A 140,786-nucleotide genomic window follows, 5' to 3' on the forward strand; every position below is an offset into this window, starting at 1 on the left:
TGTCTCTAGTCCCTGTTGAAATAGAATTTAGTCTTGCCTCTCCACACCTCCTTACAGTTCTGCTCCAGCGCCAGGAAAGCCTCTAGGGCCACGCGTCTCCTCAGGCCCCTCCCCGCAGCCCCTGGAGGTCAGTGAGAACCCCTCCCCCCCATTTCTCCTGCATCTCTGTATAGCCAGAAATCAATAACCCGGCCTTCGCACCTGTTCCCCTTAAGACCTTCCCGTCCTGGGAGAAGAGACCTGCTCTCAGGGAATCCTGTGGAGCCTTCTGCAGCCCCCTGTTGTCCTCGTGACTCCTCTGCACAGTCAGAAACAGATGGGACGGGACAGTCTACGGGGCAGCTGAATTCATGGGTGCTGGAGCCAAGCTACCAGGTTCAATCTCTGACTTGCTCCAAATTACTGTGTGGCCTCAGGAGAGTTACTCAACCTCTCTGTGCTTCTGCTTTCATGTCTCTAAAATGAGATTGATAAGAACACCTGCCTTCTAGGATTTTTGTGGGATCAAATGCAAAGCGCATAGAACAGTGCTTGGCACCTACGAGGTGCTCGGTACCTGTTCTTTTCCGTGCCCTGACTGTTCCTTTTCCACCAGTCATTCAACCAACTTCCTTCCAATAATAAAGATGAGAGGCAGCAGAGCTCCCTTTTACAAGGGAGGCCCAGCACGCAGCTCTGAAACATGCCAGGCCCGCCACAGGCGCTCCGTCAATGTCAGGGCCTCTAAGGACACAAGTCGCTTTGTCATTCCACTAACTTATGACCCTCCCCCCCCAACCTCTGCTTTAACCATCATTCAATTAGAAGCAAATGACATTGGGATTGCCGTCAACCATGTGTTTCTTGAAGAAAACAAACCTTGTTTTTTCCTTCACATATTTTTAAGTGGACAGAATCATTTTACCAAGTCACCCAATGAAATGATCGACTCACCCAGTGATTTCCTGGGCTTTTGCCTTTCTCTGTGCACCCCGATCTCCTCATCCCTGCCACTCCCCCGTCCTGCGTCCACCAGCACCCAATCCTGTGGATTTCCCTCTCAATGTCCCTCCTTCCCAAGCCCCGTTCTTGGGTCCTGCCCGGCCTCCCCTCAGTCTTGGACTGTGCCCAGCCCCTCCAGACCTTCCCCGTCCCAACCAACCCCACACCACCCGTCTCCCCTTCTCTGGGATCAGGTCCCTGTGCAGACCCTGTGCCCCCCACCCCCCATTCTGGGCCCTCCAAGGCCTTCTTTGTGACACAATCACATCCTGGGCAGTTTTTCCTGCTTTTCCAGCGCAGCTGAAAACTCTTGGCCATGGCCCTGTGTTTCCGGTGCCGTGTGAACCTTCCAGCTCCCCTAACATCTAGCAGGGCAAGTACAAAAAAGAGGCTTAGGGGCGCCTGGGTAGCGCAGTCGTTAAAGCGTCTGCCTTCGGCTCAGGGCGTGATCCTGGCGTTCCGGGATCGAGTCCCACGTCAGGCTCCTCCGCTGGGAGCCTGCTTCTTCCTCTCCCACTCCCCCTGCTGTGTTCCCTCTCTCGCTGGCTGGCTCTCTGTCACATAAATAAATAAAATCTTTAAAAAAAAAAAAAAAAGAGGCTTATACCACGCGCACGGCTGGTTGATCAATGGAGTGACTGGATCCAGGCTTTCAAATCCAGTTCAACAGGCTCTGTTTTTAGTTTGAGAAAATTTTTTTGGACCTGATCTGCCAGTCTGAGTAACTAGGTGTGGTACAAAATGTCAGCAGCTAATTACTTTTAACCATTATTAATAGGTTCGCACTAATTATCCCTTGCACTAGGCAAGATTTTACAGACGAGAAGACCAGCAGAGAGAGAGGAGTGAAGGGCTGTGCCTAAGGCCACAGGGTCAGTGGGCTGTGAGGATGGGCCTGGAACCCCAGGAGAGGGGTCCTGGTAGGGGGAACGGGGGTGCAGGCTGGGACAAGGGGTAAGGTTCTGCCTCGGCAGACGGAGCTCCTCTCTTGCCTCCCTCCTCCCCCTCTCCCAGAATGCAATCTACCGAAACCTCTTATTAAAAGTATTCTGGAGGTGATAAAAGTGTCACCAAAGATTTGCTCATTTTCTAAACTGTCATTAAAAAAAATTTATGGTCAGGGGAAATACAGGCAGTGGAGGGGGGCGGGTGGGCAGGGAGAAGGGAGGATGATTTAAAATCAGCCCCTTAATAAATTAAAGACGTTTGCTCACAAGAGGGGGCTTGGAGAGGGAAATTGCTAGAAGGTCATCACTTTCTCCATGCTGGCCGGCGGGTCCCAGCGGGTCTTCCCAGGCGGTCACACACTGCAGTCTCTCTTTCTTTTTTTTTAAAAGATTTTTATTTATTTATTTATTAGACAGAGATAGACAGCCAGCGAGAGAGGGAACACAAGCAGGGGGAGTTGGAGAGGAAGAAGCAGGCTCCCAGCAGAGGAGCCCGATGTGGGACTCGATCCTGGAACGCCGGGATCACGCCCTGAGCCGGAGGGAGTCGCCTAACGACTGTGCTACCCAGGCGCCCCGCACACTGCAGTCTCTTCATCCGCACCTCTACCACCCCTCCTAGCTCAGCAGCACAGCCAAGCCCTCCCTCCTTCTAGGCCTGGCCCCACCTCCTCCGCCTCCACCTTTGCCGCCCCCCCACAACCCTAGGCTCCGGCAGCCCCACCATCTGAACCCACACCTGCAAGTAAGGTGCTGTGGCTGGGGCGTGCCCCACCGGACTGGAAGGTTTTTGAAGGCAGGAGGCCTGTCTCTAATCATTGCTCGGTTCTGAATCCTCAGAATCCTCCCCTTGGGGTGGAAAGGGAGAGGTGTGATCTCGTTTCCTATGGTTTCTCTCATCTATGGAACATAAGAACTAGGAAGATCAGTAGGAGAAGAAAGGGATAAAGAAAGGGGGGTAATCGGAAGGGGGAATGAAGCATGAGAGACTATGGACTCTGGGAAACAAACTGAGGGCTTCAGAGGGGAGGGGGTGGGGGAATGGGATAGGCTGGTGATGGGTAGTAAGGACAGCACGTATTGCATGGCGCACTGGGTGTTATACGCAAGTAATGAATCATCGAACTTTACATCAAAAAACCAGGGATGTACTGTATGGTGACTAACATAATATAATAAAAAAATATTATTATAAAAAAAAAAGAAACAGCAGCAAAGGCAGTCAAGCCCTCACTTAAACACACTGGGAGCCCGAGGCTCAGAGGGGAGACGGGCTCACCCAAGGTCACACAGCAGAGCCAACGGAACCCATGTCTCAAGCTCCCAGCTCAGGGGTCCAGCATTCTGCTCAGCAGCTCAGACTCTGGTTATAACTCCCGAGTCCAGTCGTGGCTCCTCTCCCCTGGCTAGCCGTGTGATCTTAAAAAAGATCTTGAACAAGATTGACACCTCCCCCACCCCGTGTGCCAGGCACCTGTCTGAGTCGCAGTTATCGGCTGTGACAACGTAAGTGCTTTGCTCAGTGATGTCATTATTCATCATCGTCGTCATCACGGTCAACATCTTGATGGGAGGGAGGGCAGTGCAGTCCAAAGCTGCCTTTCGTTTGGGCCCATATCACCTGCTCAGCAATTACCCAGCATCCACAGCGCACTCAATCCCGCGTGAGGTTTGGGAGGGGGGAGATACAGAGAAAGATAAGCAGAGCTCCAGCCCCCTGAGATGCTTCGGCCTAGGTGGGGAGACCACTACTCTGAATGTGGTGCCCGCGGGGCCGCTCACGGATGTCACACCTTTCTCCTCTGGGCAGGTGGAAGGCCTGCATGACCCCACCCAGTGGAAGGGAAGTGGCCATGTGTCTTGCTTTGGCCAAGCAGGACCTGCCCAGAAGGAGGCCTCTGGGGCAAGGCAGAGGGTGTGCCTGGCAGAGGGTGAGAGCGAGGGTGTGGGGTGCTCCGCAGGTGCTGACCCACTGAGAAAAGGAAGTGAGAGAGCAGGTTGGGGGTCAGGTTGCAGGCTGGGCCCCTAGGGATGCGTTCTCAGGTTTGTGCAACAACCCGGCTCTTGTTCCGGGTCCCCATTACCGCAGGTGCTTGGCTCTTGTCCCCAGTGAGGTTCAGGAAGAGGGGCTGGGGCAGGGGTGGTCTGTGGCGAGAGCCGGGGTCCAGGTCTGCGCGTGCTGCAGACCGGCTCAGGGAGCTTGGCAAGCTGCCTGCCTGGGCCTCTTCCCCCAGCTCTGTCCACTTCCATGGTGGGTCAGGCGGCGTCTGTTGCACACTCTCCACGCTGAGGACCAAGTGCCAGCATTCACAGGAGCGAATCTGGAAAAAGTAGCTAGCGCTGCACGAATCAAAGTAGCACATTCCAGAACCTCCTGGAAGCCTCTCCGTGCATGTGCTGTAAGGCCCGGGTGGGAAGCAGGGAGAAGAGGATCTAAATCCAGATGGAGAAACGGGAACAGAGAATCCACGTGCGCAGCATTTAGCAGACAAATGCTGTATCACTGAACGTGGCCTAGCGTGGCAGGCAAAAGTAGTCCAGAGAAATTCTTGGGGGCCGTGGTCTCCGTGGACTTCTTGGAGGAGGTGGAGCCTGGGTTTGGCTTTGAAGGCAAGGTATGCACAGGTAGAGGGGAGAAAGGAAGGCCCAGGTGGCAGGAGAAGCAGGGGAACGGAGGGCCATGGCCACTACAGGCCTGAGTGGGGCCCTGCAGTGGGGATGGGCCTCCAGCCTCTAAGGGGCCAAGGAATATGGGGGAGGAGGATGCAGGCCTCCCAGCCCTGACCAGCCCCCTCCAGTCCCTCCAGCCCCCTCTAGTCCCCTGCAGCCCCTCCAGACCCTGCAGCTTTCTCCAGTCCCTCCAACCCCCTCCAGCCCTCTCCAGTCCCCTCCAGCCCCCTCCAGCCCCTCCAGCTCCCCCCAGCTCCCTCCAGCCCCTTCCAGCTCCCTCCAGCCCCCTCCAGCCCGGGTTCACAGCCTCTGCAGGGGAAATCATTTCCCTCTGAAGACCGCATCTGTGGCAAAGGGAGCAGACAGCCTGGCAGGCTCTGCCTTTCATCTAGAAAGCAGGCCAGCTCCATGTGTAGGGAAAGGAGGGCAGGCTGAGAGGCCGAGCTGCCAGGCCGAGGTGTGCCAGTTCCACGGGGGAAGTTCTGCACACCTCGCCAGCAGTGGAGGCCGCACTGCCCTCAGGGCTCCCTCAGACTCTCGCCTCCCTTCCCCTCTGACACCCTCTTCTGTGGCCTCACTGCCTCGCTAGCCCAGTGGCTCTGTCTTTGTTTTGCTTTCTGTTGTTTTTCTCTGTTTCTCTCGGTCTCTGTCCCTATCTCTCTCGCAGTCTCTCCCTCCCTCCCTCTCTCTCTCTGTGCTTCTCTGCCCTGCTCTGTCTCTCTGTGTTGCTTTCTCTCTCTCTCCATCTCTCTCCCCCTCTCCCACTCTCTTCCAGGCCCCCTTGTCCTGCTCTAGGTATCTGTCTGTGTCTCCGGCGGCTCTCTGGGGCAGGGCTCTCTACCTGACAGCTGCGGGAATTGCAGGCCAGGGAGGCTGTTGGGGGGGGGGGGGCAGGCCCCCTACAGACCTCAGCCTGTGGGGAGCCAGCTCCTCCTGCTTTAATCTGGGGGGGGATCTGACTTGGGCTTCTTTGACCTCCTCTGCCTTTGATCTTTATCTTTCTTTGAAACCCTGGGTTGTTAGAAACCTACTGACTTCAGATGTTCTCATCCTTTTCCCGGACAGCCAAGGCAGCCCGGGCCAGCGGTTCGGGCTGGGTTATCCCCCGGAAATCACAAGGGCAATGATCCTGCAAGAGCTCGGCTTGCCGCTGACGCCGTCCCCAGACGTAACGGAGGCTCCTCGTGAGCCCTGCCGTCAGGCACACAGGAAGGCCACGTGCAACGGGGACAGGCCTCCCCGAGCTCCGACCCCAGCTCTGCCGGAGCTGCCTGCGGGCCTTTGGACAGGTCATAACTCTGAGCTTCCGCTTCCTCTTCCGGAACGTTCACATGCCCTTCTCTTGGGGATAATCCTGGGCATGAGAATGCTGTGCACGAATATATTTAAAGTGCCCTGTGGCTTACTTGTCGCATAACAAATGCTCAAAAACGTTCAGTTTCCTCTACCCGCTTCTTCCCACGCACTGTTTTCATCAACCGCCGGGCTCCCTGGAGCCACGGGACATCCCCGGCACAGTGACAGAGCCCCGCTCACGACCCTGTGGAATTGATGAGCCGATCGAGGCTCAGAGCCCTGAACGGACATGCAGCTTCCGTCCCCACGCCCCGCCCGTGGCATGATGACCACAGGACTGTGCTCTCGGCGTCTCCGGGGCTCTCAACCCTCCAGGATTATTCACGGAGGCATCCGGCCGGGCAGGATAAGCAGAATAGAAATGACAAATACAAAACCATTGCTGCCAATAATAACGCCATCGACTCCTCTGCTGCCTTGGGGTCTGCAGAGTCCTTCCCCGCACACGGTTTTGCTTCCCACGAGCCTCCTCCCCAGGGCAGGAAGGTCACCGATGAGAGGCCACACCTGCTCAGGTGACCCAGCAGCTCTGGGCCAGAGCTGGGACGAACCCTGGTCTCTTGACGCCCAGACCAGCCGCTGTGTGTACACCAGGAGGCGCGGAGCTCCGCCCTGGCAGCCTGGGAATCTGCATGGCAGGGAGCTCTAGGGAACCCGGGGTGCGCAGTGGCACCCAGCCTGAGAAACAGCCCTCCCGAGCCTCTGCATGGAAGGCGGTGGGTGAGTCTTGCTCAGCTCTCTCCCCAGAATGGCAGGAGGAGCTTGGCTCAAGGTCACGCACCATGCCCCTCACTGGGGGCAATTTATGGTCAAGGTTATTTTTGACAAGCTGGAGGGAGACAGCTAGGCCTGGAAATGGGAGCGCTGCATTCGATGCTGGGGTGCCCCCTGTAATTCACCCTGTGGGCTTCCTCGCTGGGTGAGGAAATGAATTGAGTGAGGGTCACTGGGTCTCAACCCTAGCTACACGTTGGAGTCACCAGGAGGCTCTGGAAAACACGGCAGCCGCGGCTGGGCCGCTGAGACTGTGAAGCCGGGCTTCTGGGGTGTGGCCGGGCCCGCTGGCATGTTTTAAGGGTCCCCAGAGGACTCTACCGTGCAACCAAGTTCGAGAGCCACCGAAGCAGGCCGCTGGGGTCGGTCCTGGAAGGTCAGAGTCCGTGACTAAGGGCTGTAGAGCAGATGTGACCCCGGAGGACTGCCTGTAGGGGTGTGTGAGTCTGTGCATGTGCGTGTCTGTCTGCGTGTCTGTGTGCTGTGTGTGTGGGAGGGGAGGAAGACCCCGAGGGCGGCTCCCAGTGGGATGGGAGGGGCTGTAGAAGAGAGGACGGGCCCTGGGGGTATCATGTTCCCTGCTTTGCTGATCGGACCCCAAGAGAACAAATGGCTTGTTCGGGTCCCACGTCCCAGCCTCCACCCACCACACACACACACCCAGACCTAGGGGTGGAGGCGCAAGAACTGGGAGCTGGCTTGGAGCTCCAGGGTTTCTGACCAAAGCTAACTTTTCTCCTGCTTCTCTACCTGCTGCGAAACGCCGGGCCCAAGCCCAGGCAGCCTGTTCCACTGGCGTGAGAAGGCGGCCCGCCTTTCTGAGAACCGTGAGCTCTCTGACGCTGCCCCCCAGCCACCAGCAAACCCTGCTTCCCGCGGCCGCTGCCAGGCAGGACTCCGGGGCCAGCCAGCAGCTCCTCCCCTCTGCCTGTTCTCTCACATGGAGGGTTCCAGAGAGAGAAGGAGACACACAGCCCCCTTTCGACCTCTGCAAGTGACCCTGCCACATCTTGGGGCCGGGGTTTGGATCCTGAGCTCGCCTTGTGGTTACCCGGAGAGTCCCGCTGAGGAGCTGAAAGTGGTCCAGGCGGGGACCTGGGGGTCTGCCTCTTACCAGCCACGTAACTCGGGGCACAGCCAAACCCTGGTTTCCTCATCTGCAGCTTGCGGGACCACGGGAGGCGCAGACCAGATGCAGGGGAGTGACCCCCTCAGACAATGGGTGGCATCTCCACACGGGCCCGCGACTATTCCCGGCACGATCTGAGGAATGCCCAAACCACTCTCTGTCCCCAGATGGCCTCCCCACTTGCTTACTAAGCCTGCTGTCCCCACCATTAGATCTAGCCTTCTGGGTTGCTCAGAAAACTCTAGTGGACTTACCACCCTGGTTCCCGCCAGGACGGGAGCCAGGGGTGGTGGTGCACCCCACAGGTCCCCTCCGTACAGGTGTGAGCTGCAGTGAGCTCCGTGGCAGGAGGGGGCACAAGCTTGGAGGGAGGAGGCTCCTGCTGGGACAGGGACCTAGTGACTTCCAGAACAAAGGCCAAGGGGGGAAGCAGACGGTTGCCCTGTGGTTCTGCGGGCAGCAGGAGTGGGTGCGCTGGCTTGAGTGTCCTGGGACCTGGGAGTGACCCCTGGGGACAAAGGGATTTTGGGGGCCAGCAGGGACCCAGTGAGTTCCTGGCCACGTTGAGCTACTCTACAGCCCTACCCGAAGGGAAGGACCAGGATCTGGAGCCTGGCAGTTCAGGCCTTCGGTGTACATTTAAGTGGCACATTTCTTACCCTCTCTGAATATCATGCTGCCATTTACAAAATGGAGATAAAGAACAATTCCCTTTTGAAGTCATTTAATGTTTAAAATAATAGATCAGTTATTATTTACACCTCGGTTGGGGCCTTAGCGTGGGCAGACGCCATTGGGACCTAGATTCCAATCCTGCCTTCGCACTGACTGCCTGAAGGACCGTGGACAAGTCCCCTGGCCACTCAGAGCCCCACGTCCGATGGCAGGGGAGGGGACGGGGCAATAATCACGAACCGTGGGGCTGCCGTGAGAACCAAGGACGCAATATGCCAACAATAGTCCCGTGTGTCCCGTGCTGACTGTCTTCTAGTCATTGTCAAGGGCTGAGCATTATTTCCAGGGATTTCCCCACTGCAACCTTATAATCATCTCTACTCCTAGAGACACAAAAGCAGGCTCAGAGAGGTTAACCAACGTGGCCAAAGGCCACACAGCCTGCAAGGGGGGAAGCTCTCATTTGACACCAGGCAGCCACTACTTCAGTGGGCACAGACGAGCTGGATGAAGCCCTCGAGCACCCCTCGGCCAACACCCTGCTGGCTGCGGAGGAATCCCCGGCTCACCTCCCGCTGCGTCAGAACTTCCCAGAGGAGGCCCCATACCTGGCAGGTCGTCACCAGCCACACGGCCTCCCAGGATCACAATCTCCTTCCGCAGGCTTTTTGCTGCAAAGCCTTGTGCCCTGTGTTCCTGGCGGGGCGGGGTTAGGGCCTTGGATGCCAGAGCGGGGCTGGGTGGTTGGGTTCCCAAGATTTTCTGCTTTTCTAGAAGTATCCAGAGATGACCCTTGATATTTGTGGTCTAGGTTCTGATGACACATGGCCGACACTTCCCCCTTCTCCCCCAGGACCTGGTTCTGTATACTGTTATGGCTGCACTCCCACCATGCTCACGCTGGTACCAGGGACGGCCTGGGTGGCATAGGGGTGGCACACACTGCTGCTTGCCCACTCAATATTCATTCAGATTTATGTTCGGATGCCCAGCCCCAGGGATGAATGTGATTGGTCTAAATCAGTCATAGTAATCCTTTTCTTCTCTGCCAGTGACTGGCCGGACGGTGGCCAAATGACTCAGTTCCAACCAACACGAGGGGAGGTGGAACTTTACCTCCTTGAATAAAGAGACTTGTGAGGAAAGAGACCTTTGGCTCTCTCTCTCACCTCCACCTTCCTTCCTGCTGATGACGTTCTTGGGTGAAGATCTGATGTCTGGAACCATGGCAACTACCTTGTGTCCATGAGGCAACATCTGCTCAGGATGGCAGAGTAGGGGGGTTAGAGAGAAGCTGGGCCCCTCACCAATGCTGTTGAGTTGCTGCTCCATCCTTGGAACTGACCATCTTATCAAGTAACACATGTACGCGTTGGTGATGCCATGATCTAGGATTGTGTTACGTGCAGCTAGGATCGTTCTCACCGATAAAAGGGATAATAATAATAATGGGACGTACATTATGAAGTAGATGTTCTGACATCTGTTTTCGATGTAAGGAAGCTGAGGTTTAGAAAGGATCCTGAATTTGCCCACTGTATATAGTGGCCCCTCGAAAGCAGCGGGAACGAAATTTACACCCAGGTCCAGCTGACTCCCACATCTGTGCACCCAACCATCGCACGGTGCTGCCCTCGGGGAGAGCTGGGTTCGACTGGAAGGACATCAGAGAAAAAGGTGATTTCTATGCCTGTCTTCGATCTGTCTCTAAATTACCCCATTTCTAACTCTTCAGTGAGGACCTGTGTTGACATGTGTCCTGTCAGACCGATGATGTGTTTCAGAGCTGGCAGAGACAACAGGATCAGGCCTGTGTGGGATGAAACCAGTCCTGCCCTTCACAATTGTGTGCTTGTCATGAAGGATCCAGGACGGTCACCCCGGAAGTGGCACAGAATGTCACCAGAAAGAACACATCTTCTATTTCCTCCACTCTGGATCCTTCCAGGCCAGTTCAAGTGTCCCTTCTTCCAGGAAGCCTGCTCTGATTGTCCCCAGCAGAGCTGGGCCCCCAAACTATATCAGAGACAATACTTTGAGCTACTTGGGTGCAAATGCACCCCTCCATCTGACCGTGAGCGCCTGGAGGGTCGGACCGTGTCTTAGACACCGTGACCCCTGGTACCCAGCACAGTTCTGACGACCAAGGAGGTGTTGAGGAAATGCTTGCTAGTTTGACATGACATTCAGTGCTAACCACACACTATGAAAGGACGGCTCGCCCTTATGGGGATCTTCCCCCACTGCCACACCACCCCCAGCGCCCAACATAGAGCTTTGTCCACCCAAGGGAGCTTCTCCCACCAAAATTTGGGGTATTCATTATGAGACACATGGAGGAGGAACCCAGAGCATCAGTCATGCCAGGAGGAGTTAGGACTTGACCTAGCCTGGAAGTATAGGCAAGGGTAAGTGGGGAGCCCCACATGAATAAAGGCACAGAGGTGGCCCCAAGAGTGAGGGTGTAAGGGACAGTCAGGCCTGGCTTCAGAGGGATACCAGGCACCATAGAAACGGCTGCTTTCTTCCCCACTCCAGCCAGGTGACTCCGCCTCAACCCAGGCCCGAGGAATATTCTAGAAGCTAATGAAGCCCTTTCTCTCTGGCCTTACTCTTCCCCAGAACATAATGGCTTCTGCTTGAAGAGCTTGGGGTTTAGAATTCCTTTAGTAAAGCCAAGGAATCAAGAGTTTCTGGGGGCTGCCCTTAAGCAGTTCCTCTCCGTGGGTATTTTTAGTCACATTTAATTTGGCAGCGCAGAGCACTTTTGATTTCCCATGATTAGTTAGAGCTTGTGTGTGCGCTGTTTTTCTTCTTCCCGCCCGCCTGTCTCCCCCAAGGGGACTGGGTGTTGTTTTGACTTCTATGTGCTACAATAAAAACTTTCATTGTAGCAAAATGTTTGCTCGTCAAAATTAGCTTGGTTAATTCCAAAGAATTGTTTCATCTTGGCTCCGCAGGCACCGGGGATCTTTTTTACAAGACAAATTGGCCACCAGCCAGCTATCTCCGGGACAATTCCTCTGTAGTGTTCCTCCCCCTGGAATTTACCTTTCCAGAGGAAAGACCTGCCTTCGCTTTCCAGCCGCGCCTCTGAGCTCATGGCCGGGTTCACGCGCTCCGCCACGGCGGGCAGAGCGGGCCGGGAGGCTGGGCTCGGGGACGTGGAGCTTAGAATCGCAGACGTGAAAGGAGGCCCACACAGACATGTCATGTCACAGTGCCGGGCACCCAGCAGCGCATCCTCACAGCTGCACACAAGCAAGCTGACCCAACCGTACGCGGGAAGATAGAGACACAAAGGCGCGCACAGAGTCCGCTTAGCCCAGTGCTGATGGGGAAAGCTGGTGCAGTCCTCCCCGCACACCTGCGGACGTCAGCAGGGGGGCCGGGCCGCGGAAACCCACCTGCGTCATCAAGAGCAGTGGTCAGGGCTGCCTCTACATGGCATCAGTTATCCCAGGGGCCTGGCTCAAATGCCCTCCTTGTGCCAGGCAAGACCGGCCCCTCCGCCCCAAGGAAGCCCTGATTGATGCTCTTGAGCCCTCAACCTGGGCCCGCAGCTGTCCCTTCCCGGCCTCTCTCCTCCCTGAGCTCTTAGCCAAGGAGGCAGAGGAAGCCCATAGACGCCTGTGAGTCCAGGAGACCATTGTTAGGTGGGAGTCTGCTCAAATGATCGGGGAGACCCCTGAAGCAGCAAGATGGGACAGCATGCAGCCTGAGCCAGCATGGGGGTGAGGAGCGGGGCGGGGCAGGGAAGGAAGTTCTGGAAAACTTGCACGGTTTGGCTTTGGCCCCGGGCCAGATCCTCAGAGCTAGCTCTCCCGGCTATTAAATGACAGAAACACCGCCCTTCCCACCCTCCCTTTGCAGCAGTCCCTTCCTCCTTAGTTCTCTCTCTACACTGGATGGGTTTACAGCCGGACAATTCTGGGAAAGAGCCAACAGTAATACCCTCTGAGTATTTACCCAATGTGCCAGGCCCTGGGCCTGGCATTTCAAATGCTTCAGTCCTGTTAACAGATCATGCGAGGCCAACGTCTTTATCCCCATTTTGCAGATAGTAAAGGTAACCATGGGCCCAAGAAGAGTTGCTTTCTCTCTCTCCTGCATCTGATGGATGAACGCGAGGCCCAGAAAGGTTCAGAAACTTGCCCAAGGTCACACAGCTCGTCTTGAGGGGGCACGATCTGAGCTCAGGATTAGCTCAGTTCATTTTCAGGTGTCTAGGAACGACCGCCCTGGGAACAAGGCGGGAGGGTCAGGGCGTGAGATAGGTAGCAGGGTGGAGGGACAGACCCTTTGGGCTGCAGGGTGGCCTGGGCTGAGAGCCTGACCTGAGGATGCCGCACCCGCGGGGATGGGAGGTACAGGCAGAGTGGCATGTGGTTGGCAAGCTGGGTGATCTGTCTACACAGCTGGGGCACAAAGGGTACCAGACAGGGACCCCTACCACTGCAAAGAGAATCCTTGGTAATGTTGCTCTTTTGCAGGACGCCTGGGGGGCTCAGCTGGTTAAGCGTCTGCCTTCAGCTCAGGTCATGATCCCAGGGTCCTGGTATCAAACCCCGCATCGGGCTCCCTGCTCAGAGGGGAGCCTGCTTCTCCCTCTCTCTCTGCCCCTCCTCTTACTTGTGCTTTCTCTCTCTCTCTCAAATAAATAAATACAACCTTCAAAAATTTTTTTTAAATTGTTGCTCTTTTGCTCTCCTTGCCTGCCTGTGTGCCTCCCCCCCTCAAAAGAAAACTCTCCCCACCAAATTCTCTCCCTGGAGAAAAGACACAGCCAACATCTTAAGGGGAAACTGGCCTTTGGGCCATGAATTCATTTGGTAAATTTTTATTAGCTGCCCACCCTGTTCCAGGCCCTGGGGACAGAACAGAGAGCAAAGCGGAGATCCTGCCCTCCCGTGCTTGCTGGGGAGTCAGACAACAGTGAGCAGAACAGTGAAGTCCAGCCGTTAGGAGCGTAAGAAAGAAGACACACAAAGCCCGAGGGGTGATGGGAAGTGGGCAGAGGTCGGCCATCGTGCAGGGAGGGCTGGAAGGGACCAAGGGTGCAGAGACAGGAGGGCTGTGAGTGGCGAGCCCGGCAGTGGCCTGGGAAGGACGAGGCCAGGCCCAGCCATCGGGGCGGACGGAAGCCTGACGCAGAAGCAGGCTTGGTGGCTTTAGGAAGTGCGTGTGGCTCAGCCAAGTGAGCAGAGAAGAGTCGGGGGAGAGCCACCAGAGGCTGGGTGGCCATGTCACCCTTCATCTGTAAGCACCAGGGGCCACCGGGCAGGAAGCCAACAGCATCCTACAGAGAATCAGGCCTCCCTTCAGCTGCTGGTGCTCTTCAATCTAGAGTTTCTGTGGCCAGAACTTTCGGTTCCCTGGCCTAGAGACGAAGCCCTCCTTTTCTGTCCCCATGAGGAAAGGGGCTTGCAGAAGCTGCCAGAAAACTATTCCAACACTGCTGTGCCAGCCAGAGCTGAGGTCCCAGAAAAGAGCCTGGCCCCAAGACTGAGCTAGGTCAAGGGCAAGAGCAACACTTGGGATGGAGTCCCATGGCTTCCCCTGCCCAACTGTGTGGCTTTCAGTGAATCGCTGGCCCTCTCTGAGCCCCCCAGCTTGCTCTAGTGTCAAATAGACGTTCTACCACAGAGCCACGGGGGCTCAAATAAGCAATAAGAGTGAAAGTGCCATCGTAATACGTAAGAATTCCACACCTCTGTAAGTTTTTACTTAAAATCGTTTCTCCCGTGTTGAGGGATGACATGTGGGGACAGAAGAATGCTTCTCTGGAAGGGGCTCGGGTCTCCCTCCCTGTCCCTATCTCCCCATTCTCCCCGAGCTCTGGTCAGGCCTCGTCCAGGATTCCTCACCTAAACTCTGAGGGCCAGCCCACTGGCGTCCAATCTCTCACCCCGGATCTCTGCCCGGGCCGTGCACATCTGGAGCTCTCCAGGTTGGAAGCCGCGGCTGAAGAGCGAACCCATCGTGCTCTCTGAGTGGCACCTGGAAGGGAACCCAGGAACCCAGGCCGGGCCGACGGGACTTCCCCAGGCCTCTTCCTGTCTGTCCCCCCAGCAACCTCACCTCCCCCCACACCCCGATTTCATCTTTGGTCGGTCTCCCTCTCTGCATTCATGACTTACTTTTTAAAAAGCCACATGATTTTTAGAATTGATATCGCTAACTCCCCTCGTTTTCAGATCCTAAGGATGCATTTCTACAGCTAAGAGAATAAATTGCAAGCGGACGTGAAGGGAATGGCTGATGGAAGAACTCATCATCAAGGAATTCTAAGGACCTAAAATTTTTTCTCTCCAATAAGACAAAAAGACCGCTGGTGAGTCAGGGTGTGGGGATGGTCACACGTGGGGACCCGGGGCTGGGCTCAAAGAGCAGGCCTTTGCTTCAGAAGGGGGATGCTGCCCCCTGAGGGCCCCCACCTGCTACCTGGCCTCCTTCTGCCTCCACTGGGGCCCACCCGAGCTCAGCCGGTGCCTTTTCCCTCGTTCTGTTCCCGGAAGCACTGGCTGCGGACAGGGGCAGCCAGGGTCCGGGGAGGACGGAGCAGTGACGACGCAGCGGTGCTCATCGGCCGCTCTCTCTGGGCCTGGTCCGCAAGGGGAGCAGAAGGCACTGGGCCGGCAGGGCTGCTCGGAGGAGTCAGGCCGGAACCTCACATCCCCAGCCAGGGCGCAGTCCCTGATGAGGACTCAACAGTCCTCACTTCTCCCCCCCGCCCAGCCTGTGTCCTGCGCTGGGCACCGGGGACACAAGATGGAGACATGGTCCTTGCCTCTGAGAAGGTCACTGTTCTGTTCTGCTCTAAAAACGGACCATCTAGGTTCTGGGGCTGGAGAGAGAATGGGACTCAGTCATGGAGGAAGGAACCATGACCTGAGGGAGGCTTTTGTCCCCAGTCTTTGAAGGACTCAGCCAGAAGGTCCTTTTAGGGCCCTGCAGGGCAGCTCAGAGGCTGCGTGGAGACCAGGACTCAGATAAAGCAGCCATCTCCATGTTTCCTCCTCTTTGTCATCATTTACTGGGCATTTAATATGTACCGACAGTCCGCTAAGGGCTTTACATGTATTAATTCGTTTAATCCTCCCAGTGACCCTATGGGGTGAGTGTTATTATTTATCTCTATTCTATGGGTGAGGAAGCTGAAGCACAGAGAGGTTAAGTAACTTGTCCAAGGTCACACAGCTCATAGGTGATGGGACCAGATTGGACACAGTCAGGGTCCAGAAGCTGTGCTCAACCACCACGGTAATGGCCTCCCTAACAGGTGTGATGTGTACAGCACAGGTCATCACAAAATAAGTGTCGGCATTAGGAACCCTCCTAACAATCCTACTGTCTATTTCTCGTTTGAGAAGTTAAGCCGCTAGTTCACTGATTCATTAGTAGAAGCCAGGAACTATTCCGAGCACTGGACACATTTTACCAACTTGATCCTCACGACAACTCCATGAGATGGATACTATTATGACAAAGAAGGAAACTGAGGCACAGAGAGGCCAAGCATGTTACCCAAGGTCTCCCAGGTGATCACTGGGAAAGCTGCTATTTGAACCCAGGCAGTTGAGTCCGTCCGTGCTCAGAACCTCTCTACTCTGCTGCCCAGAGTGGAGACAGTGTCTGAGTCTCGAGGGGCCACACGGTCTTCCTAATGAGAGGGAGAAGAAACCCATCCCTTCAGCTCAGAGGCCTTGTCAGTGAGGTCCAGATAGACAAGTCCAATGCTGGGCCACGGGCATAAGGAGGGAAGCTGCCACCCTGCAGGGGACAGCCGTGTTTGCACGTGTGTGTGAGTGGGTGTGTGTGCAGGTGGGACGCTCAGCTGTCAGCGGGCACCCAAGGCTCTGTGACTGTTTCCGGAGGACAGCGGCTGTGTGTGTCTTGTTCATCCCCTGATGCCTATCACAGGACGCCTAGCTGTGTGACCCTGGGCAAGTTACTTAACCTCTCTGTGCTTCCTAGATGTCTCCTGTGAAACGGAGCCGGGCCCGGAGCCGTGGGAGGATCCAATGACACAGTGAAAGAACCTGGTCTGCAGTCTGTGCGGGCGTTCCTGGGGCCCGCGGAGCATCCAGAAACACGGAGACGGGCACCTGGGGTCCTCCTGGCTCACCGCCACCAGCAGATGGGACTTTTGATCCTAGAAACCAGAACCATCATCAAAAGAGAAGGTTAAAGGCACTGGAAACCCTGAAACCCGGGGAATGCTGTTTACCGAGAACACTTCACGAAAGTAATCATTGTTTTCTGAGAGAAGCGGCTCTCTAAAGGGCACTTGAAATACCTTACCGAGAAATCCTCCAAGAACAATCACGGTGACTTGCTCTGCGGGCTGCCTCCGACAAGGGGACTCACAAACCTCGCTCCATCTGGATCTGGAGAGGGAAAGGGGGGGCCAAGGCCGAGGACGGGGCCAACTCCTCCCATAGAGCTCGGCTTTAAGGCACTAAAGCTTCTACTTGTGAACGGATTTTAATATGTTGGTGTAAAAAAGTACCATACTCCATCATGGAAGGAAAGAGACGGCGTAGAGCCATAGTGCTTAGCATACACTAAGTCTCAAGAGATGTTAGCTATAAGAATTATTTATGGGACACCTGGGCACCTCAGTAGGTTAAGAGACTGCCATCAGCTCAGGTCATGATCCCAGGGTCCTGGGATCGAGTCCCGCATCGGGCTCCCTGCTCAGTGGGGAGTCAGCTTCTCCCTCTACCCCTCCTCCCTGCTCATGTGTGTTCTCTCCCTCTCCCAAATAAACAAATAAAATCTTTTAAAAATAATTATGTATTATAAGTATGATTTATTTATTTATTAATTTATAAATACAAGGATTATTTATTTACAATAATATTATCACACAGTAAAAATGAATGCCCCCTGGAAGAGTGCAAGGAGCGATCGGGTGACCCCCACGTTGGTCATCTTGGACGTGAGACCAGGGCCTCAGAGGGGAAATGTGGCAAGGTGAGACTTGCCCAAGTTACGCAGAAAGTCAAGGATGGAGCTAGCCCTGCCCTGCCCCTGCCCCAGGAGCCATGGCTGCACCCCATCCTGGCCTCGCTGTCTCTGGGGAGGGGGTGACTCGTGTCAGTCACAACAGAGCCTCCTCCCTCTGCCCTTGCTCAGGGAGGTCTACCTGCATCAGCTCCATTGAGAGCCAGGAGAGACCAGGGCCACACCTGCTGTCTGCGGGCCTTGCTGGGAGGGACCCCAAGGCCACTGGAAGGGACAGAGCATCCCCGGGGAGGGGGGCACATCCCTTCCCCCCTCACATACCCATGGGGGCAGCGACTTCCCTAAGGCCTCTGACTCAGAAGGGGCAGCAGCCCGCAGGGCCATGTGAATCAGGGAGCGTCTCTGGTCCCAAGGCACCCCCATGGGGGCTTGAGGGCTACTTTCCCGGAAGAGGCCCGGTCCCAGCGCTTGCTTTCCCTGGATGAACACTATCGTGTTGAAATGAGAAAGAACATTCAAGTTCTGGAGCTAGTTTTGCTTTTCTATCGGGCGCCAGGGGGCTAGGGAAACTGTAGACAGAGGGGTGTTTAAAATCTATTTTATTTGTATCCTTAACAGGGGGCCACAACAGACTAAGACACAGCTGGGTTTGAAAGAGGGGGACCCACTTACCAGCTGCTTGAGCTTGGGAAGTCCTGCAAGCTCTCTGAGCCTCAGTTGCGTCCTCCGTACAATGGGGTGATTGGGCGTTAGGCATGGAGTTGCCTATGGCACGGGAGCTGAGGCTTCTCCCTGCACTTAGCACAGACTTCGACGCACAGTGATGGCTGGGGGGGGGGGGGGGTGAGGGGCGGAGGCGGGGCGGGGGGGCAGCCGCTGTAACCATTTGCCTGGTGAAAGTCTGAAAGAATATTCGCCAAAATGGAAGCGGGGGGTGGTGCTTATCACCGAGGGGCAGGATTTCAGCCCCTCAAGCCCAGTTCTTTGCCTTTTCTTTCTGCTTATCTGCGTTTTCCAAATATTCCACGACGTTCCTGAATTCGTTGTCCTTTGAAAATGGATAAAGTGCAAAGCAAACGGGCCGCCCGCGGCGGTGTGGGGCGGCTGGGAGCCTGGGAGCCGGCCCGGGAGCCCCCGGGACGCGGCGGGGGGCGACGCCCCCTCCCCGGCGGCGCGGACCCCCCACCCCGGCGGGGCGGGCCCGGCGCTCGCTCACTCTGCTCACGCCCGGCGCAGACAATGCGAGCACACAATCATTCATTATAACTCAATTACAGTGATTAAAGCTGGTGGCATGCAGAGGCAGGAGGGAGTGTTGCCAACAAAATTTACACTCCGTGTCATCAGCGAGAGATAACAGCAGCTGACGCGGCCGCTCGCCTCCCCTGCCATCTGCTCAGCGCGGGGCCGCTGAGGTTCCGAGGGCCGCGCGCGAACGGCCACCGCGCGCCACTGAGCCACCGCCACGCTGCCCCCGGCGGAGCGCGACCGCGGGGGATGCGCCTCTGCTCTCCCCACCCACACGGCGGCCCAGAGACACCCCTCCCCCCACAATCTGAAAAGGGTGGGGGGGCAGCGATGGTGCGCGCTCTTCGGGGGCTGTCTGGGTTTTGCCCCCCCGTGTTCCAGATGAGAAACTGAGGCACAGATGCCGGAAGGATTCCGTACAGTAAGCCGGGAAAAGAACCTAAGCTCGGGCCTGCCCTAGCTCTCCTGGGGACGATGCAGAGAGGGAGGCTGGGAAGTTGGGGGTCACTTGGGACTGCAGGCAGATGGGAGGGGCCAGGCTGAGGACTGAGACCCTGGGGGGCCCAGAAGGAGGCAAGGATGGTGACAGGAGGGCGCATGGAGACAATGCAGGTGACATTGGGCACAGGGCAGGGCCGCTGGGGGAGAGAAGGGGGCAGGAGATCATCACTGATCAGCAGGCAGCAGACCCGGACATGGTGAGCTCTGGTTGAGGTGACCAAGAGGGACAAGAAGGAAGAGGGAGGCAGAAGTCCATGACTGTGGTCTGTGCCACCATGAGGCAGAGGGGTGGGGAGGACAGAGCCACTTTTCAACAGGCAGCAATGACACCAGTCATCCCAGAACACCAGGCCCCCAGCTTTGTCAGCCAGAGGAAACAGGACACTTGTGCATTAGCCCAGTGAGGGGAATGAGGAATGTGGGAGGTAGAGAGAGGCTTAGGTCTGTCTTCCCCTGGTTTTTCCTTACTCTCTCACCAAATACATTTTTCTGGGGTTGCACACCTCTGAGGCTGCAGTCACCATGGTAGCATCCACACTGCTCCCTGCCTGACTCTCCCACCCCCAAGGCCTGCCCAGTGCTGCAACTAGAACTCGTTTCCCAAAGCTCAAATCCCACCATAAGTGTCCTTTGCTAAACTGCCAGCAGCTCCTTGGCTTCCCCAGGACACTTCTTGACCCCTCAGGGGCTTTCCCTTGAGCCTCTGTCACATGCACCCTAGGGCCTTTGCACCTGCTAGTACACAGATGCGCCGTCCCTCCTCCTCTAGCTCCCTCATCCCACTTGTCCTTCAGAGCCCAGCTGAAACATCCCCTCCTCCAGAAAGCCATCCCAACCTCAAGGCCAGGCGGCCACCCTTCCTCTTGGCTCCCATACCCCCCTGCTAGTGCCTTTGGTGCACTGAACATGGAATATTGGGGTCATCTGGGGACAGGTCCATTCCCTACCTACAACCCTGACAGTAACTTGGGGGCAAGGCTTGGGTCCTAGTCCTCTCTGAAATCTTGGGACTGACTAGATAGATGCTGGATGTGGGGGATGGGTACATGGCCCAGGCATGCGCTGATAAAATGGCTGCCTCTGGAGGACTGGCTCAGGAGAGCACAGAGCCAAGCCCACAGTGGGGCCAGAGATCAGTGTCCTCAGAGTGGAGAGCAAGGGAGGGAAGGAAAAAAGACACAAGCTACACCCCCAGCTAGGCCTTTCCCATATCCCCTGGGGTCCCCCCACCCTAGTCCAGGCCTGACAAGCTCACTCTCCACTCCCCAGCGCTGGCTCCCGGGCCAGTCCGATGCATCAGGGCTGATGGGCCGGGGTCGGCCTTGGTGATGCTGACCGCGGAGGCCAGAGAAGGCAGAGATGGGGGCCACTGCCTTCTCTCGCCCGCACATCACTGACCAGGCCACCTAGAGCGTGGGCTGTGACCAAGCCCAGAACACGGGGGAGCACAGTGCAGGGGCGTGGTCCTGGCGTGGCCACACCCAGCTGCCCTAGAAGCACAGTCCCTGGAATTCCCCTGTGAAGAACCGAAAGAGGAAGCTGGGACGGGTGGGCGAGTCTGCCACGCAAAGATGCTCAAAGTCCACAGCCTGGTTTTAGTTTCAATCCTGACTCGGGGCTGTGTGAGGTTATTCATTCGTTCATTCAGCAGAGCTAAGCACACAGGGGGCCTAAGCCAACTTCTATCATAAGTCACTTGTGCTGGCTGGGCCTCAGTTTCCCCATCTGCATTGGGGGTATTAGACGAGCTCCAGTTTCCCAAAGTGGGGTCTGAGGGAGGATTTTTTAAGTAAGACAAAGAGGCACATTAACAGTCATTGACTCACAGCAGGGAAGTAAATCCTTTTCCTCTTCTCCATCAAGGTTCCGATGAGATCCGGGAGCAAGTTTCATTTCAGTGCTGAGGGGTCCTCACACCTCTCAAATACTGCTTCACCTCCCTGTTGGTAACAAAGAGGGAGTAAGAAGGACTTGAGGCATGGCTAGCAAGCTTTGTTCTCATTGCCTTTAGTCGTATGGAGATGTTTTTAAAGGGGGGCGATATCCATTTAGGATGATGATACAAAGTTTCCCTTTTAAAATACTTACATTTAGCCTTAAAAAATGAATTTATTGAAAGAGAAACTATGAAGTCACTCAACAGGCTGGTGGGTTTAGTTAACCGGGGCAAATCTCCCTAGATGATAATTTACAAATAACTGGCTCTCTTTGATCCTTGGGTCCAGGGACCTTGCAAGGGTAGCCCTGTTCGTGTTGGGGGACAGAACTGTGACCTGACAGCTGTGGCTCCCGGAACTGGGCCAGCAAGGCCAGGGGAGGGAGCCCCACCCTGATAAAAAAGGTGATGGAGAGTTAAAGGGTCGAATCTTGGGTAACATGGGTGCTTGGGGCTTCCCAGGGACTAGGGAGTGCGTCCCCCAAACAAGCCTGAATGCAAATTACTTTCCGTTGACAAACAAGCTGATCTCTGCATGCACCACAGTTGACAGAGGTTTCGAATGGTGCTCTGCCGCTCTGCCGTGAGGGGGCAGCCGCTCTGTGTTCTGAAAAGTGACTCCAGCCCACCAGCTCCCAGCCTCCTCCCTTCTCCTCTCACTCTTACTGTCTGCCCTCTTGCATACCTCTCAGGGGAGACACTTGGAGGTTCTCCAAGGAGTAGACTCCAGCCCCAGCACAAAGATTTACAAAATCTTCAGCCATCCAGGAGCAAAATAGTTCAGCACTACAGAGAGGCAGGCAACTCTGGGACTACTGTGTCAAAATGCCCTTCCTTCTCTCAACCTGCAACTCCTATGCACCCTTAAACAGCCAGGACAAACCTGAGTTCTGAAAGTCTTCATGGATACTTCCCTTTCTGAGCCTTGTAAAAGGTGCCCGATCCTTCCTTCTCACAACTCTCACAACATGCTCTCCAGGCCAGTATTTATTAATAACATTGTTTTATCATTGTTCCGATCATTCGAGTTTGTTTTACTGACTTGAGTGCATTGTTTGAGGGCATGGACCATTTATCTCTAGATCCCTTGTCCCTAGCCTCCAACACTGGGTACGCTCTGTCTGTTTCTGTTGAACTCATGGATGGGTGAATAGTCTTGGCTTAAATTTCCAAGCTAGTTTTCAGATCCCATTCACATCTACTTTTCTATTTAAGGAGAGGAAAGTTTTCCTTGAAAGCATCGTTCTTTTAGGTATTCAGTAACTATTTATTAAGCAGCTAGCATGTGACAGTTACTCTGCTAGGACCCAGGAATACAGAATGAATCAAACTTGATCTCTGCCCTCAGGAAGTTCACCGTCAGGTTGGAGCATGAGGCGAACAGCAAATGGACAACAAGAGAAGGTTTTGAATGTCGTCACTTAGATGTAAACCACTCAGAATCTGATCCACTTTGTAAGAAAATTCAGATAGAAGATCAATGAGGTGAAGTGAAAACATGCAATCCTGAATTTGAATTAGAAGTATCAATAGATTTCATGATGTATTTTATCTTTAACAGATGTAAACACACACACACACACACACACACACACACACACACACACTTTTTAGCTCTGCTACTGAAGGGATCTAAAAACAGTGACCAATCCATTAGCACCAAGCACCCCTAGCCCCCAGATTATGGTCTCTAAATACCACTTCCCACTAAAAGGCACTAGGGCTCCTTGGAGACATGGCTGACTCCAGATCTAGGACAGAAAATGTCCAAGATGAGTCAGGAACATTGTCTTAGAAAGAAAAATTATCAAAAGCTACCAAAGTCATATCAAAAAGACTCAGGAGGCATATTGAAGAGGATGATTTGAGAAACAATAAGGATAACTCCACTTGACTGAAGCCTAAAACGTATGTTTAAATCCACAAGTTCATAATGTTATTTAGAAAAGAAAGCCCTTACTAGTCAGCTGTTGAGGATACTAACTTACTACTTTAAAAACTGGCAAGTAAAGCAAATGAACCAAACATTTATCCTGCATTTAAACTATACTTCGAGATAATCATATGGTTGACGAGGGGCCGTTTCTCTTTACAGCAGCATTCAAGCAAATAGATGGAGGAGTGACAGAATTAAAATATCAGCATTTTGTGGCCCCTAATGAATCCAGGAATCTGAATGGTGATCATCAGTAACAGCTAATATACAAAAGGAGAAACATCTAGATTGTACATGCTTCCCCATGGATCAGTGAAGTATTCTTGACCCCCGCCCCCCAAAATTAAGCCCTGAGTTAATCAAGCTCTAAGATCTAACAATTTAACAATCAGCCAGATTCAGACTGAGAAGCTCTAAGGACAAATAATTTAGTTTCTTAATAATTAAGTGTGTGTGTGTGTGTGTGTGTGTGTGTGTGTGTGTGTGTGTTTGAGAGAGAGAGAGAGAGAGAGAATGAGATGTGAAAGAGGAACCTAAAAAACATATCAATTATAGTTGCTTTGTATAAACCTTACTTGGACCCTAATTCAAATAAACAATTTTTTAAAAAAATTCTGAGACAATTGAGGAAAGTTGAGTACAGATTGGGGATTTGATGACATTGGAAATTATTGTTCATTTTTTAGGTGGGATCGTGGCATTGGTTATATTTTTTAAATAGATCTTTCCTTGTGGAGATATTTAAATATTTACTAATTAAATGTTGAGATATCTGGGATTTGCTGCATAATACCCCACTGGTGGTGGTGGCCAGTGGAAATGGGTGAGGTAGATAAAACAAGATTAGCCCTGAGTTGGTAACTGTTGAAGCTTGATTAATGGGCACAGAGAGAGTCTCTATACTGTTCTACTTTGTATCTGTTTGGCATGTCTCACAATGAAAAGCTAAACTAATTTAATTCATGTTGTCTCTGCATGAGATAGTTGCCCTTGCACCCCTACAAAATCATTAGAATCACAAACATCCAGGCTGGAGAGGAGCCAAGGATTGCTTATCCAGCCTTCAAGCATCAGTCCGTAGACGAGAAGACCAAGTTCTGGAGAGGCCCAGAGATATGGCTAAGATAACATGGTGACGTGAGGGCTTTGCTCCTCCACCACTGGGCATGTGCACCCCCAACCCAGCCCCATCCCCCCGCCTCGCCCCATGAAAGGTGGTTTCTTATCAGGTCCTGAGTTGTCTGGCTTTCTTCATTTGATCTCTAATTATGAAATATTCCAAGCATATAGAAAAGATCAGAAATTAATATAACACTACTAAGGTCACTACACAGATTTTAAAAATGTGAACATTTTAACATTTTCTTCAGATTTTTTTAAAGGTAATAAAATGTGATACGTATAGCTGGACTCCCACCTGACCCTCATTTCCCTTCCTTCCTCCCTCCCTCCCTCCCTTCTGTCCTTCCTTCCTTCCCCACAGATAACCATTGTCCTGGTAGCATGGTGTGTTCTTTCCACTCATGTTTTTATATTTTGATATATATACTCAAATTTAGAATTGTTTTATATTTATATTTGACATAAGTAGTATCATAGCATATATTTCCTTTTGCAACTTGCTCTTTTCACACAACATTGTGTTTTTGAGATTGATCCAAGTCGATACACAAAGATCTAGCTCATGTATTTTAATGCCCACATATAATTTCATTATAGGAAAAAGCATAGATTATTCTTCTTTATCCATTCTGCCAGTAATGGACAGGCTCTTTCTAGTAGTTTCTGCTACTTCAAATCATGGGGCAATGAAAACCTCCATGTACATCTCTTCGCACTTGTGTTTAAGAGCTTCTCTAGGGGACCTACCTGGAAGTTGAATTAGCAGGCCACAGGGTTGTGTTGCTTCTACTTTGCCAGCTATTGCCAAATGCTCTGCAAAGTGGGTGACGTGAGCGTGCTCCCACAAGCGGTGCTTGACAATGCTACTCCTTCGCCATCTTGGTGGAAGCTTTGTATCATTAAACTCATCAAAGACTCGCCGATCCAATGGGAATGATTGTTCTGTTCCCCTTTGGTTTGTTTCTGTTTTTGTTTTGCGGTTGTTGTTTTTTAATTTGCTTCTTGATAACGACCAAAATGGGACATTTTCACATGTTTCCTGGCCATTCGTTTCCCTCTCCTGAGAATTACTTGTTTCTGTCCTCAACCCATTTCTCTGGGTTGTTCACGCTCAGGTACTGACTTGGGAGAATCTATTACGTATTCCAGATACCGCTTCTCTGTCCGTTATGCATCCTGCATGTACATTTTTTCATGACTTCTAACTTTTTCATCTCTTGCCACGCAGGTGTTTAAAATTTTGATGTAATCAAGTCGATCTTTCTTTTTCTTCATCATAGCTTTTGGTTCCTGTGTCCTGTTCAATAGTCCTTTCCCTCCTCACACCACGAAGGCTGTTCTCCAATATTTTATCCCACGTATTTGAAGACTTTAATTCCACTAGTTTATTTTTTTTTTTAAGATTTTATTTATTCATTTGACAGAGATAGAGACAGCCAGTGAGAGAGGGAACACAAGCAGGGGGAGTGGGAGAGGAAGAAGCAGGCTCATAGCGGAGGAGCCTGACGTGGGGCTCGACCCCATAACGCCGGGATCACGCCCTGAGCCGAAGGCAGACGCTTAACCGCTGTGCCACCCAGGCGCCCCGCCCCACTAGTTTATTTTTGGGTAGAGTGTGAGGTAGAGATCCATCTGCCCTCCATAAAGGTGGGCTATCGTTCTAGAACTACCCGCAGATGCTTTTCTCCACTGAGACAACGCCACATGGGTCATAGTTGGATTCTTATTTACATGGGGGTCTATTTATGGACTTAATTCTGTTCCATCGGTCTGTTTGTCTATGCAGCGCTAACTCGCTTTACAGTAAGTCTTGGTCTCTGGAGGACAAGTCCTCCTTTCTTATTCCTCTTCAAAATTATACTTGCTATTTTTTGGTCCTTTAGTGTTCAGATAAATTTTAGTGTCAGTGTATCAAATTATATAGAAAACATCCTAGTTGGATTTTGTTTAATATTCCATTACAGGGTTCTGGAAAAGACAACATTTGAAATAAAATTGGATTTTCCCATCAATGAATATGGTATAACATAGGATCCATGTAGTTCTTTTCAAAAATATTTCCTTCAATAAAATTTTATATTTTTCTTCATAAAGGTCTTGCGTAGCTTTGCTAAGATCTATTCACGGGTAGGTTCTGTTGCTACTATAATTGCATTTTTTTCTTTATATTACATTTTTCTAATTGGTTATTGCTTATGAATACGAATGCTATTGATTAATGAATGTTGATCGTGGATCCAGCAACTTGACAAAACTCTCTTATTTGTTTTGTTTATATATTTTCTACGTTATCTGCAAATAATTACAATTTTGGTTTTTTTTTTTCCATTTCACTCATTGTACCTTATTCGTTCTTTTATTTTGTGTTATTACATTGGCTAGAGCTTCCAGAACTATGTTGAATAGAAGCGGTAATAATGATTATTCTTGGCTTTTTGCTGACTTTAAACCAATGCTCCTGAAACTTAACCACTATCTGTTATTGGGCCACTGGTCTGGTTTAGCTGTCCATTGTCAGATTAAAGATATTTTCTTTTATTCCTAGTTTGGTGTGTTAGGAAGAGTCATGAATGGGGATTGAATTTTGTAAAATGTCTCATCTGCTCCTTTGATTGGTAAAACGAAGTCTTCCAGGTGTGCTGGAAAATAGTCTGTGCTCTTCAATAGTTGCTCTAGGGTTCGATGGCTCAAGCTTGGAAATTATGCTGTTCCAATCTTCTACATCCTTATAAATTACTCTTGGCTCGATCTACCAGTTTCTGTTAGTGGATGTAAAAGATTCCTCTTCCCCCCTTCCCCTTCCTTCCTTCCTTCCTTCCTTCCTTCCTTCCTTCCTTCCTTCCTTCCTCCCTCCCTCCCTCCCTCCCTCCCTCCCTCCCTTTCTTCTTTTCCTTTCTTCTTCCTTCTTCTTTCTTGGCAACCTAGTAAAATTGTTTCAGTTTAATTTTATCCACCACGTCTCAGTGTCCACGTGGTTAAAGGGAATCCTTATTAGCCTGTTGTTTCACTTGCCAGAATTGAAAATTCCAGATCTGCTGTTTTTCAGATCGTGTAACCTGTTGTCAGCGAACGCTTGCACCCGGCAGCTATAATATCAAGGAAAGACAAGGCCCCAGCCCCATCTGACTTTCATCTGGCCTCTACAGTCCAAGAGGTCCCAAGAGACCACTACTGAGCCATCAACCATGCCCCGTCTGATCTGCCTGGGAGAGAGCTGAGTCGAGGTCAGGGAGAGCCCACCGTGGAGTTTTCTGGGCCCTGACTGAGGTGCCCTAATGGACACGAGGAAGGTCTGAGCTGGGCAGGGGTGGGGTTGGGGAGGGGGCTCCTTTTCTTTCACTTTCCCTCCTATACTCTTCACTTTGAGATCACTGATCTCCTCCTCTGCCCTGGGATCAATCTCTTTCCCATCTCTGGCCGAGAAAGTTCTGCGAGGGTAAGCATTATGTCTTATTGATCTTTGCATTCCAGCACCTAGGACCATGCCTGTCATGTTAGATTCTCACTACATAAATGTTGGTTGGTTGGTTGGCTGGATGGGTGGATACAAGGGTAGTTTGACAGATGGGTGGATGGATGAGTGGATAGTTGAGTGGGTGAGGGAGGGAGGGATGGATGGATAGATGGATGGGTGAGTTCTAGGTTCTCAAGGGTGGAAGCTTTTCTGGGCTACCTCTTTTTTTCCTCATGGGAAGATGCAGGAGCCCTCATCCTTGGAGTCCAATTCTCTGAACATCATTCAGTCCTGCCCTGCCTGACAGTATGCTAGGGATTTAGGGGAGAGACAGATGTGATTTGGGTGACTCATGGTGAGTCTCTTGCTCTTTCTGGGCCTAATTGTCCCATTCATAAAATCAAGGGCTCAGTAGAGATACCTCTTCAAATACAAAAGGTCCAATTTTCGTGTCACGTTTAAAAATGTTGCATGGGTACTGGAATAGAGAGTGCATTTTACATGGCTATCATAAGAAAAATGAAATGGTGTATAACCATGCAAATTTTTAAAAGATTAATCATGTTTGTTGGCTCTACTTCACATTAAAAATAATGTTCATTTTCAAGCACTGTGTTCTTGGGAAAAAAAGTACACTCCATCATCATGAAATATTTGATGGCCAGCTTCTAACATTGAGCGTTCTTGCTAAGGATCTGTCCAGCAGCAGAATCCAGAGATCTGTAGCTCTGTACCTTCTCACAGACGCTAAGATTAGGAGAGTCGCAGCCTGGGCTGGGGTGGGGCAGCTTCGGGGTGGGGAAAGGGGACGGGCAGTGACTCAGAGAGGCCAGGTGGCGCGGCCTGGTCAGCTGTGGCTTGGGATGACCTGGACACTTGCACACAAACTCATGTGGACTAAAAGCATGAACCCGCCTTCTCACAACCATTCCCTCCCCATTTTTAAAAACAGAGCTCCTTGCTTTGAGCAATGGCAGAGTTCAAAGAACTCCAGAAGCCAGTTCACGTCTCAGCTTCAGTTATGACCATCCAGATGCCCTGCTCCCGGAGAAATCAGATAATCTCAAACAGGGGAAAGTTCGTCATTTATTCCAGGACCACCCTGGGCCCCGTTAGTCCTGGGCGCTGCTCTCCAGGGAAGCTAGTCGAGCTGGGCAGACAGACAAGTGTGGTGAAATGTGCCCAATGCCACGGTGGACGGGGCCTGTGTTTCTGCAGGGAAAGGTTAGGGGTGACTTTGAAAATAGTTATCAAGGCCTTCTGCCCCTGTTGAGGAGGAAGCAGGGGAGACCTGGGGGTACTGAGGAAGGGAGGTGGGTCGTTGGCTGTGAGTGGGCCCCTCGCCTTGGACTAGAAGAGCCCTTCACAAACGCCTTGGACTAGAAGAGCCCTTCACAAACGTACAAGAGCCGGAGAGATCAGTGGAGGGGCCGGTAAAATGGAGATTCGGCGGCAGCAGGACTGAGCTTTGAGGTTTCTAACAAGCTGGGTGGGGAGTGGAGCGGAGTGGTGGGTGAGAGGTGGAGGAGGCGGCCCGTGATGGGGCCGTCTGCGTGGAGAGGCTTGGCCAGCTGGTGTAAGGGACAGTGGTGGTGACAACAGACGGGAGGCGAGGGGCTTGCAGCTGGGGCCCGGTTGTGTTGCCAGCAGCGCAGACACAAATTCGGGGCTGTATGGTCTCCCCACCCTCGACTGTGAGCGTCCGTGGTTGGGACCAGATCTTGGTCGGCTCTACATCCTTGACCGTGCTCAGGACATCTGGGTACGACAGCCTTCCAGAGGTTGCTTCCCCCCTCAGAAATGGTCGTAGCCGCCTCTGCTAGGGCAGGACTGGACATGAGCCTTCTCTGACGGACGTGTTGCTCTTCCTCTCCTTGAGGCCTGCGAGCCCAACTCCTATCTTAGCACCGGTGGGCAACCCCCGGCGGGTTTGGGTGCATGCAGAATCTTCTGGCCAGTGCCCCCCATCTGGCCCTCTAGCCTCTGCTTCAATGCTTCAATGTGGACAGAGGAGTGTAATGTTCTAGCACAGTCCATGCCACCAATACGGAGCTGCTGGCCGCAGGGCGGCCTCACATCAGCATTCCTCCTACCTGCTCGACCTGCTGGAAGCTTCTCCTCTAGGAGGCTGGGCGGACATCCCTCTCCAGCAGTTCAGCTGTTCTTTCTAGGCTAATAAAGACTGTGCTTTATTCTAATGGTGACTCCTTTTTAAAAGGTTAAGTCATTCCCTTTTTTGTGTAAAAGGACAGTGGGCAATTGTGATGCAGGACTTTGACCAAATGAGCTGGAACCCATGTTAATCCCCAGTTTCAGAAGAGGTTTCTCTACTGGGTGCAGGAAATCCCAGGGCCTAGGAAGCACCCTAGGCCAGCCCTGCCTCCCTGGGGGCACTGGCCTGCCACACCTACCCTACCCCTTGTGCAAAATCCCCCTCCGAAAGCCTTCACACACACACACACACACACACACACACACACACACACACACACCATTGGGGACTAGGTCCCCCGCATAACATCTAACTTGAAATTAAGACGGTGAAGGGTTTCAGAGTCCAGATGTTCAGACACTTTACACGTGAAGTTCTTCGCATTTCGTTTTTTGCCAAAACGTTTTGCATGGATGGCTGTCTAATAAGACTCTGGCATAAATCTGCGGTCCTCCCCTCAGGGAACTTTATCCTGCGCATGCGTCCAGAGGAAATTCCAGCTCCCACCCACCACTCCCGGCGTGGAGACTGGAAAGCGGCCTTGGGAAGGCACGGAGAACACTCCCCTCACTGTCCTGCGAGATCAGACTTTTAGGGGTTGGGGGCAGCGTGCACAGGAAGTGCTTGAAATGAGAAGAGAGGAAGGGATGACAAGGGAAATCACCCAGAATCCAGGGCATGCGGGTGACAGTGGCCCCCTGTCTTCGGTGGGAGGACTGACAAACAAGTGGGGGCGGGGGGGGGGTAAAGGCAATTAAAACACAACAATCAAACCAACCTTTAAATAGCAACTTTTAAAAATATAAAAACAGCTCATTACAATGACTTTTCATTTTTTTTTTCTTCAGGAATCAACTTTCTCCTACCCTCACCCTCCCTTGTGGCTAGAGCCTTTAACGAGACGCGGCAGATGCCCGTGGAGACCCAGAGAAAGGGAAAGGGATCCTCCAGAAGGCCCCTCCCCAACCTCAGAAAGGTGCAGGGCGCCCAGCCAGTCTCCACAACCTCTGGGTCACGTCCGGGAGCCGCTCGTCTGGAGCAAGATCACTGAAGACCAGCAGTCTCCACTGGGCCCTTCCTTCCTTCTCACCAGACAGAATCGCACATTACAAAATAATCCATAAAAATGCAGTATCAAAATTATCTTCCATATGCTACATCCATGGAGAGCCCACCACCAGGACTCACATCGGCCTTTAGCTTTTCCTTAAAAGAAGAAGAAGAAAAAAAAGACCAAGAAGAAGAAGAAGGAAAAAAAAAAACCCAAACCCTAATACCTCGGAACATTTTGGTACCAAAAAGTGGTACCTGCAGGAGATGACTTTCTACCTGTAACCTGTTTGGGCTCCGAAGAGAGACTGAAAGCCGCAAGAAGTCGCCACAGTGCCAGGACCGGTGTCCCCACCCGACCCCTGTCCCCTCAGCCCTGCGGTGCCGCCTGGGTGGGGCCGCGGGGAGACCGTCCCTTCGGACTCACAACCCTGCAGGTTGATTACACTTTTCCCCTCTAGGGAGAGAGAAGGGGGTCAGAGCCAGGAAAGGGGGAGAAGGCATTTTATAAAGGACATCGATTCTAATTCTTTTTATTCAAATAAAAAAAAAAAAAGCACCCACATCAGTTGCTATTTTTCTCTGGTAGCTCCCTGAGCTGAGTTGCTATGCTTTCCTCTAACTTTTTGTCCTTTGAACGTGGTGTCCGAAGATCAAGAAGGGCCAGAGACGGAGTTCCTTCGCGCCTCCATCTCCCATCACCATAACCAAGTGTGCGCCAAAGAGAGAGCGAGTGAGGCGAGAAGGAAAGAGCGAGCAAGAGTTGGACCCCTGAGAGAGAGGAAGGCGAGCGCAGGCGGCCACAGAGAACCCGACCTTCGTCAGCCTGCCTGGCACCACGCAAGCCTTGCCCAGCCATCCGTGTAGCCCGAGTGGGCCCGACAGGCCCCGGGCTGCTCCCAAGTCCACGGCGAGGTGCGCTCATCCCAGGGGACCTCCTCCCCCCCCCTCCCCCGCCACCGGTCAGTCTGGTCACCAGCTGCAGCTCCCTTCCTCTGCCCCCTCCGCTCCCTCTCCATTTGGTTCCCCCTCCCGGCCTCCCCTTCCCAGATGGGGATGTCCCTTAAAAAAAAAAAAAAGCCACCACCACGAGTGGGTTACAAATACAGCAGGCGAAATACACGGCTAGCGTTTTCGGTGGGAAGGGGCCTCCTCCCCCACTGACCAGTCCAAGATAGAGGAGTCTGTTATTTACATTTTTCACAAACGTTGTGCGCTGCACAATCGGGAAAATGAGATCCCCCCCTCCCCCAGCACAAACACGTGGTCCACTCTGGCATCCCCGACCCGGGGCAGGGGGACAGAGCAAAAGAGAGGGGAAGGAAAGATGGAGATTCACGAGGGGGTCTCTGGGGGGCTGGAGCCCCAAGCCTCCAAAGAAATCTACTTGTAGCGTCTGCCAGGGTTGTGGACGGGGAGGAGGAGAGACATCCGTCGGAGTCCGTGAGACATGGGAGTCCATGCCCAGGGGTCCAGACCGTGACGGGCGCGCCCTCTTGGCCTGCCGGAGCGCAGCCCTGGACCGCTCGGCTGCCCACCGCTGGCCTCCGCCAGCCTCGGGGCCCCTCGCGGGGTGGCCCTATCACCGCCGAGTCTGTTTCTCCCAGAGTCTGACAGCCCTGTTAGAGTCCTTGTTTAGTAGATGACCTCATAAACCGTGGCCTTCTTGTCACCAGAGCCTGTTACAATATATTTGTCATCCGCCGAAATGTCACAACTCAAGACAGACGAGGATTCCTTGGACTGCAGGAGGAAGGCGAGGACAGGCAGGAAGGGGTGGGGAGAAAAAAGGCAGAAACTCACTTTCTTGGTACCCAGCACGATTTCCGCGCTGTGTCACACCCCCTCTGCCGGCCCCGGGGCTCTGACCCCGAGTGCACCCAGCAGGGCCTCCCAGCGCAGCCTGGAGACACGCTTTCAGGGACAGATGCCCCGACCTCCGGCTTTTCCACCGGGAAAGGCTCGTGAACAGGGTCCAGGGTGATCCTGGAGTTGTAAAGCTCCAAAGAGCACTGCAGCGCGAGCTTCTCCGTGGAGTTTACAGATAAGAAGGAGCACTTCTGAGCAGGGCGTGGGCATCCGCGGGCCACAGCCTCAGGCTGCCGAGCTAGGGAGGGGACCTACGCCCAACCCGAAGTGTCCAGTGTAACTAGGGAGACGCTGAGGGTTTCCATGCGTGACACGCTGGCCGCCATACATTCCCAGCATGGATCCCGAAAGCGGCTTGTGGGCTGGGAGCACAGGAGCACCGTGTGTGTGTGTGTGTGTGTGTGTGTGTGTGCGCGTGTGCATGTGCTCAAGACGATGTATAAGTGAGAGCTGTAGGTCGGAACCCAGATCTTGAAAAATTATGAAAAGCCTCTTCCAGCTCTCCCATCTCTTTCCAGATCCTGCCCCCTCACTCCTTACACTGAGGTGTTGAGATGAGACACAAACTTACTGGAACATCAGGTAAACACTGTTCTGATAAGAGCTGCCCAGTGCCGCTGAAGCATACCGGCCAGAGCCAAGACCACGACTTGACTCCCCCTTGTTCTAGAAATCCTACAAGAAGCCCTGCTTAAAAGCCCTCGCCCTATGGGTCAGACGCCACCAGCCGCGGCGTGTGTTCCACTGATGTGTCCCAGGCCTTGGCTCTGGGGAACCCATCCCGCACCCGCATCAGGTAGGGCCTGGAAGGGGCCGTCCCCATTCCCAGTCCCCGGGGCAGCCGGGCGGTGGGAGGTACCTGGAATATGCTGGCTCCATACGGTGTCCTCCAAGCGTTGAGGAGATTGTCCTTCCCAGTGCTCACGAACCACTTGCCTGCAGGCGGGAGGCAAGGGAGCGTCAGCTTGTGGCTGGCTGCCCTGGAAGGCAAGGCCCGCCCCAGACACGGCCGGCTGCCATGGAGACGTGCCGCGAACTGCCAACCGGGCCTTAGTTAGACTCTCGGCTGGTGAGGGGCATTTCCTAAGCGAGACCCGTAACTGACTCCCGGACATGGCAGCCCGCTCTGCCAGGGCTCTGCCCATGCTAGCGCACTACTGCTCCCCAAAGCCTCGCAGGGGCCCCAGGCCACCCCCGGAGAAAGACCCCCTGGCGTGCAGAGAGGATGAGGCGTGTCTAAGGTGGCACAGCCAGTCAGGGGAGAAGCAGGTCCGACCCCGGGCCGGCAGCCACCAGCGCCCGCAGTCTTAGCCGCCTGCAGGAACGGCCTCGAGGCGAGCGTGCCGTTCCTCTGCCCCGGGCCTGCAAGGACTGGCTCTGGCCTGCTGCCAGGAGCGCTTGGTCCCCGTGGCCGTATCCACATCCAAGGGACATGGATGGGGGGTGGGGGGGAGGGTGGGACACGACAGTGGTCGGGATCGGGAGGCTGGATTCCAGGACGTGGCTGGCTCGGGGGCTCTGCCTTGCTATCAGCTCCGGGCCCCACCTCGGCGCAGAGGGCAGGGCGGGCTGCCCGGGCTCCCAGCTCCCCGGGCTCCCGGCTCCCCGAGGCTCACCGCAGTAGGCGAACTTGAGGGACAGCACGCAGCTCTCGTGCAGGTGCAGCTGGTACTTGTCCGGCTTGGTGTGGTGCAGGACCTCCACGTTGCTGCTCTCCATGCCCACGGCCAGCCACTCCCCGGTGGGGCAGTAGCCCAGTGAGAAGATCTGAGGGGGGGGGGGGCAGACCGGGCTCAGCTCCTCTGCCCCCCACCCCCACCGGGGCCCCAGGGGCCCACCGCTCCCACTCCCATCATGTCCCCACCTGCCACCTGCGAGGCAAAGCCCCCTCTCCTCTCCCTCAGCCCCGGAATGCCTTCCAGGGGTGAGGAAGTAGAGGCTCAGAGAGGTCGCTGACTCTAGAAAGTAGTGGTAAAGCCAGCACTCCAGCTCAGAGATGGTACAGGCATTTTACTGTCCAAGTTACTCTATCTCTGTGACCTTTGCCTTTCCTTAAGAAAAAAAGTAAACAAAACGCTAAAATATTAAATATGTATGGCTGATATATTTAAATGAGTGGAAAGTAAGGCTACCTAACATTAACAGAGTATCTTCCAGGAGCCGGGCTATGGCTAAGGCTTTTAAGAGGGATCGTTTCAGGTGCAGACCTACGAGGCAGCTACTATTGTGCCCATCCTGTGAGGGAGAAAACCAGGGCCAGAGTGTTCAACAATAGAGAAGCTGAGAATCAGATCTGAGCAGTTGGGTCAAGTACGTCCAACTGCAGGGCCTTGTCGATTCCAGTCTACTGCTGCCTCCTCCAGGAAGCCTTCCGAGGTGGCTGAGGTTGGTTAAAGGTCCATTTGCAACGACCACCTGTGAGGGCCCCGCGTCCCCCGACCCAGCCACTGGGACCCCAGAAGGGAAGGGCACATGCTGCCCTGGGGGAGGGGAGGAGCGCACACACCTGCGAGGTGAAGTCGTGCTGCTGCAGCTGCCGACCCTCGCGCAGGTCCCAGGAGCGCACGGTGTTGTCCAGGCCTCCGGTCCACAGCTTGGTGCCATCATGGGAGATGTCTATACAGCTGGCCCCGTCCGTGTGGCCCTGGAACTGCCTACGAAGGCCAAGCAGGGAGAGGGGGTGAGCCCTCGGGAACCACTGACTGCCGAGGCCAGCTGTGTCTGAGCAGAAGAGGAAACTGAGGCCCAGCAGGGGGTGGACCATGCACCCACGGGGCTCTGGTGAGCCCACAGCAGAGCGGGGCCCGGGCCTCCTCCCAGCCCCACTCCAGAGTCTCCGGCCCGGGCCGTCCTCCTCCTGCTGGCTATGGGACTGAGACCACACGCAGCTAGATGCCCCAACGACCAGCAAGGACAGCCGCTGTGCACCGACAGCCGACTCTGGGGTATGCACGCTGCCCTGCACTGCGCTCCCACTCCGAGGGCGGCCTTCACCACGCCTGCTTCACACGGGGGACACGGAGACACAGGAGCGGAGTGCCCGGCACAGGGTCATAATGGGGGCAGGATTCACACCGGGCCGCTGCTCCCGAGGCCCTCCTTCCTCAGTTCTCTCCCTCTGCTTGTCTCCAATGCTCGGAATTCCACGCTCCCCTCTCCCCAGAGCCTTGTGCAAGAAGCCCTCCATTCCCTGCCCACGCCGAGCCCCTGACACACGGCAGGCCAGGCCATCTCCTCCCCCGGGTGTCCTCGCCCGCTCTGACGTGGCCACCCCACAGCCGGGAGCGCCTCGGAAGGGTCCCCGTTACGAGCCGCGCAACCCTCCCGAGGACGGGGCTCCCCCGCTCCTCCCTCAGCCTCACCTGACCAGTGTCTGGTTATGCAGGTCCCACACGGCGATGTTGCCATCGCTGCAGCACGAGAAGCAGACTTTGGCGTCGGGGCTGATGGCCAGCGCGTAGCAGGCAGGAGCCGAGGACGTCAGCTCGGCCTTGATGCGGGGTGTGGGCGAGGCCAGGTCCCAGATGGTGAGCGTGCTGGCCTCGCCGCCCACGATGAGCGTGCGCCCATCGGGGAGCAGCTTGCAGGAGCGGATGTAGTTGTCCCTGTTCTGGAGGCAGAAGGGGCAACGTTGAGCTCTGCCCACCCCTCCTCCCAGGGACCGGAAGAATCACACCCCGCGCCACCCCGGCTCACATCCCGCCGTCTTGGCGCATTCCTTCACAGACCCCGGGAAGCTTGGTAACATCTCCACTTAAGGAAGGTAAGGAAACCCAGGGCTCAGGGGTCAGCCAGCCTGCTCGGCTGCCCCTCCCCCAGCTAGAGGAGAGGCCTGCGGTACTGGGGCCTCACCAGGCAGTCCAGCTGGGAGATGGGGCTCTTGCTGCCCGGCTGGCTGATGTCCCAGATCTTCACGCAGCCCTTGCCGCCTGTGTAGACGTGCCGCGTGGGGTTGCTGATGGTCACGGCGCACACCACCTCCCCGTGGCTCAGTGTGTTGATCTGCCGGGCGTGGCGAGGGATGCCGGGGCCTGCCAGGGCATCGTGGGGGAAGGGCACGGGCTGCATCTGCCCGTCTGCACTCACGTGGAAAGAGTACGCGCTGAAAGGGAGAACCGTCCCTTCCGTCAGCCCCAATCCTCTCAGTTCCCACGAGTCCTGCCCAGGTCAGACGGCACCACCCCGACTGGCCCACCTCGGGGCCCAACTCCCCAAAGCTTGGGGAACCCAGTCACCCCAACCTCCCTGGCCTGGCTCTATCAGGGTAGGGGACTGCTTAACATCCCAGCCTTGACGTCTGCTCCTGCTCTCAGACTCCTGGCTCCAGACCGCGTCACTAGGCCCACATGTGCCTTGGAACGCCCTTTCCCACCATCTATAAATCCCCCGGGTTCGGCTTGAATGTCACCTCCTCCTTTACAAGCCTGGGGGTAACAGGGAGGGAAAGAGGCGTGCCCCCTAGGACGCATCACGGAGTGCACGTCGGAGCCGGGGGTGAGCCGGCACGGTCTGCCTGCTGTTTTAGGCCTCTGTGGGTGCCACCGGGGGTGCTTCCAGCGGCTCAAACCCAGAGTGTGGCCAGGCAGCCGTTTCCTGGGGCTACAACCTGGTCTGTGAGTACCCTAGAGGGGCAGACACCTTTTCGAGGGGCGCTCCGCCAGGGCCGGGCATAGGGGCGGGGGTTGTGTGCTTCCCCCAACCAGCATGCAGCAAAGCACAGCCAAACTTACGGTTTCCCACCAGGAATGGAGGCGAGGCTGGAGGGCAGGCCGGTGGCCCGCATGGGAGGGTGAGGGTCAAAACCAACCTGTAAGGCAAGACGGGCCAGCCCTCAGTGAGGGAGGCCGCCACACGGCCCCCGCCCTGGTCTCTTCCTTCACCACTCCCTAGGTCCTGCCCACAGCGCTGCCTCTTCAAAACCCGGAACACAGAGCAGAGCCTGTTGTCTCAGAGGAAAAACAGGCCCGGCCGGCCAGGTGTCTTGCCCAGGACAGTGGCAGGAACAGGGTGCCAGTCCAGACCCACCAATTCGGAGCTGGTATTCTTGACCCCCACACCCTCAGCTCTCCCTGCTCCACAAGGCAGAGCTGACGCGGCCCCACTTCATTCTCTCCCCTGGTGTCCAGTGGGCCCGTCATAGGGAGAGGCGGCCACCCAGGAGAGGAACCGTCTCCTGGAAAAGAACCCCTCTCTGCTGGCCCAAATCTGATCTCACTCTTGCTATAGCAAGCAGCCTCATTCACCGAATCCAGGCTACATGCAAGTCACTGGACTCCTTTCGGGATTCCCATCCCCACACAGCCCAGAAAAAGAGAGAGCAAGGAGCCCCAATTCCCAGATGGAAAATGACGGCCTGGGTCGGGGAGTGCTGAGTTCTATGAGGTCACATGATGACTAATGGGCCAAGTGGGGGTGGGGCCCCAAAGCCTACGTTCCTTTCTTTTTCTAATAAACGCTCTGCCCCAGAGGCAGCTGCCTGACAACCCCCACCAGCCCCCCACTCCTTGCCCAGTCCCCCCGCCAAAAGGAGCCAAAAGGTCTACGTACAGCTCCAAAGCTCACCATTGGCGATCGGCCATAGGCGGCAGCGGCGGCGGCGGCAGCCGCGCTCATCTGTGGTGGGATGTTGTGGAGGCCGGCGTAGGCGCTAGGGCTGGTGAGCGAGCCGTTCATCTCGTGGTGGCTCATCATGGCAAAGGGGGCCGCGTAGGAGCTGGTGATGGAGATGGGCGTGCGCAAGGCCGAGGCTGCAAGGAGGTGGGCGTCAGCCGGAGGCGGAGACCCTCAGGGGGAGGGGGCCCACCCCTCCCTCCGGGATGAAGCTCAGGCCACCAGGATGCCTCCCAGCCCAGCAGCAATCCTTCCTGCACTCGAAAGCTGCCTGCTCGAGGCAGTCCTCTTGGATTAAACCCATCTAACTGGGATCCTGGTCTTCATGGTCCAAAAAGGTTGAAGCCGAGATGTGCCCACCTCCTTTTATAGGGCAGAACACGGGAGGCCCAGAGAAGGGGGTTGTTGAGAGTGTCACGGAATTATTGACACAGATGGGGACAGACCACGGGTGTCCTGACCTGTCTGAAGCTCCTTCCACACACTGAGTCCAACAGTGGCCCCAGTAAGCCCTTGCCATCAGTGTTGACACACCAGGTGTCCACATCTTCCTCAAACCTGACCACGGAGTGCCCCTGGAGGCAGGCCCTGCCCCACATACTGCCTGATGCTCCGGCCTAGCTGGGCAGCTCCAGCCCTAGCCCCGGGCAGACCCCACCCCTCCAGCGCGGTCGCCCCAGCCCCATCGTGCCTACCCATTATACCTATCGGGTCCATGCCTGGAGGTTTGCCCGGCATCGACCGGAGCCCTGGGGTCGTGCTGGTGCCTGGAGTCGGGGCATCGTTCCTCGGAGTAGGTGTGTTGGACTTGAGCCCAGGCGTGGAGGATTTGTCATTCTGAATAGGGAGACATGAAGATTCCTTTCTCTCAAGAGCTGGGCATTTGGAGCTGGCCACGACACCCAGTGCCGGCTCCAGTTCTGAATCTTCTGCCCAACAACCCCTCAATTCTTGCCCAATCTGATCTGGCAGGGACCGTGGTGATCATTCCCATTTTATAGACCAAGTAACCAACTCAGAAACATTAACTGGTAGCACAGGGCCCAGCCAGTAGGTGGGAAAGCCAGCATCTGAACTGGAACCAAACCCCAATCCGTGTTCTTTGTACTCCACCTCCCCGCCCTCCAATTTTGACCACTCCAGCTTGTCCCTTCTCCAGAACCTTCTCCCTCCACCCCCACCTGCCCCAGCCCTCCGCTTCTGTGGCGCCAGTGGCAGACCCCACATACATGACCAAGGTCTTTGGTCTTGGAGGAAGGTGTGCTGCTGGAGGAGGCTACGGAGGCGGGGCTGGTGGGGGCATCCTTTTTCAGGCCTCGGGCCTTGTCCAGCCCATTTTCAGGAGGGGAGTGTGCCGGGCTGACCCGGGGCGTCGCTGGGTCCTAAAAGCACAAGGGATGCAGAGATGCACTGACAGCAAACACCAGCCTAGAATCTTCCCTGCACTGGGAACCGGAAGGGAGCACACACAGCTCCCGGGGAGAGGGGCTGTCCTGAGACAGACTGGGGGGCCCCAGGCGGGGACGACTAGTTCCCAATGATCTGGTCTCGCCCCTTCATCCCACAGATGGGGAGACTGGGGCCCGGTGGGGGCGAGGGAGGGATGGTGACCAGCCCAGGATCATACACAAGGTCGGGGCTCAAATCCGGGCAATGGGGCCTCTTGGCCTCATGCAGCTCTCTCCAGATCTTCCTTCCCCATAAGGCAGATCCCAAGGGGCTCATGACCCCTATACCCTCAAGATCCCGGGGGTGGGGGTGGGGAGAACAGAGCTGACCTGGAGGACCACGGGAAACAGGAGCTGGCCCTCGCCTGTGATCTTTGGGGCATGCTTGTGCTCTCTCCCCTGGACTCCTGTCCTAGGAACCCCAGCCACCATGCAGCCAAGCCTTGTCGTCCTCCTCCTCCTCCTGACCAGCCTGACGCCCCAACACCAGAGGCCTCGCTGCCCTGCTCAGGCCGCCAGCCATGCGGGCCCCGCAGCCAGAGATGCAACAGCTCCCAGCCAGGAGAGGAGCCGCCTCAAACCAGCCTAAACCGAGCACGCTGCAACCTGGGCCTGTCCGCGCTCACCTCGTTGGAAACATCCACCACCAGATCGTCACTCTTGTCCCCATCGCTGTCCTGTAGCCGAGAGAGAAGCCAGTCAGGGGCCACCCCGACCACACCCCCAGACCGAGTCTGAAGCAACCCCCGCTTCTACCAGCTGGAATCTGAACCTGGGGCCAAACCCCACAGTCCATGCACGCTCCCCTCTGGCCCACGGACATCGGCTCTCTGCTCACCCAGCCCCCGGGCCCTGTTCCAGGTCACTGCGCTCCACGCCCACTGGCAGCCTCACCCACACCTGCCCCGTTACAGTACTTCCGAGTCCCCTTTCACTTGGCTCCTTCCAGAGGCTTCATAGCCACCATCATGGACGAGGAAGCGAGCTAGCCCCATGTCACCACTTTCGCCACTGTGTGTGGGAGGGGCGATCAGCCTCGTCTCCCAGGAATGTAGCCGAGGCACTTGGGTGACACGTCCGGAGCCACAAGCGGCAAAGCATCGCGTGGCCCCCTTCCCCCAGTCTCAGCTCTCATCCCAACAGCCTGGCCCACGGCAGATACCGTGACCACACTGGAGGCTCAAAGTGTGGGGGAGCCAGGGACGGAGCAGACCAGGAACTCTGGGAGGGCCGTCATGGCAGCATGGGGCCCCCCTGGCCTGTGGGGGCGGGCACCCACAGCTCTCCTTAGCCACTCCCCGTCTTAGCCGTGGCCCATGTGCTTCCAGTGTCTGTGTATGAACCTGCCGCCCGCCAGGCAACCCAGCCCGCCCCCACCTGTGCCTCTGACTCACTGGCGAGTCAGGCCTGTGGGTTCTCCCACACCCCAGCCCCCAACACACACCCAGTGGTGCCCACTAGACATACGTATCGGCTCAGGCTGTCCTTCTCCTCTGCTTTCCGCTTCTTGGCTTCCATGCTGTAGTCTGCTGAGCCCCGGTGCTTCTCGCTGGCCCGGAGGCTTTCTGAGGGCGACACGGAGTTATTCTGGAAACCGGAAGGAGATTTAGTGTGAGCGTTTCGGGCACACCGAGACACAGCTAAGCGCAGGTGTCTCAAGCGGCCAGTGGGGGTGCTGCGTGTGTCCCACAATCCCCCACTCCATCGGAGCCTCACCAGGGAAGCCTCCCCAGCTCTCCAGATGGGGTCTCCCCGGCGGGGGGAGCCCCGTGAACACGATTCTCTTTTACAGCCATGATACTGCTATTAAGTAAAGAGGCCTGCGCTGAGCTCTCTGCCTTCTGGCCGGTGGGACCTTACGTTCTGAGAGCCGGATCACCCTCCTTCACCACCCACCTTGGGCCGGCCATGTGTATCTGCTCAAAGAAGGGATAAGCAAAATGTGCACCAAGCCTTGAAAGATGGGTCTCAGCGAACACACAGGGGCTTTCTCTGCTGAGCCCGACTGGAATGGGGAGAGTGACAGGGAGGGAGAATGTCGGTGCCAACAGGCCTTCTACGTGTAGGTGGGCGACTTGGCATTTTGTACGAGCGGCTATTCCTCCACTGCCGGGCCTCGAGCCACTTCAGAAATAGTGTTAGAAACAACAACTGCCAACTTCGAGAAGCCTTTCCCTCTGCAAGGTAGGAAAAGGCGTAAGGGCAGGTGCAATCGTCCTCTCTGCACCGACGGGAATGCAGGGGCCCTGAGAGGTTGGGAGATGTGCCCAAGGTCCCCCACAGGAGGCAACATGAAGGAAACCCGAGCTGCTCAGGCCTTCCCGCCTAGTACGTTCTCCCTTCAAACTCCAAAGGAAGCCAAGCCCAGCCATAGTTTGAAATTCAAGGCCTGGGAAGAGCGGGGCTGGGCCGCTGGACCACGCTGGAACAGCACTGGCAGGCGGAGGGCATCCCACAGACGATGGGGTCCGGCTGGCGCAGGGCGCTAGCGGTGGCCAGGACGGGAGCACCGGGCTGGGGAGCAGGTGGGGTGGGAGCTACCAGCAGCCGGACCTGCCAGCACACCTGTGCCCTTGGGGCCGGGACAGTATCTGAACCGATGCCCCCCTAGGGGGCCGCTGAGGTTTACTCCTTTCTAAGAGACCAAGCTATACCTTCCTTCATCCCTCCCCACTCACCCCTGCCTTTCCTGAGGACCCACCCTAGATCAGGCCCGGGGCTGGGCGCCAGGGGTGGAGGAAGCAGCCAGACACAGCCCCTGCTCTCCTGGGGTGCACAGCTGGACTGCAGGGCAGGGGAAGGCCAGCCCAGCCACACCCCCATGCAGTGTAGACGTGCAGGACACGGCCACACGGGGACACAGAGGGACGTGGGCAGAGGAGGACATCGAAAGGCAGGGGGCGGAGGGGGATAAGCCTCCACCTCCCGTCTCCCCCACGTTCCTGGAGGCCAGTGCTGGTGCTTGGCGGGGGGGGGGGGGTCTGGGGGGGGAACAGTGTGGGAACCACAGAACTTCATTTCCTTTCCTAAGCCGGTTTCTGGGCAGCCCTTCCCTGCCAAGTTTCTGCCTGAAGCAAATTAAAATGGCAGAGTTATCAAGCCTTGAAGAAGAAATGGAGGTTCTAATGGAAGTGCGGCTCAGCCTTCCCCACAGCCGTGCGGGGCGCACACACAGCCGCAATTCAATTAGCCGCTGCGAGCGCCAGCAGAAAAATCACGGCATTTCATTTCCTCCGACGGCGGCCAGCGGCCACCCTGCGCTCAGCAGCCAGGCTCCCGGCCCCTTTCCTCCAGGGCGGCCGGGCGGGCGGGGAGCGGGGCAGAGGGGGCGCACGGCTGCTCGGGTTTCTCCTTGCGACCCTGTACGTGGCTCGGAGAACAGCGAGCTCTTTCTTCTCCTGCAGTCAGGCTGAAAACCCTCGCTGCTACTGGAGAGAGTCATGTCAGGCATTTAGCGGCATCGATCCAGCCCGCCTCTGGCTGGCAGGCGGCCAAAAAACTAAGTATTTTTTATTGCTTCGGCGAGGCAAGGAAATATGAATGAAGCTACCTCTAATTGGACTCCAGACTAACCCCTCTGGGACAGCTTCCAGCCCGGCCAGCCATCCCCCTCCCGCTCGGCCGCGGCCCTGTCCTTCCTGCGGGGGCCTCATCTGTTGACAACCTGGTTTGCAAAGGGCTGCTCGCTGCGGGCTGCAAGGCCTCCAAGGCCACGGCCACGGGCACACAAGCCCTGCTGCCTCACCGCCCCCCCCACTTTCCCACCCCGAGCCGTCCGGCCCCGGCCCCAGGATGGATGGCGTCTTTTCTCATTCCCACGGGACTCTCTGGGGGCCCGAGTGGGCCCCCTCTGCTCCGAGTCTGCCGTGAATGGGTGTGGACCAGCACTGCAGAGCAAGGAGCTCAGCTCTTGGGGGGGTTCCCCAGGGGATTCTTTGAGCACAAAGCTTTCACAGATGGGGCACAAAGCCAAATGCAAACAGCAATGGGGAGGAAGATGATGTGAAGACAGAGGGCATCGGGTGTCAAACCCTCATGTCACTCGGCAGCGGGTCCTTGTTAACCGGGTCACCTCCCAGATGCTGGATGCTGTTGTGAGGGGGTTTCCTGACTAAGCGGAGAGGGAGGCTTGGCTGGCCAGGAATATGCCCATGTCACAGATACAAAACCGAGGCTCAGAGAGGCCGAGAGCCACCCAGTGTCCCATGAAGCCAGGACCAGATCCAGTCCTGGAGGGGTCCAGATTAGCCCCCGCTCCTATCTAGGCCGACCACCTCTCCAAAAATGCCACCTTTTGAGGATCAACGCTAAAGCAATGAGGACAGATTTTCAGCTTCGGTTTTTCCTTTCTGATATACCCAGTCATCGCCGGGCCCAAACGCGCACCCAGATTTCCGAGCACGTCGGCAAGTCGAGAGGGGACGAGAGCACTGTTGCTAACTGGGAGGTTTAAAAAGTCAGCCTGGTGGAGGGCCGGGAGGGAAGGGGGTCGGGATGGAGCTGCCCGAGGAAGCTGCGTCTAGATGGTTAGTTAACTGCCTGACCTTCCAAGTCCTACTTAACACGAGGTAATAACCAAAGCCATCCCCACAGATTAGATGGCCCCAGATACAAGGACACGATGAGGAATAAAATAGCTTTGCTAATCGCTGGAGGATTTTTTTTATCCAGACCCCACTGCGCTTACTCAGAAGGCTTATTCACTTGAAACAGAACCTCTGAGCCTCAGTGCGCTCAGAAAGATTTACAGCAAATCTCAGAGCTGGCAGACACTCAGAATGCCTGGCCTTAATGCTTGCTCGCTAGCACTTTCTTAAACCGAGTTTAAGCCCAGAACACGGAGAAACCTCAGGCGTTTGGAGGAAGGGAGGAGGATACAGGATCAGACAGGGGGCAGCCAACTTGGGAGGAGGGAAGCGACCCCGCCCAGGACACAGGACCCCTGGGTTGCTTGCAGAGGCCCGGTGACTCCACAGACTGGTCAGCTGACCTCTCTGGTTAATCACCTCTCATAAAAAAAGAGGGCTAGCTCACTAAAAGCTACCCGTTTGCCAAATGATGGGCGGAAAGCCTGGAGAGATGACCGCTTCCCCAGCTGAAGGTCCTGTGTCGTGACAAACCCTCCCCCACCCCCAGGATCCCGCGTGGTCCCCTCCTCCTCCCCCCAACACCCCACACTCCGTAGGCTCCAGAGTGCTGACACTTACCGCACTGGATTCTCTTTCTTTGGGGATGGAAGGCCGGGACAGGAGGAGGGTCAGGCCCCCCAAGAGAAAAGGACAAAAAAAAAAGGAAAAAGGTCAGTCTCATGCAGCTGGCTTTTATGCTTTGCCAGTTGATAGGTTTTAAAATGGGCAGCAGGCCTAGCTCTCTGAGTCACTGTGGGTCAGCCAAGGCAGGGCCATTAGGTGACATTTCCCACTTTGCAAATTAACCGTCCCAATTCCCCATGTTCCCTCTGGCCACCAGTCCCAGGTGGGGTGGGGGCTGTGGCCCTGCTCTTCCTGACATGCCAAGAAGGGCACCCAGATCCCTGCTCAGCACTTTTCAAAGCCACCAGTCTGGAAAGGATCTGGGTATTGAGTACATTATTGTTTAAACGAAACAAATAAATAAAGGAACTACGGGAGTGTTTTTTGTTGTTTTTTTAACTAACACCATTCCGTGTGTCTTTGCGGAGAAGCCCCTGATTCTTCTGCACAGCAGCTGAGCCCTAGCTCCCTGACTCTCCCCTCCGCTGTGAGGACGCCCTCTCCCTCTGCCAAGGGCACCATCCCTCTGCAGGGACACACAACTTAGTCTCTGCTTCCAGCACTCCACCGCCGCCCTAGCGACCTGGCCTGGGCCGGATACCCTGGTCCACAGCCAAGGGCCAATCAAATCATGGTGTGCGCCTTTAACTTACAGTTTTGTATGTTAATTATATCTCAATAAAACGGGGAAAAAGTAGCTAAGGGCAGACAGACCACACGAGGTGGGAACTTTTGAAAAGGGCCTGCCAGGGACCCAGGACTTTTCCTTCCCCAAAAACTAAGCCCTCTTGAGCCCTAGTGGGTGCAGCTTCTGGGGTCCACACGGTAAGGGCCTGGTGAAGAGGAGGGGGTCTCATTCCAAGTCTTCCCGATCACCTCCCTGCAGTACTGTGATCGCTACCTCTGTCTGCTTAAAGACAGTTGACTGGCAAGTCTTTACTTGAGTGCCAACTGTGTACCTTTTCCAAGGCACCTGCATTGGTGAGATACACGCGCTAAGTTAAAAGCCAGGAACTAGGCCCCTGTTCTTAAAGGACTAATGATCTTGGTGAGGACAAAACATTCTCCAGGGGTAGGCTACAAGAGGACAGCAACCAAGGGCTCATTCTTGGGACCCCAGCTCTTCAACTCTCCTGGGAATGGGAAAAAGGCCGCCAGTGCAGACCTGAAGGCATCTTGAAGGAATGGGCCTGGGCTGGCCCTCTAAGGATGGGCAGTGTGTAGCGGGGACGATGGGAGAATGCACGAGAGGTCTTCTGGGCCCGAGAATACCCGGTACACAGCAGGGATCGAGGGGCAGTCATAGAAGGTGGGGCTCTGTCTCACATGTACCAGGAATTCGACAGATGGCACCAAATCTTTTGCTAACTCCTGGCCCCAGGGTGACAACATTTGCTGTGTCCCCTCGCAGTCGGACCTACAGGGCCCCCGCCCCCAGCCCAGCCCTGCCCTCTGCCCCAGCTCTGGGCCGCACCTCTGTGGTCCAGCTCATGGTGGTTCTTCTCGTCCTTCACCGTCAGGTGGGCCTGGCTGCCCAGGGCACCAAGTGCCAGCAGCCCGGAGCTGCTCCCCGTCACCGGGGGGATCCCTGGAGGCTGGAGGCCTGACGGGTGGGGTGGCAACTGGACCGGGGGGCCATGCGTGGCGTGGGAGAGGTGCTGGGCCTGGAGCTGCTGTTGCTGTAATGAAGTGGGTGGTGAGCACAGCTGAGCAGGGATGGCGGGGGAGGCCGCCGGGGGTGGGGAACACCCTCCAAAACCTTTACCCCCAGCTCAGTTCACATGCGGTCGGGCTGAAGAAGTCTGTTAACGGACGGCAATTGAGGCACAAGACTTTTGTCTTCAAACTCTGCACCCATCCCCAGCCCCCAGTTTCAGGACAGAATTCCTCAGTGCACATTTCCAAGCCCAAGATAAATAAAGCATGCATTTAAGAACCAAAGAATCATCAGGGCTCCCTCTCTATTAAGGGGGATGCATTCTGAAGCTAGCAGTCACACTTGGTCATGCTTGCGTGCCTTCAAACATTCACAGCCAGGGGCTCCCACCCGGAGCCCGTATCCTTGGGAAGCCTCCCTAATTCTCAGGAACTCCAGGCTGGCTGACTGAGCCAGGGCCAGGCCGTAGAAGAAAATTCCCGAGGTCAAGAGGGGCTTGGGGCCAGTGGAACGAGAGCTGATGTCGCCGGACATCAGAGCGGAGAACAGTCAGAGGGGAGACCAGAGTAACAAGGGTGGAGGTCTGGAACCTGAGGGACCAGGATTCAAATCCGCACTCCGGTACTTCCTGGCTGTGTGACCTCAGGCGGTTACTCATTAAGTGATCTCACAAACAACAACAGCTCCCATGTGCCAGAGAGCTTAGCGGCCCCCCACTGATCTAAACTCTACATCTGCGTTCAACAATGTACAGTCACAGTAGCAGTGTGCGCAATCCCCGGTCAAGGTCTCTCTGTGGCTCCCTGAGGCCCCAGGTACCCCTACCCAGACTAGCCCCAGGGTATTCTCTTTCCCCTTCCACATCCCACACCCCAGGGACTGGCCTGGGTAGCCTGGTCCCCTCCCCAGCAGCCACTACAAAACACCCTTTATCTTATCATTCCTACTTTGTGCCAAGAACCAGAGGAATTGTGGGGCGGGCTACACCATGGCCAAGTATCTCTGAGGAGTGGCTGGGGCCTTGGGTATGCTGATATCCACCTAGGCCGACATCTTCTCCACCAGCACAAGAGAAGGGAACCAACATTTACTGAATGCCTGAGTGAATGTGTGGCACTTTCCAAATATTCTCTCTGGCCCTTCCAGCCCAGGTCACAAAGAAGGGTTTGTGCCCATTCTACAGATGGCAAACTGACCCTTCAGGGGCTAGAATGGGTGGCCAGTAACTAGCCAAGTCGGACCATTAGTGAGTGAGACCTGGACTCAAATCTGTCAACCACCAATCTTATCCAAAGAGTGCTCTTAAGGAGAAGCCCCCCCCACCCCACCCAAAGCAAGAAGAGCTGGTGGGGGTGACAAGGAGCAAAAATCTGACAAGCTTGCCTGTCAATACAAACTTGGCTTTCGGGCCAGGCTGACAGACAACAGAACACAGGGGAAAAGTCTACAGTTCTGGTTGGAGGTGAGGCTCTAAGAGGCAGTAAGTGTTTGCAATCAGGGGGTGAAGGGCCCTGCTGTCCCCCAACTAAGCTGCAAACTGCAAATCTGGCTCATCGGGAAGTTAATGGAAGTTAATGGTAACCACGGCCACCACCACGTGGACTCCTGGCCCCCAAGGGATTTTTTTTCTCAGCTCTGGGTCAAAGGCTGGGACCAGTGGCCCTCACGCAGAGCTGGGACATCTACTGTTGGATGATTTATGGAAGCTGCTGGTGGGCCCTGGTCCAGGGCAGCCTGACTCCAGATCTAACCCAAGGTACCAGAGCAGAAACAAAGCCCGGGCAGGGGACCCCATGCAGAGACCCGACCCAGCCCAGCCCAGAGACTCAGGATCTCCTTGGGACACGGGACCCTATATCTGAGCTCTCTTACCCTTTCTTTTCAAAGAAATTATAATTGTTAGGTGTTATTAGAAGAAAAAAGAAATACATGCATCAGAATATATGAAAAATAAGTATGGATTAAAAAGTTGTTCTTAAAAAATTACCCTTCAATAATCCCACTCTCTAGAAGATTCCATGGTTACTCTCTCTAGAATTTTCCTTTACGAAAATCTACACATTGTAAATGTATTCCTAAATCATAGGCTCTTGCTGACCTCGCTCCTACTACACAACTGGATTTTAATTGAAGACTGCTCTGTACCCATCAACACGTCCTTTCCAACGGCTACCCATCATTCCTCGGTGTGGGCCAACCACCCAACTGTATCTACACGCCCGGTCTTAAAGTGGGTCTCCGCCAGCAGCCCTGCGGTTTTAGACCAGTTGCTGGCAGGCCCTTTAATTTTGCCAGTGTTAACTATTTAGTAAAATCCCAGAAAGCAAGGAGTGAGATATTTAATCCACTTTTTTACAGGGCACAGCCAGTGAGATCGCTGAAGGGAGCAGAGAGGGGAGGGGAGGAGAGGGGTTCAGGGAAGCAGCTGCATGGGTCCAAGGCTGGCTCCCTTCATGAACAATTCTGTTTCTGGAGAAAGAGCTTCCTACAGATTTGTGCCCAGGGAGAGACGCAGCTGAGTAACTCCAAACACCCCGATTCCTACCTTACCAGGTAAGCTCTGTCTTCTTCACCCAACCTTCTCGGCTCCCTGTCCAGTTCAAATGCTTCCTTCTCCTCCAGAAGCCCTCCCCATCACCATCCGCCTGGTCAGCACGGAGGTCCCCCTTCTGAGTCCTCCCAGCTCAGACACCGGGGCCAGACCGGCTAAGGCGGACGTCCAGCTATGAGACCTTAGAGGAGTCAGCGGACCGCTCTGGGCCTCCGTTTTCTCACTGTGCAAGGACCACGCGCGTGAAACTACACGTCACGGCAGAGCAGGTGCTCAGGTCACGTTAGCAAAAACTACGAACGGGTCACCAAAGTAACCGTTTCTTTCATCTTTATGGGACGCTTGCCAAATTGTGAGTTCCAGGAAGACGAGGACCTTGTTTTATCCATCCCAGCACCTCTCACGGTGCCTGGCTTGTTAGCTCAGCGTGCATTTGCTGGGTAAGTAAGTGATTGTTGCAAATGTTGCAAAACGGAGACATGGAGCGGCTGGGAAGGAGGTCAGCACAGGGGCTCTGTCCGGAAGGGACCATCCACCTTCCAGATCCGTGCCTCCTCTCCAAGGCCCCGACACACAGCTGGAACAGTCCGTGGGGACAAGAAGCATCCATCCAGTGTGTCCTGCTTCCTGGAAATGAGAACCCATGAACCGGCATCAGAAACTCGGAACAGAGGCTATGGTGGCCGTTTGGAGAACGGCAGCTTCCAAGCCCGGGAGGGTGATTTTCTGCCATAGCGTGTCGGACATCCGTGTCTTCTTTGCAACAGAGCAAAGGCCATTTCCATATACTTCTCATCTTCAAGTACAAAAGCATCCCCTGTGCAGCCAGAAAGTCCCCTGAGGTGTCCTTTGCCTGGTTTGAAGGCACAGTCAGGAGTGGCCCGGCGGGCTCCAGGAAGCGAGGACGTAAGCGCCGACCTCCAAGGCTGGTCTCTTGGGGCGAGGGCAGATGCCAGCGCTTACTGGGCGTAGGGTCTGCTCATCACAGTGTTGGTTGCAACAGAGAGTGAAACAAAATTGTCTCCCCAGCGGGGAAGGGGGAGCGGGCTGACAACGATGAATCGGCCTTGCCATCCCATGGCGCGGCCCCAGACCCTCCCAGGCAGGCAGGGAGTGGCCGGCTGGCCTCTGGCTGCGCTTCCATCCCCTGTGGCCTGTCCCTGACTTCAGAGGACGATGTGCTGAAATACAGCGCCACGTGAGGGAGGGGTGGTGACAAGGGGGGAGACATGGAATCAAGTCCACCATCCAAGAAGGGATGGAGATCACCACTTCGTTGCAGTCCGTCTCCAGCTTCTACTACTCCTTCCAACACTGGGATGTGAAAGGAAGGCAGCAAGCCCCCCCATTCCTCTGCCAACCCCCAAAGAGGGGCTAAGTGCCCGGAACCAAGCCTGCTCAGGCGTACTCGTCCCTCCTGTAACAGTTCATGCCAGAATGCAAGCATGTCAAAGCAGGTGTCCCGTGGGCCCTAAGTGTGCGCCTGTCTTCCACGCGTGGGGGAAGTGCCCGTGCCCTGGGCTCAGAGGGTAAGGCCACTTACAGGAGAGGCTGGCGGGGAGGCTCTTCCTCGAGGAGTACGTCTAATTGGATTATGCACATCACGCTTTAATGCCTTTGCTGGCTGATTTAATGCTTCACTTCTCAGGTTCATGATTTGGGTTAAACTTAGTGAAGTCTCTAAGCATTTCCAGAGCCAAGACCCACTGAGGACACCGACCAGAGGAAGCCCAGGGTTCTGACTGCATAAAACGAACACTTCCCGCCCTCCCAGGAGGGAGAGAGCAGCCCTGGGCCTTCCCTGTTCCTCCTACCTCACGTGGCTGGTGGGCCCCGCAGTTCTGCACGGGACTGAGCTTTCACGCTCTGTAATAGCGTTTAGAGCTCCCAACAACCCTTGCTATCCTCTTTCGGAGATGGGGACAGGCTCAGGGAGGCACGCAGAGCCAGAGCTCAGAGCCAGCACGCCCTCTCCACCTTCTTCCTTGTGGAAAACTCAGTCAAGTGAGTCTTACACATCTACATCCGCGGCGAATGCAAAACCTTCAGGGAGGGCTTCAAAATGCCGTGTAGTCGGTGACAAGCTACGATCCCCGTCTTCCTCCTCCTCACCACCCCCCCAAAATCAAGTCGACACATTATAACATGCCTTCCACTACTAAATCTCCCAGGGAATGCAGACCAAACTGTCAGTGGGCAAATGGGGTAAGAGCTCCTCCATCCGTCCGGTTCAATGACCTTGGGCCAGCACAGAGCAATGGAAAAGAAGATTCTGGAAATGGCTTCGAGGTCAGCTCACAGGGTCTATAATCTGCACAGGGATGCCTTCCGCTAGATGCTGCTCCAGGGACAAAGCCCCCCCGCCCCTCCACCCCCCCCCCCACGCCCCCGCACAGGGATCTTGACACTCTGAGGATCCCTGTCCTAGTAATGTGGATCCAAGAAACAGGGGCTAGCACAGTACGGGGTGTACGATACCTGGGCCTGCCAGGCCCCGGCTGCCACAGGGATGTCTTGGCGCCCATGTTCCCTCGGGGGAATACTTGAGTTTCCCAGAGAGGGGGTGTGCCGGGCCAGCAAGCCTAGGCTCCCCCCACCTGTCTCTCTGTCCCCCTCCCTTCACACCAACCTGATGGTAGTTCCGAGTCTTCTTCCCCAGGAGACCCTAGAAATCCTCTACTCCAAGTGATAAATAAGCCATGACAGGCACCACACCAGACATACTAAACTGTTGAACCAAGACACGACCTCAGGGTCCTCCAACCCCATGCCCAAGACAGCCATGACCACCAGACTGAAGCAGGCACACCACAGGAAACTTACCTAGCCCTCCTCCATCTTTTCACAACTGGAGAAACTGAGGCCTGGAGGAACGGAGTACCTTGCCCAAAGTCCTCCTAATTCCTGGACCAGGAGGCCAGGCTACTTCTCCCTCTGGACGGGCAAATGCAACAGCATGATGGGGGGGTGGGGGGAGCCACCAGTTGCTACTGAGACCCTCCTGGGCCCTTGCCTTCACCGCCCTTTACCGCTGGGGCCAGGACCCCCACCCTGCGGCCACCTGCCTCCACCCCACCTTCTCCAGTCGGCTCCCCGGCGAGCTGAGCGGCCCCTTCTTCCTGGAGTGCTGTCAGGCCTGGCTCCCCAGCGCGAGCAGGCCTCAGCTGTCTGTAATTCCTGCCTTGCGAGGCTCTGTCAGGCGCAGCGATTAGACGGCCGCCTGCTTAATGACAGGGCGACGGCTGCATTCACTCAGAGCCGGAGAAGCAATTACCTTGGAAATGGGGGTCACAGGCCCCACTCGTTGGCTTTAATTGAATTCCAATATCTGCCTCGAGCTGCCTTGACCTAACTTGTAGCTTCCTAAATACTACTTAAAGGAAGTGGGGCTAATCCGAGCAGCACTTCCTCCCCAATCTCACTCTTTTCTTAGAATTCAGAAAAAAGTTATTTTCATAAGAGGATTTGAATTCCAAAGAGGGAGGCAGGAGCGGGAGAGCAGGCCCACTGTGGTCGCTGCGCGGAGGGGAGGGCTTGGCCTGGAAAGGGGACGGGACAAGGAGCTGGAAGAGGAGAAATTTCGGAGAACAGAACCCACAACGGTGCCCTTCCCACTGCCGGGTCCCCTCTCCACCACTATCAGAGAGCCACCAAGCTGTGAGCTGGTCACTGATCACTGAGACCAAGGCCCCGCGCCCCAGGTGGGCTGACCAGGGGGCAGGGACCAGGCCTCTAGGCTGACTCTGGGACCATCCTTGAATCACTGCCCCTCTCTGTGAAACGAGGGCATTGGCGAGGTCAGTGGTTCTCTACAGGCAGGCCAACCTGCCCGCCACCCCCGGGGACATTTGGCAATGTCTGGAGACATTTTTGGGTGCCACGGGCACCCAGTGGGTAGGAGCCAGGGTTGCTGCTGGACATCCTACGATGCACAGGACAGGCCCCACAACCAAGCATCTGGCCCCAAACTTCCCAGCGTCAAGGCTGAAGAACGCCGGGCTGGCTGATCTCAGGGAAGACAATCAACGTTACGATACTATGGTTTCCCCATCGGGGTGCTGCCTCCCAGCTCAACCGCTAAAGACACTGACCACTTACTCACAGTCCCCTTTCCGGACTCTGCTTTGCTCCTCCCACACAGTAGGTGGGGTCTGCTCGTCCCCGGCATCGCCGGGCTTCAGACCCAGCGAACGCTTCCATGCCCTGCAGCAGAGCTCGGCAGCTGCCACGGGGCTGAGACCAGGACAGAACCGTGTCACTGTCACAGGTCCCAACAGCGGGACGACGGAGCAGCAGGAGCCACCAGCATCCCTCTGCCCTTCTGCCCCCCAGCCTCCCAGCACTTCTGGCCCAGGGAGATGAGCTGGCCCACTCCCTCCTTTAACACATGCAGAAACTGAGGCCCGGGAAGAGGCAGAACCTGCCCAGCTCACATAGGAAAGAAACATAACTAGAACACACATCTCAGGGTTTCTGCCCCCGGCCAAAAACCCAAAGAGTTATCATTTCTCCCACGAAGCAGAACATTCTGGGGACTTCGGTTCCACCTTGAAATAATGACCTCACCTAAGAACAAAAGAGAAATGAGGACCAGGCAGGGTCCCAGATTGTTAGGGCTGACGGGACCTCAGCCATTTGGGCCACTGCTTCCCAAGCCTGACTACACCCTTTGGAATGATCTGGAAAACTTCAGAAACACAGATTCCCAGCGCCACCCCCAGACGTATAAGAAAGAGCTCCGGGGCGAGCGCCCTGGAATCTATAGTGCTTAGAAGCCCCCCTGACCCAGCTGTCTGGGGATGGGGGCAGTGATCTCATCTACCCCCTTCATTTTAGGGACAAAAGATGGACAGGAACACCTGAAGCTAAGAGCTTTGCCCAGAGTCACATGAAAAAACTGCTTCTCCTCAGCTACTTATCTAGCCTCACACCAAAGCAGGAGAAAGACCCTCTGTGAATCCAAGAAATGCATTAAAGATGCGAGCCAGATAGGGACGCAAAAGAGGAGAGATCTGGCTTCCTCCTTTCAGGGAGGGGTCCAACCGGAAGTGGACCTCACAAAGCACTCTTGGGTATTTTCCCCGCTCCCGGTGAGACAGGACCCCCAGGGTATCCCGGCTGGAATTCACAGGGATGCACGATCCACACTCAGTCAGGCATCTCAGTGCACGGCACAGTAAGGCCCAAACCCAAATTCCACAGCACATTTCAGATCAACAGTACAACAGAGACAGTTCTGACCCCAGCTGGCCAAAGAAGGGCAGACCTTTGCCAGGGAGGGGACCCAGGGCAGATAGGCCAGCCCTGGGGAGGCTTGAGGACGCTGGGTGTGAGGATTATCTCAGAGCCCACCCCCCTCCATGGTGGGGACACCAAAAGCCAGGGGAGGCTGGGGTGAGTGAGTTTAGAGGTGGATTCGAGGCATGTCAGACAACCCTTCAATTTGGGGAGCAGGAGGCAACTGGGGAGCTGGCGAGAGCCCCACATGGGTCCAAGCCCATGGGAAGCCGGAGCCCTGCGGCTGCCATTCTTGGAGGCCAGCTAAGGTCAGGGTCGATCTCTGGTTATGGTAAATGAGAGGAATAAAAGGGCTATACACACGGTGAGAGGCAGATTGGGGAGTCCACGTACCCCGATGATGGCGTTTAGTTCCGTCATGGTGACCTGCTTGGCCCGCTCCACCGCCTGTGCCACCTGCTGCTGGTGCTAGAGGGAACAGGAGTGGGTGAGGTGCACTGCCCTTCCCACCAAAGGGGGCACGGGGGTGCCGCTGGGGACGGGCAGTGACACAGCCCCCACATGAGCAGAGGAGGTCCAGCTGGGACAGGGCCTTTCTACCTGGTGCTTTAAGCGCTTTTCAATGAGCATGTATAATTTTTGCAAGCACAACTTCCCATATAGTGTTTTAAATTAAAATAGAGGGGTGCCTGGGTGGCGCAGTCGTTAAGCGTCTGCCTTCGGCTCAGGGCGTGATCCCAGCGTTCTGGGATCGAGTCCCACATCGGGCTCCTCCGCTGGGAGCCTGCTTCTTCCTATCCCACTCGCCCTGCTTGTGTTCCCTCTCTTGCTGGCTGTCTCTGTCAAATAAATAAATAAATAATCTTTTTAAATTAATTAATTAATTAAAATAGAAATGAGCTCCTAAGATGGCTGTTAGTCACCTGCTTCCCTCTACCACACATACAAAAAAACGTCCTTCCGTGCCTTTGAATATGAGCTGGAGAGGAGAGGATATTCCTCATTATTAATTTTCTAAACGTGGTAATGGTATTCGTCACGTAGAAGGGTGTTCCCATTTTTAGGAGATGCAGCTAGAGGAGGGAGGGCCGAGTCAGGGTCTCTGCAACTTACATTCAAGGAATGCAGAAGAAAAGTCTGTGATCTATAGATCCTCAATCCCTAGCTAAGTGAAAAGAAAAATGAAAATGTGTGTAGAAAGACAGAAAGAGGAAGTGGCACGATGAACCCTCATATGAACCAGGGACTTGGTATAACAATGATGTGTGTACGCAGGCTCATCGACCGTGAGAAATAAACCGCTCTGTGCGGGATGTTGGTAACGGGGGAGATCTCTGGACCTTCCACTTGTAGGTTGCCATGAACCTAAAACCACTCTAAAAAATAAAGTCTATTTTTAAAAAGGTATTTTTGTGGTGCATTCATTCCCTTCGGCCCTGGGATAGCACCTGCTTCACAGGCAGCTGTCTCCCCTACTGGGCTGGAAGCTTGAGGACCTTGGGCTGGAAGCTTGAGGACCTCACGATATCGTGGTTTCACACGGACTCAATCACTTATGGATCGCTACTCTGACTCAGAGACCCAGGAGTCCGGGAGGGAGCTGAGGTGGTCCCATTCCCTGAGGGGGCATCGAGGCCAGGGCCTGCGCCAGCTGGAACAAGCTCTGCTTGGACAGAACCAGGCCCCTCTCAGGCAGCTCACCTGTCTGACCTGCACCAAGGGGCCCCCTTGGAGGCACTTCCCTCATCTCACCACTAGCCCAGTCCAGGCCTCAGGTGGCTGTCCCCTGGAAGGTATGCTTGGAAGGCAATAAGATTGACTGGTCATGGCTCTAGGGAGGACACTCTATCCTAGGGGCTAGGGTCCCCCTTGGGTACTCATTCCCTTTATAGGGTCTGCCCCTTAGCACTGTCTGGCCAGGCTTCTTGCTCCCAGATGGTTCCAGGTGTGGGAGATGGGGCACAGAGAAGCAGAAGCTAGGAGTGGCCGTTGGGATGGGGAGGTGGGGAGCAAAGAGGGCACCCACTGCCCATCGCTAGCCCCACCCCAGGCCAGGATCCTCCTCTTTGATCTCAGGATGTGGCAGAGAACCAGTTCTACCAGAAGAACGAGCAAATGCCCCCTCTGCTGTGCTGGGGCGTTTTCTATCAAACCCAAGGCTGCTACCTTCAGTCCTTATGAATGAATAGGGACTGGGGCTCCAGGGGGACCCCGCCAGCACCGGGCTGCATGGCACTGGAAAGACAAGGAGGATGCAGTTAAAGAAGGTCTTACCTCTTGTGACAGAAAAGGCATGATCTGTGCTAAAATCGTGTTCAATCTCTTCGCAATCTCTGTCTGCAAAAGAAGAGAGACGGCGTGAGGCACAGATAGATTCGTCAAGTCGCTGGTATGTCGCACGGGTGTCCATGCACAGTACCCTCCCCCGAAGCCATAGACCCCCCCCCATGGGCTCCAAGCTTCCCCCCCTCAACTGGCCCCCTGCCAGGAGGCCTTGTTAAATGCACGGCACTCCCCCAGCCAGGCTGCCTATGCTTTGGGGGGCTCCAATGTCCTATCAGTGGGGGGTCTACATGTGTGCTTCAGACTAGAGAGTCCGCCAGCTCTGGATGGAAGCCCTAATTAAAAACAAAGCAAAACGAAACAAGAACGAAACCCCCCTCCCCGCCCCCCACCACACCCCCCAGTAAAACCCATTATCTGAGTGAAGCACATGGGGGTGAGGAGGAGTCCCTGTGCCCAACGGTGCTCAATGGCAACAGCAAGACATGTTCTCTGGCTCTCAGACAACACAGGTGACAGGAAGCCCCCAGGGCCACACGAGGGCCTCCTTCACCCCTTCTCCACTTTTCACTTTGCCTCTCCCCAACCGGACGGATCCCTCCCCCACCCAGCCTGAAATCCCTCCACTAAGGCTTCCCTTTTTAGGGTTAAAGCACTGCGTCCTTGAAGCGGCTCAGGAGGGAACTCATTGGAACCCCAATCCTTCCTAGAAGTTGACCATGAGCCAACCAATTCTCTGCTCCACCCCCAACATGCCAGCCAAGATCCTATTTAGATAAGTACTTCTGCCACCCCTGTCCTATGTGAAACCCCCGATCTCAGATCAAGAGTGGTTTGAAAAAAAAAAAAAATAGTGTATGGGGCACCTGGGTGGCTCAGTCAGTTAAGCATCTGCCTTTGGCTCAGGTCATGATCCCAGAGTCCTGGGATCGAGCCCCACATTGGGCTCCTTGCTCAGCAGGAAGCCTGCTTCTCCCTCTGCCCTCTGCCTGCGGTTCCCCCTGCTCTCTCTCTCTCTCTGTCAAATACATGGATAATATCTTAAAAAAAAAAAAAAAAAAAGAGTAGTGCTAAATGGTTAACTGTGTCCAGACAGGAAGGCTTAGGCCCCCTGACAGACAGGGCTCACGATTCCCTTCCTTATCTCCCGCTGAATGCTGAACGAGGCTGAATGCTGAATCCTGAATGCTGAATCCCGAGGCCGCCAGGACTGAGGTCCCCGTGCAGGCTTCAAAGCTCTCATCAGCACACAGCAATCTTCCAGAGACAAAACCATGACAACAGCCTTTAAAAATCTCTGATCATCTGCATGTCAAATGGTTCTCGATGAGAAATCCTGGTGCACTTAAAATAAAAACGATGCTGTCTGAAGGCTTACAAACAGAGGTTGGACCTTGGGAGAATTCCTGGGGCTATCACCCCCACCTCCCTGTAACCTCCAGCTACTAATAAGGAGGCCTCTGGCTGGTGAAGAGACAAGACAGGCCATCAACTGGGAACCTGCTGGGCTTGTGTGGGCCTACATCCCGGGGCTGCCGGCCACGTGGCAGGCTCCAACACGGACAGTCTGTCTACCGCATGGGGACATCCTGGGTGGGGACCAAGGATTGCTCCTCTCTCCTGGAACACCCCGATCCTCGGACATGGCCAGAGTTGCCCACTGTGGGCATCCGGGTTAGAACAATTCTTTGTTGCAAAGGACCGAATGACCCACTGAATGCCAATAATGGGTCCCACTTCCAAATTCCAGGAAGGAGAGGCAGTATTCCCCGAGCTGAGACCTCTGGGCCTTACGGCCCCATCTGCCATTTGGATATGCTCCAGTAAGGACACTGGATACCAGGGCTTCTCAGCCTCCGTGCGGTTGACAGATACTTCTTTGTTGAATGGAGCCGTTCTGTGTATTGTAGGGCTTTTAGCACCATCCCTGGGCTTGACCCATCAGGTATATTGTAAGGAACCTAGGAAGATGACTAAGTAATTACTATATAAACTATTGATCTAAGTAAGTGGGAAGAGTTCTTCTCCCAAACAGGGTCCTTTCTCATTTCTGTTCATCTTTCCCTCGATGTATAGTGGGGATGGGGAAGGAAACAGGATCAGGGTTGTATATGGCAGTTCTAGAATAATCTGCCAGTCTGCATCTCAGTCCAAAACAGCATAGGGCAACATGCCCTTCAACTGTCAGATGTTCATGTGCCACATCAGAATAGAAGGATGTATCAAAAACAGAAAACAGACATAAACTCAACCAACCAGGCTCACTGGTCCAAAACCTCTTACCACCAATGACCAGCACAGCAGTGCCTGGCACATAGTAGGTACTCAATAAGTATTTCGCCAAAAGAGTCTCACTAGCCTCCCTGCATTTATTTTCCAAGGCCCCCCTGGCTGCAGACCTGGGCCTGGCCCAGGGTGGGCAGCATCTGCGGGAAGGGTGCGGCGGATGAAATGTTGGCATGCAACTGGGAGGTGGGGCCGGCAGCAGCCCTTCACCAATAGGGTGAGGCACTGCCAGGGAGCCAGACCAACCACAGGGCCTCTCGGTGGGTCTCGCAGCCCCCACCCCTGAGCCAGGAAGGCAGGGGGCAGGCAGGTTGTGAACCCTCCCAGTTACTGTGGCCTACGCTGCAGCTACAGTGCTTGAAACCGCTGGGGTGGGTGGTTATAAAGGTTCCCATCTGTTGCTTACTTCCTCTCGCAAATAGCTCAAGTGTCAGGGTCTTGGCGGTTCCAGGCAAAAAATGAAAAGTAGCTGGCCTTCGCCTTCCCCATACCCTTTAGCAAACGTGTGGCCACAGGCTTCCCACAGGTGGGATCTTCCTGCAGGGCTTGGTCGGGAGCCCAGCATCCTCTAGTTATGAGGAAAAGGGACCTGCTGAGATTTCCCGTAGCTGTGCCAGTTCCAGGCTCGGCATCCAGGCCACCAGGTGACCACCGCTGGCCGCTCGGAAGCCCTGTGGGTGGCTCTGAGCAAGTTCCCAGTCTTACCCTTCCAGTCCTCTGGAAGCAGTTCCTGCCTCCTTCGCCCATCTCCCAACACCACAAACATCCACCAAGGGCCATCAGAATCATTCCACACAGACAGGGAACCTTCTGGATGCCTCGGATATGGGCATTCAGGCCCTGTCCTGGGCCTGAACTCAAGGAAGGCCTGGGTGCGTAAGACAGAATAGCACAGGGCTGGGGGGGGGGGGCTGCGCACTTGGAGGGCGTTTATAGTAAACCAGGGCTTCCCTGTCCCTGGGTCTGGAGGGGGTGGATGGAGAGCACAGCCGTTCCTTCCCTCCCAGCTGTCACTGCATGGTGATCACCTGCCTTGGAGTGGCACTCCCCTGCTGGTCTCCCCAAACAGAAGCAGGGAGTGAGCCTTACCCAGCTCTCCTTGGGCTGCTCCACCCATCCTGGGAATAGGCTGGGCTCACCGGTGAGTCAAAGAATGGACAGGAAGATGATCCCCCACAAGGACTTTCCCTTAACATTGATTTTTTGGAGGGTGGTGATCCCAGAGGGGCAGCTCCTGGAAATAACAGCTGGCCGGACAGAGCCACTCTTAACAACAACAATAATAATAACGATGGCTACCATGCACCATCCCAGCTGTTCCCAACCACTTCCCACGTGCGAGCTCACAGTAACCTTCCAGGGAAGGCCCTTATCATGACCATCTCCACGTCTCCGATGGGGAAACTGACGCTTGCCGAGCCATGAAGCAACCCCACGAAACGACTTCCTACCAAGAAGCCCAATTTCGACATTTTGAGAGAGCTCAGAGAAGTATTTTTGAAAGAAAAACTACCGTCAGGGTTAATCATTGACAGCATTTCCGATTAGAACAGCTGTTAAAACAGCATTTGGTCCAACTCAAACAAGCCCTAAACATTCAGTTCCAAGAAAGGGGGGAGAAAAAAAAAATCAAGACATGTGACTTCCACAATTGGGACAGGTCACAAATCACACACTGGAACTAGATCACACGCTGGAAAACTCCTCTTGGCAATCCAGGGCACCATGTTATCAATAAGGCAGCCGTGGTCCGCGTGAGGCTGGCCTCCACCCTTCCCTCTGCATGGGTCGCGCAAAGCCACCATCGCCTTTGAGCCAGATCCTCAGATGCGGACGTGGGAGAAGGTAGGTGCCGGCGGCGGGGAGACCGCTGCCTTTGGAAAGAGGTGTTTGGGGAGGCGGGTGCGGCCTTTGAAAGTTTCTTTTCAAGTGTGGTCCAAAGAAGGCAGCTTGGCTGGTGGGAAAACATTGTTCCTCAGAAGAAACTAATCGAACAGACGCAGACAGAAGCAGCTCTGAGAAACGTGCCCAGAGACCCTGCGAGATTCGGAATCTGTGCTCCCAACTGGGCGCGGGGAGTAACATCTGCCCCGCGTCTCTGGCGAGACTGTTAGGCTAATAAATGACGGAAAACAAGATAGTGGGGGGCAAGTGTAATTTCCCAAGGAGCAATCTGCTCAGTGCGCCTTCATAGCTCCCGTTCTCATGACGATGATCTCAGGAAAGCAGGACCTGCCACCATCTTGCTTGTAAACCGAGGGTCCTCGAGCATCCTCGAGCTCTGCCTCTCCCATCACGCTCCAGCATGCAGGGTCCGGCCCGCCGGCATGGGCCCCAGATCCAGGACGCCAAAGGAGGGGAGCTGCCACCCGCTCTTGGTCCTCGCCCCACAGCCTCCTACTCCTGGCCTTCAGCAGCCAGCCAGTCTTTGGCCCCTTTTCTTTTTTTCCTTGAAAACGTAGCTGACTGCTCAAGACAGTCCGCAGCCCCCTGAAGGCCTCCCTACTATTTATTTTAAACTGCCCCGTTGTGTGTCCCCGCTGGCTTTCGGGAATGCACACTTCATTTCAACCTCAGCCCAATAAAAACAAGGAGAGGGAGAACCCTGCCACTTTAAAGAACACGTTACCACCCAAAGCCACGCAGAACCAACCTGGCTTCCACCCCCAGCTCTGCCTCCATCTAGCTGTGTGGCTTTGGGCAACTCGCTTCCCTCCTCCAGGTTCCAATTTCATTGTCTGCAACACAGACTGGCAAAGTGGTAACTTGCAAGATCCGCGAGCTGTCATTTAGTCGTAGCCTGTTAACCATTCCTGAATGGCGCTGTGACATGTCCTTCCTCCGTACAGCTCCGTAAAAGAGAGCACGGCGAGAGTTTAAAGGGTGATGAGGAAGAGATGAGCCACTGCAAGATGTGGCTGGGCTGCCGCTGGCTGGGGCTCGGTCCCCAGGACCAGGCTTCATAGCGCAAACGGTTCGAGAGCAGTGACATCCCATCTGTCAGTGTAGCCATGGTAGGAAGGGCTCACCCTGCTCGCCGGGACCACAGCTTACTCCTCGAGAAACATGCGTGTTTGGGGTGGGGACTCGGTCCACGCCAGGGTTCTTGAACTTTAATCAGGTTTTCCCTGGTTCTCTGGCTCAAGTCCTGGGGTGTTCCAAATGAGTCTGCTTCATCTCGAATTAAAATCAGAGGGGCACAGGGGGGAAAGTCAGGGGCCACGCAGAAGAAGGAGGCTGCAGCAGCCGGATGCCATAACCACGAAGCAATCAAACGTCGGAAGATTCTGGAACAATGTGTCTGAGTAATTCTAACTTAAAATATCCCATTGCATGTCCCAGGCAATTCTAAATTGATAGGCCCTCAATTACTGGACTATAACATGAAATTCCTTGCCAGGCAGTTTCTCCTCGGACCGAGCTTGGGCAGCTCTGAAATAAAGTAAGTGGTGTTTTATCACCAGCGGGAAGGAAGTCCAGGGACAAAGAGGGGTGAGACCTCCAGCAAAAGCCGGGATGGGGTTCCCCAGCCCTGCTCCAGCCCCACCACGGGCTCTAGGGGAAAGCAGCACCAGTGTCTTGAAGAAAGGGGCAAATAAATGATCCACTTAGCAGCCTGGGGAGATAATGGCCCCTGCTTCTGGAGGGCCTGGGAGGGTTTACATCACAGATCACTCAATGATAGGTGAGCCTCCGTAAAGGCCCTTTTAGCACTGACATATTGATCAAATTATATATAACTACAATGCCATTAAATATTTATGCCTTCTGAGGAAGCCTGCTGAATTCTTTATGCTGGGAGGGCTGGATACAAGAAAAGGCCCAGCCCGGTGTGACCCTGAGGATCTGGCTCCCGAGGGAGGGAATGGGACACTGGCTGGGGCCAGCCTGGGCCAGGCATTCTGTGCTAGCCCCTGGCCTTTCACGCAGGTAAGGACAGCAGTGAACACACAACACGCTCGCCCCCACCCAGCTAAGACAGATGAAAGGCAAAGAGAGGCCGGGGTGCCGAGCTTGGGATGTGACCCTCTATGTGCAGCCCTGGAAGGAGTGCTGCCTTCCCTTCCTCTGCCTACCAGAGATCTCTGGCACTTTCTTCCAAGAGTCTAGGGAGTAAAGGAACTGGGAATGGTGAAGCTGCCCAAGGAAGGAGGAAGAGCGTGTAGGGGGAGGGGAGGGGAGGGAGAGGAGGCATCGAGGCCACTGACCCCGGAAAGAGTTGGCAAGGCAAAGTCCCAGGCCAGGCCTGTCCTGCGCTCGGGCCTCAGTTCCCACTGCATGGAGGAGGAAGATTTGGGTGCAGTATGATCAGCAGAGCTCTCAAAAATGAATTAGGTGCTGTGTGAGAGCGAGCACCCCATCCTTAGGAGCATTCAACGGCCACCCAACAGGGACACAGGGTTAGACACCACTCCATGGGAGGCACCTGGGCCTAGGTAACAGCCAAATCCCTCCCTGGCTCTCAGATTCTACGACTTTCATTTCTCAGACTCTCAATTTCCATCCACCCGGCTTCCTGTTAACAAGATCCAATAATCTTTAAATATTTGTTCACTTTAATTTCTTGGTTCCCAAACACATTAAACTCCGCTTGCCTCCCACCCCCACTCCAGGGGATGGCCCTCAAAGAGCTTGCTTGTGTCGACAGAACAGGGAAAGCCTTTGCAGATTAGACCTTCCCCCAACACTGCCCATTCATCCCAGGCGCCACTACCCCCCCCATCCCTTGAGCCCTCCGTCCCCCCTCCCTCCCCTCAGATAACCCTCTGCCTCCCTCCCCCACCTTCCCAGACTCCATTGGCCAACTCCCGCCAGGAGGAAAAATTCTCAATTCATCCCTGTGGGGTTGCCATGGCAACCCCCAGCCACCTAATCCCCCTTGGAACATTATGCAAATCTCCCTTTGCCCCTCAACAGGCTGTAAAAGTCACATTACCCTTGCAGAGGCAGCTCGTTAAATTTTGGGGGTCTCCCTGTAAGGTCAGCACTACAAATGAAACACTGCTATGACTTTTTAAGGACTGAGGCTCGCTGGGAAATCTGGGTGGCAGGAAAGGAAAATGAGGTGTTGGGGGAGGGGACAGGCTGACTGTGGGCAGACACAGAGCCCCATTCTAGCCGCCCACCATTGAGTTGACAACCAAAAAGCACGTCTGTCCCTCTTAGACTGAAAGGGTCAGAGGGTCCTCTCTCCCCAGACAAGGATGGCAGGAGCGGTGGCATTTCAAAGGCCATAAAAATCAGGATCGGTTATTTAGAAACTTGTTTATGGGTCGGGATGGGCCCTCTTCCCAAACCACCACCACATTCAACATCTCAGTTTACAGAAAAGGAAAACGGGGCCCAGAGAAGGCAAAGAGCTGCCCCTACATCACAAAGGCAGATAGTGGCAACCAACACTCCCAGCTCCTCCCCAATCACCAAGGGTTCACACCCAAGGGGGCAGTTTTGCTCTCCAAGGGACCCTTGGCAATGTCTAGAAGACAGTTAGGGGTGTCCTGACTAGTGGGTAGAGGCCAGGGATGCCACTCATCTTGGGGAACACAGGACAGCCTCACCCCAAAGAATTATCTAGCCTCAAATGTCAATAACGCCTAGACTGAGACACCCTGATCTGCACACGGCTGCCGCACATGCTACCGAATTCTTACTGCCTTGTCTGGGGCCTTCCCAGCCCTGGAATCAAAGTCCTGAAGTACAGGTGGGTCCTGGGGCGGGCATGTAGGAGATCACACCTTGATATAGCCTGGGGAACAAGTGGCCCATGAGTGACACAGACCGAGCTTCTAGTTGTGAACCTGTCCCCGGTCCACCGGAGACCACGAGCCAGTCACTCACCCTCTGCAGACGTCAGCGCTCCCAGCACGGCAGTGCTCCCGGCAGGCAGTGCCCACGGCTGGCATGCGGGGCCGACCAGCAGCACGTGGGAAGGGTCTGGGAAGTCCTACAACATCCGCAACCCCAGGGATCTTGGCCTCACTCTTTGAAGCCCTGGCAACTTTTGGGACTCCGTCCCACTGGGAGAATACATTGCTGAGGCCCTCCTACACACAGGGGACTGTGCTGAACAGTCACTATGCATCCGTCACCCCACATACTCCTCCTAGTGCTGCCTGTAACTGCGACGTCAAACTCAGTTCCTCGGTCACAGCAGCCACGTCTCAGGCAGCGCTGCTCTGGCAGGTAAGGGGTTCCGATTCTCCCCCCAGTACAAACTGAAGTTCACAGAGGTCCCACGGTCAGCCCCAACTCACACGGCCAGGAAGTCCCGTTGGAGGACTCAAACCCAAGGTTGTCTGACTCCTAGGCCTGTCGCTTAGCCACTGGGACTTAGCACCTCCCAGCTCCAGGTGCTCTGCGCGTGACTGCCCGGACGCCCCTCTGAAAACCAGTGACTTCAGAATCCACCCCCGGCACAAAGGTGCCAGGAAAAAGTCTTATCGGGGACAGGCCCCTCTCTCCACCGGGGGCCTGGGCAGGGGGAAAGTGAGGGAGGGCTAGGTAGAGGTCCCTGCAGAAGTGGGGCGGACCCAGGTGAGAGAACAGAGAAACTCAAACAGGCTAAGTGAGAGAAGTATCTAGACAGGATCTGTACCCACCCACCCCCTTTAAGAAGTTCTTACAGGCTGCGTACCTCGCATAAGTGGCGGGTGACACGGAGGCCAGCATCAAGCCCACAGTGAGGGGACTCTGGGAGGGGCAGAGCTGCTCTCTGAGGGCTCTGCTGCTTCTCCCCATTTCAGGCTGGCCTCATGGAGAGTCCTTGTTCCTCTGGGATGAAGTGTGAGGGTGGGACACAGGGTAATACCAACAGCGAACTTCAACTGCTCCCGTCTTTCCCTTAGGATTTCTGCCCTGAGGCCAAGCCAGGTAAGCACTGGACTGCTGCCCTCTCCAGTGGTGAGGGGCTCAAAGGAAGGGGCCCCTTCCAGGAAAGCAAGGGGAAAGGTTTTAAGGAGAAGCTAAAGCCTCTCTGAACCCATCAGTCCTGGCCGACTCACGGCCTCCACCTGCTGGGTCACATGCTCACTCTGCTCCCATCGGGCCACTGAGCCCCTCACTCTAGACCACTTAGGATCACCTGTGGCTGCTCCCGGGCCCACTGAGTCTGTTCTACCTCTTCCTGGACAGGAAGTCAGATAGTTCCTGTCCCCGACCCCAGACCAAGGATTGACTCCCATCCCTCACCCACTGGTCTCCCCCAGACTGCCCGGTTCTTCCCAGCAGAAATCACCACTGGTTCACAAAGCATGCCCTTGACAGGACAATCAGTTTCACACTCAGGGTCAGGACAGACCTGTCGAGGGCTCTCCCTAGGCAAGTTATTTGGGGACTGGGTGGAAGGCCTCCTCCTCCAACCGTCTGGTCAGAGACAGGCTGGGTGGTGTAGGAGTCCAGAACCAAAGCCTTCACACCCAACCAGGAAGAGTCCCCTCCCCTGTCCCCAAGGTGCTCCTGGTATCCCCAGGGCTGCAGGACTGTGGGAAGGACTGTGGCTCATCTGAGTCTCCTTATGAGGGAAGATGTCGCTTTTGGGGGGAAATGAAAAAGGAACTTCTACCATCGGGCTAGACTAGATTTCATTCCGTTTTTTAAAAATGACAACAACAAAAAAACCAGTTGAAGCATGTGAACAGTGGTCACCGAGGATTTAAAAGGGCATAGCACGTGGAACTCCATGCCCAAAGAGACAGCCAAGGCATGACAAGCACAGTTTACCAGTTTACCTCCAAGCCACTGACTCTCACCTTCCTGCTACTCGGTTCCTTCTCGGAATCCCAATTCAGCATGTTTTCTCTTCCTCATTCCTTCCTCCCCATCTCTGCTTTATCATCTTCCTCCCCACTACCTCTTTCCTCACCACCTCCTATCTTCCCTTTGTACGTCTGAACTGTCCGCAGACTGAGACGAAACACAAAAACAAAACAAAAACCTTAAACTATATGAAAGACGCTTTAACATAAAAGCTCGTGACACTTTCACATTTCTTTATCCAGTCACAACTTTGTGCCCAACAGATCTCTCCCAGAAAACCTGTATCCTTCCAAGAAAGTCCATAATGCTCTGCAGGGTCAGGGAGGTGCCACCCTCTGTGATTCCCCCCCGAAACATACACTGTGCACCCAGTATGGGCCCAGGCCCACGCAGGGCTCAGGGGCCTCAGTGACTGCAAAATGGTCCTGTCCCTCAGGGAACTCACAGAGGCGCCATTCCACACACACCCCAGCCCCTGCCGCCCTGGCCAGTTTAAGAACACAGCCCTCTAGTGCCCCGGATGTACACAGGTATCCTCACACCCCATGCTCTGATGCTTTCCTTCCGGGGTGTGTCTGTCCTGCACCCAAATGCCTGTCATTTTGGGTTCCTACAAGGAATAGGTCTACCCTGTTTTGCAAACAATCAAGTGATACAGAAATACCAAAGGTCGATTTACAATATTTGGAAAAGAGCAAAACTTTTAAACTCTTTGTCCTCAGTAAAGGCCTTCTGCTGGAATTATGTGGCGGTGGCGGTGGCAGCTGCCCCAGGCTCCCAGGCCCCTGTCGGGGTCACTCCCATGGTGGGTGGAAGGAGGAGGCTCTTTGGACACACAAGCCAAGCCCATCTACACTCCCAGCCTTTGCCACAGCCAGACTCCGGGCCCCATCCTTGCTTTCCTACCTCTGGGGACCTGGTTCTTTCTTCGCCCTTCAAAGGATGCCATTGGTGAAAGGAAGCTTTGTGATAGTGGGGTGAGGGACCTCTGCCCAAAGGGCTGTGTTGCAACTTCAGAGTAAAGAAGCCAGCTGGGGTGAAGGGGAGGGAGGTTTTGTTCTCAGGCAAAATCTCCAGGGCTGAGTAGAGGGAACCCCTGGTTAAGCCCCTAAGCCCTGCAGGAACCTCCACTTAAGAGTAAGTCCCCGCCCTACGGACCCTCGTGCTTTCTAGAGGGGCCTCTGCACAATGAACGGCCTCCCAGAATCTGCTTTGCAAGAGGCCAGGGGCTCCGAGGTCCTTCATCTGCCTCTCCCTTAAGTGGAGGCTTCCCCCACCGTCCCCCCCCCCCAAGAGGTGGCCTTCCCAGAAACATCCAGAGGGCTCCCTGGAAGCCCACCCCACCCTCAGCCTGTGACATCCTTAGCCAACCAAAGAACTCAAGAAATCAATTCATGGGGGAGAATACCACTCCCAGTCCCTCCCCCAGAAACACTGGGCAGGGCTGGGGCTGAGGGGGGGGCAGGCAGCACTGGGGGGAGGCCTCACAGTAACCAGTCCACCGGACAGTCCTTACTTAGGTGCGGGCAGGAAATGCCCCCTTCCCCAAGTTTCTCTTCAGCCCCAACCTGAGGGGGGAACATTTCTCGGGAAAGGCAAGAGAGAGGAAAGAAAAAGCCAGGGGAGAGGAGAGGCGTGCGAGAGGACCCAGCATCTTGGCTGTGAGTCTCAGAAAGCATTTGTTGAAAACAAGATATTGTCCCTTTAAGCATATAAAAACAAGGCCCTCGAGCACGCAGTTCTCACTCTGGTACACAATTATGGGTGCTTTCAGCTGTCTAGCACTGCTTCAAGTGCTCTCTTAAACCAGACTGTCAATGGCATGTTGAAAGCTATTTTGCGGCTGCTATCATTAATAGCAAAGTGGAGAGAGCTGGCTGATGAGAATTAAATATGGGGGAGGGGCGGGTCAGAACCAGTCATTACAGAATTACCCACCCGGGAGAGGAGGCAAGGCCACTTTGGGGAAGAAAGTTCAAAGAGGCATGCTGGGGTGCCGAAGCAGGCGCGGGGGAGGCCTCTGCCAGCCCAGGGCGTCCCCCACCGTCCCCCGCCCTCCACCTCCAGCCCTCCAGCCCGCCGGCCCGCCCCGGGGGCAGATGGCCCCGGGCCAGCCCTGCAGAGCCATATGGGGACAGAGGGAGCCGTGGAGTCGGAGTGTGAGAGCAGAGAGGCCTTGGAGATCACTTTGCTGCAAAATGTCACCACCTCGCCTCACTCCCCAAGTGCAGCCCCACCCCCTGCCATTCCAACTTGTGGACTGTGCTTCCGCTGGCCTTTCCAAGAGTGGCTGCCACTGAGAGACAGAGAGAGAGGCCTCTCTCCTCTCTCTCCTCTCTCTCTCTCCTCTCTCTCTCTCTCTCTCTCTCTCTCTCTCTCTCTCTCGGTGGCTGGCTTCTGTCTCATCAACCCCTGCCCTCCCTTTAAGACTCAGCTCAGGTATCAGCCCTTTGGTGTAGACTTCTCTGACCCGACTCCCCTTTCCCTCCCCTTTCCGGGGAAGAATAAGTTGTTCTGTCCTGGGTGCTCCTCCAGTGACAGACACTGGGCCCTATTAGCACTTACCTCACTGCGCTGCCATGACTTATTTAGATGCCAAATCCCCAGCCCAGGGAATGGTGTCTTATTCGGCTGTGTAACCAGCCCCAGCCCACACCCAGCACATCCCAGGCCCCTAATAACCGTTCTGGCATGCATCCAACCCCCTCATTTTCCTGATGAAGAAACTGGATGCTGAGCCGTAGGAGGAAGCCTGCAGCGCTGGTGGCCAACCCACAATTAAAAACCCTCGCTTCCTACCGCCAGAGCTCAGGGAATCCAAATCCCACCCTCTGACAACCCGAGTTAATTCGGAGTAAAGGAAAAACCGGCGTGTTTACTGAGCACCTGCTTCGTGCACGTAACAGACCCCAGCCGAGGGGCTTCCTCCACCAGCCCCTCCATCGCTACAAAAAACAAGATGCTCACGGGTGAGAAAGGACAGCACTTGCACGCCGGATCACAGGGGGAAAGCCCACTGAGGTTTGGCCTCGACTACCTTTTCGCCCCAGGTGTCCTGGTATTTTGTGCAAACAGATCTGGATAAAAAACACTTGTCCATGCAGGAGGGAAAAGGGAGCTCATTCCTTGACCGACTCACTCCTAGGACAAAATGGAAATGAAGGGCCTCTGACATAGACCAGACCCTTCCTATAATAAGTGGAGGAGGAGGAATCTGAAGAGAGAAAAGAAGAGCTCTGTGCCCTCCAGGGGCCTCTGGTCCAGGAGAGTTCGCGGAAGGAGTCTTATTAAGAAGCCAGGTTTCCCACCCAGGCTCCGCGTCCTTGAGTAAGAGCGGGAGCTATTTGTGTGCCCATCTCCTGGGTCATCCCCATGATCAAACATATGAGAAGGGAAAGAGCCAGAGGACCACACCAACCCCGCGTGGTACAGCTCATTCCGCAGTGAAGAATAGGGGTCCGGAGAAGGCTGGTGTGGAAGGCAGTCTGGGGCAGGGGCAGGGGACTTTGAGCTCAGCAGACCCCAAAGCTGACCACAGCAGGGCCCCAGGCAGTGAGAGGAGCTGTGGGATTGGAAGACTGTCCTCGGCAAGAGTGACCAGCCAGGAAAGGTGAGGTGCAAACCAGGGCCCAGGAGGGGGGCTTGGGTGCCACCAAAAACCACTACTCCAGATCTCTTCTGAGCTCAACCCCAGATGCCACGCCAACAGGCACTCCTGGGCCGGGTCTTTGTAACCTCGCCACCTGCCGGTTCCCTCTGGTCACCCGCTATCTGCAAAAGTGATGGTCACAGAACTTCAACTCCTACCTGGAGATCTTCCAGCCAAGCCCCTAATTACTCAGGGGATGAGAGGGGAGGGGACGGAGATTTGCCATCTCCTTCTTCAGCCCTGTGTTCGCGGCTTTCTGTATCCTTGGGTAAAAAGGTCACAGGTTTTACCACTTTACCTCGCCAGTGAACCTTACCTCTGGGGTTGCTAGTTATGCATTCGGTTTATTATTACGCACATCGAATCATTGGTTGTGCAAGTAACTGGCAATTCGGAAGAGGGCTGTGGGCAAAAAGTGTTCAGCTGATATGGTTATACAACCCGAAATGGGGTACTTTGTACTTTGGCATAGCCGGGTTTGTAGCCTTAGCCTCTTGAGATAAAAAGGCAGAAAGAAGCAATAAGACTTAAAGCCACAGTAAGACTGGTTAGTAAACAAATCCGCTTCACTTCTTGAGTCTTGCTAAACAGAGACGTGGGGACAGGACGAAAGGCCACAGGAGTAGCCCCAGCACTAACCAGCGGGACTGGGTTAGCTCAGCTCCCCTCCCCGGCCTCAGTTTCCTCATCTGTAACGTGGAAGGTCTGGATGAGAAGCCAGAGGGCTCTCCCAGTTCTGGGATGCCGAAAGAAACTTGGAGGAAGGGTTGCTCCCTCTGGGTTTACAGAAAAAGGGTGACCTCTTTGGAAACCTTAGCGCTGACCAGGGAAGGGTGAAGACGGCCTGACCCAGCTTCTCCTGCCTCAAACCCCACGCCCAACAGGTGCTCTGGGGTGCTCCTTTCTAAGCCGGCTTTGTCACTAGTGGCCGACACTGGAGAGCCCCAGCAGGAACAGGATGGGAACCGATGAGCTGGGCAGCCACCATCGCCTCCCTGGCCTCGCTGAATCACCCTTGACATTCTGCCTGGAAGCAGGAGCTTGGAGGAGGTGGGTGACCCCTTGAAGGCTGAGGCCTGGCCCGTGATTCTATAATCTTTGCTTTGCCATAATTAGGGCGGTAGGCAGAGGAGTAGGAGGAAAACCCATTTATTACTTCTCTGGGATTTGACAGCTTGGAAAAAGAGCGAGAAGGAGACAGAGAAAACAGCCAGGAAAGGAGCCAGCCACGGTGAGTTTAACCTCTCCGTAAAATAAAAATGGGCTGGCCGTGCCTCACCAGCTGCCCTCTGTCAATAATCGGGGCCCATCTGGCAGAACCTGAGGTTCCCATCTAATAGGCATTTCCCATAGAGACAGCAAAGGAGAGCCTTAAAAAAAAAAAACGTGGTGGCGGCTGATGGAAAGAGGGGGTGTGGTGCGAGCGAGCAGGCTGACGACCCCCACATTTCCCAAGGTGCTGGCTCTGGCGCTCACCTATTATATAAAGGTACAGCCAGTCCCCACCCCCCACCCCTAAGCTTAAAGATGAAGAATCCAGCCTGTTTGTTCCAGGCAGATGTAATCACACGAACAGTCAAGTCTAGAGGGCAGGACACTGCATGAATAATTCAAGCACTCCAGTCACTTGATTGTGTGTGCAGATAAAACACCAGTCAACCGCTAAACAGGTCAGCTGATAAACTTGTTTGCTCAGGCCTAACCACCATCCGCCAAATGCACCCAAGACCCACACTACAATTAGTGGCTGGGTTTTCTTCTGCAGAACCCTCGCAAGCCTAGGGAGTGGCCGGCCCCATTAGGTCAGGGTTGCATTTCTCCGCCCCGGTTTCTTCACCTCCTTGCCTCTTTGTTCCTCCACAGCCACGGGGCGATTTCACCCAACTCAAGACAGTGCCCTAAACCCTGCAAAGGCCCTGGCACTCAGAGCACACTCATTCATGCTGGGAAGCCAAGGGGAACTGGCTGGAAGGCAAAGGTGAGTGGCAAACGGGGTCAAAGCGCCCAGTGGAGGAATCCAGAGGCCTGGACTGAAGTCCCATCTCTGCCCCACTGGCCTCCCCGAAGCCTCAGTTTCCTGGCCTATCCAAAGGGCGCAAAGATCCCATCTGTCTGCCTCTGGCAGCTGGAAGGATTGCAGGAGACTGTGTCGCCAAACCTCAGGCATTCTCCCCCTAAGAGCCCCGGCTGGGGACTAGCCAGAGGGTCCCAGATGCACACAGCTGCTCTTGATGCCAATGCCACCACCAAAGGCGTTAAGATGGTTAACTCTTCCAGAATTCAGAGTCCGCCCAGGACTCCGGGAACACCTTTGCTCCACCAGCCAAGGTGAATTCTTTGTGCCAAAGAACCATTCACTCACAGACGTGGGGAACACCACCCATGCAGACCTCAACATGCAACGACGTATTACACCTTAATTACGAAGCTTTTAGAATAACTGTTGCTATAAATTTTAAACCTGGGTGCAATTACCCTCTTTAAACACACCCAAGATACTAAGCACTGAGGGGAAAAAAAAAAAAGAGGGGGCGGAGAAAGGGAGGAGGTGGCATCGTCCATAACACCTCCAGGTCCTTGAACACCTGGGACCCCAGGTCCGAGGCATGCATTCTAACTGGACCAGTCAGACTCGGCTGGTACCACGGAAAGCTGGGCAGAACATGTCTCCAGTTCATTCTTTAGAAGAGAAACATCTCTATGGACAAAGCCATGTCTGCTTATGATTTCCGTGAGTCAAAAAGTAAAAACCTGGTAGCCTTTCTGCGCCTTCCTAAGGAGCTCATAATCCCTCAGGAAGCCACAGATGGCTTGCCACAATGCTCCATAAACTCAGGCCCCTTTCTGGCCGCCCTCCACCCAACACGGGGGCTCCTCCAGTACAGAAAAGAAACCACAGATTCAAAAGGTTCCATAGGAAGCCGCTGGAGCAGGCGGCAAGCTACAAGCATTCCTGGGTCACCTGCCCGGGTCCCTGCCCCCTGAAAAAACAAAATTTAGACCCTGTAAACGACTCTTCATTTAAGGCAGAAAATCCATTCAAGTCACGGTCACCAAAGGCTAGAATGAGTCAACAGCTTTCTGAGATTTCAAGAACACCAATTGTTAAAAAGAACAACCGGCCTGCGCCATTTATTCGTGCCAAGTCACTTCTAATCGCTGGCCAAGCCAAATTACAGGCAGCCTCTCCTTGGAACACAAATACACAAACAGGCCTCTCCCACAGCCCAGCCTAGCACCCGGGACTAGCTAGATATGCACGGAGATAAAGGCTGTTTGTATTTGCTCGGTTGGAGGTATACTGTTATTAGAAGAGTGACAATACGAGGTAGTTTACATATCCATCAAACAGCACACTCGTTCAACTGGTTTGACTTCAGGATTTCAAAGCTGAGCTCAACTACCAGCCATCTCAAAAAGTCCTGGCGAGGCTGCCCCTGGGCAAGTTACTTCACCTCTCCGCTTCGGCTTCCTTCTCTGTAAAATGGGAACCCGGCCGCCTTCAAATTAAGATAGAGAGGAGAAAGCGGCCTCAGAACTGTAAGGCATTCCGGCTGCAGTTCATCCCAGATTCATATATTTCAGCAGTTAGTGGCTTGTGCCCTTAAATTCTGACAGCTCAGCCTGGCTTTTAAGACTCTTGAAGTTTAATCTTATCAAGGCAGAACATCAATTTTTTGCACACACACACACACACACACACACACACATCCCTCCTGCGTTTCCTCTCGAGAATTTTACATTAAAACATTTAAAAGCGGCCAGCCAGCCCCCTCCGGGTTTCAGGAGTTTGTAAAGCAGATCCTGAAGGTACAACTTGCCCTTTGCTCCTTTATCTTCCACCAAGATCCAAGACCAGGACTAATTTCACAAGCTCGATTACTAAAAGCTCAACATGTCCAAGAAATCAGCAACGCTTCAGACCCTGCATTTGGGAGACTGGCTCCATTCGCTCTTCGAGGAGGAGGAACAGAAGGACCAGGCTCATTTTCAGACAGGAGGGCCTATCAGAAACCCATGTATTTGTATGTTTTTAACCATCAGATAGATTTTTTAAGTAGAAAAGCACTCACCTGCTTGTGCATTTCAATGTTCAGGCCATAGGACATCTCATAGTACTAAAAGTAAAAAGAATGGGCCATTAACAGGCAACACACTTGATCTGTTCACTTTCCAAAATCAGCTTTGGGGGCAGGTTTCTGGCCAAGCCATACTTTTATGATAACATCTGCTCAAGAAGTTCAACCCAAACCCCCAAGCCAGCTACAGAGAGGGTTTTAAGAGCTGACGAGGGGCGAGTGCTGTTCTCATCTCCACAGACCATTATATATGCAGTAAGGCGAAGAGCTGAGCCCTCCCTCCCACAAGCACCGCATGTGCCATATATCCTGTTTATACAAGGTTCGGGTTCAACAGGGAATCGTGTGTACACTGGGACCCTCTTGTCCTCTGAGAGTTATTTAGCAATGTGTCGAAGGCCTCTTATGTGGAAAGCAGTGCAGGGAGGGCGCTTAAGTGCCTTGCGTGTCCTCTCACAAACACAAGATTGAAACTCACTGGAACAGACACTGGGAAAAGGGCGAGAGTCTACCTACTGCCCCAAGGCTGACAAGATTCTCAGCTGGGGTATCCCTGAGGAGGGAGGGGAATGGAGGCAGAGGGCTTTACAAGGCTCCTCCAGGCTCACAAAACCCAGGGGGAGGCAGGGGGGAGGGGGAGAGGGCTTCTGTCCCACTCTGGCTAGATCCCAGGGCTGCAAAGCAGCAAAGTTTCCAAACACTCCCAGGAGGTCTCTAAAAGAGATTTTATCCAACCCTGACGTGGGCTGATCCAATCCTATCTTACTAGCCAAGATAGGGCAACCAGCCCTCTGGGAAACCTTGAAAACACAAATGAAAGGGGCAAAGAGGTAGCGCTCAAGCGCCCCGCCTGGACTTGGGTTTCTCTTTCTGCCCCTCCTCTCACCCACCCTCCTGCAAGTGGCCCGGGCTAAGGAGGGGGGGTTGCTGGTGGAGGGTCGGGGCACAGTCGGACGACACCGGCTCCCAGGGCTGCCCTGTGGCGGGCTGGCCGCGGCATGTGGGGGACCCCGCTTCAGGGTCCCAGGACCCCCCCCCCCCCCGCCCCCGGCCCGCGGCCGCCTCTCACCATCACGTAATGGCGCTGCATCTCCGTCTTCTCGTTCGCCAGCTTGTCGTACTCCACTTTGAGGCTGCGAGGGCAGGAGGAGCCGGCTCAGGCCTGGTGCCCGCGCGGCCTCCTCCGAGGCTCCAGCGCCAGGGCCTCCGCGAGCCACTTTTCCCCTTCCTGACGCCCCCGGGGGTACCCCGGTCATCCCGCAGCCTCTGGACTGAGGGGGCTCGGGTCCCCGCCGCGGGGAGGGGAGCGAAACAACTTGAAACTTCCCGCGGCCGAGCGCGTGGACTTCTCGGGGCAGCGGGGGACAAGAGGGGGGCCCAGCTCGCGACCCCCGGAACCCAGAGCGAGCCCGCCGCGACCCCGACCCTCACCCCGCGGGCCCCGCGGGCGGCACGGGGAGCCGGGAGGCGGCGGGCAGCAAAGGGTTAAAGCGCCGCGTTCGGAAAGGGGAAACAAAAGGCGGAGGCCCGGGCTGCCCCGCCGCCCCGGGTCTGGAACCCCCACCGTCCCCGCGGGGGGTGGCAGGAGCCGCGGCGGGGACGCCCCTCCCCGCCGGCCCCGGGGCGGCCCCCACCGGCCTTACCTGTGATATTGAGCTTGCAGGAACTGGAATTCGTCTTTGATCCTGTCACAAGACTCAGCCACCGTGAATTTAAATCCCGGCTGCCCGGGTTGATGGGGAGCCTGGAGCCCGGGAGGACAAGACAGGGGAGGGGGCGGGGGCGTCAGACCTGGCTCCAGGCTGCCCCAGCCCCTCGGCGGCTTCTGCCGGCTCCCCCCGCCCAACCCGGGAGGCCACCCTCACAGCCCAGAACGTTCCCAGCAAGTTTCTTAGCTGCCCGTCGGGGCGGGAGGGGGGGGCGCCCCAAATCCCTCCCCATTAGCGGCCAGGGCTTGCATCTCTTGCACGAATGGGCTCCCATTCCCAAGTAAGACAGGGACTGGGAGACAGCCGGGTGAGTAGGGAGATTTGGGAGGGGGGCGGGGGACAACGTGAAAACAAACAGTTCCGCTGGAACACAGGCAGCCCCCCACGCCACTCGGGCGGAATTAACAACCTCTCTCAACGGCGCCCCCCCATCCCCATCCCCTTTGTGTGAGCGCGCGCGCGCGCGCACACACACACACACACACACACACACCATAAAGGTAGCAACAAGCAAAATGGAGGTGCCAGATAAACTGCCTCGTTTACCCTGCCATGATAGATGCTTAAATAAACCGAGTTGCAATTACTCACCGGATGTCTGCCTTGCGGATACATGGCAGGGAGGGGTCGTGATTCCGAGAGCGTGGAAGCGCCGAGAGCTCCGGCCGGGGACGTGCGGGGAAGGGGGGAGCCAAGCCCCAGCGGGGGGCGGCCGGGAAACCGAGAGCTCGCCCCCGGCCCCCCCAGCCCGCTCTCGCAGCGAAATCCCAGAGTCGGGCGCCCGCCCCAAGTGGAGACAAAGAGCTGCGGAGCAGGCGGCAAAGTCGTCGGCGGGCGCCGAGGCCGGGCGGCGGGCGCGGGCTTTGTGCGCCTAGGGCTCGGCGGGCTGCGGCCGGCCGCCTTCCCCCCGCTGCGTGGAGCGCGTCAGAGCCGGGGGCTGCGCGGACATTGTCGTATCCCCGGTGGCTCCGGCGCGGGGTCCCGAGGCCGGGGTCCCCTCCTGGGGCGACTGCGGGCCCCCTCTGGGATCACTCAGCGCCTCGCGCAGTGAGGGGGGCGCGCCGAGGCAGCCCCAGCATCCGGGGCGCGCGGGTCCGATCCCAGAGGCGGCGCTCCGGGAGAAGAGGAAGGAGGCAAGCACCGAGGTGGCGGCTGGGGGCCGCAGGAGCGCCGGAGGGTGAGGGCGGGAGCCCGGCGCGGGCGCTTCGACGCCCCCCCTCGGAGAGGAGAGCCTGCTGTTCCTTCTGCTACTGCCGCCGCCGCCGCCGCTGCAAGCCCTTCCCAGGGCCGAGGAGGAAACTCCAGGCTCAGTAGGTGCAAATCAGCCGCCCTGGCATCGTAACTCCAGCGGGCACAGGAAGCCTCCCTCCGCAAAGGGGTCCTCGCTGCTCCCAGCTCCAGCGCCGCGTCCTCACCGAGGAGCGCTCGGCGCCGCCGCCACCGCCTCGGAGCGCACAGGCAGGAGAGCGCAGCCCGAGACCGGGGAGCTCTGCGGCTTCCTTCCTTCCCCTCGGCCCGGCTCTCCTCTCCGCGCCCCGACAAACCCCCCAATACACACCCCAAACACACACACAGCCAAAAAAGTGCCCGGGACCTGCGGATACCACACACAGACAGGCGAGGGGGACGAGCACGAGGTCTGAACTGCCGCGAGAGCAGTTCCAAATAGGGACTGAAAAGTAACAAAATAATGTGGCAGCTTCGCCCGGCGCTGGCCAATGGGAGCGCGGGGCCCCCACGTGGGGCTATCAGCCTCGGCCTGCGACTGGGCGCCGCCGGGCGCGACGTCACAATGCCCTCTTGTGTCTAAAACTATGCATGAAAAGTAGCAATCAGGCCCTACCCGCTGGTGACTTTCGCATGGGAGTGAAAAACAGCGCTCCTCAGATCAGGAATTAACCGAAAGACATATAATAAATAGATATATATTATAGTCCTGGGCTGCTAGACTTTTTTTCCCCCGCCTCTCTCTTTCCTCCCCCCACCCCACGATCTACTAGCAAATAATTATTTGGCGGGAGGGGGAAAGAGAGGAAACAGAGAAATAACAACAAAAGAAAAAAAGACAAGCTGTACGGTCCTCAAAACCTGTGGCTGGTAGTAATGTATCAGTTTATTCTGCAGTGGCGGCGAACGATTCCTCCCTCGAATCTCATTAGGTCTGCAAAGCAGCCCAATTAGATACTATAAAACAAACAGAATCACTTTGTCACTTCAATGTTTTCACTTCGCAAGATTTAAGACTGATAAAATGGTGGGTCCCAAAGTTGCCTCCCACCTTAAAAAATTTGTTGGGAACTGAGGGTGCCCCTTTCTTTACCCCTTCTCCTACCCACCCCCACCCCCACCCCTCACTGGCCCCCAGCTTTTCTCCTTTGTTCATTCGTCCTTCTTTTCAGAAAGCCAAATAAACAGCGTCTTTGATGTGCGGCGGCTGCCTGCGAGAAGTCTGAGGAACTCTTGCTTGGCGGGCAGCGCAGATGGAAGGGCCGGCTGCCGGCGAACAACCGGCCCAGTTCGCGCTTTCCCCATTCGGGGCTCCTTCTCGCGGCTCCTCACCGCGCGCTGGGGCCAGGGGAGCGGAGGAGGGGATGGGGAGGCGGCCCTGCCCCGGCCCGGTAGCTCCCCGTTCCCACCCGGTTTACCAGGCCTGCTCGCGGCGGTGTCACCGCGTCGGCGGAAGCCTGCGGAGGGGCGCGCGTGCCGGCCCGTGGGTGTCTCGGCCGCCAGCCTCGACGCCCCGGGAGGCGCAGGCGTTCGATCGCCCCCGTGCGCTCCTCTCGCACCCCCACCGCCGCGCCCCGGGACTCCCCGCGCGGTCGCACAGGCCACTCGACTCCAGGGGCCAGTTTGCCCGCAAACCGGTAGCCTCGATCTGCCGATCGGGGCAGATGGGCCCGGTTGGGGGGGTGGGGGCGCGGTCGCGCCCCAGACCCCCGCGGGCACCGCCGGTGGACGGGCCCCGGGGTGGGGGGGGCCCTGGTCCCTCCCCGGCATCTCCATGAGAGCGCACGCACCCCGGGGCCGGTGGCGGGCGCGAGCGAGCGGGCCGCGCGCCCCCGGATCTATATTTTCCCCTCATTAGGATCTGGAGTTCGCTCTTGCATCTTAATGAGGAGCTGAGAGCGAGCGGGCGCTCGGAGGCCGGTGCGCAGGGAGTTACACGTGAGCGCCCGCCTCGGAGTTGAACCTCCCAGCGCCCGCTCCGGCCGCCAGCCCTGAACCGCGCTCCTCTCTTCATTTATTTATTTTCCTAAATAAAAACATAAATCGTGTACGGCGCGCACCGAAGGGGGGGTAGGGAGAAGCCCAGCTCGACAGATGCGAGCATCTGGCCGCAGCATTCATTAGACACAAAATGGCTCCTCTTTGGAGCTTCCTTTTCCCCTCCCCCTTCTCTGCCCTCCCCCTTACGTCACGGGTGGGCGCACCCGTTTCCTACCCGCCCCGCCCCTTTCTCGCTCCTGCCCCCACGTGGGAGCCGTCGACCCCGCCCCCGAGCAAGGCCCGGAAGACCAATCAGAGACCGCTGAGGGGGCTCTCCATTCCTGATTGGTGGAACTGCAGGGAGCTGTCAGTCCACGGCCAGAGCTGTCAGTCAAAACCACGAGGGGTGGGGGAGCGCTGACAAATGCCGAGGCTTCTGAGCCTCCCGCTTGCAAATAGTGCTTGGAATGGCTGCTTAATTAGCTTTGAATGGCTTTTCCTTCCAGCTCAAACAATCTGTCACTACCATGTGGTATAAAGGAGCCATGCATAAAAAAGTAAGCAGAGGCTAAATATCAATTTGATTTTGTGTATCAAAGGAATATTTTATTTTTCTCCCTAGTAATGAAACGTATCAATTTAAATAATAAAAGGTAAAAAACACACACACAAACCAAAAAAGAAAAAAAAAGAAAGAAAAAAAGAGAAAAAGAAAGAAAAAAACCCTAAATTCCACGGTTCTCTGACTCCTGCGCACGCCTGAAACAGGTAATTTCTACGGCCCACGTTTAGGAGGAAACCTGAAGATTTCTCCCTCCCCTCCCCTCCCCTCCCCGCCCCAAACTTGCGTCGTGTTTTGTTGTTGTCCTCCAGAAGTCTAGAAGGAGAGATGGGGGAGGGGTGGCTTGTAAAAGGGAAGGTGGGGGCAGGGAGGGGGCAAACTTTAAAGGGAGCTCTTTGAAGCTGCTAATCAAAGTGGAGGGGGTTTTAAGACCCCGTAAACTGGGGATCCCACAGCAGGTCTCGATTTGGGAGCCAAGAGGAGGGGGAAGTAGCGGGTGTGCGTCTCGCCTGGATTTATTAAACACAATGCTTTCAAGATGCGCCTCGTCCGGCCTCCCTTTCTCGATCTCATTCCGGACTGGCTCCGACGACGCCCGCTCGCAGTCGGCCGAGTACTCCCGGCCCCCAGGTCAGGTCTACTCGGATTGCGGACGGAAGAGCCAGCAGCTCTGTCCCCGGCTTAAGCACGGTTCTTGCACTACGTCGGCGATCCGGGAGACCCCACCAGCCCGGACACTCCTACAGGGCGGACTCCCCTCTAGTTCACCTGTGAGCCCCAGCGCCTGCGCGGGGCGCCACACCTTGGAGGAGTGCGCGGCTACATAGAAGGACTTGGTTTTGCAGAGCGCCGCCTCCTCGGCAGGGCGCAGCTGGAGGGCCCGCCACGCAGTCAAGAATGGTTAGGGCACTAGAGCGCTTGCTATGCACGAGGCAGGACTCTGTTACCCAAACGAGAACTCTCTTCGTCCTCACCTCACGCCGTAGAGGGAAGCTGCCTGGCTGGTAGCCCCATTTTATAGAGTAAAAAAGAGAGGCTGTGAATGCTCCGAATTTGCCCCAAGCTGAACAGAAGTTTCAGGATTCGAATCCAGGGCAGCCAGCTCAAGCGCCTCCTTTGCTTGCGGGAGGAGGATCCGTGCAAGCATTTGCCGAAGGAAAGGCATTGATTCATTCCTATTCATTCACTGTTTCATTCATTAGCAGCCCTTTCTGAGGGTCAGGCTGTAGAGTCACAGGCCCAGCTCTCCCGCCTCCGGAATCCTACTCGCTGCGCACCCAGCATCACTCCCAGCTCTCCGGAGCCCAGAACAGGAAGAGGGGAGGGAGGTAAGTAACCAGGCCAGCACCCCCTTAGGCTTGCCACCGCTCTACCCCCACCCGCGCAACACCCCACAAATTAGAAAAAAAAACGAGGAGAAATATACACTTCTTTTATGCTCGAGAAAGAGAAAATAAAAAAACATGTATACAACACCATGTCCAAAGCGCTTGACAATTATTTTTAAAGAAGGAGGGGAGTGGAGAGAAAGAGTTCAAACGTCTCTGTCTCCAGTTCTAATTGGAAACGTTTCAACTGTTTATGTTACAAGAAGTGTCAGGGTCATTTGCTACCGGAGAGCTGACTTTTCATTGGCTGCTTAATTGAGTACCTCGGAGTCCACCCCACGTGGGAGAGGAATTCCTGGCACATTAAAAAAAAAAAAAAAAAGTCACCCGGGTGAGACAGAAAGCCCGGCCTGGATTTGCCGAACAGAGTCTCCCCAGCCCCTCATTTGGGGTGCAGGGTGGTTGGTGGGCAGCTGTTGGCCAGCTCCAAGAGCTGCTGTTCTGGTTCTTTCAAAATAATTGTCAAACACTTCAGAGAGAGTTTTAATATATGTTTTCTCCCTTTCTCAGAAATTAAAGGGTCTGGCTCAGGTCAGCCACTAGGCTGTGGCCTCCTATTTGAGGAACTGGTCCCAGTGCCTTGGGTGGAGTTTTGAACCTCTCCCTGTCATCCCTTCTACTGCCTCCACTGACTTTGATTTTTTTTTTTTTTTTTTAAGACCTTTCCTTTGGACTGCCGCGAAGGAAGAGAAATCTCCTTTACCAGTCTCCCTTTGGTTGATTTTGTCAGGCTCCTCTGATTATTGGCCTTTGGCTCCATTGCTAAGGCCCCTTCCTCCACCCCCAGGCATCCCAGGCCTTCCTCTGCAAGCAAGCACCTGGCCATAGAGCAAGAGGAAAGAGGATTTTTATTTATTTAACAAACTCTTACATAGTGCTTACTTTGTGCCAGACACTGTTCTAAGCACTTGACAAATATTAACACACTTAATCCTTTCACAGTGAATGAAGTGGGTGCTATCAGGGTTACTCCTATCTTACAGGGGGGCAAGTGACACACTGTGGTACAGTGACTTGTCCAAGGTCACTTCAGTGGCTGTCAGACTTGAACCTGGGCAATTCAGCGCTGTAGTCTTCACCACCACCCGCCACTGGCTCTAGGAGCTTGGCTTTCTTGGGAATGCAGATCAGGCTTCCGGACACACCACAGGACACTTGCAGAGCCCCAGGAAGTCCCAGAGGGAGCCCTTATAGAACACATCTGGGAGCCACTTCATTTCAGGGAAGGGGACTGAGCTCTGAGAGATTGGGGCGGGGGGGGGGGGGGGGGGACTTCCCAGAGTCTCCCAAGCCCTCTTCCAATTCTCTGGCTGGTCCAAGTTATGGGACCTTGGGGACTTATATAATCGTGCAGAGCCTCCATGTCCTCATCTGTAAAGTGGAGATTATAATCTTGTCTACTGCAGAAGATTGTTTGGAGGATCGATGGAGAAAATGCACGCGATGTACTTAGTACTGAACCCGGCTCATGAAGTGATCAATACCGCTATGGCGGCCGCGATGATGATGGAGAACCCCGGAGTGATTCAAGTCCTTGTGCATTTTCTGGGTGTCTGCAGAGACAGGAAGGTCTAGTGTCAGGGCTCTTGGGGGAGCAAACGAGGCAGTAAGCATGCCCGAGTGAAGACACCCAGTTCCCTTCCCCTGAGCTCCCCCAATGCCCTCCTGACTTCACTGGGTGGTCCCCTCCCTCTCTGGAATTCCCATTCTTTATCTTGGCCATCAGGTGACTTTGGAGATCCCTACTGCCCAAGGCCCCCTGAGGGGTGTGTCTGTGTGGGGAGGACGGGGAGCAATTCAAAGCCATGCCTTAGGAGGGATGTGTGTGGGGTGGGGGGAACGCAGGCAGAGAAATCTGACTACAACAGCAGTGGAGTCCTTAGCATTTCTGAGCAGGCAAGGCAAGGCGATGAAGCATCCGCATGTAACTGTGCAGTCTGGTTCTGTGGGAGAACAGGAGTTGTGAAGGGGTGGGGCGTTCTCAGAGGACTTCCAGGAAGGGCAGAGCTTGACCCCAGTCCACAAGGATGCACAGAAGTTCCAGTGGGTAGAAGAGGCCAAGATGAGCCAAGAGTTCGAACAGAAACCCTCCCCTCCCCCTCAACCTGCACCGGGGTGCTTTCTGCTTCTTGGATCCTTTCTGTGTTTTGCCACCTGACAAGGTGCCTTTGTTCCCTGAGGAAGGGAGCTAAAAGCTTGCTTCCTGAAGACCTCTGCCCTCGTCCCTAATTCCGTCTCAGGTTCCAAGGGCATCTGTCTCTGAAGGCTCCAGCCTGAGTATCAGGAAGCCTGAGGATCTGCATGGTCCTGGGCAAGACCCTGAAACTCGCAGGGTCTCAGTTTCCCCATCTGTAAAATGGGAATGGAACAGTGGCATCTGATTGCTTACCTGGCGAGAATTGACAGAAAGTTTACTCTACGCAAGACCCCTTCGGAGGTACCAAAATCTACGGGAAGCCCTTGCCTTTGGGCTGTAGGCAAGGCCAGACAGCTCCTACTTACTTCAAGGCTGCATATAGGCCCTAAGAGCTACGTATATAGAGTCTGCGTAGGGAAGCAGTATTGGGTAGAAGGATGGAGCTGACAGTCAGGGAAGCTGCCTGTAGAGCGTGGCTGCTAGCATGGCTAAGTGGAGAAGAAGGGGAGAGTTCCAGATTGGGGCAAAGGTGCTCAGCCGGACACTCTAGAGAATGCGGGGGGTGGTTTGGTTGGCTTGATGGCCCACCTGGCAGAGGAGGCCACCAGGTCTCTCCAGAAAGCGGAGGAAGCCAGACAGTGATTTACGATGAGCCCCCCATGTCTGCCTGGGACTTTGTCGGGAGCAGGTATGCAGAGTAGGCCCGGAATGTGTTTGTTCACCTGTCACTACAAGAGGCATCCTCCAAGCCGCCATCCAAAGCCGAGCTGGACGGCATCCCTCGGCTCCCAGGGTGCACTTTGCTGACCTCTATTGACTAAAAGCACGGGGTTTCCATCCTCATGCTGGAACCGGGTAAATATTTATCGAAGTGATTGGGCGTCCTAATTAAGAGATTTGTGCTGTTTCTTTCTTTCCTTTTTAAGGATTCAAAGCTGAGGCTTAGGAGATTAAGAAATATTTTGCTGGTATTAATGCATCCAGCTTCACAAGGGTGAGGCTCACGCTGCAAGAATTACCCAGGCCCATGGAGGGGAGTGCTCGGGGTTAGCCAGGATGATTAAGGTAGGGCTCTCACACAGCACACCTGCACTTTGTTGGTGGGGGTGGGGGGGGAGTGGAGGGAGGATTTTGCTTGACAGCTCTGACGTTCACTTCCAAACCTGCTCTCAGCTTTACGTCCTTTCGGCAGATGAATTTATAAATGCGTGTTGGTCACATACGTGCGGCAATCGTGAAGAATTTGTTTAACACGGTGTGTTCGCATACACCAGCGGTTCTCAACAGGGAGCATTTTTGCCCCCAAGGGGACATTGGACAGTATCCGGAGACATTTTCGGCTGTCACAACTCGGGGTTGGGGTGCTCCTGGCATCAGTAGGTATAGGCCAGACACACCCCTAAACATCCTACAGAGCACACAGCAGGCCCCACAGCAAAGAATGATCTGGTCCCCAATGTCCCCGGTGCTGGTTGAGGATCGCGGACAGCACTGTCTACCTCCCGTACTCTGAGCAAGCACGATAGTTCCCTACGTCACCATTTGCAGATGAACAAACCAAGATACAAGAAGGAAAATCTCGGGTGTGCAGGGAGGGAGGGAGTGGCTGTGCAGCTCGGCCCCTCTCTCTCCAACCTTTTTATCGGGGTCTTCAGACCCTCTTCTCTTTTCTCCGTTCTCAGTGCTTTCTCTACGTGGAAGTAATTAAAACCAAGCAGCTCTGGGATCCTACTGTGCGTGGGTTTAAGCCATTTTAAAGGTTGCCCCGTGCATTTGAAATTATAAATAAAGTCTGTCTATGAGGGGCTGGCTCTAGACAAGGTCCTGGGATCCCCTGGTAGCTTCTACAAGCAGGGACAACAAGGCTGGGCCCACTGAGTATCTGTGTTACACTGGAAAACAGTCCTGGCTCTGAAAGACATCAAGGTGGAAGGAGAAGCTGCATTACATTATGGGCGGGAGAGGTGACCCAGAAATGGCATATGTTTTGGCTTCTTTGGGAGTGCCTTTTCTGGAAGGGGTTTCTGCTGGAGGGAGACTGAAGCAACCAAAGAAGTGTGGGCTAGGGCAGGGAAGAGGGGGCTGAGAGAAGGGGGAGTTGGAGACTCTGGAGGTCCAGGCTGCAGGTAGACCTTGGAATACTGGGAACATGGGGCGGGGGGCAGGGGAAGAGGGAGGGGGCTTCCGTTGTAGGAAAGGAGGAAATCAAGCAGATAGACCGTTTCAGATTTTGAGGTTGGAGTAGAATTACGAGAAAGACTCATTTTGAAAGCCCAGAAGTCCAACTTATTCTGCCACTACTAACCCCCAACTGCAAAAAATCTGCAGAACTGTGTATATATATGTATACACACACACACACACACACACAAGCAAGTTATAAACAAAACCAACACCCCCTTACTTCTGTGTTTTTAGCTCAAAGTACTTTCCTATCTATGGACTCATAGCCAAGAGACAGCATACAGAGCAGGGAAATTATTCCCATTTGATAGATGAAGGAACTGAGGGCCAGAGAGAGTTAAGCGGTTTTGTCCACCACTACGCAAGCCAATAATAGTGAGTTTGGGACAGAATTAGGCCTTTTGGCATTGGAATTCACTGTTTCCATAGGGCCCCAGGGATCCCCTCTGCCACTTTACTCAGACCGGCTCCAGTTTCTTATCTCTTTTATAGGTTAGGCTCTACAAAATATTTTGTTTGGGGGAACAAAAGGGGGAGGTTCTCGCGCCAAAAAAGAAGTCTCGGGATTACCGAACTATGTAACATCCATCCGTCCACTCTCAGCTGTGACGACAACATTTTCTCCTGCTCAGAAGTGGGGGCTGGAGGGGCCGGATGGTGCCAGAGAGCAGAAGGCCTTGTGCCATCATCACACTCAGGGAGCCCTGTAGCTCTGAGCCAGCGTCCCACTGGCTCTTGTGAGATGTTGCAGGGGGGAAAGGGGAACAAGAGGCCCAGGGCCATACTCACCTCCCAGGGCAGGTTATTAGAGTGGGAAGACTAAAACTCAGGTCAGAAATGGCTCCGGCAGCCCAAAGGAGAGCTGCAAATTATTCTGGGCTACCCACCCCCTACACTCCTTTTATAGTGGAGGGGGAAAAAAGGGAGAGCGAGAGATCAAAAAAAAAAAAAATCTCAGTGACCTGCTCAAGTCACACAACTCACGCGTGGTGGAAGTGGGATTCCACACCAGCCCTGTCCAGCTGCGAAGTCGTTGTTCACGGCCATGGGGCCACCCTACCCACTTCCAGCCTGCCTCATCAACCCACCATGTCTTCATGCCTGGAAGGTCGCGGTATATAATAGCGCTCCGCTCGCTGCTAAGCGGGAGCCTGGCGCTTCCTGGTACATGATCTAATTTATTACCTTGCCCCCCCTCCCCCCCCCCCATCATCCGGTCCAACCTCCTTACTGGGCATCGGCCTTCATTGCAGAGGCTGACAGCTCAACATCACCCTCTTAGACTCCTTCGCTGCTCGGACCCTGAACAAAAATATGGTTCCAAGCAAGACTGGCAAGCAGGCGTATGGCAGAGACCACCCCTGGCTACCCCAGTTATTTCTCACTGGTGACGTGTCTACGGAGATGGTGGGTTTCTCTGCACCCAGATTCCAGTGTCTAGTCACTAGCTTCATAAATGCAAAGGGTAAATTGTGGTGATCAGGGCAGGGAGGGGAGGTGGTGCGGCGTTGTAACTCTGAATCTTGCTGACAGCAGGTGTTCTGGATGTTAGTCATTTCCCCAGCTTCCTAACTGTGCCAGAGAGGCAGTGCTCTCCCCAAGACTCCTAGAGGAAGACGGAGGGAAAAAGCTTCATGACATTGGATCTGGCAATGATTTATTGGATATGACACCGAAAGTACAGGCAATAAAAAGAAAAATAGACAAATGGGATCATATCAAACTTAAAAACTCCTGCGCTTCAGAGGAAACAATCAAAGGAGTGAAAAGGCAGCCTATGGAATGGTAGAAAACATTGCAAATCCTAAGTCTGGGGGCGCCTGGGTGTCGCAGTTGTTAAGCGTCCGACTCTTGGTTTTGGCTCAGGTCATGATCTCGGGGTTCTGGGATCAAGCCCCATATTGGACTGGGCGCTGAGCACGGAATGTGCTTCTCCCTCTCCCTCTGCTCCACCCCCTGCTCTCTCTCTCTCTCAAATAAATAAATAAAATCTTTTAAAAAAATTACACATATGATAAGTGGATAATATCCAGGCTACGTGAAGAACTCCTACAACTCAACAACAAAAAAAGCAAATAACTGGATTAAAAAGTGGGCAAAGGACTTGAGAGTAGATACTTATCCAAAGAAGATAAACAAATGGCCAACAAGCATGTAAAAAGATGCTCAACATCATTAATCATTAAAGAAATGGAAATCAAAACCACGAGAAGATATCACCTCAACCCCATTAGAATGGCCATTATTAAAACAAAAAAAAAGAAAGAAAGAAAATAAGTGTTGGTGATGATGTGGAAAAAGTTGAACCCTTGTGCACTGTTGGTGAGAGTACAAAATGGTGAAGCCACTCTGGAAAACGGTATGGAGGTTGCTCAAAAAATTAAAAATAGAAATTAAAGATAGAATGACCATAGCACCCAGCAATTCCATTTCTGGGTATATACCAAAAAACATTGACAGCAGAATCTCGAAGAGATATTTGCACACCCATGTTCAATGCAGCATTATTCACAATAGCCAAGAGGTAGAAGTAACCCAAATATCAATTCGTGGATGAATGGATAAAGAAAATGTGGTCTTGGGACACCCGGGTGGCTCAGTCGGTTAAGTGTCCAACTCTTGGCTTCGATCTCAGGATCTTGGGATCAAGCCCCAGGTCGGGCTCCACGCTGGGTGTGGAGTCTGCTTGAGAGTCTCTCTCCCTCTCCCTCTGCCCCCCTCCCACAGACACCCTGACCCTAAAATAAATAAATCTTTAAAAAAAAGTGGGGGGACTCTACATGCAATGGAATAATCCTCATGCTTAAGAAAGAAGGAAATCCTGTCACACGCTACGATACAGAGGAAACTGGAGGACATCATGTGAAGTGAAATATGTCCATCACAAAAAGACAATACCGTGTGATTCCACTTACACGAGGTATGTAAAGTAGTCAAAATCATAGAAACAGAAAGTAGAATGGTGGTTGCCAGAGCCTGTGTGGGGGAGCGGAGGGAACGAGGAGTTGTTCAACGGGTATAGGGTTTCAGTGTTGTAAGATGAAAAAGTTCTAGGGGCCTGTTGCGAACAAGGTGGCTACAGTTAACACTACTGGATATACACTTAAAAATGGCGGACAGTCAATTTTATGTTATATGATTTTTACCACAATTAAAAAAAAAAAAAAAGAGGCAGCCCTTCTGGCAAGTGAGTTGTAGGCATGGTTCCTACGGGTCAGCCCCCAACCCTCTCTCCCTGCGGCCCTTCCAATGGTGTCTCACACGCGAATCCCTTCAATGAATGTTGTCTGTGTCACAGAGCTTCAGGGCTCCTGCTCCCTAATGCCAGCTAGTCTGCTCCCCCTTGTTCCTGCGAATTTCCCCGGCTGTGCCAATCTCAGGCTGGCTTGGGCTTTGGGGGTGGTTTTGTCTTTCCTTGCTGTTGACCTGTTGCACGAGAATGGTGACTGAAAATCCACTGACTCGTGGCCCTCAAGCCTAACCACAAACAGGTCCATCTGTGCCATCTGCTCTCTAGAGCATTCTCTACTGTTCAGAGCTCAAGTGCTGTTGGTGGTCGACAGAGGCGGGTTGAAATCCCGATTCTCCTGGTTTGTTTGGGTTTTTTTTTGTTTTGTTTTTTTGTTTTTTTTTTTGCTTGCTGTGGGACCTTGGGCAAGACCCTTGTTTTGGCTAAGCTTCCATTTCCTCATCTGTAAAATGGGGCTATGAGTAGTGTCTCCCCGCGGGGTGGTGGTGGAAACAAAGCGGGATCACAAGGGTTGGGAGCAAGCTTTCCCGGACTGCTAGTGATTCTCAGTGAATGAGGGTACATGCACCACTTTGTCTCCGTGTGTTCAGAACCCCCCCCCCAGCCTCTTTATCTACGTCCAAGCTTAGCCGCTTTTCTTCCTAGAGCCGGCTTCTCTGAAATATGTCTCGTTAGTGGGAGGCAGGGAAAGAAGGGTGGCTGGAGCCCCAGGGGCCCGCATGCCAGAGGTCAGCGTTAATCAGACAGCCCTGGGAATCCTTGGAAAGGGAGACTGAAGGTGAATGCCATGGGTTGGCATCTGCGGCATTGAGAGCGGGAGCAGATTTGGCCGTCAAACACGGGAGGGGGACTGTGAACGTGCCCCCCACTCTCGCCCAGGTGCTAAATCAACAGACCTGATTTGAGAAGGCGCTCCCTAAAAGGAGTGGAGGGAGATGGACGGAGCAGACAATTTGGGCAGGGACGGTTGGTTAATGGGCTTGAAGGCCAGGCTGAGTGACCTGGCGTCCATTCGGAGGGTGCCAAAGTCACTGACTGCTAGGTGTCTCATGAAACTGGCTAACAACCAGGTCGTGGTCACTGTGGTGGGCTGCTGCCCGGATGCCCGTCAGGACTAGAGCTCCGGTGCCCCCACCTCGGGGAGTATGGGGGACGTCCTGCGCTGAGCTGAGTCCCCTCTGGAGTTGCCCTCAGCCGAGCAGGGCCACGTGGCCCCCAAAGAGTCACACCCCCTCCAGGAAAGCCAGGATCCAGCAACAGGTGGGAAGTGGGAGTATAAGGGCCCAGAGCCCTACCTGGCCTCGGTCTGGAGCTGCTCTGAAAGGCCAGGCCAACTCCAGAGTGCCCCCCAGTCCCCGGGTCAGCTGAGACCTTTGTGTGACAGCATTATACTCAACCTCTCCCTCTGCCCCTCCTGCTTCCCTGACACTGAGAGGACTCCTCCATACCCACCCACCACCTGCCCTGGAACATTCTCCCTTTTACAGTTGTCAGATTTGGCAAGTAAACATGCGGCATAGCCATTTAAATTTGAATTCTGGTTATTAAACAACAAATAATTTTTTTTAGTAGAAGTGTGTCCCAAATATGATATGGGGCATACTTCTACTGAAGAAAAAAAAAATCCTCATTGTTTATCCAAAACTCAAATTTCACTGGGTGTCCTATATCTTACCTTGTAACCAGGCTCCAGCTCAGAGTCTGTTCTTTGGGGAATCTGACCTATAACAAACCCCATGAAGGGAACACTACCATCGTCCTATTTTAGAAAGAAAACTGAGCCTCCAAGAAGTTACGGTCATGCCAGTGGCCCCGGTTATTAAGGGAGGATTGAACAACAGCAGCAGTGGCTTTAGGTGGGGGGGGGGGGGGGGGGAAGGGGTTCCAGAACCTCCCCAACCATGTTTTCAGAGCCCCGCCTCTAACTGGGCCTGCGGCTCCGGCGGCGGAGAGGGCTCCTTCCCGGGTTTTCCAGCCAGCCTTCGCAGGGCCGGGCTGAGCCACCCCGGGAAGAACATTTTCATCAGCCACCTTGTCTCGGCCTCTCTTGGCCTTTGCTTTCATTGTCAGAGTCTGTGTCAATAGCTGGAAATCCAGGCAGCAGCGCAAGCAGACATTTCGCTCCTTCCCCAGCAGAAATCTCACAAAGGGCAGGGCTCCCCTCTTTACAAGGAAAACAAACAGGTCTCTGGGCTCCCAGGGGGTGGGGGTGGGGGTGGACTGGGCTGGGAAGGAGCGGGGCTAGGGGGAGGGGCATGGGCAGCCAGCTGGCTCAGCCTGGCCCAGCCACCCCGCCCCCCTTCACTGCTTCCCACTCCATCTGCCTTTCCCGCCAGATCCGGACTGGACTGCGGGGGGACCAGCGTCTACCCCTGTCTTCTGCCCAGTGCAGCTGGCTCGGGCCTCCGTATTGCTCAGCTGGGCCATGGCAACTCCATTCTAGTCCTCTCTGGAGGCCAGGGTGACCTCTAAGACAAATCAGATTCTGCCAGTGCCCTGCTCAATACCCTTCCCTAGCTCCTTGCAGCCCTAGGCCACCCTGTGCTTTCACACCCCTGGCCTTTGCCCACGCAGTCCCATTACCTGGAATGCCCTTTCTGCTCTGTTTGAGCTAATGGAATCCCATCCATTCTCCAAAGCCCTTTCTTCTGGGAAGCCCTCACTGTCCCCCAGCTAGGTCAGAATGACTCAGCAGCACCCCCCCCCCCCAGGCCTCTGGTGACATCCTTATTGTGTCTGATGCCCTCACCCCAGAGCGTCCTGCCCTATGATTAGCTGGGCATGTGTGGGTCTGTCCCTCTAGGCCCTGACCTTTGCGCAGTGTTTATCAAGGCGTGCTCACGCTCATGCTCCTTTATAGCTCTCTTGGATATGTTCCATTGACCCCATTTTAAAGTTGATACGTGGAGGCCTGGAGTGTTTCCTGGGGTGCCCGTGGTCAGGTAGCTAAGAAGTGCCGAACAGGACTCAGCTACCCTGACCTTCCTAGTCAAAGGCCAGTGCTGTTCCCTCCCACCAGAGGCTGGCGTCATAATCCTATATACGAGCCCCACCAAGCTCAGTGGATGGGCACACAGTAGGAGCTCATTAAATGCTGGATTAACTGCAGAGATTTTGCAAAAATGTGTCGATGTCTAGTGGTTTCAGTAAGGCTGAGAGGACCCCCTTGCGCTGCTCTCCGTCCCCACCCCCGTGCGGCCTCGGCTCCTGGTAGAGTACAGAGCACGGGGATGAGAGGGTAAGAGTTCCACTCCCAGTTCTGCCCACTTCCTCTTTAACTGGAATGCTGGGCCAGGTGACTGGGAGGTCAGCTTCCGGGGCGGGTAGTAGGAAGCCCCATCATTGTCCCATCCATGATACTACTGAGCGGAACTTGGATTGGGGCCCAAGCAGTTTGGGGAAGGGGAGGTGTAGGCGGTACTTTCTGCTTCTGGGGTGGCCCCCGTATCACCATCCTACCTGGGGAAGGAGCAGACATGGAATCTCCCACGGCCTGTGGGCCCACCCGCAGAGCCGTCCCTGAGCCTGGGGCCAGGGAAGGCCTTTCACCCCGGATCTTTCACGTGAACCACAGTTTGCTCAGGGACTCATGATGGCTCCCCCTTGCAAATAGATCCCAAATCCCACCTCTTGTCACCCCCTCCTCTGTCACCAGCAGGTCCCAGCCTCTGTCAAGTCTCTGCTGGATGACTGTAGCAGCCCCAGCAGCGGGTCTCTGTCTCTCTACTTTTCCACCCCCCTTTCCAGAATGTACTCTTCACAGAGAAGTCAGGAGAATCAGGTCACTCTGCTGTTCATTTCTCCCTGTGAAAGGCCCTAGTCCTTATAGGGACCCCCTCCCCCGTGCCACCCCCAGGCCCTCCACGAGCAGTCAGTCCTTCTTGCCTTTCTGCCCCACTCACTCTACTCAACTACTCCTCTCCAGATACGTGCCTTGTGCTGTTCCCAGAAATCCACTGGGCTACCTCTCTCTCCTCCTTCAAATTGTTGCTAAGAACGCCACCTTCTCAGCCGGGCCCACCCTGACTATCCTATTTAATAGCTAAGTCTGCCCCACTCTGTGCTCTACCATTCCTGAACCCCCTCCCTGCCCTGCTTTCTCTACGTAGCTCGGTCACCTTCTAACAAATCCTAAAGCTCACTTGTGCTGATTGCTTACTGTTTGTCTCCAGTTCTGGAAGGTCAGCTCCGTGAGGCCAGGGACTCTGGCTCCCTTGCTTACCACCATGGCCCTAAAACAGTGCCTCCGAGGGCCTGTGGTATGCACTCAGTATATATTTTTGGAGTGGACAGAATCTAGAAATGAGGGTAACAATCCTTGTATCATTGGGCTATGTCAGATTTAAATCAATCTAGTAAGAACACTAGCCTACAGTCTGGCAGGTGGTTAAGTGTCCAGGGAATGCTCTTATGATTAATATGTTACATGGTTTAGAATGATAAAAGGTACAAAGGAGCATCCCCAGTGAGAGAGAGAAGGGGGCTCCTACCCTCCTCCTATCTGTTGCTGGGGCCTGAGGTCCCTTTCTGTGAGTCCTGCCCTTCACACACACACACACACACACACACACACACACACACACACACCACTGCACCCCCCTCCCCGCCGTCTCAGTTCTAGTCCCGCCCAGAGGGTGGGGATGGGTGGCTTATATGATGGGGAACCCTAGGACAGCTCAGCTTGAAGCAACCGAGAGGTCAGGTAGTTCCTGCCCTGGGGTCTGTTTCATACGGGAGCACCAAGGCCCTTGTGGGAAAGAGGCGAGGCGAGATCAGAGAGGACACGCCCGATGCCCAGTGGGTGCCCCTCTCACCATACCCCCAGCAGCTGCGGACCTGGAGTCCCAAAGCTGGAGTCAGCATCTGGCAAAGGACCTTTAAAAAGATGGACTTGCGAAATGTTTTAGCATGGAAAGCCTTAAGCAGGCATTTTCCATCTCCAATTTGGCTGTGTTTATAATAAATGACCTTGGTTGCAAAGAATAAAATGATATGGGACTTAACGTGTCCTGGAAAATCTGAGATACACGATTGCCTACTTGTATTTTTTGTTTCAACAAATATTTACTGAGGACCTATTACGCGGAAGTCTTGGAGACAGAGAGTACCAGGTGCATTCTTTGCTTCCCCAAAGTTCTTCAGTCGGGGGTGCAAGAGGGTCGGGGACCTCATGCGAAAGAACCCCTTGAGAATCTAGCAATCGTTCTCCCTGGTAAGAATCCGAATGAGTTGAAAAGCTACATCCGCACAAAAACCTGCCCCCGGATGTTTATCGCAGCATTCTTCATAATTGCCAAAACTTGGGACTACGATGTCCTTCAGCGGGTGAGTGGAGAGACAAGCTATGATATATCCACACCATGGAATAGTATTCCGGGATAAAAAGACCTGAGCTATGAAGCCATGAAAAGACATGGAGGAACCTTAAATGCATAGGACTGAGTGAAGAAGCCAATCTGAAAAGGCTACACACTGTATGATTCCAACTATATGACATTCTGGAAAAGGCAGAACTATGGAGACGATAACAAGATCAGCGCTTGCCAGAAGTTAGAGGGGAGGGAAGGATGAATTGCTGGAACACAGGGGATTTTAGGGCAGCGACACTCTTCTGAATGATACTATAATGGTGGTTACATGTCATTATACATTTGTCCAAACCCATAGAATGTACATCACCAAGAGTGATCCTCAGGAAATTACAGACTTTTGTTTAAATAAAGTCTCAGGATTGGCTCATCAGTTGTAACAATTGTATCACACTCAGGCAAGATATTAACAATAGGAGAAACTGGGTGGGGCGGGGATGAGGGGATATACAGGAATTGTATGTACTTCCCACTCAATTTTTCTGCAAACCTAACACTGCCGGAAAAAAATAATGAGAGTCTATTTAAAAAAGAGCCCCATGAGGTATGATCATGGAGAAATGCATGGGTGCTATGAGCGCAATTTTGTGTAGGGGTGGGGAGGGTTTGGGAGGGTGGGAATCAGTGATGGGGTCAAGCCCTTGCATGTGAAGTTAGATAGTGTTGCAAATCCTGCCTCTGCCATTTACCCACCATGTGGCCTTAGCCAAATATTTAAACTCTCTTAAGCCTCAGTTTACTCCTCCATAAAATGGGGCTCCTTAAAATGGGGCTAGCGATGCCTACCATGGAATTGTTACGATATTGAGCAGAAGTTGAATAAAGTACTTGGCACTGTTCTTGCCGAGAGTCAATGCTCCATAAAGGGCAGCTCCTCCTCCAACTGCTGGAGGAGAGGAGCCATCTCTACTTCTTCGGGCCTCGGCCTCAGGTGGAGTCGTGGGCGAAGGAGGAGGACAAAGGCCTGTGGGGCAGACGAGCAACGTGGGCAGAGTCCTGGAGGCTCCAGAAGGAACAGATGCAGGTGGTTTGAGTCGGCTGAGAAGGGCATGTGTGGAGAGTGATGCCTCAGAAGCAGAAGAGATAGGATGCTGGCAGCCTGGGGGGCCATGCCAGGGAGTTCGGGGGTCCTCCCCAGGACTGATGGAAGCCACAGAGTGACTGTCATTGGGGCGGGCCATGATTGGATTGGCCGTTTAGCCACAGCCCTGAGGGAAAACAATCCAGCTGGGGTGGCTTTTCTGGGGCCAGTCGAGGTAGCAGAAACAGCTGGACTGTGAGGTGTGGGAGTCTAGAAGGTGGATCCTTGAAAAGTGGCTGTCGACACTCCAGTTTGCTGTGTGACTTTGGGCAAGTCACTTAACTGCTCAGAGCCTCAGTTTGTTCTTCTCTAAGGATGCCCAATTCCCAAAGAGCTCCTGAAGTTGAAAAAAAAAAAGGTGCCAAAAATTGAGAGGCCTTGGTTAGGAGAGACGTGGACCGTATTTAAACCTCTTGACGCTGGGGAGGCTGAAGACAGAAACAGCACAGTCCTCAAGTGCCTGCTTTGGGACAAGAACTGTGGGGCTGAACGCGCTCCGTTTGAATACTGGCCCCACGACTTTAGAGTGCGCCGTCCGCGTCTAGCCACTTGGCTTCTCTGAGCCTTCTCGTTAGCATCTGTAAACTGGGGACAATGATATCTTCCTCTGCCTGTTCTGTGGCCAGGGGACTTGAGACCGTTGCCGAGCACCCAGAACACAGCAAGTGTTCCAAAGATGGGAATGGCTGTCACTAGCGTCATTAGTGTCACCCTTAGAGGAATAGAATTAAGAATCCTTGTCTCCTGTTCTGATATTCATCATCAATATGCTGGATATGCAGTGAGTCATTGCTCTAATAACGAAAAAATTAACTCCTCGAGAGAATGAGAAGACAAGCCACAAACTGGAAGAAAATATGTGCCAAAGACCTTTCTGATAACGGACTGCAATCCAAAATACACGAAGAGTATACAACAATAAGAAAACGAACAACCCCACTAAAAATGGGCAAAAGATCTGAACAGACATCTCACCAAAGAAGATATACGGATGGCAAAAGCATATAAAAAGTTGTTCCACATCCTATGGCATCGGGGAAATGCAAATTAAGACAATGACGAGATACCACCACACACCTAGAGTGGCCAAAACCCAGAACACTGACAATACCAGATGCTGGCAAGAATGTGGGGCAAGGGGAACCCTTCCTTCACTGCCGGCGGGAATGCAAAATGATACAGTCCCTTTGGAAAACAGTTTGGTTTGGAAAACTAAACATACTCTTACCCTATAATTTAGCAATTGCACTCCTTGGTATTTACCCAAAGTAGCTGGAAACTTATGTCCACACAAAACCTGCACACAGATGTTTATAGCAGCCTTATTCATAATTGCCAAAATTTGGCAAGATATCCTTTAGTAGGTAAATGGATAAAAAACCTGGGGTACATCCAGACAATGGAATATTTCTCAGTGCTAAAAAGAAATGAGCTATCAAGACAGGAAAAGACATGGAAAAACCTTAAATGCATATTAGTAAGTGAAGAAGCCAATCTGAAAAGGCTACACACTGTATGATTCCAACTATAAGACATTCTGGAAGAGGCAGAACTATGGAGACAGTAACAAGATCAGTGCTTGCCAGGGGGAGGAAGGGATGAATAGGCAGAGCATAGAGGAATTTTAGGCTAGGTTCAGACTGAGAAGATTAGGATGGCCTAGAAGCAGGGTGCCAGCTCTGGAATGAGGGGTGGGGCAGTAAGGGAGCTCCCCCCATCCTCTCCCCTGCTCAAGGCCCCTCTGCTCATTTCTGCCCTTTCCAAGCCTCCTCCTCCTCCTTCCCGCGAGTGGCTGATCTTCCAGGGTTCTGGGGCTGGCGTGGCTCTCTACCTACCTGTCATCCCCTGGTCCTCTTCTAGTTTGTTCTTAAATGGGTTGGAGAGATGCCCCATGGTTCAAGAGCACGCTCGCGCACGTGTGCACACACACAAACACACACACCCCTAGCTTGGCTGCCCGGCTGGTCCTCCTCAGGCAAAAGGGCCGGTGAACCAACAGCTCGTTTGTGATCTCGGGCTTGCCATTGAAGGGGAGACAGGCACTTCCAGGGGGATCCCATCCATGGTCACAGAGTACCTGCTCCCCCTTTTCTTTCCTTTTTAAAAGATTTTATTTATTTTGAGAGAGAGAGAGAGAGCAGGAGGAGGGGCAGAGGGAGAAGGAGAGAGATAATCCCAAGCAGACTTCACACTGAGCGCGGAGCCTGACATGCGGCTCAATCCCACATGCCTGAGATCAGGACCTGAGCTGAAATCAAGAGTCAGATGCTTTACCCCACACCTGCTCCCCTTTGACCTGATACAAAGCCCAAAACTACTTCTTTGGGGATCTGACTAATTAATTCTTTTCTTGTTACCTAACGCCAGGAACTCTGGGCCCAGCAGGTCACCTGGCAGAGCCCTGGGGCCGGGGGCGGGGGCAGGAAGGTGAAACAGAGACCCGTGGTCACAGTCTACACATGCCACTTGCTAGCTAAAGCCCACACCCCCTCCAGGGCCAGCAGCCTCCTCAGGTGCCCCTGGCTGGCTCCTGTGCCTTCCACCAACCAAGTGGCTGCCCACCTGCCTCAGGCCTCACACAGCTGCGATGGGCTGGAGCCAGCTCCCACTGTCCGGATTGCCCACGTTCAGTGACATCATGCATGGCAAGTGTATTTACACCATGGAGATGGGCAAACACTGCCAATCAGCTGCCCTCTCCTCCCACCAGCTCCAGTTATTAGAAACTTAGTGGCACACCAACATGCATACTGTTCCTTTTACCAGGAACACCCTTCCCTCCCCTTTGATACCTCAGATCTCAGCGCAAATGGGGCTTCCTCAGTGAGACCGTCTCTGCTTCCCTGGGGCCTGGCCATACCTGTTATTACAGGCTTATTTCTCTTGTCTCTCCTCAGAGCTGAGAAGAGTGTGGGACACCTAGTAGGGTGTCTTTAAGGTTGTGGGGTAGTGCATGGGATCAGCTTCGTCGTGCCAGCTGTGAGAAGCAAAGGCATGGTGTCATTCTTCTTGGGGGACTTATGTGTAGTGATCCCTCCGTCTGCTCTGGTTAGGAATGATGTCTTCCTGCATCCCTCCTCACAGGAACAGATGATTTTCATTTTTCTGCCTTGATAGCCTCAAATTGCCACCTGTCTCTGGGATAGAGAGGACTCAGGCACGCATCCTTCCTTCTTACCAATGGGAGTTTCTCCCCGAGCCCCCAAGCCCAGCTTTCTGTTTTTAGCAAAGCCCTTGAAAGTTATAACTCATGTCCTTACCTCTGCAAGGCTCCATTGCCTTTCTAAGCCGTCTCTGCTAGTTTCATCCTTCCTGTCCTCCCTTGGGGCCTCCACACTGCCCTGTATTCCCTCTGCCCTTCTGCTTACAAATCTTGCTTCCAGGCTGGGACCTGCAGTTAATCATTCACACCTTAGCGAGAATTGGTGGTGAGGCAGTCAGGAACAATGGGAAGGCACTGGCTTCCTTTCCCCTTTCGTCTCCCAGGGCTCAGCCCAGACGTCCTCAGAGAAGTCTTCTCTGAATAACCTCTTTAGTTTTGATCATAGGATTTTATTTTCTTCAGAGCCCTGCTCACAAGCTGTGACACTCATTCATTTCCTCACTTTTTTCTGGCTCATCGTCTGTCTACCAGAATATTAGCTCTAGGAGGACAAGGGATGTGTCTGTCTTCTTCACTCTCCTATCCCTGGGGCCTGGTCCACTGGTGCTCAGTGCACATTTCTCCACTGCGCAAATGATTTCTACCCCATGCTCAGATCTGGGCTCTGCCCTGCCTAACCTCGTCACCATAGAAAACCCCCTTGTTTTGGGGGCCTCAGTGTTCTCATCTGTAGACAGGGAGAACAGCACCTATCTTTCTGGATTTCAAGCTTGTTGGGGCTCCAGGGCTTAAGTTACAATGGCTGTCTAAATGGCATCTACTCTCCCTGTGTCCCGTCCCTTGTGTAGTGAAGGGGTTAAAGGAGCTCTAGGTAGCAGCAAAAAAGCAAAGAGATTCATAACTTTCTAACTGATGATAACCAAGGATTAATAATAAGAGCGATAATAACGAAACACTCTAATTTCCAGGAATAAGCTCATATAACCTCAAAACAACCTCCTGAGGCGGGTCCTATCACCATCCCTATTTTACAGGTACGGAAAACCGAGGCTCAGAGAGGTTAAGTAATATGTCAAATAAAGCATGTGGAATCAAGTCTCAATTTTTTTTAAAATTTTATTAATTTATTTAACAGAGAGAGACAGCGAGAGAGGGAACACCAGCAAGGGGAGTGGGAGAGGGAGAAGAGGGAGAAGCAGGCCTCCCGCTGAGCAGGGAGCCCGATGCGGGGCTCCATCCCAGGACCCCGGGATCATGACCTGAGTCAAAGGCAGATGCTTAACGACTAAGCCACCCAGGTGCCCCCCAAGTTTCAATTTTTGATGAGACTTACGCCGAATCCCTTCAATCTAATAACTTTGCCAGTTCAACTGGATGACTGGTGACTGGATTGTTAACAGCAAGAGTTTGTGTTTGCGGGTGACCCTGTCCCTGTGTCAGACACTGGGGGTCCAGAGGTCAGTGGGACTGATCCCTGCCTTCAGGGAACCCACTGTCTCTGAGGGAGATGGCTGCTCATGTTCTTCTGAGGTTGGGGTGGGGGGTGGGGGGCTTCCTTCCAGTCTCCAGCGGTGCCCACATTGTCAGGGAACTCCAGGAGGGCACAGGGGGGCTGTTCCTTCCCAGCGGTGGGAACCTGGACTGACTGAACACCGAAAGTCTGAGAACCCCACAAAATCAGCACTAGAAGGGCCTCTAGAGTGAGCTGCTCAGTTAAACAGTAGTCGTTGATCACTTATCCTGCTCCAACTCGGGGCTCCCCAATGCTGGGCACACGGGGCCCCAGCGCAAAGGGTATCCCTGTGTGGGAGCAAGATGGGGACCGTGCAGGTCACCTCCAAAGGCACACAGAGCAGAGAGGGCAGGACCCACCTACGGTCGGGAACCGAGTGAGTGTTTAAGACCAGCACCAGAAACGGGCTCCTCACTCCCAACCTGGCCCCTTTCAAAGCTACTGTTGGGCCTCAGGGTCCGGGGATCCTGGCTCCCCCAGGCCTGGGGCCCCTCAGAGGAGGCCTGGTTCTCTCCTCTTCCAGAATCTCGGGTAGCTGGCAGGGACAGCGGCTGGCAATGGAAGAGGCCTCACAGCTTGAGGCTGACCCTGGCCACATGCTTTTCGCCTCAGACTGCTGGGGTCCGCTGAGGCCTGTGCATTTGGAGGTGAGAGTGGACGGCCTTGCTCTCCGCCCTGTCCCCCCCCCCCCGCCGCCCCGCCCCGCCTGCCTCCCTTTATCACCTTGTTAAAGGATTTTTACTCTCCATTTGGAACCTGGAATTTCATTATTCCGTGTGTGAAGCTTTCAGATAATAGGCTGCCACTTGAAGACTGCTTTTCATCTTCAAAGTCCTCAGCAGGACTGTTAATTAGTCCTCTGGCTGCCCTTGCCCCACCCCGAGATGGAGGTAAGATGGAGGTAAGTGTTCCTGGGCCTGGGAGGGGAACCCTATGGAAGCTGTGGGACTCAGGGGATGGCTCTGAGGGATGTGGGCTGAGCAAAAGTCTGAGGAGGAACAGGGGGGAGCCCTGAATTCTGGAACCTTCTAACGGATCCCAAGCTCTTGAGTTCCTTCTCACCTCCACCCCTCCTCCCCAGCAGCATAACTGAGGGCTGGAGGGGGTCAGAGCCCCCCCGTAAGAATGAGGCTCCAAGAGGCTTCAGAGGCAGACAGTTGGGAGGCAGAACCCAGCCCCCACCAATAGCACAAGCTTGGATCATTTGGGGGCCCCTAAGCCTCTGTTTTCTTCTCTGTAAAATGGGAATCATAATAAAGCCCTCTTCAAGTTGTCAGGCTTAGGTAAGCGGCACAGACTAATGCTCACTAGGCGTGAACGAATGAGTTTGGAGAATGAGTGTGGATCCTGGTGGCGTGGGGTGGGGGAAAATTAGAGGTACAGAGAGGCAAGTTGGGGGCCTCGGTGGGAGGGAGGAGCTCTTTCTCTTTCATTGCCCCTTCTAATCCTTACCCCCATGGCTGGGGGGCTCTGCCCAGAGGCCAGCCGCTATCCATGGCGTTGCATGGCTGGCCACAGAGACAGTTGACTTCATTCGCCTTTGTGAGCCGTTGACATTCACGGGCAAACCTGTCAGCAACGGAGAGCACCATTTTGGAGTTCCTGGGTGACTATACTCCCATCTGCTTGGCCTGTGTGCCACTGCGAGGGCCAAACCAGAGGACCGAAGCCACAGCCCCCACTTCTGGCTCTCCCGGCCTGGGCTCAATGGCACCTCTGCTCCCCTCACCTCTTAGGATGATTTAGTGAGCTTCCGTGGGCTGTCTGTGAGTACCACGCAGCTCAGCGATGGGGTAAGTGGTAGCCAAAGTCACCAGCAACAGTGGGGGAACCCGGGGCTTGAAGCATGAGATGTACCGGTGGGTGGTGGCCACATGGGACAGGGAGTGAGGCTGCCTCCAGCCTCTCTGCACACTGGCACGGGGCGAGAGAGGAGGGCCAAAAAATGCATGCAGTCTTTATTTTTTTTAAAGATTTATTTATTTATTTATTTATTTATTTATTTATTTATTTGAGTGAGAGAGTGAGAGCGAGTGAGAGGGCACGAGCAGGAAGGGCAGAGGGAGAGAGAATCTGAAGAACGACCTGCATGGGGCTCCGTCTCATGACCCTGAGATCAGACCTGAGCCAAAACTAAGAGTCGGCCACTTCACTGACTGCACAACCTGGGAATCCCTGTATACGGTTTTTAAAGACCATCCTTAACATCTCAGCCCCAGGGACCCCTTCAAACCCATCGTTCACCCCACTTAGGGCTCCTATGGAAGCAACTTAATGACAGACAATGTTATTCTTTGTGCCCTTTCTTCAAGCCTGTCGGAAGCAGGGGTCTGCTGTTGTTGACAGCGTAAGGGATGGGGTTTGAACTGTGGGGGCTCGGAAGGACGTCATCTCCGGAGAGATCACAAGCACTGATCTTGCTTCCTGTCTGGGTCAGAAGGTCAAGACATGCTGAAAGAGAGAGGACCAGGAACGATGTGAGACATTCACAGTACCGCCTGAGGCTCCCAGCATTGGCTCAGCACGCTGGACAGGGTGGGGGGGCGCAGGGCACGGAAAAGCATGTCCTGCCCTGGGTCCAAATCCCTACTGGCTCGCTCGTGTGATGCCAGGAGTCCCTGGTCTGGTAGCTGTGACGACGGTTGCTTGGCAATCTGTAGGTTCTTTGCATCCCTTCAAAAAGTGGGTACGAATGATTCCTTTTGCTGTGATGGGGCTCCAGGGGTCACCCTGAGATGACACATCACATTCACTTCCTCACTGGCTCGCTCATTCCTTGACCTCCATTGTGGGCCACTTGGGGTTGGATGCGGAGTCCCTGCCTCTGGTGTTCACAGACTCCTGGGGGACGCAGACGAGCAGACGGAGCCTGCCCACACCGTGTGATCAGAGCTCAGCACCCGGCCTAGATCTGGGCTCAGACAATGAAGGTTCCAACCCAATAAGCCAGGTGATAAGCAGGCGGGGAAGGGTGAGAGACTTCCATGCATGGGAGCGGTGTGCTCAGAGGTCTTGAGAGGGAAACACATGGGTCTAAACAATCACAGTTATTTGGCGAGGCACAGTAGAGCAGGGAGGGGCCCAGAGGCCAATGGCCTTGGATGCTGGACTTTATCCTGAGGACGATGGGGAACCATTGGCATCTGGAGCACTAGAATGACTCTTTTCCCATTTGGTTAGAATAATCTCAGATGAGCCAACACTGGTCAGCCTGTGGGAAACACACACGGATTATGGTTTCTTAGATGTGATGTATTCAGTAGAAGAAGCCTGCTGAAAGATGGAATCCTCAGAGGCAGCTGGGCACAAGGACTTTGGTGGGGACAGCGTTGGTGACCTCAGGCCTGCAGGTCAGGTCTCACTTCACTCCACCATGCCAACTCAGCCCGCACTGTTTCAGACAGACCCTGGTTCTGGTTGGGACCCCTGTGTCTGGTTGTGCCTTTGTCCTGGCTCTGTGGTCATCCTACCCGTTTGTGCCATAGGCCCCCCCCACCACTCCCCCATCTCTCCCAAACCCCAGTCCTGCCACCCCCTGTAGGAAGCCTGCCCAGGCATCTGCCAGTTTTGGGACTATTTTGATCTTTCCAGTTGAAGGACCGTAGCAGGGCTTTCTAAGGTAGCGTGTATCCTCCAGGTGGGCCGTGCGGTAGAGACATCTGTGCCCAGCCTAAGTCTCTGCTTAGGGACAACAAGCAATGGGAGGGAAGGGACTATGCCTTGTCAGTCTTGGATCCCTCGGTCACCTAGCTCTGTGCCCGGCAAGCGGCAGGTCCCCATTAAAATGTCTGTTCGGTGGGGTCACGCATTTCGCAGTATACATTCTAGAATTGTCCAGAAATACTGTGGAGTAAGTGTAGGGCTCCCCCTAAGTTTCTGCAATCACCCATCCCTTTGCTGCACCCTATAATCCCTCATGCTTGTCTCCATTAGGGTCCTTATTCTATTTGGCCAAAGTCGTTTTTTTCAAGTGTCCACTCTCCCCACCTTCCTGCCCTTGCACCCAGCCCAGTGCCAAATGCACAGTAAAAGATCAGTAAGTGTTTGTTGAGTGAAAAACCAAAAGCCCTGGCAAGAGTCCAAGACCACTCCTTAGGCATATTAAGTGGAAGCACAATCGCCGATTGAATTTGTTTCCTTCAAAGGGCCATATATCCTGGAAGCTTCATTCCAGACGCCCAGATGGCAAGGCCTGGGAGAATTCTGAGTTATTCCTATTGAAACTGCTTCCTCCAGAAGGTCCAGAGTTCAAAAGGGAGGCATTTGCCACACACAATTGGACCAGTGTGTGGGGATGTGGGTGGCACATTTCCAAGGCCTTAGTGGGACTTTGAGCAGTTACCAATGCAAATATAAGAGAAAGGCTTTTCCCCGGGGGCAAACGTGGTCACCCAGAAATGGAGCCTTTGGCAACAAGAAGAGGGAGAAGAAACCAGGTCAGCCACTCCATGGGGCTGTGGAGAGGCTGCTGGACTTGGGGCCAGGGGGCCTCAGCTGCCCGTTGGGGTCTGGGTTTCCGATCAAGGTGTTTGATCATCTAACCCCAACCTCCTTTGGCAGCAACAACTTCTAAGCCAAGAATTAGATGCAGCGCACGACAAAGGAATTTTTCTGATTTGTGAATTGCTTCTGTTGCCTGAGGCTTCAGAATGAAGCCCCTTTTCTTATTCTTAGAGGCGACACCCCTACCGAGTGTAGGACCCTCCCTGAAAAACTCTACCCCAGTGAAGTTCGTCTCTGTTCTCCATGTACACAAGCTTACTTTTCAAATTCACTGCCTTTGCTCGTGCCTTTCCTCCTCCCAGAGTGTCAGCCCTTGACATTGCAGCATCTCCCCAACTGGGTTCAATTGTTTCTTTTCCTCTGAAGGCTTTGTAAGGGGGGGGGGGCGCTGGTTCTTGCAGACTCCTGGGGGTTATGCTGGAATGTCCGTCCAGTAAGCATGCATTGAGCACCTATTATTACCTCAAGCAGTACTTGCTGTGGGCCGGGTACGGTGCTAAGCTCTCTACAAGCACGATCACACTTAGCACTCGCACCAACCCTACAGGTTCTGAAGATCTGCACTGGTGGTAGTCGGTGGAATCCTTGTCACGCGTTCCTGTTACTGAGCGCAAAGTGGAATTTCACTTCCTGAGCCTTTTTGGTGGTGTGGGGTCACGGGAACAGTTCTGGCCGGTCGCTTGTGAGAGGAAGTAGCACGTCACTCCAGGTGGGAGAATGTTCCATTTTCCCTCCAATATGGTGACAGGCCAATGGTGATGGAGAAGGTGACAGCTTTATCAGCCTGCTCTTTGGGGCGTGAGTACAATGAGCGGATCGTCAGGCTGACCCATGATGGATGGGGAGCATAAATACATTTGGATTGTTTTAAGCCACTGAGATTTTTGGGCTTGGTTGTTACTGTGGCATAACCTAGCCTATGCTGACCATGACGCCATTTGACAGATGAAGAAATCAAGGCTGCGTGGGAGGCGTGGATGGGCTTGGAGAGAGGTAGTTGGAGCACTCCCTGTGCCCAGTGCCTTGCCTGCCTGGCCGATGCTGCAAGGCTTTGAGGGATCGAGCAAACCGCTGAACTTTATGCAGTTAAGTCTGGAGTACAAGAAAGGGCTTGAAAATAGAGGAGCAACATAGGGGACTTCAAGAGGAACATTCTGGCACCTGCTCTTTGCTGAGAGGTCACTCTCTCTTTGCCCATGTGGAAAGATCAGCCAGGAGCCCCGCTGAAAGCCAGACTCCCAGCATACGTAGATAGAGGCCCAGGGCAAGTCCGCAGAGTGCCCGTGATCCCCCAGCACACGGAGTGGGCCATCCATGTGTCCACAGAATGAGCGAGCCTAGTCAGAAGAGGGGACTCCCAGGAGGGCCTTCTCCCCATCCAGGGAGGCCTGTTGGCTCCACTGTCTTTTTAAATGACCATAAAACAGCACGGAAATGAATGCCAACTAACAAGGTTAAAGGATCCTTAAAAAACAAATGATGCCATTTTTTCCCCCAACTCACTGCTGAGTAAAAATTTGTCACTTCAGTAAGCATTTTATTGGTAATTACAGAGTTACTTTATTTGCATATTACAGAGCTGCTAGCAGCCCTGGTGAAAATGCTTAATGTCGTTGAGCATCTTGGAAGGAATTACTCAACCCAGGGAGGGAGAATTCAGCAATTATTTCCTTAAAACGGGAATTTGCTAATAACTTTGCAGTAGATCACTTCGTGCTCCCCGATACAGCAATTAAATAATAAGCAATTAAGTGCCAAAGTGACTCGGCCATAGGACCTACCCCCACATAGGGCCTCTGCCAGATTTCCTTTGGAAGGGAGTTGAGTTCAAGTTAACCCTTTGATTCCTGAACCACGGGGAGCACTGATTCCTCTAGAAGCCAGTTAGAGAGGGCTGGTGTCAAATGTCATCTCCTCATCTTCAGAGTGCTATTTGGGAACACAAATGGAAGGCTGGCCACCCAGTCTGCAGCCAGGAGGGGCTGGCTGTCCTCCCCAGTAGTTGGGGGTGTGGGGGCAGAGGCTAAGCATGGGGATTCTGGAATCACACTGCCTGGGTTTGTGAATTGGGCCCAGCCCTTACCATCCACGTGTCTTGGGCAGATTACTTACACTCTCTAGGCCTCAGTCTTCTTCTCATCAGTAAAGGGGTTCCTAGTGGTATCTACCCGACTTGCTGGTGGTGACGGCCAGAACAGCATAGACTCAGAACTCAGTAGAAGCTCAGTAAGTATGAATGACATTGGCTTTGCCCCCGAGCACAGGTCTTTGCCAACTACATAGGGGAATGGGATTTGAGGTCGTGTGGTTGCAGGTCGGGTCTCCCCAGATTCCTTTGCCTGCCCGTGAGGTGCACCAGGAGGGGGTGAGGGTAGTGCTTACCACGTGGAGTCAGTTTCCCCGGGATGGAATCCTGGGCCCCCCATGTGTGCACATTCTTGATTCCTGTGACTTTGGGGGTACCCGCACACTCTCTGAGAGCCACAGGCTCCTCGCCTCTAAACCGAGGAGAGTGACACCCATCGGAAAAGGCGAGGACGACAGGCGTCCTGTGTTTAACCCCGTACTTTAGACGTCCAGCTTCCTGCCAAGCAAATTAAAAGAGAAAAAAAAAATCAAGTGGACACGGACCTGTTCTTAACAAAGATCATTACAGTTTCAGACTTGTTCTGTCTTAATTCCTGATTGATACTTAATCAGCAGTGGCTTGGAACTCTTCGGCGTCTCTCCCTCTGTTAAGTATTTAATGATCTGAAAACAAACACTGGAGGAAGTGTTACCTATGGAGGCTCTCGCTATTTCTGCCCCCCGAGGGACCCTGGCGTGGTGGGGCCGAGCTTACCTGCTACTTCATCTGCCTGCAAGATCTGCTCAGGTGTGGTGTTCTGTTTAATAATGCAAAATGCTGTGTGGTGGAGGGGAGAGCACAGAAATGGATATTTTAAAAGCTTCATCTTCCCCTCTCTACACTAGGCTTCACTCTGCCACTAGAGCTGGAATATTCGGTGACCTTCTGAGAAGGGCTATCGAAAGAGAGAGCAAAGGTCCAGTCCCCGGCATAGGCTTGATGCTCAGGTCTGCAGTACTTGCTCCCAAACGCCAGTTCCCATGGCTGGCACCCCCTCTTATTATACCTGGTTAGTCTTTCTCTTTAGCTCAAGGAAGTGGTCCAGGTTGACGTGCCTCCCCAAGCCTGAGAGGGTCTCACTGCCATTGGTCACGTCCATCTCAACAGGTGTTTTCTGAGATGAGCTTCACAGATGTCTGTGTCCCGGTGTGGCCGGGGCCTAACATCAGAGGAGGTAAACCTCAGGCTGGACAGCTCTGAACGCCAGAGGACCGTCTGGGACTGAGCCATGCCTGCCTGGTGAATACTCCCTCTTTGGCTGAGTTCTGTCCTCCACTGCCACACAGAAGACAAACTCCACGTCCATGTAGCGGCTCTGTCAGCTTCCAAAGTAAGTTCCTGGGGTCAGGATCTCATCACACCCCAGGGCGCCTGGGCTGTTCGGTCAGTTAAGCGTCCGCCTTCGGCTCAGATCATGATCTCAGAGTCCTGGGATCAAGCCCTGCTTTGGGTTCCCTGCTCAGCAGGGAGTCTGCTTCTCTATCTGCCCCTCCTCCTGCTCATGCTCTCTCTCTCTCTCTCTCTGAAATAAATACAATCTTTAAAAAAAAAATCTCATCACACCCAATGATGTCCATCCCCAGGCTTCCACCTTCCCTCCAGTGACTTGGCTTTTGGGGTATAGCTTGATCACCTGCTCCTGAATCCATTCCAGTTTATTAATGACGCGCCCCCCCCCCCAAAAAAAACTGAGCTAATGTTCATTTCTCCTGTGCAGGCGCTTTTGAAGGACCTGTGTGGGAGCCAGCTGGGGCTGATGGGGTGAGCTCAGCTGCCATTGCTCAGCCTGGGGTTTGCAAGGAGAGAGGATTGCTGATCGGTCATGAACGTGGGTGGGAGATGGAGAGGGGAGGTTTGGGTAGGTCCGGGCAGGGGTTCATCATCGGTTCTTCAAGGACCTTGGCTCTCTGTTATGACCGTGTCACAGGGGGTCCAGCCAGGACTTCTAGCAGGGGCTCGGGGGAAATGCCAAAGAGGCCCAGAGGATGACAAGTGTAAATCCACGTGGAAATGTCTTCAGGGCAATAAAACAACGCGAAGCCTAGTCCTCCCCTTGCGAGCTGACCAGGGACGACTGAGAAGCTGACACCTTCCTACCCAGCTGCCACAGCTAAGGTGCCTCTCAGCTGAGCCCCCCGCTTCTCCCAGACCCCAGCACTGGCACAGCCATTGGACAATCTGGGCCGTGAGACTCTCTCATTTCTGACTTAATCTGTCACCCACGTCTTCCATGGTCATTCAGCTCTTTGCCCTTGGCATCTCTCTGGTGAGATGAGGTCCCTGAGAGCCGAGGCCTGCCTTTATCATCTCTCTGTGGTCCCTCCAGGGCCCGCACAGAGCAGGGGCCAGCCGGCGGTGTTTGCTCGGGGCTGCTGTGGGCAGCAGGCGACGGAGGCAGCAAAGTCACCCAGATGGAGCGAGAGCAGAGGCCTGGGGCTGAGGCACAGAAGGACAGATTTCTGTCTTGCAAGTGAGGGTGCTTCGGGATGGAGCCCGGCTTGGAATGGAGGAGGTAGGGATTAAAACTCTGACCTCAGAGGGCAGCCGAACGGAAAGACGCCGGTGTGCTGTTGGATGGTTAAGGACCCGCTCTCTGGAGGTGGCGGTGGGGGGAGGGGCGGATCGCTCTCCTGACTGCCAGCATGCGCCCGTTTCCATGGTAGGCATCTTCTCACCGTGGCCGATTTCTAGGTACCAACGTGAAGCCACAGAGCACGCGGTTGGCCGGAAGTGCATGCAAGCCGCTCTCAGAAGTTTGGGGGGGCGGGCAGCCCGCCCAGCGCCTACTTCTTAGTGCCGACCCCTTCTGATCTCCTGCTGTACTTGACCCCTTCCTGGGCCCCCGGGGCTGGGCGGTGTGCTACTTACTGCTCCTTCTCACCTGCTGCCCTTCCCTCCTCTGTGGGTCTGTCCCACCCCACCGAGCAGCCGTTCTCAGTCCGGCCTGTGCCTTAGACTCCCTTAGGGAGGGGAGAGGCTCTGGACGCCCAGGTCTGTCCCCGGACCAATTACAGCAGGATCTCTGGATGTGTGACCTGGGCATCAGTAGTTTTGGAAGCTCCCCAGGTGACTCCAAAGTACAGCTAAGTTTGAGAACCATTGTTTTAAAAAATTCTGGGGGTGCCTAGGTGGCTCAGTTGGTGAAGCGTCTGACTCTTGACTCCGGCTGGGGTCATGATCTCAGGGTTGTGGGATCAAGCCCTGCAGGGAGCCTGCTAGGGATTCTCCCTCTCCCTCTCCTCCTCAATAAAATAAAATAAAATAAAATAAAATAAAATAAAATAAAATAAAATAAAGTAAGATAAAATAATAAACTCTAATGCTGGTTCCCACTCCAGCCCGGTCGAATCAGACTCCCCTGGCCCATTCGTGTGACTGCCAAGCTTTCCAGATGAAACCCCAGGGTAGCCGCCACTGAGACTCCCCTTCACAGAGGCCCCCTGGGCCCTGTCTCCCTCCTTCCCTCCAAATGCTCACCATTCTCTCCCAGGGGACCTCATCTCCTGTAACATCCTCTTGTCCCATCTCCGTTTCTGGCTTCCTGCCTTGCCTTCCCCACCTGCGGTGCCCCAGCTCAGTCTCCCTGTCTTCTCTGTTTATGCATCCCCCCACCCCGTCTGGGCACATGGCACTCATGCTACGCCCAGCACCTCCTCTCCCTCGCCGTCCGCCTGTCCTGGCTCGCATCTGGGGAGGTATGGAGTCCACGGCTCTTCCATTCACGCTCATCAACTGCGAGCTCCCGCCTGGGCTTTCTGGAGGTTGCTTTCTATGCTCTTACCCCTGCACTGGTGGAGGTGTGAGCTTCCGAAGTCACTCCCCTCTCGGCCGCATGCCTTGGCTCCCCTTGGCTTGCCGACAGCGGATACACAACAGACGAGCCTTCCCCACCTGGCCTCGTAGGCATGGCTCTTACTGCACATCTTCCTGAGGGCTACATCCCAACCTCGCTAAACCGCTCGAAGCTCCCTTCAAATGCCGACCGTCCTCCTGCCTCCTTCCCAGTGGCCATCTGCCCTCCTCCCTCCTCCACCCTGGAACAGCATGTATCCAGGAAGGACCCTGCTCACGCGTCACCTCTTCTGTGAAAACTCCTTGGTCTCCAATCACAGCAATTAATTAATTAATTACCCTTTCTGGTGGAGACCTGTGCCATGTTGGGAGCAGTGCTCCTTGGCTGATTTCGGTTTCTAGTTCTGTCACTTTCTCTGGGTCATTTCTACAGCCTCCCAGTATTTAACAAAACAGCCGGCAGATCAGAGGTGCCGGCTGCATATTGTGATAGAAAATGATTTAATTAATGATTTATTATCCATGATTGATTTAATCATTAATCAACCCACAGGTGTTATGGGTTAAGGGGAGTCCTCCCCAAATTCATATGCTGGCGTCCTCAGTACCTCAGATTGTGACTTTATTCGGAGGTGGGGTCTTAATGATGGTAATGGAGGGGAAATGAAGTCGTTGGGGTGCTTTCTAACCCTGGATGATTCGTGTCTTTATTTATTGAAAGGCGAGATCTGGTAATACAGATATAGACACAGGAAGAATGCCCTGTTAAGAAGAAGAAACCAAAGGTTGGGTGATGCTTCTACAAGCCGGGGGACCCCAAAGATTGTCAGCAGGCCACCAGAGGCGGGCAGAAGCATGGATTCTCCCTCTCAGCCCTCACGGGTGGACCCAACCTTGCCAACACCCGATCTCACACTTGTAGCCTCCACAACTGTGAGACGGAACATTTCTGCTGTTTAGAGCCAGTCACTGGACGTTACCTCGTTACAGTAGTGAGAGCAAACGGACACAGCCCGTAACTGGCAACTCGGGGACCTTAGAACTTGGTTTCAAAACTTACAAAACCAGCACTGAGTTCAAAGGTCATCTATTCCCCAAATGTTTATTGTGGTTTCCCGTTGATAGGGCACTTTTGTAGGCCTCAGGGACGCAGCAATCACCCAAACAGACCAAGTCTCTTTTCTCCTGGAGCTTCTCTGGTGTGGGACAGGCATGACGTAAACAAAGAAGTTAATGTCTAATGACCACGGTTGCAAAGGATCCTGGCATGTGGACCCAGCTTTCCATTTTTTGTTGCTATTGTTATTTTGTTTTTTGGGGTTTTTTCCCCCCATATTTGGGTCATGGCAACTCATTGGTGCATGTTCCATCTCTGGGTTTTGCGTGCATGGGGTCCTTAAGAACAAAAGGAGATTTTAATAATCAAAGCACCTTTTATATTCTTTTTTTCACCCCTCCAGTGAAAAATGAAGTCATAAAACAAATGGAACAAATCTTTTATTTGTATTCTTCATAAAAGAAACCACTGGAAATCCTCGTGCGGAGCCAGGCGCTCTGCAGGATGGCGTGGTGAGAGTGATTCCCCCAGTGTATCAGGATGTGGTTATTGGGTGGGGGAGAGGAGGGCGCTTACTGCTTCAGGCAGAAACGGGCTAACAGGGGCCTGGGGCGTGTGACTCAGGCTGGCTGGGACTCCAGCCGAGCTCTTCCCCCCAAGCCGGGGAGCCCTTCCCTGACCTGGGGTTAGGCAGAGCCCGGCTGCCCAGCGAGCCAGGGCACTGAGGGCATGCTTCCAAGCCAAGCCTCCGGATAATTTTTTTTTCTGGGTGAAGAATCACAAAGACTCTAATTTGAGAATCTGTAGAATCGTAACACCTCATTTAGCCGGGGCCATTCGGGAGTGAGGAGTTCCACATAAGTGAGTTTTCCAGATAATTGAACTTTATGCCCTCGAGAGCCAAAGCTTAAGAGAAATTAAGCACTTTGACGGAAAGTATTCTAAAATACATCCCTCTGCTGTCAGACCCTGGGTACCCAGACAGAGACAGCCCTTCTCAGCAGCCCTGTTGATCAGGACCCTGCGTCTGCTTCCGGGCTGGGCTGGGTGCCTGTCGCTTGCGGGGTGGGGTTCAGCCCTGGCTGCGTGTCCAAATCAGCTGGAAGGCATAAAAGATCCTGATGCCCGGGCCCCACTCCAGACTATTTTACTCAGCATCTCTGGGAGGTGGAGCCAGGCGGAGTGTGTATTAAAGCTCCCAGATGATTCCAATGTGTAGACAAGCTTGAGAACACCGCTACTCATACATGCCGTGTTTTCTGCCATGACCCCCAGCCCGGCAGTCATGACACTAGTCGCTGCTCCCGAGTCCAGACACGCAGTGGGTGACCCACGTGACCCTCGTGACCTTTCATTCCTGCCCGTGATGGCAGGCCCTGCTTTTCAGATGGGAAGGAGCAGGACCTTTCCACCCTCGCTTAGCTAGGCGGTACTCAGGACGTCCAGCTCCGTCTGGTCCCAGACCCTCCTTCGTGAGCCAGCTCCGGGCAGCTCTGCGTTGGGAGCGCCTCTATCCTTTGCTACGATTGTGTCTTCCCTTCTTCACAGGTGGTTTCCTCTAACCTTGACACACCACCCTGAACCCGAGCTTCCAGCCTGCCTGGGGTGGGGAATGCAGGTTGCTTAGCTGGTTGGGACTGTACGCAGACTGAACAACTGGGCTCCCAGCGGAGGCCTGCAGAGAGGAACTTTTCTGGGGAAAGTGCGTGTAAGCTCTAGGCCGGAAGCTTTGGGAATCTGCTTTCCTTGTGGGGGACCTGCGAGATGGCTTTATAAATAAATCAGTTCACTTGTCTGCCTTTTGTTGGCTCCTGGGGGGCTGGTCCCCAGGCAGGCAGACACACCCCAGGAGCTCAGTCGCTATTGGCTGCTGTCTGTTCTGCACCCCACCATGTGGAAGGAGGGAGGGAGGCTCTTCAGCAAGCTCCTGCCTCTGTCTGTCCTCGGCTCCCAGTCTCCTTCCCCTCCTGCCGCACTGGGCTTCTCACCAGCCTCTGAGCTTGTCCCAACGTCTCACCTTGATGCTCTTGTGCCGGCTTCCTCCAGCGTCTCTTCTCTGTGAGCCCTGCCCCCATTTCCTTGCGGCAAACACTTGCCTGTAAGGGAGGCCCTGGGCCCTGCCCGGGAGCATCAGTTTCTTCATCTGTGAAGTGGGGATGGCATCACACATCGCACGAAGTTGTAAGTAAACAAGGCATGTAGAGCACGTGACTCCGATGGCCACCCAAGGCACAGTGGCTCCTTCTAGAGAGGACCAGATGACACCCACGGGTTCCCGTCCAGCCAGCCCTGCCTTGGTCTCCCATCCCACTAGACCTGCGGCAGACTGTTGGGCCAGTTGGCCCCTTCGTAGAGCCGTGCAGCTCAAATAAACATCCACTGCTCTCAACCTGGCTCTTGGCAGGAGGAGAAGTTTGCATTTCCTGTGGGCGGAGAGGCGGGTGCAGGTCTGGAGGGGGAGGGACTGCAGGAGCGCTGGGCCCAGGGTTTCTCAGACATCACAGGGGGATTGTTTTCACCCCAAACCCTGTCCATCCTGTCCGTGCACTTGGCTCACCTCCCGCGCTGTCTGGGAGCCTCTCCCTGTGCCTTTGCCCACTCTCCCAGGGCAGGACGTGGACCCTGGAGGGCGCGGGGCCCTCTTCCACCCCAGGCAGCTCCTGGACCCAGCTCAGGGCAGGGGCTGTCGTGCATTCCTGCTGGGGGCCGAATCCTATAACCACGCAGGGCCTCCAACCTCTCTGAACACAGGCATCGAGAGACCTGAGCACCCACGGGCTTTCGAATGCAAACAAGCAGTGAAGTATTTCAAAACCTGGTATTTCACCAGAAACGGCCCTTCAGAGGGGCCCAAAATACACAGGCCGGTGAGAACCCAACCCCAGGCTCGGTGGCCAGGTCTTCCTTATGTCAACAAGGGAAAGGAAAACAGCTTGGCTGTGTCTGGGGCAACCTGACAAAGGGGTTTTCCGACTGGGGCTGGAGGAGAGGGAGGGCAGGGAAGGCGGCTGCCAAGCCCCTGAGCGCTTCCTGCAAATGGTGTGGAGACCCTGGGGCTTTCTTGCAAGCTTAGGGAAGAACTTCACAGGGAATTCCCTAGTAATGGTCGCAACGCTTCCTGGTGATGGAGGAGGTGCTGAACCTTTGTCCTGGCTTATCCCTTACCATCCAGCTCAGGTCTGCGTAGACATTGCCCCCACATCGAAGACGAGAAACCAGGCCCGGAGGAGATCGGCTCCCACGGTGGCTGGTAAATGGTGGAGCCGGTTTCCTTGCAGGCAGGAAAGGTGGATAACATTTGCTCTGCCGTTGTCCTTTTGTTGTCCCTCTCTCCAAGGCTGCTGAGCCCCACCACGGCTGGCCTGGCACTGAGAAGAGAAGACACAGCCTCATGGAGCTGCAGGTTAAAAGCAGGCCAGCCGTGCCATCGGTGGTGGCCTGATGGCCTTGTGAGGGGACACAGGCTCCCACTGAGCTCTAATCAAATGTCATGGGAGTGGGGAAAGCAAGTGATGGCCTCTGAGGGAGGAAGAGGGACAAGCTGAGCTGAGTCCTGAGAAAAGAGTCCCATTTGCCAGGGGGGGACGGGACGGAGAGGGCTCCGCAGGCCGGTGGCTGGCCAGCCCTCACTCATGCATGTTGTGTTTGTTCATGGGGACAGCGGCGTGGGCATCAGGGTGGAGAAGGAGCTGACCACTCACCCTGAGGTCTGGGAGAGGCACAGTGGGGGTGGGGCTGGGCCTCGGCAGAAATCCGAGGACTTGGAGGAGCGCAGTGGGTGAGCGGTGCTTCTGCGGTTCTGGGGGGTCGGGGAGACACCGAGGGGCGACTGGGCCCTGGAGATCCTGTCAGGAGCTTTCTCAGCACGTCAGCCCCCAAAAGGACCCCGATGACAAGTTCTCAAGGCCCCACCCAGGCGGTATGGGTAGTGATGACATAGTGGAGACGTCCCAAAGGTGCCCAGAGCTCTCCAGTGTCACCTTTACGACAGACCCACCCTCGGGCCCCGTGGTGCTGAGAGGAGAATGGTGGGTAGGGCAGCCCTGGGTTACGTTTCAGGAGACTAGAGCTCTTCGTCTTCCTGGGGAGGTCCTTTCACTTCCCTCGATGGATTTCAGTGTTTTCAGCAGAAAGTGGGGTAGACAGGAGGAACCCCAAATTCTGGCTTGAACAGAATCTCCTGTGGGGAGGTGAAGGGGGAGGGTGCCGTGGAGCGGGGCGTCAGCCCTGTCTGCACCAGGAGGCCGGCCCATGACCGAGGCTCTGCTCTGCTGCATGTGGGATAGGTAACCACAGGCAAATCACTTCACGGCTATCCGTGGAGATACTAATCCCTCCCCTGACTCACCCGTGGGGTTACTGCGAACATCAAATGAAATAGTAAGTGTGAAGTGTTGTTTAAACTGTAAGTTCTGGTATAGAGTTGAATCACCTTCTGGTTCCAGGACCTTAGGGAGCCTTTAACCTAATTCTCTCATATTCCAGAAGATGAAACAGAAGTTCAGAGTGGCCGTGACTTGTCCAACATTGCTCTGAGCAGAACTGAGACCAGTTTCTAGATGCAGTCTCTTCCCTTCAACCACGGCTCTTGCTGCTGATTCATTTTGTCGTCGAAAAAAATCTAACCACCACCCAGCTGACCCTTGGCGTGGAACATCACTTTGCGTTCAAAAGAAAAGAAGAGGAAAAAAAAATCCCAACCCCAGCGACCACAGAGCTGTTGCTTCTCAGGAAAAGCCACCGCCCGCCACCACTAGGAATGTGACGGAACAGAGACCGGCCTCACTGCCTGCCACCAAACAAACGTGGCCTGTTCTCTGTGGCCAATGTCTTGCTGTCACCAAGCTCCTCCAGATCGCGGTGGGAGGTTGTTTGGAAATTTGATTAGTCCCAGAGGGTAACTTTGAGTGCTTGAGCGAGCCGGCTCCAGAACCTTCAGGGTGCTGAGTGCCGTGGCCTGTTAGAGATAGCACAGTATCAGGGAGAGTGGGGGAGGGCAGCGCTCCAAGAGGGAAGATGAGTGGGCTGTTGGGAGAAATTAATATGAGGAAAGGAAGTGGTGAATGAAGTCAAATGAAAACAGGGTCCTACGATATCTATGACTCATAAATCTCATTGATACCTGGCCTGTGAGTTCCCTGCTCGCCCTTGAGTTAGTAAATGGCCTGTCCTCAGGGTGACCATTCGGGAAGATTCATGGGTGGGGGCGGGCTGGGAGGAGGTGGGGGGCAGGTGCTGGGAGGCCTGTGTGACTTTTAGGAAGAGCTCGCCTAAGTTCCTGTTCTCCCACAGGAGAGCTCCAGCTCTGACGATCTTCCCTGTTCCCCGCCCCACCAGGGAATTTGGGGGCCTGCCTAGCACAGGGTTCAGGGGAGAAGAGGCGGAGGCAGGGGGCCACCGGGAGGGATGATGGCAGAATGAAAAGGGAGGGGGAGGGGCGCCTGGGTGGCACAGCGGTTAAGCGTCTGCCTTCGGCTCAGGGCGTGATCCCGGCGTTATGGGATCGAGCCCCACATCAGGCTCCTCCGCTATGAGCCTGCTTCTTCCTCTCCCACTCCCCCTGCTTGTGTTCCCTCTCTCGCTGGCTGTCTCTATCTCTGTCGAATGAATAAATAAATTAAAAAAAAAAAGGAAAAAGAAAAGGGAGGGGGAGGGACCCCCCAGAAGGCACCATCAAAGCCTGACTTCTTAGCAAGACTGCTCGGGCTCACGTTCTGCAAGCCGCTCATTGCCAAGAGGGGCTCTTACTATTTTTAACCACCACAAACCCCCTGATGTGAAAGACTGTGTATGCCAAATGAATTCCTTTCGCTATCTTATTTATTTGTTTATTTTGTGAATCAGAAATCTCTCCAAGCTCCTGCTCAGAGGATCCGACCAGGTCCCAGAGCCCTTGGTTGCCCCTGGAATGGGATGGCTTCAGCCTTGGAGTTCTGCGATCCTTGCTGTGAGGTCAAGTTCAGGTCAACGGCGGCCTCCCAGTAGGTGTTTGAAAGGTTGGAAATCACTTGAGAGCCCCACTGCTTTCCACCCCGGCCCAAATGAAGTTGGCGAGGGCAGATCCCTTGCCCCTACCCCCCCCCCCCGGTCTCTGCCCCAGGGAGCAATGCCATGTGCCGGGGGAGCCATGTGGGGAAGGGCTGGCTGCAGGGTCGAGGGAGGACTGCAGAACAGATGGGAAAAGGTAGCAGTGCCTCGGAGCACGGGCAGGGATGCAGTCCCAGGAGAGAAGCGTGGGAAGACCAGGCCAGGTGTCACATCAGGGAACTTCCTGGAACTGAGGATTTGCTAACACTGCCCTGTGGTCCCTCTAAGGACATGTCTACAACATCACGTGACCTCATTATGTCAGTCAAGCTCTAGTGTATAGGCAGGCTGTTCCCCCGCAGCCAAGGAACCCCACTATTTCAGTGTATGGGGACCCACATCCGAGTCCCCAGGCATGGACACCCAGGAATGATGGAGGGACGCCAGGACTAGGTTGGGAGATCCAAGGGCTGGGCAATGGGGCCTTTCGTGAACCCCAGAGGCAGCGACCCTGTTGCCGGAGTCCAGCTCCAAACCAGCAGGCAGCAGGATACTACTCCCCAACCCCCCGCTTCCTCTCCCGCACCTCAGAGCCGGCCTTCCAGGACGGGCTGGTAGTCCAGGTCCAGTTTACAGCTGAGGAGACTGAGGTGCCCCGAGGTGAGGTCACTTGTCCAGCATTCTACTCTGGGATCCGAGCCCAGGCTTGTCCGACTCCATGCCAGGCCTGTAACCGCTGCATGGAGGTCTTAGTGAACCTCAGCCCGTCTTCCTGATGAGGCTGTGAGCCCCTCGAAGGCAGAAGCAGGGTCTTATTTATTATTTGATGTGCTTCATTTGTATTTATGGAGGGCTCACTTCACGTAGGCCCCGTGCTAGGCAGACCCGGTACGTCGTATGGGGGGGGCGAGGTTCAAGAACTTCAAGATGGTGTCAGTAGGGCCTTAGGGGCAAAGCCCCGGATGCAGGTCTTTGTGAGTACAGCTCACGAGGCTGGTCCCGCAAGGTGAGATGCCCCCGCAGTGCCCTGTGAGAACGGGCCGGCCGGAGGCACGGGGCGAAGGGAGAGCCCGGGAGGGCGTCAAGCTCAGTGGGCGCTTGGCTCGGGGCCTACCCTTTACATCGCAGATTTTCAACAAGTGTGTGCTGAGAAAAGCATCTTGCTGCACGTTCTCTCTCGGCGACATTATGAGGCAGACATTATTTACGTAACAAACCATCGTGTGCATACTAGGTGCCAGATGTCGTTCTAAGCATTTATGAAGATCACCCACTTGGCTCTTAACAACCTGTGGTACGGTTGCTTTGTCCCCCCCCACCCCGTTTTAAACACAAGGAAGCTGGGGTTCCGAGATGTTCGGTGAACGGACAGAGCACAGCCAGTCAATAGGATCCCACCCCAATTGGTCTGCTTTGGATTCTGGAAGTTTCCCCCCACAACACCTTTGTGCCATCCATGCAGGTAACCTCGGTGATGTGGATACGTGCCCGGGCCTTGGGGGTCCCGGCCTTGCTGGAATGGGATGACAGGTCCATGTGGGCCCAAGGGTAGCTGGCGCTTGGGAGCCTGCTCTTGGGGAGCGGCTGAAGGGTGAGCCCCCCAGCGTGTGCAGGCTGCTGAGCATCTTGCCTGGAGATCAGCACGGGAGGGACCGGGGCTGGGGGGGGGGTTCAAATAGAACCATCCCAACTTTCCGCCTTTTACAGGAGAAGGACGTTGGAAGATAAAATTTGAAGAACGTAGAGAAGGAAAAAGTAGCCACAGTCCCAATACCCAAATCTCACCCCAGAGAATGTTTTAAAACACGCCCTGCCAGTCTTAGAGGAACGTGAGAAAAGCATAGTCTCTTATGTTTTGGGGGAAGGGGAAAGTGTGTAACCTTTGTGGAAAGCAATCTGGTGACATCTATTAAAAAAAAAAAATGAATACACTCTTCAACTCAGCCGTCATACTCCAGGGAAAATAAAAAGCCCACAAACATAAAAGCTCCATTAGGTAAAAATTAAGTACACAGATGTCTGTAGAAGCATTATTTTTTAAAAGATTTATTTATTTATTTGGGAGCGAGAGAGAGAGAGCCCACACGAGCTTGAGTGGGGGGAGGGGCAGAGGGAGAGAATCTCAAGCAGACACCCTGCTGAGCATGGAGCCCAACCCAGGGCTCGATCTCAGGACCCTGAGATCAAGACTTGAGCCAAATCAAGGGTTGGACCCTTAACCGACTGAACCACGCAGGCACCCCTGTTGCAGCGTTATTCGAATGGTGCCCGTGTGAGCAAACACGCAGAACGTAGTGAGCGCCCGTCAGCCAGGAGGGTAGCTGGATACACAGTGACATACACCATGGACTAGTATACAGCCAATAAAAAGAACTAGTCAGCATCAGACTTGGGGTGGGGGGGGCAGTTAAGAGGGAAAAGCGAGATGCAGAAAAGCGTGTATGACACGATCCGCCTTTTGTAAAAAAGTGGCAAAAGCCACCTGCCTCTGTGTCTGCGTGTACGGGTGCGTGTGTAGACCTGGATCTGAATCGGATCATACTAGTGTGCGCGTAAACACAGAAGGACCCACACTCAGTCGCTAGCGCGGGCAGCTGAGATGGGGTGGGGGTCCGGGGAGTGGTCACAGGGATGGCACTACAGGATAGGAAAGGGGACATGGAATTCTTAGAACAAAAAGGAGAAAAACAAAAACCGCTCATTTCCCGCCAGTCTTTTTTCCACTGTATAATCTTGCAGCCAACTCCCTCGTTCTTTCACGTGAAGGCCACCCCAGCCTGGTACGAAAATGGGGGCACGATCACACAGGACACAGTAAACCTCTAACTCCAGGCCCCGCCAGCGACGTTTCCAGAGCTCCAGTCTGGGAGTCCGCCTGCCCAGCGGCTGGGGACCGCGGGTCACTCTCTGCCTCTGTTTCCAGCCTCCGCTGCTGGCCCAACCAGACAAGGCTGCCTCACACGCCCCTGGTGACCGTGAGGGGATGGCTCCAGCTGTCCCCACAGATGAGGGGAGGCCACAGGACTCTCCAGGGCCACCCACATCCGTCCGGCGTCTGCTCGGGCCCTCTTCCCAGGGTTGGTCTGGGTTCTCGGGTTGCACGCAACAGAAGACAGATTGGACCGACTTCAACAAAAGAGGGAGCTTGGTCGACGAATGTGGGGGAGACCACGGGATGGAAGAGGGCTGACACTGAGCCAGGAACTAACTGACAGGAAGCAGGGGGGCCCCAGAACACCTCAGGGGCCGAGGCTGGCTTGTCCTCCAGGCTGGCCACGGTTCGTCCGCTGAATGAACTCCAACCCTGTGTCCTTCCTTGCCTCTGCTCAGGATTCAGAGTCCCAGGAGAGAGTCTCATTGGCTAGGGTCCATCCCTGGTGAAACCAGGGCGGGGTGAGGAAGGATCCAGCGAAAGGAGCCTCTGGGGCCCCCTCCCCTTCCCCCTCCCAGGGAAACATAAGCCTCCTGTGTTTACTATAAACTGAGACTGTATTTTGCGAGGGGAGGTACTCCTCCCAGAGGAAGTTGGGGGCTGCTGAGGGAGGGAAATGGATGCTAGAGAATTAAAAAAAAAAAATCAAATATCTTCTCCTCATAGGCCCCCCCATGCAGTGTGTAGGGAGATGGGTGGTTTGGTTTTTCCTTAAGGGCGATCCTTCTGGTCGTAAGTGAAGGGAACCGACTCAAACTCTTTTTGTCCGAAAAGGGGGCCTTCTGCTAAGGCAGCCAAGAAGCGTGAAGAATTCAAGGCCTTAGGGGGAGCCATTCCAGGACCCAGCCTCTCGCTTGGCCCATCTTTCCACTCGAGATTCCGTGGTCTCGTGAGTCGGCTTCCTCTGCTAGTCTGGCCCTTTCTGTCTTTCTCTTTCTCCAGACTGACTGTCTGCCCTTCATGCCCGTGGAGTTGGAAACCTTCCAGCCCACAGCTCCTCCATTTACATTTCCGCTACTCAAGAAAGCAGTCCAGCTGTCTGGCTGTCTCTCCGTCTCAATTACGGATTTCCCAGGGAGAATCGGATTGGCTCTGCCGGGGTCAGGTGGTCTCCTTGCTCTAATCTGCTGTGGCCAGTGGGCAGGAGACGTGGCTTCCGGGAGCCTCACCCCAGGCCATGAGAACGGAGGGAGGAAGTGGAGGGAAACCTTCATACAAGGGCCGAGTCCCACCAACCAAGAACACCTCTAAGTCCACAGAAAGGCGGAGGCAGAAAACCGCCATCGGCCTGTATGGAGCTGGGGGTTCTGGGGCAGGAAGTGGGATGGGCAGGTTGGGAACCAACAGGGAGCCGTCCTCTTGGGAACTAGCCGACATTTCCCATGGGCTCTGCCATTTGCCTTTAGGGTCTGGTAGGGGACTGGGTCAGCCCAGCTTCAAGAACCACGCATGGCAGCCATGATCAACCAGTTTTGAAAAATAATCTCTTTTTTCCCTTTTTTCCAGAGTAATCTCTGCACATAGTTCTGGGAAATCGAGTAACACTAAAAGGCTTCATGTGCAAAACGCTGGCTCCTCATTCCTCCCCCACTCCCGAGGGGAAGCAATCTCAGCTCCCTTAGGTCCTGCTTCTATTATTTATCTCCATACACTTCTAAATAATTTGCTAGGCAGCTTGCTCTCTCTCTCACTCTCTCTCTCTCTTTTCATTATCTACTGACTTCTCCTTCTGGTCATTGAGACTTTGGCTACTTTACAAGCTTTCCTCCCCATTTCTCCTTCTACCGCTCTGCTGCTGTGGCATAGCCCACAGTTGGTGGGTGCTTCCATTACCCAGCTCTGAAAATACCCTTTCCCCATGACTCAAGCCAGGTCCGATGATCGCCTTTCCCCTTTTGGACACCACCGTGTTTTCCTTGGCGCTCCTCTCTTGGCTTTCTCAGTTGCTCGGGTATCTGTGCTCCGCGGGGGTTACTGAATATCTATCAATACTTCTGCTAAAGTTTGAGACGGCACACAAATTTCATCTCCACGCCCCTCCTACCCTCCCCTCCTGTTTGGACCGGCTGCCGTCTGGGCCTCCCTGGGGGCTCCGCACCCTCACACAGTAGTTACCTGAAATTGTGCCACTTTCTTCGGTGGGACCCCCTGCTTGCTCTGTCCTCCCATGTTCCCATTTCTTGGTTCATTCTCTTGTTCGGCTGGCACGCGTGCTCTAGTCACTTGCTATGAAAAGGTGCAAGAGAGGTTAATTTTCTGCATGTCCGAAATGTATTTGTTCCATCGTCACACGTGATGTAGAGTCAGGCCGAGTATAGAGCTCCGCGTTGGGAATAATGGTCCTCTCCGCATGTTGCGGACGAGGTCCCGTTACCTTCTCCAGTTCCGCTGAGGTCTGGCACCGTGTGGATGCTGGGCAGGGCGGGAGGGGGCCCTGCGAGTGCGACAGCTCCAGATGGGGACTCTCAACCACCCGTACCACCCCCTCCCTGCACCTCAGCCGGGACTTTCTCGTCTCATCGGCCCTCCTGCTGCAAGCTCTGGAGTGTGCAGCTTTTCCCCCTTTGCTGAGTCATCACCACTTGTCCCTCTGCTTCACAGAGTCCAGATACTTGTTGAAATCTCGTATCTCCTGGTGTCACAAACCGCTTTGAACTTGGATTTTTACACATCCCCCCTCCCTTTACTGTCACTTTAACGAGAGGCTGGGAGTGAGAGAAAGCCAAAGGGTGTCAGTCTGCCATGCTGAACGGGATTAGAATCTTTTTTTTTTTTTTTTAAGATTTTATTTATTTGACAGAGAGAAAGCCAGCGAGAGAGGGAACACAAGCAGGGGGAGTGGGAGAGGAAAAAGAAGCAGGCTCCCAGCAGAGGAGCCTGATGTGGGGCTCGATCCCAGAACGCTGGGATCACGCCCTGAGCCGAAGGCAGACGCTTAACGACTGCGCCACCAGGCTCCCCGGGATTAGAATCTTGCTCTTATTTAAATCTGGTTTTTTCCTACACATACAACATATATATTTTTCCATGTGACTGTGAGTTTTATGGACATCTTTTGTAATTGCTGTATAATATTTTATATTCCATCCAGAAGATATGGGGTGACTTCCTGACCCTACTATCCCTTATTACGGACAGTCCCTTTGCTCCAGTTTTGCACATACGAAGCACCTTTGTGCATATGGCTTTTTCTGCTCTTTGGACTGTTTCCTTAGGCTATATTCCAAAGGATACGAATCTTTTGAAAAACCCTGATCAGTTTTGCCAAATTGCCAGAATGTTTGTACCAGTTTCACCTGTGGGCGAGGGAAAGGGCCGGCTGTCGTAACCACCTGTCTGGTCTTCTATGTCTGTGCAGAACTTGTCGAAGCTTTAGGTTTCCCGCAGGCTTCCCCGACACCGAGTTCCGGCGACTCTGTGGAGACTGACAAAGACATTCATTCTTGCTGAGAAACGTTCATGACCAGTTAACGAAAACAATGTCGGGGAAGGAAGAACGGAATGTAGATTACTTCGTTTTCTTCCTTAGTCTTACACTGGGTTGGGGGGGGGTGGAGTTCAGGTAAAGGGAAAATAATTTTTTAAAAATAATTTTTGAAAAAATAGCATGAGTCGAAACCAGCCTGGACGTCAGTAACTTGTAAACGGGAGAATCTTACCACTTGGCCTCATTCCGCCAGGAACACAGGTGTTTTTGTACAGTAGGAGGGTTCCTTCCGAAATCTGCAGACCTTCTCGGAGAGAGGAATGGGCCAGGTCCTTGCGTCAGGCCTCATTTTACAGATGAGGAGACAGAGCCCAGAGAGGGAAAGGGGCTGGCCCATGGCCACGGAGCAGGTCAGCCGCAGGGCCTTCCTGGAAGAGAGCCCAGGCTGCCCAGACCAAGAGGCTTCCCTGTCAATCGGGTGAGACTGAATCATGGCTAGCATTTGTCAACATCTCGTCTGCGACAAACAGGATGTCAGTGGTGGCCCAAGGCGGGCTGTAGGCTTTTCCCCAGCACAGCACAATGGAGGGACTAGGACAATAGCCGTCGAATCAATGTCACACTTTGCAGGGAGCCCGTTGGTGGCTGGACGTGCAGCGAATTGCAGCTCTCGGCTCATCCGTGCTCGGGGCCTTCCATCTGGGAGGCTGGCAAGGCATCAGCATGGGAAGTTTAGGTCCTGGGCTCCCCACACAGCCTAGCAACCCTTAGGAATTGCTATGTCAACCCTAAGCCTCACTTGGACCCTGACCCTTTCTAGACGTGTAGAAACTGGCTCTAGCTCCAGCAAGATTGAGCTGGCGATTGTCCTGTGAGAGCAGAACGTGGTGCTTGGCTTTTATTTCCAGACCCTGGGGGCTTCTCATGGACCCTCTCTGTTTCCCCATCGAGCCCGGCTAAGCAGACAGCATCCATGTCCACTGTCAGGGGCCCATCTCAGCTCACCGCGGGCAGGTGGGCCTGGGCTGAGCACGCGGGCATCCCGGAGCCTCGGCTGCCTCATCAGTAGAATGGAAGGTGTCGGGGGAACGGAGGAAATTGCTGCTGGCCGACCCCTTCTGGCCTGCAAAAACAACGCGTGTCCTATTGTTCACGCTGCTGGTAGTCCCGACCTCATAGCATTTTGAGGATTAAAATGAGAGTGCTCCTATCCCATGCTCAGCACCTCTCTCACGTGTGGGAACCACTCGCATGAGCGCTAAGCGGTCTGGCCCCGGGGCCCCGGGCAAGGAACGAGTAAGCAGAGCTGTAGCTGCGAGCGACTTTCTGTGTCATGTCATGTCACCCTCGCCACAACCCCAGGAGGGCTAGCATGATTGTCCTCGTGTTCTAGATTAGGAAACTGAGGCACAGGGAGCTTAAACTTGTCCCAAATCACACAGCAGGTTGGTGGCCGAGCTGGGCTTGGAGCCCAGATTATGTTTCTCTGGAGATCACCTGCTTTCCCTGCAGTCTGCTGCCACTTTCTGTGTCTTACTGAAGAAGTCCCGAGTGGTGGGGTCGGAAATGAGGACATTTCCCCCAAATTTTAAATTAGGAACCTGAAAAGGTTATTACAAGTTATTTCCGAAGAATTAAGAAGCCTCATGCATACCATGTTGGTGTTCATAACACAATACGAATCATCATAGGACTCCACGAAAGAGGAACTAAATCTTGTCTCCATTTTACAGGTAAGAAAACCGAGGCTCAGAGAGGTCAGGGGATTTGCCTAAAGTCACACAGCAGGAAGTAGAACAGCTGGCATCCACCTCCAAGTCTGCTGGACTGCAAAAGAGGCTCTCTCCGTGCCGGGCAAGAGCCATAGGCTTCCAACATCCAGGCTACAGACTGGCTGCCTCTGGAATCTTGTCATCCAGGAGCCCAGGTACTTTTTCTCCCTACTGTCGCTGGCCCGCAGTGGGGCAGGGTCCAGATTTGTGGGCAACAATGACATCACTGGGATCACCATGAACTGCAGTGTCCCTGCAGCAGTCCCCCCCCCCCCCCAGCACACACCCACCAGAGCTCTGGGGGGGGAGGGCGGGGGGAGGGCCCTCCTGGCTCAAAATAGCTCTGTGTTATTAGCTGCATTTAATTGAAGGTGTTTCGAGGGCAGCCTCCACTGGGCCCAAACCAAATGGAAAATGACACACTGTCAAATTAATGTCCCCAGACCATGATAAATGGCCGGGGTGGTGAGTAATGCTTCCATTTCTTGTTTTAAAGGAGAAGGATGCAGCCAGGCTCCGCAGGTCTGTCCGTATTGTGCGGGGAAAGGTCAGGGGCGTCCTCGGGATACACGGCACTCCTCACTGGCCTGCCCACCAGGATGGGCCTCTCCAGCTTCTGCCGACCTGTGCTTTCTCTCCTTCCGGTCTCTGGGGGCTGGCAAGATTGCCGAACAGCTTGCGAGCCTCCAGGCCAATGTCCAGGGACGAAGGCGCAGGAGATAAGTCTAATCCTTCACACACACACACCCCACCGTCCCCCCCCCCCCCCCCCCCCCGCCGTACTTCATACCTTCCAGAGCCCAGGCGCCTCTGCTGCCTCATTTCATTAGTTGGCTTCGGAGGCCTGCTCCTGACCTCCAGCTGCACCTTCCCCCTGTCCTTGGCTTCAGCCATGCTGGTCCCTCGACCCCACCCTGCACACCCAAGCTCTTGGACCACGCGGGACCGAATGCTGAGCGCCTGCCCTGTGCCAGGCCCCGGGGCTCGGCGCTGGAGAGGCAGGAAGTCGCAAGAGTCAGTCCCGCCCCTGGAGGACGCAGACAGCGCCTGACAGCCAGAGCTGGCTCTGCACCCAAGCCGGGCTGCAGTGGTCCCCTGTGGAACGTAAACACTTCCCAGAACATAAACAGCAGGCCACAAGCAAGACGAAAACAAGACCCCTCCATAATGGTGTCTGAACGCAGACAAAAACAAGAACAGTGTCCAAACCACAAAAATTACCAACCAGCCCCCTAGCCTGGCTGCTATCAGGGGCTACTGTTTCTTTAGCGATCATAGCTTGAGCTTTGCTTTAGTCTTCCCTACCAGATGCGATCCATGAGGACACTCAGTCACAGAGCCCCCTGCCCCCTCATCCCTGCTTCCTGACCGCGTGAATCCCAGAACAGAGCTCTGTTTCCTTGAGTCCTCCCCGAAGCACCTAGCCGCAGCTCAAATCCTGGACTCATTCCTATACCCTCTCACGGAGGGTGCCCACCGTCCTCTGAGGTGTGCATTCTCCCTTGCTGCAACGGGTCATACACCCGCCTTTGTCCACATACAAGTGTGTTCCTCGGTCTTTGGCTGGATGGCGTTGGCACCATTGACCTTGGGCGCAGGGCGGGGCAGAATTACGGATGAGCTAACTTGTCCCACAAACGCTCTGTTACAAGAGCAAGGGTGTTGGGACCATTCATTCTGGATGGGGAGACTTTGTGGAGGAGGTGGCATGAGCTGGTTGTCCAAGAAGGGGCCAAGTGAGCAAGTGAGGCACCGGGTGAATGGAAGACAGGGCCCTCCATGTGATGGGCCCCTGAGCAAAGGCGCCGAAGTGGGAACCAGCATGAGGCAATGTAGTGTTTCTTCCTCCTCTCATTGCCTCTCAGCGCAAGGGAAATTCTGTTTATCCTTCAAGGCTCAAGGTGCATGTCACCTCCTCCGAGCAGCCCTCCAAGCCTGCCTTGGAGTCCCTTTATCACTCTTGCCTTTAGTTTCCCTGTAAGTCAAGTGAGAGGACTGGACTAAATCAGTGCTTTTCAAACTTCTTTTTAAAGGAAGACAACCCTTTGCACAAACGGACTCTTACCCAGGAGCCCAACACATAAGAGACATAAAAGATATAAATGGCATTGCTGTGGTTGAATTGGGGGCTGTGGGCCTGCTTCTTCGCTTTTTAGTAACTCCTGGGGGCGGGGGGAGTGTGTCCTGGGGACTCTGAGGCTCTGAATGCCAGCGGGAAAAGCATGAAATGGGAGAGCATCTGTGGTCCCCTCCGACCCTTTAATTCCGTCTCCCCCACCCTCGGGAAGCTCCCCACGGACTGGAGCTGTGCTCTCATTGGCAGGGCACGAAGTGGCTCCCGAGCAGGTACTGTCTATGCCTGGTCCTCACATCAGCCCTGCCAGGGTCTGGCTCCCCCATTTTCTGGAAGGCACTGGCGACACCCCGAGGGGGCCCAGATCAGGCAGGGGCAGGGCCTCAGTCCATGCAGACGGTGACTGGCCAACCAGAGATGCCCCGGTCTCTCCCTTCCAGCCAGCACCTTCCCCACCGTGCGGGGATCCAAGGCTCACGGCATGTCCTGTCCACCCATCGGTGTGTCTGCCTCCCTGGGCTCAGGCTCCTGTCCTTCCCCGTGACAGCCCGAGGCAATATTGAGGGCAAGAATGCCTCTCCCAGCTCCATTATCACCAGCTCTCCTGCTGCTGCCAATGGGCCATCAGTCCCTGATGATACGTCGCAGAAAATTGGTTGTCAGGCCAATAAATATATCCGATTGGATTTTTGACATCCGGGCGAACCCATTCGTAAGGCATTTGATTAAAGAGCTAAAAGGTAGCGCAGTGATAGCTGTCCTCAGTCTGGCCTAAATAGGGTGCTGTCTTCCCTCTGGGCAAGATGCTCCCTCCTTCCCCATCTGCTCCTTCTCCTCCTTTCCCATTTTCATCCTTCACTGCTCTGAAAGTGCCGCGCTCAATCAGGGCTCCCGGGGGTGGGAGGGACAGCCTGGCCAAGCGCGAAAGGAATGGCCTTCCCTTGGCTGCCTGCTGGGGAGGCTCCGGCCTCCAGGAGCTGGCCTCCATCCCGGCTGGAGCCCCGCCCGCGCCTGCCTCCTGTCAGTGGGCATTACTCACCCAGGGCCGGCCCCTTCCTCTTCCTGGGGGTGAGGGCGTGGGAAGAGGCCCCGTGGGACAGGCTGGGTTCATGTCCCTCCTGGGCTTTAGGAGTTCATATCCACGAGCTTTATTTCTCCATCTGTAGAATGGGAAGAAGAACCCTGACACCGCTTCCACGCACACACTCCCGCGGCTTGAGTTAAAAATGTCACGGTCAATTAATTGGAGAGCACGACGCACACTCCCTGACCTCTGTTGGTGATGACATAATCACGGCAGGACACTGCACCCCATTATTTTTAGCTCGCCGTCACAAACTCCAAGTTTGGCAACAAGACATTGCCATGACTGGCATCACCACAGAGCAAATAGCTTTATTGTGAATCCGCTTCCTTTCTCATTCTGAAATCCTGTCCCTGTCATGGAAGTTCCTTTTGCCGTGTTGGGAGCTCGTGACATTTCTTGAGCACCGTCGTCCCATTGTGGCGGGCAGCTGGGAAGATGGGGTTCGTGGAGGGCACTGGGCATGGAGGGGTGTGTCCTCCCTCCCTCCCTCTCACATCCTCGTTCCTCCAGCCCCAGAGCCGGCACCCTGTTCAAGCTTTCATTATCTCTCTGGAGTCTGGGCAACAGCCCCCCACTTGTCTCCTTGCCCTGTTCTCTCTTGCCCCCCAATCCATCCCCTTCGTGGCCTCTGGCCGGATCTCCCTGAAATCCAGCCCGGTGCTGTTACTCCCAAGCTTTGGGATGGGGTGTTTCCTGGGATCCCAGAACACCTGCTTCTAGTCTTATAGCCCCACAGCTGATCCCCTGATGCAAACCCCCTTCCAATTGTCCCCAAGCACCCAGAATATTTTCTTGCCCACACCCTTGTCCCCTGATCCCCACCCCCAGGCCACACTGTTATTTCTGTTTGTGTGCACAATTTCTATGCAGTCTGCATCTCCCCGACCCCTGGGACAGCGTCCTGTGCCTCTCTTCCCCCACGCCGTCCCTTCCCGAGCCAGCCCGCAGCACTCAGTAAATTGGCCGATGGGCCAAGAGCTCATCTCTGATCTGGAGCAAGAAGGGCCTTATGTCTTCACTGACGTATTTTCAAGATCCCAGATCTGAACGCATGCTTGGCATGGGCTCTGATCATGACATCATGTGTCTCAAATGGACACAGATCAGCCAAAGCGGGGCTCTGGGGCCTGCGCTAGCCCTGGAAAGAACGTGGTGCCCCCGGAGTGTGTCTGAGCTGTGCTGGGAGATTCCACCACGTGTCCGGCCGCTGTGCCTGAACCCTCCTGCGGGGCCTCCACCTGGTTCCCTGTGCTGTCTTCCTAGGCCCTGGGTAGAACAGGATTGCCCTAAGTACCCTTCAGGCTTGGTCATTCCGGTTGATGGAGCTGAATTAGCTGGCTCATTTGTCTTTGAGCTGGAAGGCAGGCTTGCAGGCAGCTGCTGCCCCCCCAGAGCTCGAAGCACCTTTGCAGAAAGGCCTCTTTCACTCCCGGAGTGTCCCTACCCTCAGCCTTCGGCCTCAGCGGGGACCGAGCAGGCGGCACCTTGCTTGGGACTGTCCAGCTAGTTGGGCTGACCTGCCAATACCTCTCAGACTCCAAGAGCCAGTGAGCGTGGAGCCTTGGCCCTGAGCTCCCAAGATCCTGCTATCATGGGTTGAATGGTGACCCCCCAAAAAGATGTCCATGTCCTAATAGCCAGAAACTGGGACTGTTTCCTTACATGGAGGAAAGGGTCCTCGCAGATGTTATTAAGTGAAGGATCTTGAGATAGGAGATCCTCCCGGGCTCTCTTAGTGGGCCGCAGCTCCAGGAACAAGTGTCCTTAGGAGAGACACACAGGGGACATGTGACAGAGAGGAGAGGGCCATGGGATGACAGAGGCCGAGATTGGAGGGCTGTGGCCGCAAGTCAGGGCCTCCTGGAGCCCCCAGGAGCTGGCGGGGGCAAGGCCCAGAGTGCCTCTCAGTCTTCAGAGGGAGCGTGGCCCTGCTGACAACTTGATTTTGGACTTCCGGACTCCAGAACTGGGAGAGAACCCAGTTTGTGCCTTGTGGTAACTTGTTAAAGCAGCCACAGGAGGCTAACAGAGCCATGCTCGCGGCGGCCTCCCTGTGCCACTGGCTCTGCGGTGGGAGGCGACTTTGTGGGTCGCCTTCAGCGACTGCCCCTCACCTGTCAGGCCCCTGTACTGGTCCACCAGCAGCCTTCCCAGGGGAGCCAAGAGGGGTGCTTTTTCTGCAGGTGGCTCACCCCTGCTCCTGCCGGAGCCCAGAGGCCCCTGGACTGCTCCCCCCAGCCTCTGGGTGATGCAGACCTCCAGCCATTTTCCTGAAGGTTCCAACATGGCTGCCTGGTCCCTGGTGTCCCTTTGTTCCTTCAGTGGGATGGCAGGCCTCATTTACCACTTTACAGAGGTAAGTAGAAACTTGAGAGAACAGCTAGTGACCCACCCCCATTCTACAGATCGGAAGGAGACCCGGAGAGGGCAAGCACCCCAGCCGCTGGCGCCCGGGCCCCACAGGGTGTCAGAGGGACAGACCCCTCGGCTCGTGGCTCCCTGTACCCACCCTTCCGGCTGCACCTCCCCCCCTCCCCCCGGCCTGGCTCTCAGCTGAGCCTTCCACTGCACTTGGGTCCTGATGAAATGCTTGCTTTCTGTGCATTACAAAACCTATATCCGTTCCTGATGCTGGAGCTTCTGAATCACCCCGGGTCTCTGGCTTCCTGTGAGATCAAGAGCACAGGAGGGCTAAGAGGATCCCCCCCCCCAACTTTGTGACTGTGTCCTAGATGGCTCAGGCTCAGGGCCAGGGCATCTGCTTAAAGCTCAGGGCAGACAGGGTACAGGTGGAAGCCTCTCAAGCCTGTCTTTGACAGTGTGCAACATGCAGAAAGGGCCTTGCCTTTCTCATCTGCAAAATGGACACAATGAAACAACTGTTGCCTGCCTCCAGGCCAGTATATAATGAGGGATATGGGTATCGAGCCAGAGGGAATCTCTGAGGCTCCTTCAGGCCCAGGGCACTCTTACAACGGGAAGGCACTTCCTAGGAATGAAGCAGGAAACATTTCCACGGCTAATGCAGGTGTAAGAGGAACCCCGACCATGTGAGCTCAAAGCCCCGGGCACATGACAGCGAATCTCTGCAGCCTTGTTCGCCTTATCTGTGAAATGGAGATAATGACACCTATTGCCCAGGGTCATCATGAAGATTAAATAGAAAAATAGTGAGCTGAGCGTAAGGAGCACCCCGATGATTAATCCCCAGGGGATTCACAGAGCTGAGTGCCTGATAGACAGTAGACGCCTAATAACGAAGGTTCGTTACCTACAGTGAGAGCCATGTGCCAGGGCTGACTCACGCACAATCCTCTAAAGTCCAGTGCAAGGTCAGGCCTGAAGGTCACAGGGAGGAATGAAGGCAAGGAGGTGACCAGAGGCACATCCAGAAATCAGGAGGAGGATAGGTCTCCAAAAGCCACTGGAAGTGGAAAGAGGGCGGGGTTTGGCATCCTGCAGACCTGAGTTCAAATTCCAGCTTTGCCACTGACAAGCTGTGTGACCCCGAGCAAGTCACTTAGCCTCTCTGAGTGTCAGTTTTTGCATCTGTAAAATGAGAATGAGGAACGCTCTCCTCTCAGGAGTCCCGGGGGGCTTAAATGAGGGGACGTGCAGAAGGTACATGGCACAGGCAGGTCAGTACCCAATAGTACCTCTCTTGCCCTCGCCCGCTTCCTTTTATAACCAATTGAAAATAAGGGGTGTTTGGCAGGTTGCAGGAACCAGGGATGTCTCCCTGGAGGAGGTGGGCTGTGCCCAGGCTCCAGCGAGGCCAGAAGAGGCTGAGTGTTGGATCACAGAGCTCCTCTCCTTCTCCAGAGGGCATCTCCCTGTCACCGTGCAGGGGGACAGACGGCTACCCCATCAGGCTGCCTCTAAAAATAACCTCCCATCTTGCTCCCAGCATTGGCACACGCTCCGGGCTTCCTCCTGGCGCTGGCCCTGCCCTGGCAGCCTTCTGCTGATGGCTCTGTCTCTGTGCAGGGCTTCTGTAGGCCAAGACCAGCAGGACCAGAGACCTGGGGAAAGGCAGGGGCTCTTCTCAGAGGAATGAGTCCCTGGGCCTGCAAGGTGCAGGTTGAGGTGGGACCTGGGTAGTCCATTGTTCTGGTCGTGGTCTGCCAGCAACTTCAGGCCTGTCTGTCCATCCAGGCCCCCCTGTCTGGTGGAGCAGTGGGGTTGCTATGGAGGATGGGTGGGCATGTCCAGCCTTTAACTACTAGCAGGTGTTTTCCCATCTACCATCTCCTCTGCCCTTGACGCCGCCCCCCGTCACCTGGGAGAGGGGGGCGTGGACTTCACATGTCTTGCTAATCCTCTGAAAGGTGCCTGGCGCACAGTAGGCGCTCAAGGGTGCATATGTTGAATGAATGATGGAAGAAGGCAGGTTTTACATTTGCATAAACCTGGGAAAGAATGCCCCCTCCCCGAAATTCTTACTAGCCTTGGGGCATTTAGGCAAGCACCTTCACCTCTCCGAATCACCTTTTTCTCACATAAAAAAGATCCAGCCTTCTGGGTGAACCTCTTTCTACCTCCACCTCCACTCAGGCCCGTGGGGGAGGCTTTCAGGGGGAAAGTAGGCAGAGTGGTTTCTAAGGAGACCCAGGCACAGTGTGGGCACGTTAGAGGGCCCCGCCCCCACCCCAACACCCCACTCGGCTGTGGGGTTTGTTAGCTGAGGGTGAGGAACCAGAGCCCTGGGCACCAAGTGGCTTGTCCAAGGTCACCTAGCCACGGAGTGGGGACCTGACATTGGTCCCTGAGCCTCCCATCCCCCAAGGGCTGTGTCCTTTCCATTTCAGGGCGAGGAAGGGGAAAGCGGAGACAGAGGGGAAGGGAAAGGCAGGGGTGGAGTGGGGGTGGCAGGGGAGGTGGGGGCTCAGGGAAGTGAGAGAGGGAAGGGGGCAAGAGCGCCAGTGGGCTGGAAAGTCTCCTGCTGCAGGCTTGATTGGGCTTGCCCAGAGAGGTTTCCTCCACGGTGCTCAGTGGTCAGGAGGCGACTGGACTCTCACCAGCACCGCTCAGGCCTTCGGATGGGCAGCGGGCGGGCTGGGAGGGGGCAAGGAGCAGCCGTGAGGATGGGCGGGGTTGGGAGGGGAGGCAGCCTACCTCCCAGGGCTAGGAGGGGTCGGTGGTGTCGGTCGGGTACGGCAGGACTGAGGGCTCGGCAGCTCCTCTCTCTGGAGACCGTGATCACCCTCCCAGCCTGTTTTTCCCTCCGGTCCCCAGAGCACTGTGCTGAAGAGCGCGGGCTCCAGTGTCCGAGGGACCTGCTGGCCTGGCACAGCCTCCGGCCACCTACTACTTCCCCGGGGAACTCACTTAGCTCTTTGGGCATCCGTTGTGCCCTCAGGGCTGGATGACACGGTGAGAGTGAGGGTGCCCCCACCCCCCGAGAGTCCTCTCGGGGGTCGATGCGGTTGGGAATTGGGACCACACACAGCAGCCATCTAGCACAGGGAAGGCACGCGTGGGGATGACGGTGATGATTCCCAAGGATGTCTGAGTCAGGGACAGGAACATCCGAGCTCAGAAGCCAGCACCTAGCAGTGCTCGATTTATTAATTCAACAGATCCTGATCAGGGACCCTGGATTCAGCCACATGTGGAGCCGACGGGGGTCCTGCCCCCTGGGGGTGGCCTCCCAGGCAGCTGCTCCCTTTCAGCCCCCGCGCCCCCACCCTGCCAGCTCAGAGGAGCAGCCGTGCTCCGCGGGCTGCTCTGGGAGCACTTGATGATGGCATCGGAAACATCCAAGGAGGGAAAGGAAAAAGTGAAGCCGGTAATTAGCTGCTGAGGATGCTGGGAACATCTCTCCCCGGCTCCTTCTGGGGCTCAGGCTGATGAGGAACCAGCCCTGGGGGCCCGGCCCCGTTCAGTCTCTCCTTTCATTAATGCAGTTTCCACTCGGCTGTTCCCACACTGGAGTTTCCACGTGGGCCCTCAGCCTCCCCTGGGGGACGCCGGGTGCTGTGGGGCAAGTAGCCATGGTTCTGGAGTCGGGGGGGCCTGGATTCAAGTCCCAGATCTGACACCTATCAAGGTGTCACACATGTTGGGTGTCCAGGAAATCTTCGGTTTTGATTCTCCCTTGCCTGGTGCTCAGCCCACTGAAAAAGGAAAGGGAGAGGATTCTCCTCCTGGAGATGGAAGGAGAGGGGATGCTGGGTGAAGGAGCACAGGACCAAGGAGAGAGAAAAATGGAGCGGGAGAGAGATCGAAGGACAGAATAGCCCCGCTTTGAAAGATGAGCCTTGGGGCTCTGCTTCTTGCTGGAATCTGGCCCATCCTCCTTCCTGTGGGTTTCTGGGTGCAGGAGACCCCAGAAGATGGGCTGGTCCTGCCTGGCTCATTGCCCTTATTCCACCCGGAGGAGGAAGGCTGCTTCAGCGAACCCCAAAGGGCTGCATCTGCCCTGCTCTCAAGGCTGGGGAGTGGGCTCCACGTAGGACACCCATCACTGCCTCAGACCAGGACGAGCAGGCTGTGTGGGCTTGAAGGGTAAGCCCTGGACCGGGAATGAGGAGGCTGGCTAAGGGCTAGTTCTCTCTCTGGGTCTCAGTTCCCTCCTCTGGGAAAAATAGGACAAACAGCATCTAACTCTAGGCCCACTATGTCAGTCTCCATGCCCTACAACTCTAGGGGGCTCATTCACCCAGATGCTCCCTCTGGGGTTCTGGCTCAATCTCTTTCTCAGAGGGACTGAGGATATCAGAGGCAGCATATGGGCAGGACTCCTGCCACAGTCCCCAGGAACCCTCCCTGTGTAAGTGACCCCGATTGCTCGGAAGCCTGGAAATTGCCTTTCTCTCAGGACAACAGCAGTGAATGCTCTGTGCCAGGCACTCTTCTAGACACTTCACATATATTTCTGGTAACTCATTCAATCATCCCAACAACCTAGGAAGGTAGCTACAGTATGATTACCACTCCCATTTTACAGAGCGAGAAACTGAGGCACAAAGAGGTCAAGTGACTTGCCTGAGGTCACCCAGCCGGTAAAAGGTAGATCTGGGATTTGAACCCAGAGATCTGGGTCTGCCTCCAGAGATCACACCCTTACCCCCAACTCTGACTTGCTTCTTGTGAGATACGCCGACAATATCCAGAGTGCGGCTCTGGAGTAAGATGTAAGATCGTGTATCCCTTAGCTGCTGCCGCATAACAAGCCACGCTATTTTCCCAAAGCTTCTACAGGCGGGTGGGGCAACGCCCGCGCTGGTTTCTCCGGGCTCGCTCACTGGGCCGCAATCTGCTGGAGGGGCGGCTGCAGGATCTGCAGGACTGGAAGGTCCCCTGTGGCCTCCCTGGGACGTCTGGTGCCGGCTGTTGGCTGGAGTGCCTTGCTACCCGCCCCCCCTCCACGCGCCCGCTCGTCCTCCAGCGGGATGGGCCCTCAGTCTCCGGGCAGCATCTCCCGGGGCCAGAGTGGAAGCGGTGAGGCTCTGGAAGGCGGGGCTGCAGAACTTGCACAACCAACATTCCTCCTGCCACGTTGTACCCATCATAGCGAGCCCAGATTCAAGGGGTGGGGGCATCTGCTGTGGTCCCACCCCTCGGTGGGAGGAGCCTCACGGACTTAGATACATTTCATCTGTCCCGTGATGCCTGGGTTCGACTGTTGGGACACTTACTAGTTGTGATGTTGGGCTTTTTTCTACTTCATCTGTCTGTACCTCAATGTCCTTCTCCGTAAAATGGGACAGTATTAATTCCCTCTTGTCAGGTATTACGATGAGTAAGTGAGAGAATGCCACCCAGCGCTTTGCACAGGGCCTGATACCCAAAGGTCCGCTGCGATTATGGTTAAAAGACTTTGCTCCGGCCAGTCCATGAACTTGGAGCAGGAAGGGGCTTTGAGGAAACTCTGAGAGGCCTGGGGCCCTGCCCAAGGGAGACAGCAGAGCCGTCATGGTTATCCCGGTCTCCTGACTCCCAGTCCAGCGCTCTTTCCAACCACACAAGCTGCCGCTCTGAGACTCAAGCAGAAAAGACACAAACCCCAGCGTGGGGACAGCAAGTCGCTTTTCTCACACTTGCTGGCTGGGATTGATTGGTGGTGGCTGCCTTGAGTCCTGCACCGGGAAGGGCTGCGGGTCCCGGCTCAGTGGCAAGGAAAGCTGGGATCGATCGGTGATGCCTGCCCTGGGTGCCAGAGGGAGAGTGGGCCACACATGCCATTTATTTGTCACACCCGTTCAGGCCTTAGCTTTGTCCTCGGCTGGCGACGTATGGAGCATGGAGTGAATCAGGCACTCTGGGCACATTTCACAGAACAGACACGAGGTCCAGAATGGTCAGGACACTGGTCCCAGGTCAAACAGCGGGACCATTCCCCCGTCAGGGACTTTCCTTGTTTCCATTCTTCCCAGCCCCTCGGGGTGCCTGGACAGGTTTGTGTCCAGCTCCCACTGCCCGAGTTTCCAGTCCGCAACCAAGAGGAGAGGAGATTCAGGGCTTTGCGTGCTCGCTCGGACCTCTGGGGTCCCACCGAGGCAAAGCAGGCTGCACGGGGAGGGGAGAACGCTTCTCCCTCTTTGTTTGGATTCAGATAAAGGCATTTTCAAGTTTCTTGAGATCACGGCGGAGGCCGGCCAATTCTATTTCCACCCGAGGATCAATCATCTCTTTCCCTGCTCTCCTGCACACGTCAGCTGGCGAGAACTCCGACGGGGCAGGCGCAAGATGAGGAGTGAGGGAGGGGTGGTTCTTCCAGCGCGTGGGGCCAGCCGGTTTGGAGCTCCCTTTCCCAGGCAGAGACATGACACAAATCTTCCCACCGACCGGCCAGCTCTGCCTCGCGGATCTGCCAGCGGCGACACTCACACAACGTCTGCACCCAGGGCCCGGCCATTAAGGAATTCATTCATCAGAATCCTGTTTACAGCTCTCTGGCAAGCGATCATAATTGACTGGCTCAAGCCAAGACCCTGGGCCTTCCTGCAAACCGCCGAGATGTTTGGTAAAAATATCTGCGGGGACTGGGCCAGCCAGGGAGGTGTGTGTGCAATTGCTGCTGACTTGTGACACGGAGGCCCAGCGTGGGTCACCGGCCCCAGGAAAGCCTGGAAGACAGCCTGTCACTGCCTCGAGGTGTCACCTTGGACAAGTCACTGCTCTTTAGCTCACATCTGTATTGCAAGGGGGTGGGGTCTCTGAATGGCAACACTTGCTGCCCTCAGACTCGTCCTGCATGCCCTGCGCAGGGAACCGTCTGCAGGGACGTAAAAGGAAAAAAACCAGAAATCTTTTAGCAGTATTTGCAAACTGTGGATTTCATGTGAAAATGCAAATTTCCTGTATGACACTGGGCACGTACTCCTACATGGCAGTGACAGCCCAGAGCTCGTGTGTCCCTGACATCTCCACGTGGGACTGTGATCTTGGGTTTGCCAAGGTTAGCATTAATCCCTGCTACCAGGCATGGGCCCAGGGCCTCCATGTAAGGCTGTGTGGGTTGCTCACTGCACAACGGGTCCAGCTGTGGGGGTAAATGGAGGCTGGATGCCTATAATCTGCCTGCCAGCCTGCTCTGGGTGCTGGTGTGGGGCTCGGTGGTTTGGTTGGACGAAGGGGTACATTTTTATCATTCTCACAAAGGCATCATTTGGACCAGTGATGGCCCTGACTGGGCCTAGTGTGTCTGGTGGTTTGTATTCCACGGAGATCTGAGGATGGAGCTTTCTCAGAGGCAGGGGCATAAGCTGTCAGAACAGCTAGCGATGAGACTTTGGGGAAGTCCCTTCCCCTCTCCGGGGCCAGTTTCCTCATTTAAAAACAAGAGGGTTCATTAGATCATCCCAAAGGCCTTTCTGGCTGTAAGGGTGTTCGATGCATAGAAGATGGAGAGGCTGCAGACTCGGCCACGTGTGCTGAGGGGTGACCGGGCTGGGGCACAGGTGGGGGAGGCCAGTGGCGGGGAGGGACGGGGGCACAGCGCAGAGTAGGCACAGCCCTCCCGTCCCCAGACTCACCTGGTGGTGCTCGACGAGGCGAACTCTGGCTTGTAGGGGAGACCCTGGGGCTACAGCTGCCTTATTGCCCCTAGACACACAAGGTTACACAGCAGGTGGGACGAGAAACTGGCCCTTCTACCCGATGCTTCGCATCCGGGCAGTCTACCCCAGTCCTCACTGACAGCAGAATACGGAGGTGGGGGCAGACCTGGCCCCCTGCCCTTGACCACGGTGTGGATGGAACGGGAGAGGCCCCTGGGAGTTGGGACTCGGAAAACAGGCCGGGAGCAGGTGAGGGGTTCTGGGCCCCGTGACCAGAGTGCAGGCCGCCAGTACGGTGCCGGGGGCACACTGGTTCTTTTTGTCTCCTCGGTCTTCCTTCCACGTCCCCAGATCATGCCTCTTCTGGTGGCCAGGCTCTGTCTCTTCTCCTTGCCCCTCTCTCAGTCTGACTCGGACGTTCTTGAGACCAGGAGATAGCAATCTACAGCCCGCAGGCCATATCAACTTGCTGACCTTTTGGTAAAGTTTTATTGGCATGCACTCATGCTCGTTTGTGTCCGTCTCGTCAGGGGCTGCATTTCTGCTACCATAGCAGAATCGAGCTGTTTCAACAGACACTGTGTGCGGCCCTCAAGGCCGGAACAATGCACTATCCAGCTTTTCACAGGGAAAAGTTTACCGACCCGGCCCTAGACCCACCAATGCCCGTGAAACTGGAGTCCTGATGAAGCGATCAGCCTATTTTCCTTATTTGATGAAGGAGGGAATGAGACACAGAGAGGTTCAGCCGTTCGACCCACGTCACACAACCAACGAGAGACAGAGCCACTCTCTGAACCCAGGGAGTATGACTCTGAAATCAGTGCTCCCTTCACGAGGAAGGTCACTCTTCCCAGGTAGTGGGGTTCCCAACCACAAACCAATGCCCAGAGTCGGGGCCAGGAAATGGGTGTCTTACGGCGTCTGCGTTGGCCAGACTCTCCCAAAGCCGCTCTCCTTCCTAGAAGGTAGTGGCCTGGGGCCTCGGAAGACGGCTCATATAGGAAAGCTTGTGTGTCATTCAACTCTTTTTTTTAAACCTTTAAAGAGGGACCGTGAGATGGTAATTTTTGCTCAGCTTATTTGGAATGTGGTCATTCGCACACAGCAGCATGGATAGCCAGGGAGAGCCAGAGAGGTTCGCCAAGTGACCCCCCGGGGCGCGGTGTTGCGGGAGGAATATTTAACCAACTCCGGAGAATGAAGGAGATCCCAATACTTCTGAACCCTGAGTTTGTGCAATGGACCGTCAGGGTAGGTCCTGGTAGAATGTTGTTTCTTGTTGATGGATGAACTGATTTCATTTCCTTAAAAAAAAAAAAAATCCATTCTTTGAACCAGGTCCTTAAGGAATACCACTTACGCAAACCCACTTGAAATTTGTACATACCTAATGGTTTTTAAAATTTTGTGTAACATACATGTTTTATGTAACACTGTGTAACCATTTTACCAGGAATCCATTTTCTCCAGATCACTTTTATTGTTCATGTTAACTGGGTCCAGGTCATGGATTGTGGCAAGGCTGCTTTACACTCGTGCATTTTCCTAGTCCTCCTGGATGCTAGGGCTCCTTCGTTCTGAGGGATTCAGAAACATGTTAGAAGGAAGAAAGTTCCCTGAAAAGTGGCTAATGTAAGTGTACCAAGCTGGATGCTGCAGGAAGTTGCTCTTTCTGGTTCTGACGACTAAAGGCCTCTGCCCATAGCATGGCAGCACCAACAGGGAAAATGCGCCGCTGTCTGAAACACTGTGGTTTACCTGCTAAACCAAACAGGTTCATGTCATTGCCCATAGACTGACTTACTGTCAAATAGCAAGTTGAATACCAGTGAAGTCAGA

General features: G+C 54.6%; 1 protein-coding gene and 2 long non-coding RNA genes across 11 annotated transcripts; 1 reads left to right on the plus strand and 2 right to left on the minus strand.

Annotated features, from left to right (window-relative positions):
- Positions 1 to 18,836: 18,836 nt before the first annotated feature.
- LOC130541948 (uncharacterized) lies at positions 18,837 to 30,847 on the plus strand. The gene is made up of 3 exons (XR_008956087.1): positions 18,837 to 19,171; positions 27,292 to 27,535; positions 30,760 to 30,847. It is a non-coding gene; the product is annotated as an uncharacterized LOC130541948 (long non-coding RNA).
- On the minus strand, positions 30,688 to 78,022 carry TLE3 (TLE family member 3, transcriptional corepressor). Of its 8 annotated transcripts, none has more exons than XM_026478422.4 (20): positions 76,939 to 78,022; positions 76,282 to 76,382; positions 75,708 to 75,771; positions 74,633 to 74,677; positions 56,861 to 56,923; positions 54,980 to 55,054; positions 46,615 to 46,819; positions 45,096 to 45,112; positions 41,356 to 41,475; positions 40,515 to 40,565; positions 39,670 to 39,822; positions 39,145 to 39,277; positions 38,393 to 38,577; positions 37,561 to 37,637; positions 36,683 to 36,932; positions 36,193 to 36,440; positions 35,337 to 35,484; positions 34,447 to 34,597; positions 33,690 to 33,766; positions 30,688 to 32,704 (listed from the first exon to the last, which is right to left on the minus strand). In XM_026478422.4, the coding sequence occupies exons 1-20, from the start codon at positions 76,960 to 76,962 to the stop codon at positions 32,597 to 32,599; spliced, it is 2,295 nt and encodes a 764-aa protein (XP_026334207.1). In that variant the 5' UTR covers positions 76,963 to 78,022; the 3' UTR covers positions 30,688 to 32,596. The 8 variants fall into 8 exon arrangements, with proteins under 8 accessions (XP_026334207.1, XP_026334205.1, XP_026334206.1 ...); XM_026478420.4 differs by having other exon boundaries at positions 38,378 to 38,577; XM_026478421.4 differs by having other exon boundaries at positions 39,136 to 39,277.
- A 45,434-nt stretch (positions 78,023 to 123,456) lies between these two features.
- On the minus strand, positions 123,457 to 126,768 carry LOC113241030 (uncharacterized). Of its 2 annotated transcripts, XR_008956088.1 has the most exons (4): positions 126,570 to 126,768; positions 125,013 to 125,130; positions 124,240 to 124,714; positions 123,457 to 124,004 (listed from the first exon to the last, which is right to left on the minus strand). It is a non-coding gene; the product is annotated as an uncharacterized LOC113241030 (long non-coding RNA). The 2 variants fall into 2 exon arrangements; XR_003311392.4 differs by having other exon boundaries at positions 124,240 to 125,130.
- Positions 126,769 to 140,786: the final 14,018 nt, after the last annotated feature.

This window comes from Ursus arctos, unplaced genomic scaffold (assembly GCF_023065955.2).
Source record: "Ursus arctos isolate Adak ecotype North America unplaced genomic scaffold, UrsArc2.0 scaffold_28, whole genome shotgun sequence".
Classification (NCBI taxonomy): Eukaryota; Metazoa; Chordata; class Mammalia; order Carnivora; family Ursidae; genus Ursus; species Ursus arctos.

What these genes read in the sequence shown, in the direction of transcription:
- TLE3 (XM_026478414.4), bottom strand. Translation starts at nt 76,962, where the DNA reads ATGTATCCGCAAGGCAGACATCCG. An exon ending in ACATTGAAATGCACAAGCAG is followed by an intron (nt 56,924 to 74,632) that starts GTGAGTGCTTTT and finishes CTTCTTTTGCAG; the next exon opens with ACAGAGATTGCGAAGAGATT. An exon ending in CAATGGTGAGCTTTGGAGCT is followed by an intron (nt 37,638 to 38,377) that starts GTACGTAGACCT and finishes CTTGCCTTACAG; the next exon opens with GTTGGTTTTGACCCTCACCC.